The 129599-nt window shown below is 38.4% G+C and overlaps 1 protein-coding gene across 3 annotated transcripts; it reads left to right on the forward strand.

Moving 5' to 3' along the window:
- The first annotated feature begins 22451 nt into the window (after window positions 1-22451).
- On the forward strand, window positions 22452-90061 carry RYK (receptor like tyrosine kinase). 3 transcript variants are annotated; one of them, XM_053903797.1, is made up of 14 exons: window positions 22452-22652; window positions 36000-36099; window positions 38258-38392; window positions 40559-40612; window positions 45910-46054; window positions 50023-50123; window positions 54083-54217; window positions 55770-55856; window positions 62036-62105; window positions 68248-68375; window positions 69639-69753; window positions 69908-70067; window positions 88567-88703; window positions 89626-90061. In XM_053903797.1, exons 1-14 carry the CDS (start codon window positions 22467-22469, stop codon window positions 89735-89737), a joined length of 1665 nt encoding a protein of 554 aa, XP_053759772.1. In that variant the 5' UTR covers window positions 22452-22466; the 3' UTR covers window positions 89738-90061. The 3 variants fall into 3 exon arrangements, with proteins under 3 accessions (XP_053759772.1, XP_053759773.1, XP_053759774.1); XM_053903798.1 differs by having other exon boundaries at window positions 54092-54217; XM_053903799.1 differs by lacking the exons at window positions 38258-38392; window positions 40559-40612.
- Window positions 90062-129599: the final 39538 nt, after the last annotated feature.

The following is a 129599-nucleotide window of genomic DNA, read 5'->3' on the forward strand; positions in this document are numbered from 1 at the left end:
GAAGATGTGGTGTATATATACAATGGAATGTTACTCATCCATCGAAAAGAATGAAACCTTGCTGTTTGCAACAACATGAATGGAACTAGAGTGTATTATGCTAAACGAAATAAGTCAGTCAGAGAAAGACAAATACCATATGATTTCACTCATGTGGAAATTAATAAACAAAACAGGTGAACATATGGGAAGGAAAAAAAAGAGAGGGAAGTAAACCATGAGATTCTTAACAATAGAGAACAAACTGAGGGTTGATGGAGGGCTGGGGTGGGGGATGGGCTAAATGGGTGATGGGCATTAAGGAGGCCACTTGTTATGATGAGCACTGAGTGTTATATGTAAGTGATGAATCACTAAATTCTACTCTAGAAACCAATATTACACTATATGTTAACTAACTAGAATTTAAATAAAATGAAAACAAAAACCCAAGCACATGTGGGAATATAGTAGATAATGTGTGGGACAATTCTAAATTTGAAATCTTCATATTTAAGTTTAAATTCCATCTTAAGATACAGGTGTTTAATTCCTGTTTCTGAGTGTTGGTTTTCATATATAAGATGAGATACTTTTCAACTACAACAGGATGTCTGTTACCACAGTTACTATAATGTATATGAAAATGCTATGTAATCCTCAAAACTGTTTAGTTTAGTTGTTGGTGAGGGATTTGCATGTTTTGGAAGGAAAACCAAAATGATAGAATGTTTGGAAAAGAGGTCACTTAGATATCATCTGGTTGATTGATTGCCTTTAGTAGCAACACTTTCAACTCTCCAAACAGTTATTTATTCATTGTTTACTAGGCCTTATTTTAGGGGCTTAATATATTTTGGTGAGTAAAACATAAATATCCCTGCCTTCATGGGACTTTTAGCAGAGAGCTGAATGACTTGCCTAAGAAGAGAATTCACATAGTTTTGGAACTGGATTTCAAGTTAGCACTTTGCAATGCAAGTTGCTGGCAGGGAAAGGGATGTTTGTGAGTTCTCCATTGTGCTTTGAGCCACTGGACATAACAGCCAGCTCTAAGTTACTAACGGCCTCCATGGCTGACTGAGATCAGAGATCATACTCCTATTGGGAGTTGGCTATGGAAGAAGTTAAATGGTGACCAAATCAAACAGTAACTTACTCCATCTCTATTACAGAGATGTACCTGCAATCCATGTTTGAACTGGTCAGATTGTTTTCTTATTTAAATAGGGCAGGTACCAATGACAAGTTATTTTCCAGAGTATCTTTTGCCAGATACTGGAACATTCTAGCACAATGGCAGGGCATGCTTCATATGTTATGTTATAATGCTGGAGATTATGGGTTGTTTTTGTTACTTACTAATACTTGGATAGGATTTGTGAAGTACCTTTATTGTCTCTGCAGATGTGGCATAAGTCACATCTTTGGGAGAATTCTTTTATGGATTTTTTTTATTTTTTACTTTTTAGTTTTTAAAAGTTTACTTATTTTGAGAGAGAGAGAGAGCATGCGTGGGTGTGAGCAGAGAAGGAGCAGAGAAGGAGAGAGAGAATCCCAAGCAGACTTCTCTCTGCTTGACTTGGGGCTTGAATTCTCAAACCATGAGATCTTGACCTGAGCTAAGAGCAAGAGTCAGACACTTAACTGACTGAGCTACCAGGTGCCCCAAGTGGATTGTTTTTAAGTGAACTATTGATTTTGACCATATTATCCTGTTTTCTTCCTAAAGTGGCAAAGTGGGGAAAGGTGCTTTGTGATTACAGATGCCTGGCTTTTCCTCAGGGGGATCAGGAGATTCCCTTCCTTGAAGTTGACTCCCTAGCGACCTCTGAGGTGGGCCCGCTTGCCTTTCCTTGGAAGAGGCCAGTCTTGGGCAGGAGATGAGGCGGCCTGGCCAGGAAGGGGGTGGAGGGAGAGGGGCATATTTTATTGTCTTCTGTTGTCCATTAGGCATATCGTTTTTCTCTTAAAAGCTCACTTTTATTCTTTTTATACTCTCTGTGCGTACATGTATGTATATGCTCTCAGCTAAGTTCTGTGGAGACGCTTAAGGTTATAGGAGAAAGATTGGAGGAAAATGGTGAATTGGTAGAGGATTATATGAAAAATCTTACTTACTCTGTAAGATTATTGTTTGAACAGTTATAGGAATTGAAGATTTATGTGCTTTTTCTTTTTTAATCATGAGGAAAGAATGCCTCTTTCCTACAGTCTAATATTTGTAAATTCTTTGTCTTACAATGCAGTTAAACAGGTCTCAGCTAATTTTCTAGTTGTAATTTGACTACAGCTAGATTTATTAGATTCTGATGGACTTATTATTATTATTTTAATATTTTACTTTTAAACAATCTCTGTACCCATTGTGGGGCTCAAACTCACAACCCTGAAATTAAGAGTTGCACACACTACCAACTAAGCCAGCCAGGACCCCTGCTGGACAAATTATTTTATTGTATCTATTTCAGCTTATTAGTTTCCATAAACTTGGATATTTGAAATAAGATCTTCTTATTTATTTATTTATTTATTTGTTTATTTATTTTCAGTGTGGATTAAAATACGGAGTATTTAGTGGTTTTATACATAATAAGTGATGTTGGCTTTTTTTTTATCCTGGCTCATGTACTACACTGTACTAAGAAACTGGAAGATTATCTTGACTAAATAAATTTTTTACTTAAGTTTTGACTAGCATTTAGAAACTCTGGATGATATCATAGAATATAATAGAGGTTTGGCTGACATTTGGAAATCATAGATGATATCATAGAATAGTAGAAATTTGTGGCTGGGGAAGTACATTAACATCATCTGGTTTAACTCTCTTGTTTTATTAGTTGAGAAAATTGATGCCTTGAGAAAATGGTTAAAAAATTGATTGCCAAAGTTCACTCAGTTACTTATTAGCAAAAACTCTGCTTTAGTTCTGTTTCCACAACATCACTTTTGTTTTTCTGCCTTAACTGATTCCTGACACTTTCTTTAAAATACCATTTCCCTTTAGATTCATCTTTGATGTAGTTGATTTTTCCAACAGGCTGCCATTCATGTATCTAACATTTGAATAGCTACAAATATTCTAAGACCCTAGCCCTGCTGTGAGGTGCACATTATAGTGGGGAAGACAGACATGTGAACAGCTTCCTGGAATGTGTTTTAAGTGCTATAAAGGTGGCTCTTTTTATAACGGGAGATGGTTTGCTCATTGGCACTGTTCAACCATTGTTGTGGCCTTGGGAAACCAATAGTTAACTTTTAAAGTCATCTGGAAAAATTTTTGAACTATTGAATTATTTGAACTTGAGCTAAACAGGCCAAAACATGTAGGACACGGACCTTGAATTAAAGTTTGAACTTAAGATTGTATAGCGAAAAATGAAATTTTCTTGATGGGAGTTGAGAGTTTTGGGGAACAACTTTGGTTTTTCAGCTTTGAATTTGGGTTGTTTAAAAATAAAATTATGAGCAAATGTCATATTTTCTAATAAGAACAACATTCCTACTTTGCTGGAATTGGCAGTGAAGAATTTAAGTCTGGTTTTTGTAGTCGAACAACTGAAATGTTTTTCATCCTTTGTTAGAATAGGAAAATTATACTCATTTGAATAACAAAATGCTGCCTTTTTTCACTTTGTGGCTGTCCACTCTTGGTCCTGTCCACCTTCCAGCAGAACCCCTCCACCCACTCTGCTTTGCCTGCTCTGTGCTCTTTTTTGCTGACCTTTTCACATTATCTTGCAGGATTCCAGTTCCAGTTCGGTCTTGAGGTCTCTTGACTGACTGTTTTCATAATCTCTTTATCTCTTTAGCTTAATTGAGACTTGATTTCTCTTGTAAGTGATAATTTCCTCATAATTCTTTCTAGTCACTGAAAGTCAATTTTATTACAGTCCCTTCCCATTTACAGGGCAGAGGCCAGCTTTTTCTTTCTTTTTTTTTTTAATGTTTAATGTTTATGTTATTTTTGAGAGCGGGGGAGGGGGAGCACAGAGAGAGGGAGACACAGAATCTGAAGCAGGCTCCAGGCTCTGAGCTGTCCACACAGAGCCTGATGCACCGTGAGATCATGACCTGAGCAAAGGTCTGCGCTTAACCAGCTGAGCCACCCAGGCACTCCTCTTTCTTAAAAATAATTTGTTGAGGTGAAATTCATGTAATATAAAACTATTTAAAGTGAGCAATTCAGCGACATTTAGTTGTGTATGATGTGCAGCCACCACTTCTTATTCCAAAAACATTTCTGTTACTCCAAAGTAAAACTCCTTACCCATTAAACACTCTTCTCCCCCTCCCCGCAGTCTCTGGCAGCCACTAATTTGCATTCCATCCCTATGGATTTATTTATTCTGGATATTTCATATAAATGGAATCATATAATATGAGACTTTTGTGTCTGGCTTCTTTTATTTAGCGTAATGTTTTGGAGGTTCATCCACATTATAGCATGTATCAGTACTTCATTCCTTTCTATGGCTGAATAATATTCTATTCTATGTATATATCAGTTTTTTTTAATCCATTTATCTGTTGATGGACATCTGGGCTGTTTTCACGTTTTTACTACTGTGAATAATGATGCTGTGAACACGGATAAATGTGCTTGACTGAGTGTCTTCAATTTTGGATGTATACCTAGAAATGGTATTGTGGGTAATTTTGTAGTTAACTTTTTTTTTTTTTTTAAGTAAGCTCTGTGCCTAATGTGGGGCTTGAACCCACAACTCTGAGATCAAGAGTTGCATACTTTACTGACTGAACCAACCATGAGCTCCAATATTTAACTTTTTGAGGAACCACCAAACTGTTTTTCACAGTGGCCGAACCATTTTGCATTTTGCACCAGTAATGTATAAAAATTCCATTTCTCCACATCTTTGCTAACATTTCCTATTTGTTTTTTTTTTTTTTTTTTTTTTTTTGCTTAGAGCTATCCTAGTGAGTGTGAAGTGATACCTCATAGTGGTTTTGATTTGTATCTCATGACTAATGATGTTGAGTATCTTTTTATGTTTCTTGGCCATTTGTGTATCTTCTTTGAAGAAATGTCTACTCAACACCCATTTTTTAACTGATTTGTCTTTTCATTGTTGAGTTGTAAGAGTCCTTAATATATTATGGATACAAGACCTTTATCAGACACGTAGTTTGCAATATTTTCCTCCATTCTGTAGGTTATCTTCAGCTTCATGATAATGTCTTTTGATGCACAGAAGTTTTAAATTTTTATGAAGTCTGGTTTATCTACTTCCATTGCTCATGCTTTTAGTTACATATCTAAGAATCCATTGATAAATCCAGGGTCATAATGATTTATTCTTGTTTTTTTTTTAAGAGTTTTATAGTTTTGGGTCTTATATTTAGGTTGCTGATCTATTTTGAGTTGTTTTTATATGGTATGAGCTAGGGGTCTAATTTCAATCTTTTGTTTGTGGTTATCTAGTTGTCCCAGCATAATTTGTTGAAGAGGCTGTTCTTTCCTCATTAAATGGTTTTGGCATCCTTGTCAGAAATCAGTTGGCTAGAAATATATAGGTTTGTTTCTGGATTCTCAGTTCTAGTCCATGGGTTTACATGTCTGTTGTTATATTGGTACCACACTGTTTTGGTTCCTGTGGTGAGTTTTGTGGTGAGTTTTGAAATTAGGAATTGTGAATTCTTCAACTGTGTTATTTTTCAAGGTTGTTTTGTCTATTGGGGACTCTTTGCAATTCCATACTAATTTGAGAATCTGCTTTTCCATTTATCTAAAAAAAAAAAAAAAGTAGTTAGAATTTTGATAGAGTTTGTACTGGTAGATCCCTCTGGGTAGTAATGCCACCTTAACAATAGTAAGTCTTCCAATCCATGAAGATAGGATAACTTAACGCTTATATGTCTAATTTACTTTCTTTCAGCAATGTTTTATAGTTTTCACTGTTAAGTCTTCAATTTCCTTGTTTAAATTTATTGTAGGGTACTTTATTCTTTTGGATGCTATCATAAATGGAATTGTTTTCTTAATTTCCTTTTTGGATTGTTATTAAGGGACCAGTTTTTATCATGCATGACATCCTTCCTTTCCTATTTTGATTGTTTTTCCCCAAAACAGTGACTTAGCATCTTCTTCTCTTTTGACATCTGTGATATTTACTTACATTATCTTTGACTTATTGGGGCTGTTGTAATCACCTGACCTTTATAAGATGATCCTCCACAACTTCATACCCTGACTTGCTTTTATTATTTCCCTCCCTTTATCCCTCCTTTGACCATGCTGGTGTTCGAGTTCCCAGGTCTCTTTTCCAAATAAGGCACTTATTGAAATGGCCACTTAGACTTGGTCTTCTTCTTAGCCCTTGGAACTTCCTTTTTCTCACCAGGGCACCCCAATCTTCTTTCTCAGTCACTGTCCTCTACCAAAACCAGTCTCTGTTTCCTGGTCTCCTAAAGAGTTACCTATTTCCTGGCTTGCTGCACAGTGGCTCAGTAAAGCATTACTGAATAGATTGTCTCCCTTATTGCCTGTCTAACCATTCCTCATTGCCCACTTCACCTCTTTGGAGCCTACCTGATTTGGAGTGGTAACACTCCTTCCATCTACTACCCTTGCTTTGAGGCTGCATTTAATTGCTATTGTCATATTTGAAACACTAATAATTAGTAGCAATTAGAAAAGAATAAATTATTTAGATCCCATCTTCATTTGTCTTTTACTTTTTCTTTAAATCTTTGTTTTGTGAGCATATGTTGGGGAAGGGAAGAGAAAGATTATATTCAAAACTAAAGTATGATATTTCCACAGATTTCATCTTTTTCAAAATATCAGCTTGTTGAAAATTCTTTTTATTTTATTTTCTGATTATCAAGGTAAAAACATGCTTATTTTAGGCTATTTGGAAAGTGTATAAGACCATAAAGAAGAAAAAATACATTATTTAATCATGCATTTATAATTTTTGGCAAATATCTTTCCAATATTTTTTCCATGTTCTCACTTTTTTTTTTTTTAATGTAGTTGCACTCTTATGAATAGGTAACTTTTTGAGGTAGATCATACTTCAAAATCTGTAGTGTTAAGTTTTCCCTCCCTCCCCACCTCCTTCCCACTGCCCTGTGGTGAAATTGTGGCCTGTACATTTTCTACTTTAAGAAACTGATTATGCTTTTCTAATGGCTGATCACTTTTTGATAAATCTCTTATAGATGCTTTCAAAGAGTTAACTTTCTTATAGAATGCTATCTTGATGTGTGATTATCTACCATATTAATTATGGCTATGTATATATATAAATTATATCCTCTACATGCTAGCATTAATCATAGACTGATAGTTTTGTATCATGATTATATAACTTACATTGGGTTCTCTCCATATTTCTAATATTTGGGGAAAATTGTATTCCCATAGGGTTCTCTTTGTATTTCTAATATTTGGGGGTTTTTGGACTTTTTACATTTTGATTTAGAGCTGTCAAGATTGAAGATTATTATACTTCCATCATGAAGTATACTTTTTTTCAGTATAAAATGGTTTCTTCTGTTAAAAATAAAAGTGTTATTGATGTCGCAGAATGTTTTGAAGTAACTTTTTGGGGGAAGAATGCATAATTGGTATATTTTCTGAGACCTGAGAATCTATTATTTTTACATATGATGAGTTTGGGAATACAATTCCTGGCCTGCTTGCTATTCCCCTGAAAAATACCACTTTATTGCATTCCCTGTCATCTTCAGGGTTTCCTGTGTTATTGTCATTCAGATGGTGAGCATGGATAGTCCAAGAATTTTCTTCTCATTTAGCCCCAGTGTCAGTGTGGCATGTGGCATGAGGAAATTCTTTGATGTTGTCTTTTCAGTTCTTAGTGTTTTGCCAGATTTTACCTTTTTTGGTATACCTGGGTATTTTAAGGGAAGGTTAGAGGAAGGTGTTTTAGTCACTAATAAGTTATCATTACTGGTGTTAATATTGGTATATCAAAGATACTATCTTTACCAATGTGATTTTTATTGAATTTCATTACTTGAGGGCATTCTTTCTAGCTCTTACAGGCCTTCGTGGATTACTTTAGTCAGTAACTGGATTTTTATTTAGTGAATTGCTGAAGCTTTTATGCATATTTCCTTAAACATGTTTTTGAAAATGAATTTTTTCCAGTTAATTTTTGTAGGAAATTTAAGAGAAGAAAAAGAATAAAAGCATGCAATAAAAAATAATCCGTAATCCACCATTTATAAACAGCCACTATTAATATTTAATATTTCCCTTCTTTTCTGAGAAATGGAGCACACATCATGCATATACATACACATTTAACTTTAGTCCACTGGACATTTATTGAACACCTGTTATATTCATGATGTATTCTAGGTGTCAGACATTGTTAAAATTTACTGTATATGGTTTGTATCTTGTCTGCTTTTATGTTATAGTCTAAGCAAAACCCAATTTATTAAATTTATTTGTAAGAGTTCTTCCTGTTCATGATTTCATAGTCTTTTTAAGTTCATTTTGATCATTAAAACCTGTCCTCAAAGGTGAACCTCAATCTATCACATAGATGAACAGGGAGAGATTTGATTGAAGGGGTATAATGGCTTGGGATACCACCTCTGTCCTCTAAAGAAAGAGAAACTCTTGAAACCTATTGTTCTCTGTTATGGATGTACAGTATTATAGTTTATTGGTTACTGCTTTGTTGCTGGTCATTTATCTTGTTTCTTGTCTTCAATTTTAAATAATTTTGATTAAAATCCTTATACACATAAATTTGTATCTATATTTGGTTTCCTTAGGGTGGATTTTTAGAAGTGGAATGAAGGGAGTCAAAGAGTATAAATATTTGTAAAACTTTGATATATATTCACAAGTTGTTTGCTTGCTATACTCTAACATTCAGTATTATATTTAAAGAATATAAACGTTTCTGTTACAACATCAAATGCATTCCTAAAAAAAAACATTCCAAGATTGCCTGTTCCCTAAAAATAATAGGACTTATGGGAAAAATAAGGTTAAGGGCAAACCACTCAAGACCTCTGCAATTTTCAAACCAAGTACTAACAAAAGCATAATTGGTACCTTATGAGATAACTTGGACAGCCCAGTCAAACCACTTAGCACAGCTGAGGCTGCCTCAGAGGATAGTTAAAGATATTAAAATGTAATAAGATGGAAATCGCTGGCCTGCATGATCTTGAGATAGCACAGACGTAAGTAGATTTCTAACCCAGTGGAGCTGCCATAGAGGAGGGCATATGAGGAAGTACAGCTTGCTGTGTTCCAGGAACCGTGTGTAGGCTGGCGGTGCTCCTCTGAGCAGGAAGCCCTGGTTGCAGGTGCTCATTTTTAGTTTTCTTAAAATAGGGCAGAGAGGGGGGTGCCTGGGTGGCTCAGTCAGTTAAGATTGGACTCTTTATTTCAGCTCAGGTCACGATTTCATGGTTTGTGGGTTCCAGCCCCATGTTGGGCTCCATGCTGACTGACAGTGTGGAGCCTGCTTGGGATTTTCTCTCCCTCCCTGCCCCTCCCTCACTCATTCTTTCTGTCCTTCTCTCTTTCTCTTTCTCCCTCTCCCTCCCTCCTTCTCTCTCTCTCTCTTTCTATATCTATCTCAAGAATAAATAAATTAATTAAAAAAAAATAGGGCAGAGAGGGTTCCTGCCTGACAGTAGCTGAGCCTGAGTGAGGGTCTTTTCCTTTCCCACAGAAAGTTACAATTCTTTACCTCCTATTTCAGTTCCCCTTGGCTGGGAAAATTCAAATGTAAGTCATAATTTCTGTGTTATACTGGCATTGTTATTTTATTTACTAACCACTTATAAATTAATTGGTGTTATGGGAAACTGTCTTGTGACAAAACAGACTGTTATTGCTTATTTGATAGGTGAAAATTTGAATCTCATTTTTTAAAAAGTGTATTTATTTTGAGAGAGAGAAAGCATGAGTGGAGGAGGGGCAGAGAGGGAGAAAGAGAAAATCCCAGACAGGTTCCTCACTGTTAGTGTAGAACCCCATGCAGGACTCGAACTCACGAACCATGACATCATGACCTGAGCCAAAGTCAGATGCTTAACCAACTGAGCCACCTAGGTGCCCCAATTTGAATCTCATTTTAATGGTTTCTTCAGAAAATTTGAAACCCTTTCAAACTAGGTATAATTACCTTAGTTCATAAAGAATGTCTATTTCAAAACAAATATTTTCAAAATCTGTAGTCAGAAAACATCAACTCTGTTTAATAATTGTATTAGAATTTAAACACCTTGATCTAGAGTAGTAAATTTCAAATTTCCAATTTATTTTGGTGGCCATTAAGTGTTTATAGATATGGATCACAGGGATCCAAACTATCAGCAGCTTATAAATATTAATTTATTTGTTGAGAATAGAAGTCATGGTTTTGTAGTGACTCTCATTTTGGGGAATGGCTTCATCCAAGAATATGCAGCATTAAGTTATAGCACCAGAGAAGGCAGAGAGTAGGGGAATCAAGTCAGCTCAAGATTGGCTGTTTTGGGGTTGGGTAAGCATGTCCAAATTAGGCTGGTGGGAGAAAGTTGAGCGTACTAGTAAAGTAACTGAAGTAATTGGGGTCAAAGCCAGCAAGAAGAAAATGAGGAAATGATTGGTATAATAAAATGGAAGAAACAAGAATTTTGGACACTAGAGATCGAATGAGCCCCGAAAACAGCTATTGTAACAATAATGGGGACAGAGCTGGAGAGCTACTAGCTATTGAGATATTACAGTTCAAGATTTTGGAGGTAGAGCAATTTATATATTGCTGCTGCCTATAGAAATGGGTTGCTTTGGTATATGTGAAGGTTATTGTTGGAGTTGAGGAACAAAAGGAACATTGAAGGACAGATTGAGAGAACAGTGGTCTCAAGGACATTGGGAACCTGCCATAACAATTACAGAATAAGGATGTATAGAAATTATATAAATTGGTTTCAGAGTCCTCAATGAATGAGGTAATTATGATACTGGGAAAATTATGATGTGATGGTATATATCTAAAAGGAAACAGGACTTTTGATAAGGATACTTCAAGTAATCATCTGAAGTGGTTATAGAGATTCAGGGCACTGCCCACTGAGGGTGGGAGAATGGTTCCTTCAAGGTCTACAGGGCCAGCTATGTATGCTTCAAGGGGAGTGGGTTGGTGGAAGTCACAGTGGTATTAGGGTATAGAGAAGAATCCTTGAAGAGAGGGGGTCATGGATGGATGAACAGGGTAATAAGCATGCTAGCATAAATTGAGGTCCAAATGGGTTTTAGAACCTTGATAAAGTTAGCAGAGGCCAATCTTGGCTCAACCTTTGTTGGAATGTTGTGGAGAAATTGCTCTCGTGTTTTCAAAGAGGGCGTTTTCTAGTTAGGAACCTTGGTTTCTGTCTAGAGTTTGAATTGGTAGAACTGGAGAGACCTTGAGCAATTTGGAGAGAGGACAGATGCCGCTAGGATATTAGAAAGGGAATTGGCTATATCCCTCAGTCTCATCTTATGAGAGGTAAGAACTCAGAATTTTTAATAGGACTAAAACCACAAATTATTAAAGACTGCATGCATGGCTCGGATGTGTTTGCTTTTTTATTCTTTCTTTTCTTCTTTTATAGCCCTTTTTCATCTGGTTTTATAGGGAGTTGAATTTACGGAACCCCTAGATGTTTTTGATACTTTGAACTATACCTAGAAAATGTAAGCATTTATACATTATTGTTATTATTACCAGTAATAGCATTATAGCTGTTATTTATTAGGAACAGAGTTCTTTATGTCCCTATGAAGGATTTCTTTTTAAATTTTTAATGTTTATTTATCTTATTAAATTTAATTTATTTTTTTAATTTACATCCAAGTCAGTTAGCATATAGTATAACAATGATTTCAGGAATAGATTCCTTAATGCTCATTTAGCCCATACCCCCACCCACAACCCCTCCAATAACCCTGTTTGTTCTTTATATTTAAGAGTCTCTTATGTTTTGTCCCCCTCCCTGTTTTTATATTATTTTTGCTTCCCTTCCTTTATGTTTATGTTTTGTATCTTAAAGTCCTCGAATGAGTGAAGTCATATGATATTTGTCTTTCTCTGACTAATTTCACTTAGCATAATACCCTCTAGTTCCAACCACGTAGTTGCAAGTTGCAAGATTTCATTCTTTTTGATTGCTAATATTCCATCACACACACACACACACACACACATATATACATATATATATACATATATATATACACACACACACACATATATATACCACATCTTTTTAAAATAATTTTTTTTAATGTTTTATTTATTTTTGAGACAGAGAGACAGAGCATGAGCAGGGGAGGGGCAGAGTGAGAGGGAGACACAGAATCTGAAGCAGGCTCCAGGCTCCGTGCTGTCAGCACAGAGCCAGACGCAGGGCTCGAACTCACAAACTGTGAGATCATGACCTGAGCTGAAGTCGGATGCTTAACTGACTGAGCCACCCAGGCGCTTCTACCACATCTTTATCCATTCATCCATCGATGGACATTTGGACTCTTTACTTTGGCTGTTGTTGATAGTGCTGCTATAAACATTGGGGTGCATGTGTCCCTTCGAAACAGCACACGTGTATCCCTTGGATAAATACCTAGTAGTGTAGTTGCTGGGTCGTAGGGTAGTTCTATTTTTAATTTTTTGAGGAACCTCCATACTGTTTTCCAGAGTGGCTGCACCAGTTTGCATTCCCACCAGGAGTGCAAGAGATCCTTTTTCTCTGCATCCTCGCCAACATCTCTTGTTGCCTGAGTTAATGTTAGCCATTCTGACAGATGTGAGGGTTTTCTCATTGTGGTTTTGATTTGTATTTCCCTGATGATGAGTGATGTTGGCCATCTGGATGGTCTTTGGAGAAGTGTCTGTTTTGGAGAAGTGTCTATTCATGTCTTTTGCTCATTTCCTCACTGGATTTTTTGTTTTTTGGGTGTTGAGTTTGATAGGTAAGTTCTTTATAGATTTTGGATACTAACCCTTTATCTGATATGTTGTTTGCAGATATCTTCTCCCATTCCCTTGGTTGCCTTTTAGTTTTGCTGTTTCCTTCACTGTGCAGAAGCTTTTTATTTTGATGAGGTCCCAATAGTTCATTTTGGCTTTTGTTTTCCTTGCCTCCAGGGATGTGTTGAGTAAGATGCTGCTGTGGCCAAGGTTAAAGAGGTTTTTGCCTGCTTTCTCCACGAGGATTTTGATGGCTTCCTGTCTTACATTTGGGTCTTTCATCCATTTTGAGTTTATTTTTGTGTATGGTATAAGAAAGTGGTTCAGGTTTTTCTGCATGTCGCTGTCCAGTTTTCCCAGCGCCACTTGCTAAAGAGACTGTCTTTATGCCATCGGATATTCTTTCCTGCTCTGTCAAAGATTAGTTGGCCATATGTTTGTGGGTCCATTTCTGGATTCTCTGTTCTGTTCCACTGATCTGAGTGTCTGTTTTTGTGCCAAATGTTTATTTATCTTTGAGAGAGAGAGTGTGAGAACCTGCTCACGCACATGAGCAGGGGAGGGTCAGAGGATCCAAAGCCAGCTGTACGCAGCAGAGAGCCTGACACGGGGCTTGAACCCACAAACCACCAGACCATGACTTGAGCCGAAGTCGGTTGCTCGACCAACTGAGCCACCCAGATGCCCCTCCCTATGAAAGATGTTTTAAGTTTAAATTCAGAAGTTGTTGATCACTTAAGATTAATTATTTTTTTCTACAACTCGTATGTTAGTGCTAGTGGCATTCTATGGTATGCAAGCTTTCTGAGATTAGAAAAGAGAGGTAAATAAAACCTATTGACTTTTTTCTTCCTCTTTTGAAAATTTTAGGGAAATGTTTCATATAATGAATGTGCAAATTTTAAATGTACAGTTGATTGAGTTTTGAAAAATGCATATAGCTGTATAAACACTACTCCAATTAGATATAGAATATTTTTATTACCCTAGGAAGTTCCCTGGTGCCCCATTGCAATCAGTTCACCAATTTCTCGCCCACCCCCTTTCCCAGGCAACCACACTGATCTGATTTCTGTCACCATAAATGAGTTCCGCCTGTTCTAGAATTTTCTATAAATGAAATTATATAGTATGTAGTCTGTGTAGCTTCTTCTGTGTAGTTTGTGAGATTCATCCCTTTTGTTACAAAGTCTCAACAGTTTATTTTCATTGCTGAGTAGTATTCTATCCTATGAATATACCACAGTTGGTTATTCATCATGTTGGTGTACATTTGTGTTATTTCCAGTTTGGGTTCTTCTGAAAAAAGTGCTATCCACATTCACATACAAATTTTTTTGTGGACATATGTTTTCATTTCTTTCGGGTAATTACCTAGGAGTAGAATTACTGGGTCATAGAGTATGTATATTTATACAAAACTGCCAGTTTTCTGAAGTAATTTAACATTTTTATACTCCCAGCGATGTAGGAGAGATGCAGTTGCTCCAACATGCTTGCCAACATTTCATAATTCTTATAGCTAGAAATGGCATCTCATTGTTTTAATTTGTAGTTCTCTGATGACTGATGATGTGTAGCACCTTTTCATGTACTTATTGTCCATTTTCATATATTTTCTTAAAGGATATATGTTCACATCTTTTATCCAATTTATTTAATGGGACTATATTTTGGTTTGTAGGAGATCTTTGTATATCCTAGAAGCAAGTCTTTTACTTATTTACTTATTTATTTATTTAAAATGTTTTTATTTATTTTCTGAGAGAGAGAACATGAGCAGGGGAGGGGCAGAGAAAGAGAGGGACAGAGGATCCGACGTGGGCTCCACGCTAACAGGCTGACAACAGCAAGCCCAACATGGGGGCTCGAACTAATGAACCATGAGATCATGACCTGAGCTGAATTCCGACATTCAACCATCTGAGTCACTCAGGTGCCCCAAGTTTTTGTTTTTTTTTAGAAAGATGTGTTGTGAATATTTTCTCCCAGTTTGTGACTTGAATGTCATTTTCTTAACAATGTTTTTCGAGGAGCAGAAGTTTTTAATTTTGATGATGACCAGTTCATATGTTTTTTTCTCTTTTGATTCATGTTTTGGGTGACGATTCCAAGAAATCTTTATTTACGCTAGGTTGTGAAGATACTCACCTATATTTTCTTTGAGAAGCTTTATAGTTTTAGCTTTTACATTTAGGTCTATAATTGATCCCAAATCAGTTTTTGTCTGATATATAAGATAGTGGTCAAGACTTTTCCCCCTGTACTTTTATCCAGTTGCATTAGCATCACCTTAACTCAGTTGCCTTGGTGCCTTTGTTGAAATTCCGTTGGCCCTGTATTTGAAAGTTTTTTTTTGGATTCTGTTCTGTTCCATTAGTATGCCTGTCTTTATGTCAATACCACACTGTCTTGATTACTATAATTCTTAATCATGTTGTAAAATCAGATAAAGGGAGTCTTGCAGCATTATTTCTTTTTCAAGATTGTTTTGGCATTTAAATTTCATTTTAGAATTAATTTGTTTCTTAAAAAAATCTGTTGGGATTTTGACTAGGATTACTTTATATCTGTAGATCAGTTTGAGAAACTTGACATCTGGGGCACCTGGGTGGCTCATTTGGTTAAGCATCTTACTTTGGCTCAGGTCATGATCTCACAGTTGGTGAGTTGAGCCCCATGTCGGTTTCCATGCTGACATTGAGGAGCCTGCTTCGGATTCTGTCTCACTCTTTCTCTACCACTACCCTGCTTGTGCACATGCGCGCGCTCTCTCTCTCTCTCTCTCTCTCTCTCTCTCTCTCAAAAATAAATAAATATTTAAAAAAAGAAACTTGGCATCTTAAAAATATTGAGGCTTATCTAAGAGAATGGTGTCTCTCCACTTATTTAGGTCATCTTTAATTTTTCTTAAAAACAATTTTTTTTTAATGTTTATTTTTGAGACAGAGGGAGACACAGCGTGAGTGGGGGAGGGGCAGAGAGAGAGGGAGACACAGAATCTGAAGCAGGCTCCAGGCTCTGAGCTGTCAGCACAGAGCCTGATGCGGGGCTTGAACCCATGAACCGTGAGATCATGACCTGAGCCGAAGTTGGACGCTCAACCAACTGAGCCACCCAGGCACCCCAAGTCATCTTTAATTTTTCTTAGTTGTATTTTTCTTAGTTATTATTTTCAATAATTCACTATTGAGAATGATGTTAGTGTAGAGGTCTTGCATATCTTTACTTAGATTTATTTCTACTTATTGGTATTTTTTTTAATGTTACAGTATTGATTTTTAAATTTTGTTTTACAGTTGTTGCAAATATATAGAAATACAAATGATTAAAATTTTTTTCCCTTTTTTTAATATTTATTTATTTAAAAAAAATTTTTTTTTTCTCTTAACGTTTATTTATTTTTGAGACAGAGAGAGACAGAACATGAACTGGGGAGGGTCAGAGAGAGAGGGAGACACAGAATCTGAAACAGGCTCCAGGCTCTGAGCTGTCAGCACAGAGCCTGACGTGGGGCTCGAACTCACAGACCGTGAGATCATGACCTGAGCTGAAGTCGGACGCTCAACCGACTGAGCCACCCAGGCGCCCCTTTAATGTTTATTTTTGAGAGAGAGCGTGCACACGAGTGGGGAAGGGGCAGAGAGAAAGGGAGACACAGAATCCTGAGAGAGAGAGAGAGAGAGAGAAGGAGCAGAGGGAAGGGGAGACACAAGATCCCAAGCAGGTTCCAGGCTCTGAGCTGTCAGCACAGAGTCTGACATGGGGCTTGAATTCACAAACCGTGAGATCCTGACATGAGCCAAAGTTGGATGTTAAACTGATTGAACCTCCCAGGCGTCCCTACAATTGATTATTTTATATTGGAGTTTTATGTTCTGAGACTTTGCTAAATTCATGAATTGGTTTGAGTAGTATTTTAGTAGAGCTCATAGTCCTTTTTAAACACATAATCCTATCATCTGGGAATTTTAGTTCATCCTCTCCAGCCTTTTTTTCTTGTCTTCACATATTGGTTAGGACCTCCAGTTCAAGGTTGAAAAGAAGTGGTGGAAGTAGACCATGTGTTGTGGTCTTGTCCTTGCCTTTTTTCTGATCTTAGAAATAAGAATTTAATAATTCACTATTGAGAATGATGTTAGCCCTAGGGTTTTTAATAGATGCTCTTTACCAGACTGAGAAAGTTTATGTCTATTCCTACTTTGTAGACAGTTTTTATCATTAAAAATAGGCTTTGAATTTTGCCAAGTGCTTTTTCTGCATCTATTGAGATGATCTGTGTTATTATCTTCTATTTCATTAAAGTAGTGAGTTAGTAATTTTTAAAAATGTTTGGTAATTTTGAGAGAGAGAGAGCACATGAGCAGGGGAGGGGCAGAGAGAGAAAGGAGAGAGAGAATCCCAAGCAGGCTCCATGCTGGTGACACAGGGCTCAGTCTCACAAACCATGAGATCATGACCTGAGCTGAAATCAAGAGTTAGACACTTAACTGACTGAGCCACCCAGGCACCTCATGAATTAGTAATTTTTAAAGGTTAGCCTCTCATATACACTTAATCATGCTGTAATTATTCTTTTTGTATATTGCTGAATTCCATTTGCTAATGTTTTAGGGAGAACTTTATGTCTCTATTCAAGAGGTACATCAGTCTGTATTTTTCCTCTCATATTTTTGTCAGGTTTTAATATCAGTGTGATGCTGGCTTTATACAGTGAGTTAGGAACCTTTTTTTTTTTTTTTTTTTTAACTATTTCCTGAAAGTTTATGCAAGATTGATATTATATCTTCCTTAAGTATTTGATAGAATTCATCTGGACCCAGAGCTTTGGGGGAAATTTTTGTTATTTGGATTTTTAACTTATTCTTGTCAGTTTTGGTAAATTGTGTTTTTCAAGGGTTTTTGTATTTTATCTGTTATTGAATTTATTGTCATAAAGTTGTCCATACTAACATTCTTTTTAGTATCTGTAGGATTTGTAGCAATGTTCCCTCTTCATTCTTTTTTTTTTTTAATGTTTATTTATTTTGCGAGAGAGCTTGAACAAGTGGGGGAGTGGCAGAGAGAGAGAGGGGGGGAGAGAGAATCCCAAGCAGGCTCCCTGCTGTCAGCACAGAGCCTGTCACGGAGCTCGATCTCTAGAACCTTGAGATCATGTCCCGAGCTGAAACCGAGAGTCAGATACTCAACCAACTGAGCCACTTCAGTCACCAACCCCCTTCATTCTTAATATTCATAATTAGTGTTTTCTCTTTTTTTTTCTTAATCTTGCAAAGAGTTTAACTTTCATTAATCTGGTCAAATAATCATCTTTTGACTTTATCTTTATCTTATAGTTAATTTCTTTTTTTTTTTTTAAATGTTTATTTATTTTTGAGAGAGAGACACACACAGTATGAGCAGGGAAGAGGCAGAGAGAGAGAGGGAGACACAGAATGTGAAGCAGGCTCCAGGCTCTGAGCTGTCAGCACAGAGCCCGACACGGGGCTCGAACTCACGAACTGTGAGATCATGACCTGAGTCGAAGTCGGACGCTTAACCCACTGAGCCACCCAGGCGCCCCTCTTTTTTTTTTTTTTTAATATTTGTTTATTTTTGAGAGAGAGAGAGAGGGAGAGGGAGAGAGAGAGACAGCATGAGTGGGGGAAGGGGCAAAGAGAGAGGGAGACACCAAATCCGAAGCAGTCTTTGGGCTCTGAGCTGTCGGCACAAAGCCTGACGCAGGACTCACACAGTGTGAGATCGTGACTGGAGCGGAAGTTGGATGCTCAACTGACTGAGCCACTCAGGCACCCCCGTTAATTTCTTTATTACAACATTTGATCGAGAAGGTAGCCTGTATTATTTCTAGTTAGAATCCATTTTTTAAAATGTGTATGGTCTAACTCATGATTAATACCCCTCTGGGGTACTCCAGTTGGATGGGGGAGCTACCAACTGTGGGGGGTCCCACTTGGATGGAGGCTGGCAGCACAGGCAGTGAAAGAATTCATTCAAGGCAGAACAGAAGAGATATGATTTATTGGATCTACTGTAAAGGAATGGTGGGCAGGACAGCAAAAGAGACACTGTCTGCAACAAGGCAGTCGGTGGTGAGGGGCCACAGTTATAGGGCAGAGTGAGGGAGAATGGGACATATGGAATTTTATCTTTTTTGGCAATCGTAGGAACTGTGCCTGTTTGTAATTGGTCAGTTAGAACCTATGGCTGTTTTGAAGTGGGTTGCTTAATGAGTCTGGTTGCATTCAGCCCTGTGGTCCCTATGGGCCCTTTTGCCTTACTCAAGTTTCCATTGCTCAAGCCTGTTGCCTAAAAGCAGCATCTACAACTCCCTTGTTTCTTGTCCCATAAATACATTGTTTAAATAATGAACTAACATGGAGTTCCCACCTTGGTGAATTACTGGTAGAGACTACTCCAGGTGGAGTTGTCACACAAAGGAAACTATTTGCAGCAAATAAGGTCATGCAAGGGTGAATGGGTTGCTATTATTTAGGGTTAGGATGAATATTCAGAAAGGGGGCTTTGTCATTGTATGTAGAGGTAGGCATAACGTTATGCATGCACCTTGAGGAAACATGTCTGTACATACATTGTATGTTAATGAGGCTTATGCTCTTCCTGGGGCAAAGATTTTAGTGTTATAATCAAGTAAAAGTAACTGTCACCCCATGGGGCATCTATGCAGTTGTGAGTTGGGATTTGAGCTCAAATTGGGTGGTCTGGAGCCACCAGAGGTTTGTGTGGGCAGTCCTTTTTGTTTGAGGGGTAGTTTTGGTTTCCATTATGGGATGCTGTCTGTGCCCATGGAGTTCTTTGCCTGAGTTGAAAGGTAAGCTGGGAAGAAGAGCTTAAAAAGGGTGGAACAAAGGTTGGTGGGTACATGCAGGTGGGCAGTAAAAGGTTAGTTGTTGAAGTCTAGCTGGTTAACAGAATATCCACATTAAATTTTTATGTTTTGATCTTTTGTTTTCTGAAATAATATTAGTCTCCAACTGTGATTGTAGATTTGTCTTTTTGTTATTAATGTTTTTCTATCCGTTTTTGCTTTACAGAAAGCTCTTTGAAGCTTTTATTACATTATCTTAGCTCCTATGTCTTTTATTAGTATGAAATTTTTCTTACTAATATAAAATCTTTTTACCTTGTTCTAGTTTGTCTCATGTCAATATTGCTCATCTACTTTGTTTTTCTTTCAATTTTTTAAAATATTTTTGAGAGAGAGAGAGTGCATGTGGGCAGAGCGGGGGAGGGGCAGAGAGAGAGAGGGAGATACAGAATCCAAAGCAGGCTCCAGGCTTTGGGCTGGCAGCACAGAGCCCAACGCAGGACTCGAACCCATGAACTGCAAGATCATGACCTGAGCCAAAGACACTTAACTGACTGAGCCACCCAGGCACCCCTAAATTTTTTTTAATGTTTATTTATTTTTGAGAGAGAGGGAGAGACAGAGTGTGAGTGGGGAAGGAGCAGAGAGAGAGGGAGACACAGATTCCAAAGCAGGCTCCATCCAGGCTCTGAGCTGTCAGCACAGAGTCGGACGTGGGTCTCAAACTCATAGACCCTGAGATCATGACCTGAGCTGAAGTTGGATGCTTAACTGACTGAGCCACCCAGGTGCCCTGTTTTTCTAATTTTTAAAAGTTTCGTTCCAGGTGTGCCTCTTGTAAACAGCATCAGTCTAGACTAGAATAAGACATAGACTTTAAAAAAAATTTTTTTTTTTTAATCTTTATTTATTTTTGAGAGAGAGACAGAGTGTGAACAGGGGAGGAGCAGAGAGGGAGCGAGACACAGAATCCGAAGCAGGCTCCAGACCCTGAGCTGTTAGCACAGAACCCGACACAGGGCTCGATCCCCCCCTTTTTAAAAAACAAAAAACAAAAAACAACAAGCACATTTAAGCCGTTTACAATTATTGTGATTGCTGATGTTTTCTTTGTACCCAGCTTTCTTGTTGCATTTTCCCCTTAACCTTTCTCTCACCTTCTTACCTTCCTTTTTCCCCTTCTCTAATACCACCAGTTCCTCCTCCCAGTGTTTGCTGGCAGTTCCTGTCCTGCCAGCAGTGAGGGTCTTTTGCAGAAAACCTCTAATTTTGTCCCATTGCATTTGGTATCTCTACAGAATAACTGAATAAAGCAGTGTTACCCAGACAGTGCTCCTTTCCCCTATGTAAGCTTCAAATCTCATTTCTGGATTAATGATTGTTTTAGATTCAGTTCAGAAATGAGAAAACTAATTTTACAGGAGACATACCTGTAGCAGAGTTATTGGTTTCTGTATCTATATCATAGAAGGTGTGGAGATCTCCATATTGACCTCTGCATCAAGGTTTTAGGCCCACAGTATAGACTTAGTAAAAATGAGATTTACATTTTGATTGGTCTCTCCTGTACCCTTTCCTTCTAGCATATGGAATATATATGTCATGCAGTACTAGAGGGACACCTAGATGAAATTTAAATAACCATAAATCAATTGAGTTACCCTGCTTTTATTCATTCAGTTCTTTTGGGTTATCATGAGAGAAAGCATCTGTTTGATTCTTTACTTTTGTCAAACACTTGCTGATAACCTCCCTCCTTACTTTTTTGTAAATAGTGAACTGGACTTAAGCTCACTCACTGCCTCGTTAGGCACCAGTATTTAGCTAGAATTTAGTAATACCGTTTTGTTTTCCTTTTCAGTGATTTCTTTTTGTTACCTTGTATTTTTTCACAATAATTACTAATTTTCCATTCAAGATAGTGATTAAATTTTCCTTTAAAATTTTTGTTTTAAAAAATTGAATCAATTTCAAAGAAAAATGCTAATTGGAGAATGTGGTATATGTTGGGAGGTTAGATGTGGCCCTGATGGAAAAGGTAATATGGGAGTGAGTGAGATTTGGGAGTTGCTTCTCCAGCATTTCTCAGGCATCTTGGTTATTTCTGCTTTATCTGCAGAACTAACTTGTTTAACAAGTATTTACTGAGCATCTGCTTTGTTCAGAGAACTGTTCTGAGAATAGGAGGAGAAATACGGTGTTCACCTTGTAGTCTAGGTATGGGAGAGGACATGTGTTGATGTGGCAGCTAATGTGAGTGTATGATGGTAAATGCTGTCAGAGCGGCCAGGACGTTGTGCGGATGAGGAAGTGGAGGCCATCTCTGGCTGGGGTCTTGAGGCTTTGGCTCAAACTAATGTTTTCACCTACGTACCTTTCTCTTTTCCATTTTGAATCTCTTTTCCTAAATCCACATCAGTTTTGCGGAGAGAAGAAGCTCTTGTGTGTAGGCATTATTCTGAGAAGGATCGGGTCCAAAAGGAGTGTCACATTGGTCCTCGCTTCCGGAGTTCTGGATCTAACACACCTGTGTTTAGCTGGATAGCTACCTAATTGTTTTTAGTCCCATCTTTATCTTTATTGATGATGATGAAACTCATTGTCCTACCTGCTTCATTAGACAGCATATGTGAGAGACATTCATGATATACACTTGTATATCCATATTATTTTCATTCTTATTAGTATTTGAAATCCTAATGGTTAATGATTTTGACTGTAATTTTAGGTGTTTAATTCTTTTTTCTCTGTTTTTTTTTCTAGGTCTTGATGCAGAACTTTATTATGTGAGAAATGACCTTATTAGTCACTACGCCTTATCCTTTAACCTGTTAGTACCCAGTGAGACAAATTTCCTGCACTTCACTTGGCATGCAAAGTCCAAGGTAAGAGAGTAGTCAACCAAAGATGTCAAGACAGGACCACTCGGGCCCAGATGCCAATGCAAGGCCTATATCTGAGGGATGGACTGCCATCTATACAAAAGGGCTAGTAGGTGGTGGGCTGTAGCAGTACTGAGTCTTTTCAGATTTATATTTTAAGTCTTTAGCCTGTTCCTTTAGACTTTCTCAAGTCCTATAAAATGAAGGTAGCCACCATTTATGTCAGGCTTATGACAGAACATTTATGTCCTTTCAGGCTTTTCAAGCAGGGATGCAGATCTAATGTGAAGAGGGAACAGTTGAACTTGCTGATGTTCTGTTATCTTTTTATTTTTTAATTTTTTTAAGTGTTTATTTGTTTTTGAGAGACAGAGACAGAGAACAAGCAGGGGAGGAACAGAGAGGGAGACACAGAATCTGAAGCAGGCTCAGGCTCTGAGCTGTCAGCACAGAGACTGATGTGGGGCTTGAACCCATGAACTGTGAGATCATGACCTGAGCCAAAGTCAGTTGCTTAACCGACTGAGCCACCCAGGCTCCCCTTGACTGTGCTGTTATTGTGAAACAATAGGAATGGAGGATGGGGAAGTTGTTTTAGGCGTGTTTGATGTGATGGATATAGTTCTGCCATTTATGGAGAAATGGTAAAAGTAGGGTACAGCAGATGCAGGCACCCACGTGTGCTGTGGCCAAGCTCCTTTAACTGTAATGAACCTCTTGCCTGGCTTACTTGTAGCTGAATTCTTCACATTTTCTCTGACTGACTGAGCTCCACGAACATGAAAAGGTTTTTCATACGTCAAAAGTGGGAAGCTGAGGGAAGAGCCCACCTCCTCCAACCAACTTTAATTTCCTTTATTAGCATTATATATGAACTGAGTAGGATTTTATTTGGGAAATAAAAATAGTTTTGCTACTAAAATCTCTAGCAGAGTTTTTTTTTTTAAGTATTACAAAGTGATATTTGTCCTGATATTTGTTGCAAGTCATTTAAATTTGGTGACTTTAATATAGATCTTTTTATCTACTTCGAAAACAATAATGAGTACTAGGAAAACCAAGTATTAATAGAATTATTTAAAAAACTATCAAGACTTTGTAGATCTATACCCAGAAATTATTGTTGTTTATAGTTTTGTATACTTCAAGCTCATTTTTTAAAAATGTTTATTTATTTTTGAGAGAGAGAATGAGAAAGAGAGAGAGAAAGAGAACGTGAGCAGGGGAAGGGCAGACAGAGAGGGAGACAAAGAATCCTAAGCAGGCTCATGCTGTCAGTGCAGAACCCAGTGTAGCGTTCGAATCCATGAACCGTGAGATCATGACCTGAGCCCAATCAAGAGTCAGATGCTTAACCCACTGAGCCACCCCCACACTGCCAAACTCACTTTTTTTTTTACCTTTTTAAACAAAAAGGGGATTTATGACACCTATGTTGTACAGTATTTTCCCCCTTACCTAATACTGTCTTTTGGCATCTTTCCATTTCACTACTTACAGATTTAACTCATTCTGTATAACGGCTTATTATAATATGATATTGTATGGATGCATGATTATTTCTTTTTAGTTTATTTTTATTTTTGAGTGAGAATATTTTTAAATTTAAAAAATTTTTCATCTCCTTTTCCTTATTTATTTCTGGTGACAATGCTGTTCAACACTAAAATGGAAAACAACGTACAAAAAAGGAAAAGGTAAAAGACAACTTTGACAATTATCTATACACTGGATATAGTGGCAAAGAACATAATATGGTCAGATTCTAGTTACTTTTAACAGCTTTACTGAGGTGTGATTTACGTACAATAAAATTCACTCATTTTGAGTACATAGTCCAGTGATTTTTTTGAGTTTGTGCAGAGTTTTCCAGAGTTGTGCAGCCATCACCACAATCCAATTTTTGAACATTTCCATCACTCCAATAGGGTCCCTTGTGCCTGTTAGCAGTCACTCTTCAGTCCTACCCCCAACCACAGGCAACTACTCATCTACCTCTGTCCTTATGCATTTGCCTGTTCTGGACATTTCATATAACTGGAGTCATAGAAAGTGTGGTCTTTTGTGACTGTTTTCTTTCACTTAGCAAATGTTTCTAAAATTTGTCCACGTTATAGCATGATATCAATACTTCATTCCTTTTTATTACTGAGTAGTATTTCTTTAAAAAAAATTTTTTTAATGCTTATTTTTGACAGAGACAGAGCATGAGCGGGGGAGGGGCAGAGAGAGAGAGGGAGACACAGAATCCGAAGCAGGCTCCAGGCCCTGAGCTGTCAGCACAGAGCCTGACGTGGGGCTCGAACCCACAGATCACGAGATCATTTCCTGAGCCGAAGTCAGACGCTCAACCGACTGAGCCACCCAGGTGCCCCGAGTAGTATTTCTTTTTAATGGATAGACCATAATTTGTTTATCCATTCACCAGTTGAGGAACATCTGGGTTGTTCTACTGTTTTTTTTTTGGGGGGGGGGGGTATACTTTTTGACTAGTTATGAATGATGCTGCTGTGATCATTTGTATACAAGTCTTTGTGTAGGCTTATGTTTTCATTTCTCTTGGGTATTTACCAAGGTTGGAAATTGCTGGGTTGTGTAGTAAAATTGTGTTTAATTTCTTAAGAAACTGCCATTTCTTCCAAAATGGCTGCACTATTTTACATTCTCATCATCAAAGTACAAGGGTTCCAATTTCTCTACATCCTCACCAACACTTGTTATTTTCTGGGTTTTTGATTATATCCATCATAGTGGGCATGAAGTAGTATCTCATGGTGGTCCTGAGACAGTGAGAATCTTAAGCAGGCTCCACACTCAGCACAGAGCCTGATGTGGGACTCGATTTCATGACTGTGAGATCATGACCTGAGCTGAAATCAAGAGTCAGATGTTTAACCAACTGAGCCACCCAGGCACCCGAATGTATGATTATTTCTTAAGTGCCTCATTGACACGTGTATTTTTAATAGCATTTCACTGTTTCAAACAATGCTTCCTTTCTGTGTTAGAGATAGTTTCCTTCCCTTCATCTGTCAGGCAAAATCCATAGTACAGAGATAGTGAAAACAATTGGTAGTTCATCTTTTGTTACTGTTTCTACCTTTGTTATTGTTGAATATAGAAACATAGAAAAAATATGTGTGTGAATGTGTACTTGGGTGTATATATATGTGTGTGTGTGTGTGCATGCATACATTGAGAACATCTTTGTTCAAAAAATTTTGTGCACTTGTGGCATAATTTTTGAATAGTAAATTATCACCAAGTAGTGAAATGGCAGGGTCAGAGTGTTTAAAGTTTTGATTAACATTGCCAAATTATTTCTCCTTCCCTCTCCCAAGATGGTACCAATGAACCAATGTTCGTTACCAAATGAATAGGGGTGTTTATTTATTTCTTCAGTTCACTCCTTAACACTAAATATTTTAAGTATAGTTGTTTGCTAATCAGTGAGTAAAAATGATTATATAATTATCCATATATTCCTATTATTATTACAGTTGACCCTTGAATAACGTGGGGGTTACAGGGTACTGATGTGCTCCCCCTGCAGTTGAAAATCCACATAGAACTTTTGATTGCTTCAAAACTTAACTACTAATGGTCACATATTTTGAATGTTATAGATATTTAAAAAAATTTTTTTAAATGTTTATTTTTGAGAGAGACAGAGCATGAGTGGGGGAGGGGCAGAGAGAGAGAGAGAGAGAGAGAGAGAGAGAGAGAGAGAATATGAAACAGGCTCCAGGGTCTGAGCTGCCAGCATAGGGCCTGATGTGGGGCTTGAACCCACAGACCACAAGATCATGACCTGAGCCGAAATTGGTTGCTTAACTGACTGAGCCATCCAGGTGCCCCATATGTTATAGATATTATATACTGTAATTCTTACAAAAAGTAAGCTAGAGAAAGAAAATGTTAAAAATAATCATAAGGAAGAGAAAATCCATTTATAGTACTATACTATAAAAAAAAAATCTGTGTGGGATGCCTGGGTGGCTCATTCATTTGAATATCCCACTCTTGATTTTGTCTCAGGTCATGATCCCCGAGTCATGGGATTAAGCCCTACATTGGGCTCCATGCTGAGTGTGGAGCCTGCTTGGGGATTCTGTCTCTCTCTCTGCCCCTCTCCCCTACTTGTGCTCTCCTAAAAAAAAAAAAAAATCCACATAAGTGGGCTTGTGCAGTTCAAACACATATTGTTCAAGGATCAGCTGTATATATACTCAAGCATGTTACAGAAACATTATATACACATATACATACAGGCATTAAAATATAAACTGCAGTAATGTGATTAAAGTTGACTTAGCTTGGATTCTGGGTAAAACATATGTGCCTTGTTGGAGCACCTCAACTGTCCAACACTGTTGCCTTGGGGTATCCAAACATGGGCTGCTTTTTTAGCAGTAGATAGGTCTCTTTAGGGTGAAAACTGCAAAAACAGGTCAAGAGAGAGAAGTCATGCGAAACAATTAAGAACATGTAGTAAATGGTAACCTGGATATGCTGAACTGCCAAAATAAATGGTACAGATAATTCAGAAAAGGTTCACCTGAGACATTAAAATTTTTTTAATGTTTATTTATTTTTGAAAGAGAGAGAGAGAGAGACAGAGCACAAGTGGGGAAGGGGCAGAGAAAGAGGGAGACATGGAATCCAAAGCAGGGAGACACAGAATCCAAAGCAGACTTCTGTCAGCACAGAACCCGACACAGGACTCAAACTCATGAACTGTGGGATCATGACCTGAGCTGAAGTTGGACACCTAACCAGCTGAGCCACCCAGGTGCCCCACCCTGAGATATTTTAATATGATCTGTGTCATTTTCAATGAGTAAGCATCTGGACTCTTCAAGGAAACTGGACTAACACATTTTCCAGTATTCTTACATAACATTATGTGACCTTATTATTTAGAGGTGGGGGTAACTTTTAATTATGATATGATTTCAAACATAAAGGAAAATTATAAGAACAGTACAAATAATTCTCATATATCCTTTACCCACATTCACTGATTATTACTGGTTTGCTTACTTTATCATTCATTGTTTCTTTCCTTCCACTCTCATGCACACACCCTTTCTTCTTGAACTATATGAAAGTGAATTGCAAGCATCCTGCCCATTTAGCCTTGAATACATCAATGTATATTTTCTAAGAATAAGGGCATTCTTTTTTTTTTTTTTTTTTTTGTAAAGAGTGGGTAAGGTGCAGAGAGAGAGAGGGGGACAGAGGAACTGAAGCAGGTTCTGCACTGACGGCAGAGAGCCTGATGCAGGGCTTGAACTCATAATCCATGAGAGCACGACCTGAGCTGAAGTTGGACACTCAACCAACTGAGCCACCCAAGAGCCTGAGAATAAAGGCATTCTTTATAAAGCCTAAGTACAATGATCAAAATCAGGAAACTAAATGTGGATATAATACTGTTATCCAGTATCTAATCTGTAGTACTCACGTTTCACCAATTATCATGATGATGTTCTTTATAGCTCTTTTTTTCACCTGATTCAGGATCATCCATGCAGTTGATTAAGGTACCTTTAATCCTCTATTAACCTGGAACATTTCTTTGGCCTTTCTTTGTGTGCTTTGACCTTGATGATTTTGAAATAAATAGGCCAAGTATTTTGTAGAATGTCCTTCAATTTGAGTTGTCTGAGGTTTCCTCATGATTAGATTCAGGAACGTGTCTTTGCTAGTAACACCACAAAAATGCTGTCCTTCACAGGACGCATGATGTCATCTTGTCCTATTACTGGTGATCTCTGATCACTCAGTTCACTAGGTTTCTCTACCAAAGTGTTCTCCTTTGGGATGAGTAAGTAATTGTGGGGAGATTTTGTGAAATTATATTTAAAAAATTCCATTCCTCATCACCCTTTAAACTACTAGTATTTGCATCTGTGTTTAGAACTAGGTTTCACTTTTTAGCCAGTGCTATTGATGAGTAGTAAGTTTCCTCTCACTGGAAGAGGTCAGATCTATACTGGGTAACTATTTCGTGGGAGTGTTGTAGAGGGAATTCAAGGATTTGTGGAGCAGTGGGTCTTGAATTTTAAGTTCCCTTGCAACTCTGAGATCCAGTGTTTCTGTGAACATCTTTTAGGCGGAGAATCTTTTTATATTCTCCAAAAAATTGATAATAAATCCTTTGTTACTTTTCCTACCTTTAATGTTGGTAAATATAAAAGCAAATAATACATATATTTTAAAGTAGCGAAAAATCGAATGAAATAGTAGAGAATCTATTCTAGTACTCCACTGCCGTTGAATAGGGTATGATTATTCCTGGGCCTACTTAGGAAAAAATAATGATCTAACCTGGGCAAGTATATGGTTAGTGACTTGTAAATAAAAATTGGCAGTGTGCCATGTGGCAGTTAGAAGTGAAGAGAATTAAACTCTCTTAATCATTCTTTTTAAAAAATACACATACATTAGATGTTTTTTATCTGGAGTGAGTTTCAGGGATCTGACATTGCTAATAGTGGATGTCTGAGGACTTTTAAAGCCTGTCGCAGAAGGAAGTTGGAGTGGAAGAGAGTAGATAGAGGTATGGGTTCAGATGAATATATATATTTGAAACAGTACTGGCCTGGGCACATGTTGGGTCAGGAGGAGCCTTGGCATAGCTCTTATGGTACTTCCATATTCTTCACTCATAAATTCTAAACTACTTCTGTGGCAGGTTTTAAATACCATCATTAGTGCACATTTGGGCTACTGTTGCTGATATGATATTCCTGGGAGGGCAGAAGTTCCCTGACTTGTTGGAGGGCATTGCCACCTATTTACACATCTAGGACAGAAGCCTAGAAGGGGTCCAGTACTTCTTCTCCTGCACCTGCCAGGTCCAGTTGATTGTCTTTCATAATTAATTATACCTTAAATTCATCTCCTACCTCTCTCTGGACTTAATGCCTCATCTGTAGTTTGGGCCTTTTTTGTTTCTTAACTAGATGGGAAATAGTTTTCTAACTAGTTTCCTTGCCTCTGGACTGACTTGTTGCTGCACTCCTGCCCCACCCTCACCCCCTACTCCCACCCTCAGAAGCAACTCTAGGGCTCCCAGTTGCCACCAGAATAAAGTTCTGATTTTTTAGGAAGCCTTTATGATCTTGTCCCTGCCTTTCTTTTCTCCTTCCTCTCCAGCTAGTTATTTAGTGCCATTTTGTTTGGCAATTTTTTGAATGGCCTGGACTCTGTTACGTTGCTGCTGTTTATATTGCAAGAAATTCCCTTTCTCCATTCTTTATTTACCTCACTAACTCCTGTTCGTCTCATAAATCTCAGAACTGGTGTCACCTTTCCTTCAACCGTGTCAGGTGCTTTCTGTACCCACGGCACCTTTCTCTTTCCTCCCTCATAACCCTTAGCATAATCTAACAGTGTTGTGGTAGTTGATTTTCTTTTCTGTCTCCCTCCTAGATGCAAAACACTTCAAAGTGAGGAACTCCTTTTCGTCTTTCTCTGTGTTCCGTGTATAGCACTTGGTACTTACGCTTGGTTACAGGTCCTCTTTTACTGACTACAGAAGAGATGCATAGATAGAAGCCACAGGGCACAGCTCAACAAATGGGGATCTTCTGAGCACTTAGAGCTTTTTAAAGTTGGAATGTACTGCTTTCGGAGTGGTGAATTTCCTGTTTGTAGAAGTGTGAAACATAGCTGGGTATACTTGACACTAGTTGTCCATCTGGGACTTTTCACATATTTCACTGTGAATAAAGTTGTAAATTTGGAGGAATAGATGAAATTCAAAGATTGAATATATAGCAAAACTAATTTCACAAGTTCATGTGTAACAGGGTTTAGAATTTAGGGGAAAGTAATCATCTTCTATCTTATAACATTTTATAATAAAAAACTAAGGAATATATTTGTATTCAGTTTCAGGCTTTGGCCACCAATGCAACTCCTAATTCCAGTTTTAGGTTATAATCTCTTTGGTAATTAATTTAACTTTGCTTATTTTAAAATTTGGTCTTTTGAGTATTCAATTTATGTATATGGTACAGAATTCAAAAGGCATAAGGGAAGGGGTAAACAGTGAAAATTAAGTCCTCTACACCTTCCTAGTACCATCCCCAAACAATCCAGCCACTGAGTTTCCCTTCCATTGGCAACCACTGTTACCTGATTCCTGTCTTCTATTCTAAGGATAGTCTGTGCATGGATAAGCACAAGTGTATATGTATGTGTGTGTGTGAATATGTATATATATATATATTTTTTTTTTTAACAAGTTATACACTGCGTACTTTCTGCAGTTTGCAGAGCACTGAACAACATATTCTGATAAAGGTTCTCTGTCCCTGCATATAGACTTGAACTTTTTTCCTTCAAATCACTAAAAAAATACATTAAATGGTTGCACTTTGGTTTATTGATCACTTACTATGAAAAAAAAAATAAGACCTAGATTTGGAAGGAGACTTGCTTAAGGTAGTATTGGAAGCAGAAGACACAGGAAGTAGAGATGACTTCAAGTGGGAAAGTCATACAAGGGAGCAAGAGAGACATGACTTCTTCACCTGGGGAGATACAGAGGGTTCTTCACCTAATCTTGTTGGCTCTGAGATGCGATCGTGAACTTTCTGGAGGAAGGCTGTGGATCCTACACTCTAACCCTTTATCAGAATTTCTCAGTTCTTGCTTTTTAAGATGAGCCAGGAGGTAAAATATTCACTTCCAAAAATCTCAAGGTTCTCCTTGATATGTCCGTTCACACCATAGATACTTTAACGTTAGTTTTCACACATCAGAGCTTTTGCTAATAGTGTTGTTCTTCAGTGTTTACTTGGCTTTTGTCTTGCAAAACAGACTATGGTCTTCTCAGAGGCTAAAGCTTATCTTATTCTTGACATCTGTGTCAGATTGCTTTAGTGAGTGGTTGTTAAATACCATTGGTTAATTGCAATTCCAGGTGGGATAAAAACACTGGTAATTTCTTCTCTTTCACAAGGCCACGTGGTCATCAAAAAAGAATGCAAAGATTACTAGGTGGTTTTAACAAATAATTAGGTTCTTCTGTATTCTGGAACATTCTCTGATATCTAGGGGAAAAAAGCATTCCATTGCATCTATTAAGTGTCTGTAGGTATTTTAGAGAGTTGGAAGGCAAAAATATACCAAAATGTAGCAGAATATTCCTCCAACTCACATCCACTCTGTATCTCTTCTCAGGTTTCAGGAATTCTTCATCATTGTCAGGAGGTTTTGTAGGGAACTTGTCCAGAGTTCCTGCAGCAGCCCAAGGGAGAGCCAGCAGTATCCCCTGCAGAGTGGGATTTCTATGAAAAAGGAGCACTTCTGGTCAATTCAGAGAAATTAAAAGGCTATCCAGCTGTAGGCAAATGTATTCACTTTAAATCTGTACTGTGTTCCAGAAAGAAATGGCTTTACTCATCAGCTGCCTATTGGCAATTGCCGTTTGTTTCCAAGTAAGGGAAGATTACCAAAAATGTTTATTTTTTAGCTTATTCAAATATTTATATTTTCTCTAGCTTCTTTTCTGAAATATTTTGGCTCCCTCTTTTTTCTGATAAACAACTGCTGTTCACATTTTCTTTGTTCCACTAGTTTATGAGTGTTAGCTTTAGAATGGATCTGTTTCTTCAAGGATCACTGGAAAGTGAGATTCCATGTAGATCGATACATGGCAAAGTAGAGAAAATTTACAGTTCTCTGACCCCAGAAACTGCAGTTTAAAAATTAATATCCTAAGGATTTCAGAGGGAGAAGAGAACCGCCCTGTGAATGCCTCACATATGTAGATAGTCCCTCAGAAAGGGGGCCAGCAAACGGCAGGCTTCTGTGCTCTCATACTCCTTGTTCCTCCAGGCTGCTGTTCTGGCCAGAGGTCAGCCTTCTTAAACTTGCTACCCAGTCCCTTTGCCACCTCTCCCTAGCTCCACTCACAAGCTCATTTCCCTTCCCTCTTACTTCCTTGAGATACTTAGGTGTTAGTCTTGCCCCCTACCCTCCACATTGCCGTTAGGGCCTGTGACCCCATTTGCTGCTCTCTGCTTTCTTAGAAGTTCTGGTCTCTGGTTAGCTGTGTCTCTGCTTACGATAACTGAGACCTAGAATAAAAGAGATAGCAAATGTGGGGAAACATACATTTGGCTTTGAATCTGTTAGATTTGAGAGCTATAAGATTATTAGACATATATGTCTAGTAGGTAATTGCACCTATGGGAGAGGTTGAAGTTATAGGAGAGTGAGAGACCAGTGGATGATACAAGATCCCATCAGTGATGAAACGGGTTAGAACCTAATATACTAGGAGAGGAGTGTTTATTATTTGGAGAGGAGAATATGTCTTTCCTTGGGGCTGGAGGGCAGAGGTTGAGTACTCTAACAGATCTCTCTGGTGCTGAAAAGAAATAAAGAAGGGGGGGGGTCCTTGTGTGCTAGCTAAAGGAGATAAGAACATTGAGAGTGAGGAAGTGGGGAGGGCAGCAGGTAGTGAAGTGGTGAGGTCCTGTGACATTTGGAGTGAGTAGACTAGGGAGAGAGAAGAGGCTGTGATGAAGGGCTTGCTGATAGGATTATGGGTCTGTCTTGAGCTTAGGGGTCATTCTTGTGTAGCAGCACCCTTTTCTCCAGGAATGGATTTCCTCCATCCGTGCTGGGCAACATGAGAGTGAGAGGTGGTTAGGGTGCTGGTGCGGCCCTCTAAGAGTATGGAGGGGAATGAACCAGTTATCATGTCAGTAACCTTGTAGTCTTCGGGGCATAGTCTGTAGGAAAGTGAAACCAGGCCACTGGCTGGATCAGAGAGAAGGGAAATAGCTGAACTGTCCACTGTAGCCCAGTTCTGTACACCGCCATTGGCTTACACATGTGTTTCATAAGTGTTGGCTGAATCAGTGATGGAGACAAAGAAACTGGTTTTATAGGAATCAGAGGTAGTGATGGGGTCTTTGATAGGGTGGGATTTTTGTGTTTGTTTTGGTTCTGGAGTAATTCTTTGTTATGTAGGTTTACTGAATACTGTAATATTGAAGCCCACCCGGGAAGGTGACAGGAGACAAAGTGAGCCAAGGGCCAAGGCCTCTGCAAAGTTTTTGTCTGTTGTTGATGTTTATGGCATGAGAAATAGCCATCTTGAGTAGAATTTGTGAGCTTCAGGGTATAGGGGATTTCTCATGAGGGAAGCATGTCTAGAAAGGACCTAATGACCCTAAAAGAATGCAGACCCTATTGTCTAGACCCTAAGGGTTAGGTGTTGTAAGAACTGAATGATAGGCAGGGAGAAGAGATCTGAGGAAAGCCAGGTTGTAGGAGAAGGTGGAGAAGACATTTATGAAAAGGCTGAGAGTGTAGGGGGCTGTTTAGAATAGTGGGGGTCCCAAGATGGAGGACAAAACAGAAGGACTGCAGCAAGTTCTTGGCAGAGCACTGGAAGGCTTACTTTTGTCAATCTCTGGGGTTAGTAGTAGGCTGGTGCCTATAGGGGAAGCACAATGGGGCAGTGGGGTAGCTACTCTGGAATGACAGCTGATGCCACTGCGGTATGCATTTGTCAGGGGACTTGTGCCAAGCTGACAGGTGTGTTGTCTTAATTATCCTCTTTGATCCTCATAATGTGTTAGCCTCATTTTACAAAAACTGAAACTCAGGAAAGTTAATATACCTAAAGGTCACACAGTCTCATGGTTCCTATCCAATTCTTACTGATTATGCTTAATTTCTTTTGTGCACTTGCACTTCATGTATTGTCCTATTCAAAGACAGCATAGATACAGGAATATAGTCAATGCATTCTGTAGTGTTATAGTTAGCGAGTGTTGCTGGAAAGTCTGCTCCTTGGCCCAAACACAACGGTGTAGCTAGCTCTCTAGCACCCCCTGGTGGCAGTGACAGAAATGTGGTGTGCTAGGGTAAGAGTGAATACTGACTAGCCTGAGGTACCACAAAGTCAGTGACAGGCAGCAGCAAGACCATTTTCTTTGTTGTGAACATGGCACTTCCCAAATACAGCCTTTAACAGTTGTTTGTCTGTGTATCTTAACTGTAAGGTAATAATATGATTTATACCCCTACAGTGTTTAGGGACATTCAAGTATGAAAGTGTGAAAAGACACCCACAGTGAGAGTTAAATCCATTGGCTTGAACCCTTCTTATCCTTTGATAAACACCCTTTGCCCCAGCCAATGTCCAGGTCCACCCCTTTCCTTATAAGCTAGGATGGTACTCTCTTCCTATTTCCTTTCATCTTTATTATGTCCCATTTCGTTGGCTTTTTTCATTAGCATATGAACACATTTTAATACTGCCCATTGAAAAAAGAAAGAAAAGCTTTAGAATCTGTCACCTCTTTCTCACACCACTCCCAACCTTGTTCCATTTTTCCTAGTTAAATTTCTTAAAGAATGGTTTCATAAACCTCTTTCCTATCACTCTTTTCCCAATCCACTGTCCCTTGCCTTCTGCCAATTCTATCTCTCCACCAAAACTACCCATGTGACCAGTGAATGGGAGAGGAGTACCTGTTCTCATCAAGACCCCAGTGGGCTGTTCAAAGAGTAATGTGAAATATAAGGCCTCATTGAAGGTCTTGAAGGTGGCAGCTATTCTGAATTTCAGCTATTGTTTTGCAGTTTGAGTTGTTTCTTTCATGACTATCAATCTAGCAGTAGGGCTGTATTATTGGGGCTGGCTGGTTATGTTAAGCCCCCAAGTGGGCCAGGTATCGATAGTTAATATTGGTGTTCCAGTGATGCCTTCATAGTCACCTCTTTTCCTTTCTGGATACCGACTCACTTGAAAAATAGATTCAGAGATTAGATGGGTGTCCAAACATAAACTTTCTTCATGGTGAAAGCTGGACTAGAGATATTCTGTGAGAAATCTGTGCTTTGTAATCTTGTGTAGTGAGTGGGTCTATAGCGTAGACCTTCATCCACCAGCTACATGGAAAGCCTTAGAGCCTGGCACTTATTAATTAGAGAAGACATTGGTGACTAGTCAGTGGTCTGTAAATTACACATCTCAACAACTTGGCTTTTCGTATCTGTCTCTCCAGGGCTCTTCGGTCAGTGGTAGTGTAGTCTTCAGCAAGATTTCTGAATCCTAGTTGGCAGATTTTATAGGAGAGTGGTGGTACTGTTCTGGACATGAAATAGAGGGGTGGCTTTACTGGGTTGAGTTTTTATCCAGTTGAAAACTCCTAGGACTGTTTCTGACAATTTGGATTTTGTTAGAGCTAGATTTGTACATAATAATAAATACTCATGCATTTATTAGTTAATGAGTTAATCAGTAAAGCCAAATTGTTAGTGTCCTTTCTGTTACCACAGATTCAGTTTCTTTATTTCTACATTTTACAGGTTGAATATAAGCTGGGATTCCAAGTAGACAATTTTGTGGCTATGGACATGCCCCAGGTCAACATTTCTGCTCAGGGGGAAGTTCCACGCACTTTATCAGGTGAGTCTGAAAGAGTGAACATACTGTTTTCAATTGTGTCCCCCATATCCCAAAAAGAACAGCTTAACAATTGACATATAGTGTATTCTACTTGGTAGGCATAAGTGTATAAGTACTTTGAAAAGTAATTTTTGAAAATACTGATTATTTGCACTGTGTTTTAAACCATTCCCTCTTTTCCATCCTTTCCAGAACTGTCTATACTCAGCACTTCCTTATCTCCTTTTTCTGCATTGCTGGCACTGGCCTCCACATGGATCTCTGTGTCTGGTCTTGTTCGTTTTTGACAAATTCCCACACCATGGCCTGGATGATCACTGAACACTCCTATCTGACCAAATGACATCAAGCCCATCAGGGCCCCTTACTCCCATCAGCTGAGTCCACTGCAGACTCTCCAGCCAGTGTGTTGTATGTTTATCCTGTCCCCTTACCTGCCTGTCTAGCTGTGTTGCTGCATTTGCCCCAGCGTTCCAGTGGTGCCATACTACATGCGGTTTTGACATCCTTGCCTTTGCACGTGCTCGTCAGTATATTTGGAACTGCCTTTTCCTCTTTTCTGCTTATATACTCCTACTCATACTACCCTGCAGGATCTTGTTCTTCCTACCCTGCAGGATCTTGTAATTTAAATGTTTTTGAACTGATTACATTATCTTGTAATTCTTTGTGCTTGTCTCTCTCTGCTGGCCTGTGGTTAACCTGAGGACAGGAGCTCTCTTTTTCAGCCATCTAGCATTGGTGCCTGGCACAGCATCTGCACAGGATAGTCACATAATCTGACTAAATGATTTAAGTGTCATATATATACCAGTTTAACTACTATTGAGTCAGCCTTTTGAGAAAAGCTCCTAAAGATATGAGATTTTAAGAACAGTGAACTTCTTAAAATTTGAAAGGGTAAGCCATGTACTTTCCACAATATTGTGGAACTTTTTCTGGCAGTCACTCATTGTTATTGGTGACGTGCATTAAGCTTTAGGAAAGCATAGGGAGGCTTACTCATTTTTATGGGTCAGTAAAGAAGTTCAGAAATGCCCATATTTTTCATATGCTTATACAGATAGAATGATATTGTAGGGGCACCTAGGTGGCTCAGTCAGTTGAGCATTCAACTCTTGATTTCAGCTCATGTCATGATCCCAGGGTCATGGGATTGAGCCCCGCATTGGGCTCCATGCTGAATGTGGAGCCTGCTTGAGATTCTCCCTTTCTCTCTCTCCCTCTTCTTCTACCCTGCTTAGTGTGTGCTTTCTCCCTCTCTCTCTCTGAAAAGAAGAAAAGAATGATACTCTAAATTTATAGGAAAAGAATCTTAAACTGAAAGATTGGAAAAAAATGGTGTGCACCGAAGTCTGTTACCTCATTGCTACAATAATTGATTAAAGTCAGTTTCTGTTTAGAAAGGTTTTTTGGGGGGTGCTTGGGTGGCTCAGACGGTTAAGCATCAGACTTCGGCTTGGGTCATGATCTCGTGGTCTGTGAGTTTGAGCCCCGTGTGGGACTCTGTGCTGACAGCTCAGAGGCTGGAGCCTATTTCAGATTCTGTGTCTCCCTCTCTCTCTCTGCCCCTTCCCTGCTCGTGCTCTGTCTCTCTTACTCTCAGAAATAAATTAAAAAAAAAAAAACATAACACATTAAAAAAAGAAAGGTTTTGTTTTGAAAGCTTTGTATTTTTTAAATTCACAGTTGACTGATTTATCAGGCTATCAGTTTATGGGTTTATATTTAATCTTCGTTAAGAGCAATACATAATTGCATTTTGGTGATAAATTGTGTTTCCTTTTTGTCAAGTAATTTTTGTTATCGTTGCTGATGTGACTGGTAAGGTAGCATGGTTTGCCTTATTCAGTAGCTTTACTATATTATAATGAGAGGACTTATGAGACAAAGTAATCTATTAAAAATCATGAGAAAAAGTTGAAGATAATAATCTCTTCTTTTATGTCTTGGCTTGTTCTTTAATGCTTAACTTTTATATCTATAATAAATGATGTCTAAAGGTATGTAGTCTGAAGATAAGTTCTCTGAAAATTTTAGTATTATGTAAATATTCTTTTAGTTTTATGCAACAAAAATAAAGAACTGTAAAATACTAGGTATTAATGTTGATTTTTTAGAAAATTAAAATATTTTTTCTTTTTTGTTTTTTAAACAGTGTTTCGGGTCGAGCTTTCCTGTACTGGCAAAGTAGATTCTGAGGTTATGATACTAATGCAGCTCAACTTGACAGTAAATTCTTCAAAAAACTTTACAGTCTTAAATTTTAAACGAAGGAAAATGTGCTACAAAAGTAAGGAATTTGTTCACCAAAGTATGTGTTTTATATAGATGTGATAAGGTCAAAAATACATTTTGTCATCTTTTTCTAGATTTGTGACCAAATCTTGATTATAGTAGCAAATGAGAAAAGAAAAAGCACTAACAAATGAAATTCTGAGAAAATCGCCTGATAGCTACCTTGTTGCCAGGAATCTCACTCAGGCCCTGCTTTCTCAAAATCTTTTATCAGAATTGCTAATTCCATTAAGAATGTGAAATAGTATTAAAGAGGTAAAGAAGTCAAGTAATTCTGATAGGGGCCCCTGAGTAACTCAGTGTTAACTGTGTTTGTCTTATAACAATACTATGGCTCAGTTGTCCTGGGGCTGGATAGACTTGGCAGGATATTTGGACAAGTTGTTTAACCTAGGTCTCAGTTTTTTCAGTTGTAAAATGGGCGTGATAACCTGTTTCAGAAGTTGTTCTTATTTATTTTCTTTTTGGTTAATTGAATCAAACCTAAATCTTAGAATACTGTGTATGGGTACTTAATAAATGTTAATAGCTTTGGGTTTGAATAATCTGTTACTCAAGAAATGACAGTGGCTATGAGAATTCCCATGGGCAATAGATGAAAGAATTTGAGAGTTTTCCTGAAAGATTGTCCAATCCATTCAATTTAAGTTGCACAGAGGTAAAGTGACCTGAATTTGCACTTTCTTTCACTTAATGTACAGATGGTTACTATCTAAGATGTAGGGTAGGGGGGAGGGAACTAAAATAAAGCCCTCTAAAATTGAGTGCCTTGTACTGTGCATTTGTACTATGTTACAAGTGCTTTTACATGCATTGAACCTATTTAGTCCTTGCGACAATTCTAAGCAGCAGTTTCTGCTGCTCCATTATCTCCATTTTCTGAAGAGGAAACTGAGGCTCAGAGAATCTGACCAACTTGCCAAGGTCAGACAGCTAAGAGGTGCAGCTGCATGCAAACTTGTGCTCTTAGCTCTGTTGTTAAATTCTGTCTTAACACATTTCCTAATTGAAGTTAGTGCTAAGGGTTAGGAAAATACTTGGGGCCAGCAAGTGAGTTATCATGGCTAATGTCCAGATAGATGCCAATAAAAGAGCTGTACTGCCTTAGAGTGGACATTTTTTAAATGGAAAGTTAGCAGGCACCTTTTATTTTCACTGTTTTGATATATTTTATAGTTCTAGTATATTCAGTTATGTATGTACTTTCACACAATTTTAAAGCCAAAGAGGACTTTAGAGACTAGTTCAACCTAGTCATTATATAATTGATGTGAGGAGACTTGTCCCTGGAGAGGCCACCTAAGTTTGCACAGCCAGTCAGGAGTGTAGAAGCCTGGTTCCTGATGCTTAGGGGGAGGGTGTTCTGACTGTACCATGGTGCTTCGTCTCTTAATATCTAAAGGCAAAATGATGGCCAAACATGATGTGATCAGTGGAGCCCACCACTGTTAGTATCCACTGAGGTTAATGGTTAGATGACATTCAGAATGATCTCATACTTTCTCCATTTTCTTTAATGTGTACATGAAAATTAACATTAACAGCATAATTTTCTATTCTGTTTTAAGTTTAAGATAGTGCCACCCTTTTCATTTTGTTGTCATACTTCTGGCTACCCCAGTTATCCAATTTATGACTCTTACTTTAATATGTGATCCTAATGTGTTTGTGTGGTTTTCCACCTACTACATTTAAAAAACTGCAACAGAAAACATATCTGTACTATATCAAATGCTAATGGGTGTTACTGGCAAGAAAATGTTCCTTTTTTATGTGAGAGTGGGGACTGCTGGCTCAGATAAGTTTCATTACTTAAGCATTCCTTAGAGCCTTTATACTCTGCTAATGTGAATTGTGAATCTCCACAGATGATATAATACTTGGCTTTCCCCAAACTTCTTGACCACAGAAATCCTTTTTCATTGAGCATCTATAAACAACACCCATAGACTAATGATTGGTGATTAGAGTGATGATGATCAGAATAGTAATGTAGGATTTATTATCTTGCAACAAATACCTTGTTAATTAGTTCAGGCAATGTTCTAATAGAACTAAAACTATGTTAGAGAAAAATTCAGAAAGTGTATTTAAAGTATTTAAGGATTTTCATGGAAAAGAAGGAATTTCTAAAAGCATCTTTTATCTTTTTTAAATTCAGAACTTGAAGAAGTAAAAACTTCAGCCCTGGACAAAAACACTAGCAGAACTATTTGTAAGTGTTAATGTATTACCTTTCTCCATCATGAGGAATAAAAACTGCCTGATTGTAAATGTACATGATTGTATGAGGCTTGGAGGCCTAGTAGTGTCCAGTTTGCCAAAAGATACATGAGGCCTTGCTATTTATTTCACTGATTGGTATATAGTCAGATGAAACTGTTAGAATATTGAAATATTTGTAAAGTAAAATTCATACATATTTTATAACAAATGATCTAAAAACTTTTTATAGGCAAGAATTTATATCACATCATTTCAAATGGTAATAATTAAAGTATGAACATGAAAACGTATGTAAGATCCTCATCTCAATAGCAGAAGGTTAGAAAATCTGATTTGTGGCCTGGACCGGTTAACCCTCAGCTAATTTCATCCAGGTGAAAATGCAGCTTAAGGATACTTAAAGATACTTAAACCTGCAGAGCAGAAACTCAAAGTAGATTTTTATTTTGGTAATGGTTGTGTTTAAATGGTATAACTTAGACTTCTTTTTTAGTTTTCTGATGTGGACACATTGAGTCCTATTCTTCCTGAGAGAGTTTTAATAGCACTATCTTAAAAGGATACTAGATTCTCTTCATAAAAGTAAACTTTAAAAAAAAATTGTGGAAGGGAAGAGTTTCAAATACGCAAAAGCTGAGAGAATGCACTGATGAACCTTTGTTCATTTGTGTGACCATTACCCTCCTTCAGTAATGATCAATGTTTTGCCAGTATTGTTCCATTGATTTCCTCCTCCTTTCCTGGATGAGTAAGTGGGTGGGGAGTGTTGGGGTATTTTAAAGCACGATCCAGGCATCATTTCATGTATAAATATTCCAGTATGGATTTCTTTTTAAAAAGGCAATTAAAAAAACAACCCACAAACACCCAGCACCTATTCACTTATATTTGATTTATCACAAAATTAACAAAATTAACAATAGTTCCTTAATAAATTATGTGGCTAGTTCATGTTCTCATTAACCTGATTGTCTCAAAAATATCTTATACTTTGTCTTCCACATTGGGATCAAATGAAGCCCACACACTGTTTTGTTGACAAATATTTTATATTAATCAGAGATCACCCCTCTCCCCCGTATCACTTTTTTGTTGACAAAATGGAATCATTTATCACATAGAATTTCTCACTTCTGCATCCTTGTGGCATTATTTAACATATTTTTCTTTCTCCTATAAACTGGTATTAGATTTTGTACTTGATTAGATTTAGGGCCAACTCTTGGCAAGAATAGTTCATAGATAGTAGTATGTGCTTCCTGTTTTATCTTTTTCTCACCTCAGGAGGCAAAGAATATCTGGATATCCCAACATACGCCTTTTTTGAAGATAAAATAATATGAGATGTTGTCTACTTTTTTAGAATATTTCATTGGATTTATCTCTGAGAAGAAACAAAACCATTTTAAAAATATCACTGCTTCTCAAATTTACTTTGAAAATTCTGGTGACTTTACCCATTTCTTTTATGTTAATAGGATGTTATTTCTAACAAAGAGAATAGAATATTGCATATTCTTGGTCTCTGGCTCTTTTTCTTGATACCTCTCTCCTTCCCTCCCTTTCTATCCATCTATCCAGCATTTTTTGAGGATGTGTGGTACGCCAGGTGGTATGATTGGAGGCAGAGGATCAAACTGAGCAAAACAGTCCGTGCCCTCAAGGGCTTATGATGTAGAGGATGAGATGGACAAGGCAATAAGGCAGTGATAATAACAAGAGTGTGGCAAGCTATGGTGCTTTGGGAACCCTGAGGAGGGGCATGTAATCTCTGACGGAGTGAGGGACAGCTTCCTGAGAAAGTGGCATCTCATCTGAGACTTGAAGGGTGACCAGGTGGTGGCAAGTGAAATGTCAAAGTGAAGGAATAGGAGCAGTGCATACACAAGCCTGGAATTTGGGGGGTGAACAAGTGGGATACATTCAGGGGACCTGCCCGGCAGAGCAGTGTCTTTCCTCTTCTCTGCCCTGGTGTGTGCTTGGATGGGTACTGCCAACACCAGCCTTGGCGACCTTCCTTTTCTGCCCCTCCCAGGATTGACTAGCCTGTGGCATTCTTCAGGAAAGTCAGGCCTTCGTTCAGGCTGTAGTAAAGTGTAGCTGCTCTAGAAGCCATTTGGTTTCTTTGCTTTAATCTGTTCTGATTTATTGTTTGTTGATTCAAAGCAAAGTTTAAATTTTAGAAAGCAGCCTGATTCCCAAGTTTTTCAAAGCTATAGCTTTTATCTTTTGTCCTTACCTATCCCCAGAACTCCACTTGTATTTCTTGTCAGCTTGACATGTCCATGTAGATGTGTACTGGGTACTCTTAGTCACAACAAAACTATTGATTTTTTCTCTTTTCCCTCAATTTGCCTTTTTTTTTTTAATCTTTGTAAAGTTACCATTATCCACCTAATTCTTTAAGCCAAAGTTTTGATTCTTCTCTTTCTTTTTACCCCAGTATCATTCATAAGCAAGGTCTGTTAACTATACGCCGGTCCATTAATTTATCTTCCATAACACTCTTGCCCACACCACTGCTGTCTCTTTTTTAGACTACTGCAGTAACCTTCTAACTTCTTCCCTTTCCCTGTTGTTGCTCAACACTCATAGCATTCTTTGCACAGCATGAAGTTGGCTTTGTTTTTTTTCAGCTGTCATAGTGTATATCATTCCTTTGCTTAGTAATGATTTCGTGTCTTATTTAGGATAGAACCCAAATTTCTCAGGTTTTATTCAGTAGAATTATAATGTGAGTGCTCATTATCAAAACTTACTTGATGCTTCAGTTACACCAGTTCTGCTTCTATTTCTCTGTCTTCACCTGTCCTTGCTTAGAACGTATGTATCTCTGTCTCCGTGCATCTCTTCCTCAGTTTGCCTGTGTGTAAGGGTGTGTGTGTGTGTGTGTGTGTGTGTGTGTGTGTGTGTGTGTGTGTGTCGGTCTGTCTGCCTGTCTTTGAGTTACTTCCTCCAGCGCCAAGGCTTGCTTTCTCTTCCCCTCTGTTTTGAATAATGGAAAATTGAATACTGTTTACTGAGTGGGGTCTTGTTATCCTGCTCTTATTTTTAAAAATAAAGAAGCATGGCACAAGAACAGACACTCAGATCAATGGAACAGAATACAGAACCCAGAAATGGACCCACAAACGTATGGCCAACTAATCTTTGACAAAGCAGGAAAGAATATCCAATGAAATAAAGATAGTCTCTTCAGCAAGTGGTGCTGGGAAAACTGGACAGCGACATGCAGAAGAATGAACCTGGACCACTTTGTTACACCATACACAAAAATAAACTCAAAATGGATGAAAGAACTAAATGTTAAGACAGGAAGCCATCAAAATCCTCGAGGAGAAAGCAGGCAGAAACCTCTTTGATCTTGGCCACAGCAACTTCTTACTCAACACGTCTCAGAGGCAAGGGAAACAAAATAAAAAATGAACTATTGGGACCTCATCAAAATAAAAAGCTTATGCACAGCGAAGGAAACAATCAGGAAAACTAAAAAGCAACCGACAGAATGGGAGAAGATATTTGTGAACGACATATCAGATAAAGGGTTAGTATCCAAAATCTATAAAGGATTTATCAAACTCAACAGCCAAAAACCAAATAATCCAGTGGAGAAATGGGCAAAAAACATGAATAGACACTTCTCCAGAGAAGACATCCAGATGGCCAACCGACACATGAAAAAATGCTCCACATCACTCATCATCAGGGAAATACATCAAAACCACAATGAGATACCACCTCACACCTGTCAGAATGGTTAACATTAACAACTCAGGCAACAACAGATGTTGGCGAGGATGTGGAGAAAGAGAATCTCTTTTGCATTGTTGGTGGGAATGCAAGCTGGTGCAGCCACTCTGGAAAACAGTATGGAGATTCCTCAAAAAACTAAAAATAGAACTATCCTATGACCCAGCAGTTGCACTACTAGGCATCTATCCATGGGATACAAGTGTGCTGTTTTGAAGGGACACGTGCACCCCATGTTATAGCAGCACTGTCAACAATAGCCAAAGTATGGAAAGAGCCCAAATGTCCACCCATGGATGAATGGATAAAGAAGATGTGGTATGTATATACAATGGAGTAGTACTCGGCAATCAAAAAGAATGAAATCTTGCCATTTGCAACTACGTGGATGGACCTGGAGGGTATTATGCTAAGTGAAATTAGTCAGAGAAAGGCAAAAGTCTTATGACTTCACTCATATGAAGACTTTAAGAGACAAAACAGATGAACATAAGGGAAGGGAAACAAAAATAATATAAAAACAGGTGGGGGGGGCAAAACAGAAGAGACTCATAAATATGGAGAACAAACTGAGGGTTACAGGAAGGGTTGTGGGAGGGGGATGGGCTAAATGGGTAAGGTGCATTGAGGAATCTACTTCTGAAATCATTGTTTCACTATATGCTTACTAATTTGGATGTAAATTTAAAAAAATAAAAAAATAAAAAATAAGCAAAATAATCTGTTACTCTCATAAGAGAAGACTAAAAGTTTGTTTTTTTAAAATGTGTGGGGTCACTGTGTTGTATATTCCTGTGAATCAGTGGTTGGTAACAAAGATGTCTGATCTTTTCCACTCTAGATATCATTGTTGAACAAATATGAATGATCTGTACATGTGTGTTGTCCACTATGGTAACCACTAGCTACATGTGGCTATTTAACTTGAAATTAATTGGAAAAAAAAATGTTTTAGTATTTATTTTTGAGAGATAGAGTGTCAATGGGAGATGGGCAGAGAGAGAGGGAGACACAGAATCCGAAGCAGGCTTGAACTCATGATGCACGAGATCATGACCTGAGCCAAAGTAGGACGCTTAACCGACTGAGCCACCCAGGCACCCCAAACTTGAAATTAATTTAAATGAAATAAAATGAAAACTTCAGTTCCTCAGTAGTACTAGCTACATTTCAACGGCTTAATAGCCACAGGCAGCCAGTGGCTACTGTATTGGATAACACACTAGAGAACATTTCCATCACTGCAGAAAGTTCTGTTGGACAGCACTGCTACAGATGGTTTATCATATGTCTGGCACTTGTGACTTTTATATTCATTCATGAAAAGTTTTGTTTAAAACCATTTTTGAAAATTCCTTGAATAACATTAAAAAAATTTGAGAACTTCTATCAACACACCATTGGTGACTGATCTTATCAAAGAATGGACACATGAAATGAAATCTTTCTCACAAAGAACAGGATACTCATTGTGTCACAAAGCAATTGATAATATTTGTTTAGGAAGCTTAATGTGCTTTTTCATTTTTATTTCAGATGATCCTGTACATGCAGCTCCAACCACTTCTACACGTGTGTTTTATATCAGCGTGGGGGTTTGCTGTGCAGTAATATTTCTTGTAGCAATAATATTAGCTGTTTTGCACCTTCATAGTATGAAAAGAATTGAACTGGATGACAGGTATTATACCTATTTTGGGAAAGGAAAAAAATTAAAGCGGTTATCCGCATTTTCATGGGAGCCCACACAGCATGCACAGTGGTGCACAGGGAAAGGAGGGAGGGTGATCAGGTCTTGCCAAAAGAACAACTGTTGTCTTTGTGATTATTGTATTTATGTTTCTCTGGTTTTATTTAAAAGATATTTTGAAGACAAATTATAGTTTATTAGTTTATGGGTAAGAAGTGGGGATCACACTTTTATTCCCTTCCCCTTTGACATGACTCTATTCCACTCCTAGTACCTTTTTAAAATAGCCCTGTTTCTTCTACCTAGTTCATCCCTCCATCATTGTCATTATCTCCATCCATCTATCCATCCTTCCATCCATCCATCCAGTAAATTTATTGAAAACCTGCTGTGTGTGCTTTAAACCGTTGGTTCTCAACCTGGTTGTACATTATAGTCATGGGTAAGCTTATAAAACATGGGTCCTACCTTCCAGAAATTCTGATGTAATTGGTTTGGGGTGGTGTTAGGGGATCAGTATTTTTCTTAAAGCTTCCTGGATGATTCTAAAGTGTAGCCTTGGAGAGACACAGGGTTAGATATGCTAAGTGCTGGGAATATTAAAAAAAATAATGATATACCTTGGAGCTTCAAGTATTTATTTACTTTGACAACCTATAATTATAGAAGTTTATAAATCTGGTGATTATGATATGTGTAGTATAGTGTGAGAATAGAAAAGGTACTTGTTCCAGCCTAGGTGGGTCAGAGATGACAGGGAGGACTTTATAGGTAGGATAGAGTAAGAGGTAAAGATGGAATGTTAGGTTTATTTTCCCAGTACACAATTCTTGTTTTTCTCCTCAGTGATTCCCACTTGCTGACTGAAAGACTTCCAACTTCATGACTTGCCTTTCAAAGCCTTTCTTTCGGTGGAGAGGTATTTTCCAAACTTGTTGAACCTTTCTCTTTTTCCCTTACTGTACCCTTACTTATGCTGTAGTCAGATGATTACTTGTTCCACAGTTTTGCCCTATATTTGCCCTTTAGGACTTTAATTCATGCTTTCCTTTTGCCCACAGGGTTCCTAAACCTTGTTCTTTCTTCAGATTCCAACTCCATTGCCATCTCTTACATGAAGTCTTTTCTAAGCTTCCCAACTGCCCATTTCTCCCTCCTCTGTCTCTCCTGCTTTCTGCTTCTCCCTCTCTGTCTCTCTGTCTTTGGTGGCATTTATTCTACTTTTTTCTCCAGTAATCATTTTTGTGTACTTGTCTCTGCTGCTAGACTATAAGCTTTTTCCAACTAGGGAGCAATATGTCTTATTGATTACTGAATCCTCAGGCCTACACAGTGTTATACACACAGTGGGTAAGCATATGTGTGGCATAAACAACCAACACAACTTGGTTGGATTCAGTATCTGCCCCTAAGCACTCTCTGTCCCCTCTGTTTTACTTGGTTTATCTGAGTAGAGAAGTAAGAGGAAGAAGGTAAGAATAGGAAGGGAAATACATGGGAGATGTGTTTCAGAATAGGTTTTGTGTATATGGTGGTGTTAAAGTTAGAATTGGGGTTTATAGAGGAAGAAATGACATTTGGAAGCCTCTGAGTGGGAAGTAAGGTAACAGGGACATTTAGATAGGACTTTGAGAGGACACACGCACAGTTAAAGGAGTCACTGAGGAACCTGGCATTTAAAAGTCTTGATACACACATTTTCCTTGAACGCTTATGTGCGTGCTAGGGCTGTGAACACACATAAGCCAAAATTGTGCAAAAACTTACAGATTCAATGGAGCATATACCTCAGCTTGCTAAAATAATCAGTTACACTCATGTGTTAGGTGTTCTGGTTCTTTCCATTTTTGGGCAAAGGTTTCCAGACATTGCCTGAATAAAAGCAACTTATATTATCACTTATTTTCAGAGCATAACCTAGTGGTTAAGAGCCAAACAAAGCATCTCTGAATTCTCGCTGTTCTACTTACTAGCTTGATGGCTAGTAATGTACTCTTTGTAGGCTTTTCAAGAATTCTGAAGTGGTACAAGAGTGCCACCTACTGTTCAGTTACTGGAGAGAAACAAATGACCAGTAAATAATTTGGAGTTTGGCCACTTATTTAACTATGTTGGTTGCAGGTAATAGTTAGGTAATAGTTTCACATATATTATACAACTGGGGCCTCAAAAAACTCCTGGGAGGTAGGTTTTCTTAATCCTATTTTATGGGTAAGTAAATTGAAGTCCTTTATTTTCCACTCTTTGGGGATGGTAACATTTCTATTCCCTCCCCTGGACTTTCAACAACACTGATTTTTAGTCTGATCTTTGAGTAGTACCCAGAACTCCAAAAACAGGTGTCCTGTGGTTCCTTATCATTCTAATATTACTAATAATATTAGTAATAATAATAATTTCTAATAATTTGTAAGTGTATGTTTGAGGACAAGGCACTCTCCTAAAAGCTTTCTTTCTTTATTTTTCATATAATCCTTTTAGCAACCTTGTCAGGAGGTAGAATCAGACTCATTCTAAACATGAGGAATTCGAGGCTACAGAACCATTTGTTTGCCTGAGATCATACAGCTCGTAAATGGTGCTGGCAGTTTTGATTTTAAGGTTTATGTTCACTGTACTGCCCCCATACCCAAGGTTTATGGTCTTCATCTCTTCACTGTACTGCCCCATATCCACTACATGTGTAGACTCATAGAGATCAGTTCTTGAGTAGCAACTTTTTAAAAAAAATTTTTTAATATTTTTATTTATTTTTGAGACAGAGAGCAGAAGCAGGGTAGGGGCAGAGAGAGAGAGGGAGACACAGAATCCAAAGCAGGCTCCAGGCTCTGAGCTGTCAGCACAGAGCCCGACGCAGGGCTTGAACTCACAGACCGTGAGATCATGACCTGAGCTGAAGTCGAATGCTTAACCGAGTGAGCCGCCCAGGCACCCTGATTGAGTAGCAACTTTTTGTCATTATTTTTTTCAATCACCAGGTTTTGAAAATACAGAGCTATTGTGTGGGGCCTGGTCAGTTCAAAGATATTGCATATTTAGGAAAATTGGGAGCCTCTGGACCCTGCTGATCCTATAGCTAAGGAAGGCATGAAAAGCCTATCCTGACAGTTTGGTATGACTTCCTGCCATCTGAGTTCACTTTTCATGTTAAATTTCTATCCCTCACCCGTCTACTACAGAATTCAAGGGCTGAGGTAGTGAAACTGAAATGTGCCCAAGGGTAACCTGGGGTAAGGTTTTTACCCACAGAAAAGACAAAAGCACATACTTAATGAGGTATTAATTTGTAAAATCGTGAGTATAGGGTTAACAGTTACTTGAGCCTGTCCTTTTCTGGGTCTCTTATATTATTTAAAGGATATGGTATAATGGAATGCTTCAAATACTAGAAAATTGTAATAAGTTCCAGAAATTCTAAAAAGGGGGGATTGATTTGAACCAGAGATGATACCCCTTAAAAAGCCTTGGGCATATTGGCATATTTGATTTGCTTTTATATTCTTTATTAGGCCATTTGATTTTGGACCACTAGTAAAAGAGGCCTGTCATTCTACTCCTCTTTTTCTTTTCTTTTTTTTTTTTTTAAAGCAATCTAATTGGATGACATGGGTTCTTTTTCTAAGAGATGACCCATAGATCCCTAACATATCATATCTCTGTGTGAGGTTAAGGACTGCTGTCTATGGTGTCTAAGGACTAATACCTGCATTTCTGAATGATTGATAAGATGAACGTGCTTAATGATTGTGAGGATAGAAAAGAAAGAAGAAGTGGCTCTATATTATGAGATTAAAATTTCAATATGGCATGTTTGTGATGGAGATCCATGCATTATTGTGATTGCCATCAGGATTTTAAGCTGGTTATATGGGTTGGATGTGTTTTTGCATACATAGAAAAAGGAGGGTTTTCACTGAAGCTGACTTACCAAATATTTCTCTTTTAAAACTTGTTTGCAGCATCAGTGCCAGCAGTAGTTCCCAAGGGCTGTCTCAGCCATCTACCCAGACGACTCAATATCTGAGAGCTGACACACCCAACAATGCAACTCCTATCACCAGTAAGAGTTAATTTAATTCTAAAGATGATTTACTATTGCTGTCTGTGGTCTGTCTGCCAGTGGTTCCTGTGTGCTTGGTTATTTGTGGGGCATGTGTACCATCCTGTGTACATAGTATCTAACATGCGCAGAATTGGGCTTGATCTTCAACTTCTGCTTTCTAGAGCATTGAGTGAAACATTCTAAAATTGGAATACTAAAAATATAATTTCAGTTGCTAGAATTAATTTTGTGGAGATTTCCATAGGTTAATTACATTAAAAGGGATACTGAATCACTTCTGTAGAAATTCAGAAGAAATATTTTCAGGTAGTGAGATAGAATAAGCCATTGAGCTGTATGAAGATGAGTCTTAGATTTTAATGAATTGTGTGATAATCTGAAGGGCAGTGGTAGGGACTTTACATTGTTTTTTAATCATGATTGAATAACTTCCTATCCTATAGAATAGCTGCCATTAGAATTGAGAACATGAAATCTGGTTCCCCCCCCCCCTTTTTTTAACAGGATTTTGATAAAAGTTTTTACACTGTAACATGTTGATGTTGGGGGAAAATAATCATTCTTAGAATATAATTTAGACACAATGAGGAATGAGTCTCCACACAAATAGAAAACAACATAGTCCTCAGGATAAACAGTGGACCATAAATCAGGGCTCAACTCAGTAGTGCTATCGATTAATTAGGTCTTACAGGCAGTTAGCTGGTATCTTCCTTGGACTGGCATTTACTATCTGTTCTTCATCCAGTGCCCTGTTGTGGTCTTCCAGTACTGTTTCCCATTAAAAAGAACCAGGATTCTTTGGGGAAATGGAGGATTTCAGGACTAGGTCAGGAATGGGCAAGATAAACCTGGGGCAGGTTGAAATGGGACATTTGAGCATCAAAAAGAATGACTGCAGTGGATGGAAACAGAATGTGTAAAAATCCTTGAGTTTGTGATGATAGTTATTGAAGAAGTTAATCATTATGAGAAGTAAGGCACCAAAAATCCCTCTTTCTGATGACTGGCTATATGAACTGTATTTCAGAGTAAGCACATAGTGCTGGTTGATGAGGGAAAATGCTTCTTTACAGAAGAATCCTAGCTAATAAATGTGGAAGGAATGATAGAATTAGAAAATCATAATTACAACCTCTGTTAAAATAATTGATTCAGAAAAAGACCATCAGTGTTAAAACCCTGTGAACAAAGGGAAATGGGATCATTTGAGGGAGCAGACTGTCATGGTGTGACTCCTCTAATGAAACTTTGCATCACTGAAAGTAGGACAACTAGATATTTTGTACTCCCACATGTGATATACCACCCATGGAGTATTTTTTGTCTCCCCTCCCCACTCCTAAGAGGTAACCTGCACCTAATTATGGCTGTGGAACTGATTGGCAGTTTACAAGAAATACAGGGATCGAAGAACAAGTTAAATGATACTTGAAGAAGCAGATGCTGAACATTCTTCAGGATAACAGAACTGGTTTCTTTAATGAGTGGCAAGAAAAAGAAAAGGGGGAAAGAGGGAATGCTCAAGATTAAATGAAATTTTAAAGAAATCATCAGTAGTTACCATCACCACCAATGAAAGAATTATATGCTCTTCAGAAAACACAATGATAGATAGGAAAGTAGTCCAGACTATTCAGAAGAAACACATTGATTTTAATGTTTAAATGTCAAGATTTGCTCAGTAGAGTCAATTCTTGATTGTGGCTATAACCTTAAAGAGATAGAGATTCAATTATTATATGCTAAAAGCAAAATGCTTTTTAAAAGTCACTTGAGGGGCGCCTGGGTGGCTCAGTTGGTTAAGTGTCCGACTTCAGCTCAGGTCATGATCTCACGGTCTGTGAGTTCGAGCCCCACATCAGGCTCTGTGCTGACAGCTCAGAGCCTGGAGCTTGCTTCAGATTCTGTGTCTCCCTCTCTCTCTGACCCTTCCCTGCTCATGCTCTGTCTCTCTCTGTCTCAAAAATAAATAAAAACATTAAAAAAAAAGTCACTTGAAATTACTTATTAAAAATATTTTTAGTTACTGTTGATAAGAAATGTACTTATTTTTGTGGACATTATCTTGAGATAGATGATTCATTTATTATGTAGGGCAAAAACAAACATTTTTTTAAAAATTCAGTGGAAATCCACTTGTATATAAATAAAAGAAAGACAAAGAGAGGAGTAAAAAAAATATTTGAAGACACAACGGCCAAGAATTTTCCAAAATAACAAAACAACAGACCATAGATCTAAGAAACTCTGAGAACTCCAGGTACGATTAAACGTATACAAATACAGATACTCACACACCTGTGTGTATCCTGTTCAAATTGCTGATCAGTAGAATCAGGTGTTGTCAGCCTAATCCTTTGGTTACAGAACTCCCAAGCCTTTCGTCTAGATCTTGTAGCAACCATTGATGACCATTGTCTAGGTCTTTTATCTCTCCCGGGAGTTTTCTTACCATGTGTTTACCAAAGCGCATAAATCTTAGAGAAGCCATTCTAGTTTCTACTTGCTAACACTGAATCTTCCTTCTATTCTAACATTTTTTCTTGGAATGAAAATTTTAAGTTATAGCTAGAAATTTTATTTTTGCTGTCAGTAAGAATGAGTGGGAAAATAGTGGAGCTGAACAACAGATGTATCTCACAATGATACAACTAGGCTGTATAAGCATGAGATTGATTAAATCAACCAGATGTTTTATTCGAAAAGATAGTCTTTTCATTTGAAAAGTTGTTTTGTTAGGAGATTATATTAGAAAATCTTTTGGGGAAAAAAACAGTCCATAAAGGGGAATAAGTTAAATTCTGTGAGTCAAGGGTGCCTGGGTGGATCAGTCAGTTGAGCATCCAACTCTTATTTTGGCTCAGGTCGTGATCCTAGGGTTGTGAGATCAAGCCCCACGTCAAGCCCCACATTCGTGCCGAGCATAGATTCTGCTTAAGATTTTCTCTCTCCTTCTGCCCCTCTCTACCACTTGTGCTCGCTCTCCCTCTCTCTCTCTTTCTCTCTCAAATGAAATAAATAAAAATAAACAAATAAAGGGGTGCCTAGGGTGCCTCTGTTAAATGTCCAACTCTAAATCTTGGTTCAGGTCATGATCTCAGGGTTTGTGAGATCGAGCCCCACAATGGGCTGTGCACTGACAGCACAAGCCCGCTTGGGATTCTCTCTCCTTTCTGTGCCTCTCCCCCTCCCCTGCACACTATAAACAAACAAATAAACATTCTGTTAGTCAAAGCTTATTTCATTTGGGTGAAAGGCAGTTGAAGTGGTGATAATGGTAATACTCATTTTAGTGTTTCTTGTCTTAATTATGCATTTTAAGAATTTGGGATAGGTAGAAAGTGTTTCTTTAAAATTTTGTGTGGCCTTGCGGCACTTGGGTGGCTCAGTTGGTTGAGTGTCTCACTGTGATTTCACAGTTCATGGGTTCAAGCCCCACGTCGGGCCCTGTGCTGGCAACTCAGAGCCTGGAGCCTGCTTCAGATTCTGTGTCTCCTTGTCTCTCTGCCTCTCCCCCTTTTGTGTGCGCGCACGCACACTTTCTTTCTCAAAAATATATAAACATTGAAGAATAATTTTGTGTGACCTTCATAAGTAATTCTCCCTGTTCATGTGTGTGCCTTTCTCCTTTTTTTTTTTAACGCTTATTTATTTTTTGAGACAGAGCATGAATGGGGGAGGGTCAGAGAGAGAAAGGGAGACACAGAATCTCAAACAGGCTCCAGGCTCTGAGCCGTCAGCACAGAGCCTGATGCAGGGCTCGAACTCACGGACCGTGAGATCATGATCTGAGCCAAAGTCGGACGCTTAACTGACTTAGCCACCCAGGCGACCCCCATTTTGTGATTCTTACATTTATTCATTCCTGTGACTTGAGTCCTGAGGTTTGAACTGTATTAGTTGACCTTGATGGCACAATAAGGGTATTTATATTTCTTGGTCTGGCTTTGTTGGCTCCTCAGGTTATCCTACCTTGCGGATAGAGAAGAACGACCTGAGAAGTGTCACTCTTTTGGAGGCCAAAGCTAAGGTGAAGGATATAGCAATATCCAGGGAGAGGATAACTTTAAAAGATGTACTCCAAGAAGGTATTTATTTTCTTAAAATCGTTTCTCAAGGAAGATTTAATGTTAACACTATAAAATTTTTTTAATTTCAGATTGTAAGAATTTCATGTCTTTGTGTCTAAGGATAGAAGTATACAATTTATTTCCTTTCTAAAACTGATTTTTATTTTCTCTTTCTTTAGATCTTTAATTTGCTGTAATACAGCTTTGGTGTAATTCTTGATTTTTCGGTATATTAAAGCATTAATGTACTTACTAATGTACTTATGTATTAAATGTGTTATGTATTAAGACATAATGTACTTATGTATTAAATATGTATAGAAATATATGTATTTGTATATATTAGCATTTAAATACTACCTTTAAATATATTTTCTGTTCTTGTTTAAAGATCATCACTACCTAGCAAGCCTGTTTCAAATATTCTAAGTAATTTTCTCTGTGACAGATAGTATGGGGATGGAGCAGATGGAACAAGCATGGGCTTTGGAGTCCCATGATTTGTCACCTGTGTGACCTTGGAGAACTCATTTAATGTCTTCCATGTCCAGTTTCCTTTTCTGCACTTGGACTAGTAGTGAAGATTAGATGAAATGATGTACATTAAATGAACTTACGCATAATAGATGTTTGGTAGATTTTAGTACCCTTCCCTTTCCCACCTGTTGGTCCTTGTTTTGTTTCTTGAATTTTAGGGTATTGATTGAGGAGATGCTGAATGAGGACCAAAATTAATAATAAAGTACTTCATTGAGTTGAGTGCCTCAAGTTGTTAAAGAGAGAATTACCTTTTTCCCCCTTCCACAATCCAGTTTGTAATGTTTTGAATGCATATGAGTCATTCTGAATTCATCTCTTGGTTGAGATGCTTATAGGTCAATCACAGCTAAGAGAGAGGTTTGAACTGTCCCCAGTGACAAGTAGTAATTAAAAGAAGCAAAAATTTTTGGTCTGTTTTTGAATGTATGAGGGGCGTCCATTGTTCTCTTTTGTTATTGTTCTGAAGCTAAGCTTAGAAACTCATAAATGCCTCTAATGGATACCCCATTACTGAGTTCCAGTGTTCCTGGCTATATCATTAGTTTATTTAGGATGATTCAGAAAGGATTCTCATATACTTGGTTTAAATATGGTATTTCTAAAAGCAAGTTAAAGGGTGCCTGGGTGACTCGGTTAAGTGTCTGACTTTTGGTTTCTGCTCAGGTCATAATCTCATGGTTTGTGAGATAGAGCCCTGTGCTCTCAGTGCGGAGCCTGCTTGGGATTTTCTCTCTCCCTGTCTCTCTGTCCCTCCCTGCTTGTGTGTGTGTATGTGTGTGTGTGTGTGTGTGCGCGCACGTTCTTTCTCAAAAAATAAATAAACTTAAAAAAAAACAAAAGCAAGTTAAAATATTTCATAGTTACAAAGAATTTCTAATAGTCATTAAAAAACCAAAGATTTAGGTGAGAATAATGTTGCTGATCACATATGTCCTTGTTATGTTTAAGTTATATTGTGCCAGGAAGTTTTGTGCTTATAGTTTTATGAAGGTTATCATATGATCTCATTAATTATTATTTTTCCTTCTAGGTACTTTTGGGCGTATTTTCCATGGGATTTTAGTAGATGAAAAAGATCCAAATAAAGAAAAACAAGCATTTGTAAAAACAGTTAAAGGTAGGGTTTTTTTCCATACTGTTACCAAAATGTTTTCCTAAGGTAGATCATGCCAGTGAGATTCTGTCTCCGATTCTGAGTCTGCACCAGACCTTTAAGTCAGTTCATGTGAGTTTAGCTCATATGAGGCTAACTTTTGAGGATATTTGGCTTGTTTTCATAAGATATAGAAAAAAAGGTCTAATAATTTAAGATGTTAAACACTTACTAGGTATTACTTGAGCTTGTAGTTAAATTACATCAATTTGACTTCATTGTTGCTATATGTAATACTGTGTTTTTCTTAGGTAAAAGTTGTTTCTTTCCTCTTAAAAACACTGTTACTTATTTTTCCTCCTCCCCACTCCCAATACTGCTGTCTACAAAGAATAAAAAACACACACCCTGTCCCCCCTCCTCCACCCCAGACTCATAGTACCTTACATGAATAGGCTTGTTTATCTTCCTCCCACTTCCCTGCCTTTTTTTTTTTTTTGCTGTTATATGTAATGCTGCAAAAAATATCCATGTGTTTATGTATCCTTCTTGGCTTAGTTTTATAGGTATAGCCATAGTTGACATTGTTGCCCCAACAGGTATTTGCATTTAAAATTTAGATAGATGTTGTCAGATTGTTTTCTAAAGGGTATATCACACTAGTTAATGTTATCATGAACAGAATATCTATTTTCACATATTCTTTTGGAGCAATATGATGCCTAATTTTTCACTTTATAATTGATATTTGTAAAAGCTTAAATCTTAGTTAAATTTGATCATTTTAAGAAAAAGAAAAATGTAATTTATAGGGTGTTTAATGTCTGACAGTGTCTGATATGGACTGAGATGACAAGATGTTAATTTTGAAAAAACAAATAATAGCATTTTGATGCAGAAATTGAGGAAAAAATTAAATTCCATTTTATATGTAAGAGGTGACATTTTATGAAGTTTTCAAAGTTAATTTATAAGAACTTATGTTTCTAAATCTACTTAAATGAATTGATGGAAAAGTTTGAAGGATTTATGTTGTTTCTAAAAAGTTGTACTAACCTTAAAAATAAGGGTAATTTGATTTCTTTTAATTTAGCAAAATTGCTTGCTTAACACACACTTGCCATTCACGCATTGTTTTCTAAACGGTTTAACTTATTATACTGTTCAGTATATATTTTATCTACCTACCTCTCCTAGCCCCAAAGCATTTTTAAAGGTTAATATTTAAGTTTGGTCCGTTAGGTTTTCTGACTAGGTTTGAAAGATATTTTACATATTACCGTTTATAAATATAGAATTTGAACCCTTAGTTTAATACTGTTGACTTTTGTTACATTTTCCCCCATTTTTAAGGAAACATTTCTCTGTGATTTTAATATTTCTTCTGGAGTTTATAAATCTGCGGTTAGTTTACAACTAGGCTGTCACTAATTTCTTCTGAATGAATCTTGAATTAGCAAAAGAACTTTCTATGTATAATTGGGTTGACTTAGGGTTGGAAAGGAGAAAAAAAGGAAATAATAGTGATAAGAAAACACAATGCAGATTCTGGGACTGTTTCACAAGATAAGATTTCTCCTTCCGGATACGCTTGAAATTGTAGTCAATTGGTTGTTTCTACGCCTTAACCACTGTGATTGTAATGTTCCTTCTGAGCTAGATGGAAACAAGAGAAAGCACAGTGAGTCCTTAGCCAAGATATAGTTACGGTTTACATGAGAAACAAAGAGGAAGTGCATTGACCACAGTCGTTGGCGCAGAATTGTTAGATAACTCCATATGATTGGGTATCTCGAGATTTATTTTTTTGGAATTTTTTTTTAATTGAAGCTATGAAAATCTGGCATATTTCTTTCACAAATCTGTATGCTTTGTTACTTGCCACACAATTAGAAATGTAGCTTAAAATGTAAAAAATAATTTTTTAAAAGATTATTGACCTTTACCTTTAGACATAAGCAAGAAATTGGAATTTGGCTTCATAAAAAATTTGTAAATTTGCACAGAGACTTAATAGACATTCCAGTCTATTATTTATGTTGTTTCTAAAAAGTTGTACTAACCTTAAAAATAACAATAATGTTATTATATATGTATATTACATATAAAACATAAGTTGTGTGTGTGTGTGTGTGTGTGTATAATGTATAAGAGATAAATTTCCAGAGATTGAAATTAAGAATCTGAATCTTGGGGCGCCTGGGTGGCGCAGTCGGTTAAGCGTCCGACTTCAGCCAGGTCACGATCTCGCGGTCCGTGAGTTCGAGCCCCGCGTCAGGCTCTGGGCTGATGGCTCGGAGCCTGGAGCCTGTTTCCGATTCTGTGTCTCCCTCTCTCTCTCTGCCCCTCCCCCGTTCATGCTCTGTCTCTCTCTGTCCCAAAAATAAATAAAAAACGAAAAAAAAAAAAGAATCTGAATCTCATACAGTGAATATTGTGAAATTGAATTCCATGAAGTAAATTAATTAATTTGAGGTTATTGGTGTTGGGTTCTTATTTTGTTTTATAGTTGCTACTACTTTGCAATTTGGAAATAAATGGTTTTTTTTAAGCATTTGTTCTTCTTGTAACTTGTAAATATTTTATAGTATTCTTTTCAAATGTGCACATCTTAAAATAGATCTTTCAGTATTTAAAATTAAAAGACTTAGACTAGACTGGGAAGGGAATCCAGGAAAATGGTTTTTTCTTACTAAATGGATAAAATTATTTTTTCTCCAACTCCAACTGTTCTTAGATCATCATCTAGTTCAAGTGTCCCTTGCTTAATAGAGTATGCTTATTAAATTTAATAATTTGAAGAAAATTAGGCATAAAATAACATGTCCTGAAATTGACTTTTATTTGGATCTTCATGCCAGTTGACAGGAAGGTCACCACTTATTAACTGGGTGCCGATTTCCAGATATTACTAGATTTCAATCTGAAAAAGACCCTGACAGTCCCCAAATCGTCCTGGTCGTAATTTGATTAAAATTTATTTAGATTACAGAAAAAGAAATAAAGGCACATTCTGCCATTCCTAGATGATCCTAAATTTTGAGCAGTTTTTAGACAACTAGAGTTTATTCTGGCAGACATCAGTGTGATGCACGTTTTCCAAAGAAGTACCAAGTGTTTCAAGCCCTTGGCTTTTCGTCCGCCCATTTTACATTCCTACAAAGGTTTAAACTAAGTGAAGCTGTCTGGAAAAGTGGACACTACTAGCAAGTTGTTGAAGAGGGAGTGATTCCACTAGTTAGTCTTGGAAGAAAATGAAGTTTGTGATTGCTTAGCTTTGACAGTTGCACTTTTAAGGAGTAAATGTGACACATACTCATAGTACTTGACTTCAGTGATCTGGATTTTACTCTTGGTTTGGCATTTTACTATGTAGGGCTGGGATGTGAATCTTGGCTTTGCCAGTCTTTGTATCTTTTTCTCCCTCTTGTTGCATTGATCAGAAGCTTTGCAAGTTACTACTATTTTTACTGTTGACATACAAATTAGTTATTGGTTTCTTTGAAATCAGTGTTGTTGTTGTTATTATTTTTAGAGAGTGCTAGCAGGGGAGAGGGGCAGATGCAGAAAGAGAGAGGGAATCCTAAGCAGGCTCCATGGTCAGCACGGAGCCTGACGCAGGGCTCGATCCTACGACCCTGGGATCATGACCTGAGCTGAAATCAAGAGTTGGACACTCAACCGATTAAGCCACCCAGGTGCCCTTGAGAGTGTTTTTAAAGATACACTATACTCAGGGTGCCTGGGTGGCTCAGTAGGTTGAGTGTCCGACTTTGGCTCAGGTCATGATCTCATGGCTCTTGAGTTCAAGTCCCGTGTTGGGCTCTGACAGCTCAGAGCCTGGACCCTGCTTCGGATTCTGTGTCTCCTTCTCTGTCTCTGCCCCTCTTCCACTCGCTCTGTCTCTCTCTCAAAAATAAAAACATTAAAAATAAATAAATAAATAAGTAAATAAAAGGTACACTATACTCATAATTTTTTTTTTATATCTACAGGCCAGTTTTTTTTTAATTTTATTTTTTATTTTTTAAAATTTACATCCAAATTAGTTAGCATATAGTGCAACAATGATTTCAGGAGTAGATTCCTTAGTGCCCCTTACCCATTTAACCCATCCCCTCTCCCACAACCCCTCCTGTAACCCTCAGTTTGTTCTCCATATTTATGAGTCTCTTCTGTTTTGTCCCCCTCCCTGTTTTTATATTATTTTTATTTCCCTTCCCTTATGTTCATCTGTTTTGTCTCTTAAAGTCCTCATATGGGTGAAGTCATACGATTTTTGTCTTTCTCTGACTAATTTCACTTAACATAATACCCTCCAGTTCCATCCATGTAGTTGCAAATGGCAAGATTTCACTTTTGGTTGCTGAGTAATATTCCGTTGTATATATACAACACATCTTTATCCATTCATCCATGGGTGGACATTTCGGCTCTTTCCATACTTTGGCTATTGTCGCTAGTGCTGCTATAAACGTGGGGGTGCATGTGTCCCTTTGAAGTGGCATACCTGTATCCCTTGGATAAATACCTAGTAGTGCAATTGCTGGGTTGTAGGGTAGTTCTGTTTTTAGTTTTTTGAGGAACCTCCATACTGTTTTCCAGAGTGGCTGCACCAGCTTGCATTCCCATCTTCAGGCTGGTTTTTAAAAAACTGAAACTCATTTCCAATTTTATAATGAAAATATGCCATTCACTTAATGGAAATGTTCTTTTTAAATAGTGGAGAAAATCCTCATTATTAAAGTAGTGGCCCCTGTAAGATGAAGAATGCTTATAGATTTGTGCAGATATTTGCTGACTTAAAATTCCTTTGGAGGCGCAAACTAAAGATACTAGTAAATTGCATTATTGTGTTTTGTGTTTCAAAAACATTGAACTAAAAGCCAATTATAGTTCTGTTACTTTGGACCAAAAACCATAAGTTCAGATGCTAAAAATAAAATGGAATAATCATACTAGTTTTGGGTATTATATGATAATTACATTTTTTTCTATTAATTTAATATCAGTTCTTTTTGTTTGCTAGCTTTTAACTCAGACAGGTAAGAAGAAAATAAAAGGGCCACAATCTCCCTTCAGAACCCCTGTGGTCATTTTTTTTTTATAGTTTTATGTTTCTAAGGTTTGAACATGTAAATTGAAGAGAAAGGTGCAAAATTTAAATTCTCCCATCTCTAAACCTAACCATCATTAACAATTTATTATTATTCTCTTCATGAGTAAGAAAAAAAATGTGTTCAGATGTATCTAATTTTTCAAATAATTTGTTTTTAAAACATAACTGGTCACTCAAACAATTTGTCACCTTGGTTTTAAAATTTAATATATCTTGGAGATCTTCTGTCATACATAGAGACTTAAATCTTATTTTTTAAAAGTAATTGCATAGTATCCCAGTGTGCTAATTTAACTGATTCTCTTTTGATGGGCACTTTGGGTTGTTTTGAATTTTTTGCTATTACAAGTGAACAATATTCTTGTTACATTATATGTAGATGAACTTTTGTGACTGTATCTGTAGATTATGCTCTTAATAGTGGGCTGATGATGTAGAGTATATGTATTTTTGCACTTTGCTGGGTATTGCTTCCCTCACTTTCCCAAGATGCTATTGATGAACCTGTTTCATCACACTCCTGCCCAAACTGGCAGGTAGCTGATTGTTTTTGTCCCACTCTGACCAAGAAAATGATACCTCTTAATTTAGTTTGTTTGTCTTTACAGAAGGGTGAGGCTAAAAGTCATTTTGTAATTTTTTTGGTCATTTGTGTTGCTTTTTTTCAGTAAAGTGTATGCTTTTATCTTTTGACTCTTTAAATTTTTTTCTTATTGGTTTGTAGGAGTTCTTTAAAGAAGGGGAAAAAATGAAATTAGTCCTTTATGTATATTTTTCCAGCCTGCTACTACTTTCATTACTTTTTTTATGGAACCTTACTTAATTTCTAATTTTTACATACTCAAATTTATTCTTCATGGCTTCTGTTAATGTTCATCTATTAAATGAAACACTGCCTGTTGCAATAGAATTTTGTAATATTTTGTAATTTGATAATAGAAATAGGCTAGACCTATGTAGATTTACCTGTATCTTATAATGAAAATTCATCCTATAGTTTGAGATAAATTTTTGCTAATAGCAGAATAGGTCTTGTCACATATATAGTGTTAACATCCACGACAATGTCCTTTTCTTTATATAGATCAAGCTTCTGAAATTCAGGTGACAATGATGCTCACTGAAAGTTGTAAGCTACGAGGTCTTCATCACAGGTGAGGAAAACTACCCAGCATTTAAGTGTTAAGCATGGTAACATTGTATGCTACATTTATATTTAAGAAAGTTGTGATATGTTCTGAATTGAAAGCTTTTTGGAATGCCCTTATTTTTTAAATAGAATATCAGTGAAAAAAATTAAAAAATGCAATAGATTCTAAGGAAGAAAAGAAAACATAGCTGGATAAAACATAGCTAAACTTTTGAGAAAGGGAGTTTTTACATATTTGTGTGCATATTATTCTTTAAAAAATAGGATAGTGATATATATCTGCTATACTCTCTGTCAAAAATAAATAAACATTTAAAAAAATTTAAAAAAAAAAGGCGCCAGGGTGGCTCAGTCGGTTAAGCATACAACTTTGGCTCAGGTCATGATCTCGTGGTCTGTGAGTTCAAGCCCTGTTTCTAGCTCTGTGATGACAGCTCGAAGCCTGGAGCCTCCTTCAGATTCTGTGTCTCCCTCTCTCTCTTCCCCTCCTCCATTCATGCTCTGTCTCTTTCTCTGTCAAAAATAAATAAACATTAAAAAAATTTTTTTTTTAAATATCTGCTATGAGGGGTGCCTAGGTGGCTCAGTCGGTCAAGCATCCAACTATTGGTTTTGCCTCATGGGTTCTCACAGTTTGTGAGTTCAAGCCCCTACATTGGGCTTCAAGCTGACAGTACAGAGCCTGCTTGGGATTCTCTCCCTCTCTTGCTCATTCTCTGTCTCTCAAAATAAATAAATAAAAACTTGAAAAAAAATATTAAAAAAATATTTAAAAAATACCTGCTATGAAATTCTTTAACATAGAATACCAGAGATAAGAATAATAAACACCAGTAATCCCATCTCCTAAATTTAGTGAAAGTTAACATTTTACCACTTTTGTTTGGTGTATATAAATGTCTATTATCTACCTAGGTGATACATAGATATTTAGGAGTGTAGAAATATTTTAAAGTAAACTAGACATCTCAGCACTTAAATTCATTTCCAGACTGCAATTCCCCTCCCCCCATGAAGATTTTTTTTTTAAATATTTATTTATTGAGAGAGAGGGAACAAGTCGGGGAGGGGCAGAGAGAGAGGGAGGGAGAATCCAAGCAGGCTCTGCGCTGTCAGCGCAGAACCCAATGTGGGGCTGAACCTCACGAACCGTGAGATGACCCAAGCTGAAAATCAAGAGTCAAATGCTTAATGACTGAACCACCCAGGTGCTCCGAAGATGTTTTCATATAATCATAATACCATTATTATCTTTAACAAGGTTAACAGGCTTCTTAATATAACAGAGCAATGTATCTAACTTTTTATATAAGTAACTATGAATTCATATCTACATTTAAAAAAGATTTGGAGCAGTTCATCGAATGGTTGACCAGGATCTTGTCATTAGGTCATAGTATGGTTTTTAAGAAATACTTGTAGTTCTGTATGAAGAACTTTAAAAAAAAAAAAACAACTCATATCAGTCCTCTTACAGAGCTATAACAAAAGCTCTATCTTCTGAAACAAAAAGGACTTAAATATCGTATCTCAACATGCTGCAGTATCAGTATTGGGGCAAGGTTTTTAAAAAGAAAAACTACATAGAGTCAGCTTAATTTGTATGCCTATTGCAGATTTGGTTGCATATGTTTAAAAAAATGGGTCAGTGACCATCCCTGTTGGAAGATATTTATGGACTTCTGGGGAAACACACACACACACACACACACACACACACACACACACACAAGTGATGCATGCAAAAGGCATCATGCATTTTAATTTCTTTGTACTTTGAGCAGTTACTTTAGTTCTGCCAAAAAATAAGATGACTATGCAGAGTTTTATTTTTGAGTTTCATTTATACTTTGGTTCCTATTTGAAAGAATTTGAGAAGCTAAAAAGAAGGCAGCAGTAGTGAGAGCAATAAAATGGTAATGAAAGTCGAGTTTTATGGCTTTGTGATGGTGGAGGAGAAAACAAATAACCCAACAATAAGGATACAAATATTTTTGCTGTGATTGAACATAAAACATCTTTTAGTTTCTGGGGAAACATTAAAAGTTGATGAATCTCAGTATTAGAAGGGAAAGAAACAAATGTTCTTTGGGGGAGGAAAAAAGTTTTCCTAGTTTCAAATCCTCAAGTAGATGTCACATTAGGCTTATCATACTTGGGGCATTGATTAATATAATGAACAGATACACTTTTTAGTTTCATTGAGCATAAAAAAGCCCAGGGTGTCTGAAAAAATTGAACATACAGTAATGGTCGGACTGAGGATGTCCCATTGAAGGGTTAAAGTCAAGTGATTGAAGAATGTTACCTTCCATTGGTCTGATTCAGTCCAAGTATAGAACGTATTTACAGAGGAATGCATGGATAACATTCCTGAGATTATATTTTATAAAAAATACATTTTGTTTCCTTTGAGTAACAAAACAAGAACTGGATAATGGTCATTTAGAAATGTCCTTCTTGACCAGACTGGAAGTGCTTGATGTTCTATTCTGCTGACTCTGAGAGGAAGAGCCAAAAGTGTTTAATACTAGTATGTAATGTAACCTAGTATTTAGGTACCTACCTAGTATTCTTACCCTGATAAAAGGTCTGTACACTTCACAGAAGTGGGAAACAGGGATAAATGTAGACAAAGCCAAGATTTTCCCAAGAAGCAGTTTTATATCCACTGTAGCCTAGGTGCTTTGGCTGAATAACGTTCAGAGCAAGTATTTGCAGCATTTCTCATGTGGCTTTAGCCTGTACGGTTTTCCAGCATCCTATCAGGATGAATTAGCAGCCCAGGACACCTTAGGTGATGGAATGCCACATGCTGAATAGGGCTCATACTGGACATTCAGCGGTTGGGGAAAGTCTTCTAAAGGCAGATTGTCTAGTTTGGTCATGGCTAATTGTTCTTCCTGGCTGTAGAGTAATACCAGGACTCCTAGTTTTTAATGAGTATCATGGGTGCGTCTGTGCATTTATTTGTTCATTCTCTTATTCTAATTCATTTAGCACCAGTTTTGTACTTGGAACTCTGCTAGGCCTGAGGGACAAAAATGAACTAATGATCTTCAGTGTTCATATTGTACAACTTATCAAGCCAACAAAATACACTTAGTAAGAAATGACACCTCATTTCAGAATTTAACTTTTTAAAACTGGTTGTGGCACGCAATTCCACATGCAAAGCATGTTTACTTCATGTTTTAACATTCCAAGAGTAAGAATTGTAAAGTGTTGATATATTTTAAGTATTTTGAAATTCTTTTTATTCCTTTTTCTACTGGAATTTATGAGAATAATATTTACTGTAAATTGAAATACCTGTATAAATAAAAAGATACCAATTTATTTTAATTACATCCGAAGTGCTTCATATTAAAGTACTGTTGAGTTATTTCTGTGTGCAGTTTGGCTCTCCATTGGCCTGAAGTTGCCTGGTGGTGACCTCACACTGAGTGCCTCCCGGCCCTCACTCTGCAGGCACGCTTGGCAAGACTGAGAACTGCGTGCAGTTGTCTCATGTCCCCACAGAACCTTCCCTGTTTCTACCTTGTTCTTGCCTACAGCACCAGTATCTACTCTCATCCGCTCTTCATCTAGGTCCCGGATCTTCCTTTTTATTCTCCTTTTCTTTATAAAATGGATAGAATGAAGGCCAGCCATTTGTACTTTAAAACATGTTCATGCAGGGGTGCCCAGGTGGTTCAGTTGGTTAAGTGTCTGACTTTGGCTCAGATTGTGGCCTCACGGTTCGTGGGTTCGCGCTCCACGTGGGGCTCTGTGCTGACAGCTCAGAGCCTGGAGCCTGCTTCAGATTCTGTGTCTCCCTCTGTCTCTGCCCCTCCCCTGCTTGCGCTCTGTCTCTGTCTTTCAAAAATAAATAAAATATTTAAAAAATTTAAAAAAAACATGTTCATGCAACTTGTTACCTCTCCTAGAGGGCTTTTAATCCCCTGGTGATAGAGCAAATGATTTGATCTCAAACAGCAAACTTACTGTGCCTGGATAAAATACCTTTAACTCTGCTCAGTGAATTTCAGACCTGAGGAGAGGAGCAGAGAAATAATTTTGGGGATGTTAGATCAGGTAACTCTTCACATTACACCTAAAATCATTGTGTGCTCAGTTAAACCTGAATGCAAACCTGTTGTACTCATTTTAGTGTGCATGGGACTTGGTAAGAAAAGAGGCAGTGTTACTTCCCATGCATTCCTTCTTGCTCTCCCGGGAGGGAATATCCAGTGAGCCAGGGAAAAGCAAAGGGTTTTGGAACTGGATGAAGTTTTGAATTTTCTTCTCCATGCACTTGTTGTTTGTGCTTGGCAGATAACCTAACCTCTCTTTGCATGGGTTTCTTCACTCAACTGAGTGGGACTAATCATCACTGCCACTCTTAGGCTGTAATGGCAAGCAGAAGCTGTACTAGGTTTTTTTGTGCAGGTCTACTAATCTCTTGAGTCCTCATTTTCTTTTTTTTTTTTTATTTTTTATTTTTATTTTTTTTTAAATTTTTTTTTTTCAACGTTTTGTATTTTATTTTTGGGACAGAGAGAGACAGAGCATGAACGGGGGAGGGGCAGAGAGAGAGGGAGACACAGAATCGGAAACAGGCTCCAGGCTCCGAGCCAACAGCCAAGAGCCTGACGCGGGGCTCGAACTCACGGACCGCGAGATCGTGACCTGGCTGAAGTCGGACGCTTAACCGACTGCGCCACCCAGGCGCCCCTTGAGTCCTCATTTTCTGCTGCTTAGGGGTCAGTGCTTTCCCTATTAGTAAGTCCTACATAGCAGTAGAGGAGTCCGCAGCTTTCACTTGTGCGCCGTTGGGTCAGAGTTGTGTGACTGTGGTTTTAAGAGAGACACATGCTCAATTGAAACAATTTAGAAAAAAACAAAACAGAAAAAGCAAGATAGAAATGATCTAAAGCCCCACAACTCAAAGACAACAACTTTTAATTCTTGTCATATTTCTGTGCAGAGTTTTATTATTCTCCCATCTTTGAAATTATCCTGCACACATATGTAAATTTTGTATCTTGCTTTCATATAAGATAAACTTTTACTCTTCTTAACATCTCTTTGTGACCATTTAATTGTTATGTACTATCCTGCTATTTGGGTGTGCTGTTAGTTGTTTGTAACTTTTTGCTATTAATATTTCATTAACTATCCTTGTTCATGTAGCTTTTTAATGTTTGATATTATTTCTTTATTAAATATCCTTAGAGGCAGAATTTACTAAGTTAAGGAGTAGGATCGTTTTTAAGGCTGTGATACTTGTGTTATTTATCAAATATTTATTAAATGCTTATTTTCTATAGCACAGAATACAAAGCATTGGGCATAAAAATAAGAATTCATGTTTTTTCCCTTTTTGGCATAGTTGGGAAAATGAGATAATTATGTAAAAAGTTACAAACCTTGAAGAAAATTAAATTATTTCCAGGTATCAATGGAAAGAGGTGTCGTCAGGAAATAGGATGAAAGTATTTATGTGTGCCATGGAAATTTAGAGAAACAATACTGTTTACTACATGGTTGGCTTTATCTTGTACATCATAACAACATTTTATGGTTGGTATGATGCCATGTTAGAGGTATGGAAACTAAGGCCAGGAGAGATGGTTGCACAAACAGTACATGGTAAATTTAGGATTTGGAAATCAGATTCTAAGTCCCATGGGACCAGCTAAGGGCATCTTGGCTTTTGTGGCAGTTGCAGCCTCTCTGAGGCCTTCTTGATAGCATATTCTGGTCCATAGTCTGCATGGGGTCTGCTTTTCTTTAATGTGTTGATGGACTAAAGAGGATGTTATAGAAACACATCAAGTCATTTTTTAGATGTTTCTGATTACCCCATAAGAGTAAAGTTTTAGTGTGACTAGAGAGTGTCTTCAGAGAATCCAGTCCACAGGAAACAACTTTGAGTTTACAGCTTTTCCCTATCTATCCACCAAGTGTATATGTGGGAAACACTGATGTCTAGTTTTAAGGGGCATTTATAACATTATTACATTTTTAATGGTTATCATGTTTTTAAGTATGCTTGAGATTTTCTGGTTTTGTTTTAGGTTACCTTTATTGCTTTTTATTAAAAATAAGCCCTTGAGGTTTTAGATTTCACTTGTCTTTCTCCTGATTTCATTATTTTGTAGAAATCTTCTTCCTATTACGCATGTGTGTATAGAAGAAGGAGAAAAGCCCATGGTGATACTGCCTTACATGAATTGGGGGAATCTTAAGTTGTTTTTACGGCAGTGCAAATTAGTAGAGGCCAATAATCCTCAGGTGAGAAAAATTTGCCCCAATACTAATTATTTGCCGGGAACTTCTGATATTATCTTTGAAAATAGATGTTAACCTTCCTATATATAAACTGTTTAAAAACCTATAAAAAGAAACTCAAAATGAACTAGAAGATATTTATACCCTGTTGATTTAGAGTAAGATGGTTTATGATTCCTGTCTTAAAGGTTGAACTCTACTGATGGCTGAACTTTTGCCTTTTATCCATTGTGTGTTTATTTATAATCACCTCAGACCCTCTCTAACACCATCTCAGCCATTTTCCTGATAACTCTTTGAAGGCACTGGTACTAGATCTCCCTTGTAGGAATGGAAACACACTTGACAGAGTCATTTGGTCCATATTATACCAAAAGCTGGTCGTGACTGGAGGTCTAGATTATGGGGATAATGGATCTGTTTTTAATATGCTTGGCTATAAGATATCGATCACTTAGGAGTTTCCTTCTCTTTGCTGCTTGTGCACATGGCTGTGAAGCATTTGGTTATATTCCAGACACATTATGATGGTAGTGGTAGTAAAGCCTAGCTGGTGTTTTGTTGCCTACTGTAACTTGTAGCTGTATTGTTTGTTTTAGAGTTTATAATGATGTACTTACTACAGTTGCCCAGAGAAAGTGGATTCAAATGCTGCATCGAGTGACCTATAAGTCAATATGCTTTGTAAATTGACAGGATTAAAGCCAGGGTTCCCCAAAAATTGTTGGAGGCTGCGGCCCATCAACATTACCTGAGGGAAGAATTTCACTCCTTAGCCCACAGTACTAGCATACTGGCTCTAGAGGAGCATATCAGTAGTGAGAGCTATAGACTTATATTAGTTTGAAAATGGTCTCCAGAGATAATCTCCTAATAAAAACTTTTGATTTTAAAGAACAGGTTATCAAATAATAAACATTTGAAATATTATCTTGAGAATTCGGCATTCATGGAACAGATATTTATTGGGCACCTATTGTAAGTCCTAGTTGTTGGGGAGATCTACCTAACAGATGAGAGAGACAGTGTGAAATAAATGGTAAGTTACATTACAGAATGATAAGTACTAGTAGATACAAATATTAGGGAGCAATGGGAACATATTCTTGGTCAAGAAGTAGCTTTTTAAAAGTCAAGTGTAGGTGTAAAGAAGTATTTTGGGATGGAGTAGGATTGTGGAATAAAATAAGTAGCTGCCATCATAATTTTTGTGCTAACTACAAGCAGTGTCATTTTTTTTTTTTTTTTTTTTTTTTTTAACCACAGGCAATTTCTCAACAAGACCTCGTACACATGGCCATTCAGATTGCCTGTGGAATGAGCTATCTGGCCAGAAGGGAAGTCATCCACAAAGACCTGGCTGCTAGGAACTGTGTGTAGGTGCCATGAGCTTGTCACTGTCCTTTGATGTTTCGTTTTCCCTGGATTTGGGCTCTCTCCAGGAGTTACTGTGGGAATTGTAAGAGTAACCCTGATTCATATGTTTTAAGCAGTCTGATTGCATTTGATGCTCATGTCTTTACTTTTCAGGATTGATGACACACTTCAAGTTAAGATCACAGACAATGCCCTCTCCAGAGACTTGTTCCCCATGGACTATCACTGTCTGGGGGACAATGAAAACAGGCCAGTTCGGTGGATGGCTCTGGAAAGTCTCGTCAATAATGAGTTCTCCAGTGCTAGTGATGTGGTAAGTGCTGGGAATCTTGTATATCAATAGAATGGTGAAGAGGCTTTATGTTTTAATTTTTTTTCTATATATTTTTTTAAATTTAGTAACTGTTCCCTGAAATGTTTCATTGAGAAAGCAAGTGTAGTTAGCTCCAGTCAGCCAGTTCATGGAAAGATGCTGTGACTCAGACCATGGGCCATCAATGTGTGTAATCACGTTTCATCCTCAGAGTAACCCTGTGAGGGGGCTGTTAACACTATGAAGTAGCTAGACACGAATATCCCAGTTTTAAAGGTAGATACTAAGGCTTAGAGAGATTTCAGTATTTGGGTTTTTTTTTTCTTATGTAAGTCTCAGAAGAACCAAGTGATTGCCAGATCATAAAGATTTATTGTTCCTTTCAAACATCCTCTTCTAACATTATGAACTGTGTTATTTGTAATTCCCCAGATGCCACTCTCTTCCCTTTTGTCTGTTTCTGAGTAGTTCTGCCCACCAGAGAAGATCATATAGTGGGATCCTTTATACTTAGTGATGAATAGTTTCAGTAGCCACGTTTACTTGTGGGTATTTTGTAGACATTTTAAATTGCTTTTAATTTCTCACTTTTTAGTCTGATTTGAAAGATGGATTTATTTTTCTATCTCAGTACAGTTTGTTACTGTAGCTGAATAGAGATTAGGTAAAACTTTTGCTTATAGGTTCGCCCTCTGTGACCACTCAATGATACGTTAGTATTAAATATAAAACCATAAGAGACTTGAATGCAGAGAGCAAACTGAGGGTTGATGGGGGTTGGGGAAGGGGAGAAATGGGTGATGGGCATTGAGGAGGGCACTTGTTGGGATGAGCACTGGGTATTGTATGTAAACGATGAGTCACAGGAATCTACCCCCAAAGCCAAGAGCACACTGTATACACTATATATTGGCTAACTTGACATAAATTTTTAAAAATAAATAAATATAAAATCTTATAGAATTGTTTGCTTTGAAGTTTCAACTGTAAAAATTGGGCTTACTATATCCTTGTATCTTGTGTTTACATCAATAGATTTTGTTTATAATATAGGGTTACCCTTTTACTTCTAAGTTTGTGTGCTTTAAGGATTACTCTTCTAATGCCCTCATTTCCTTAGTTGTATTAGTGTCCTCTGGATGCTGTAACAAACTATGCAACCTTGGTGGTAAAACAAGAGAGGTTTATTCTCACAATTGAATTCTGGAGGTCAGATGTCTGATATGAAGGTGTAGGCAGGGCCATGCTCCCTCCAGAGCCCCTAAGGGGGAAACTTTCCTTGTTTTTTCCAGCTGCTGATGGCTGTTGGGATTTCTTGGCTCATGGCTGCATCTCTCTGCTGCATGTTCCTATCACCTTCTCTTCTGTGTGTGTCTGTCTCTTAAAACTCCTTCTGCCTGTCTCTTATAAAGATATTTATGATTGCATTTAGGACCCACCTATATAATCCAGGATAAGCTTTTTTTGGTGGGGGGGGAGGGAAAGGTTGTATTTTCAGTTTTGATACCGATTTTTCTCAAATAATATAAAATGGGAAAGCAGAGTTTGATTTTAGTCTAGCACACAGCTCCTGTATGAATATCAGTAAGGACAAATTATGCTCTTATTGGTATGTTTTGGAGGTTGCCAGATCTTTATTTAGAAGTTCTGAATTGTAGCTGGAATTCTTTGCCAGCTTCTACATTAAGCAAAGCTGTTTTCATGGGAGTGCAAATGAGTTTAACGTTTTTAGCACATAGCTTAAAACATAATATCAGTTAAACTAGAACTATATGGTTTTCAGATCTACCCCTTTAATAGAAAAGCCTACATCTGAACATTTTTGAGTGAAGAAAAGTAACTTTGTTCAATATAGCTTTTTAAAATTCTTACTCTATTGTTGATTTAAAAGATTAAGTCACTCATCTCTTTGGGATATTACTATTTTTTTCCATGGTTGATTTTTAAAATTTGTGATTTTGTTACTCATTGAAATATAGCATAATTGCCTTAGCAGAAATGAAGGGGCAGTTGGGGTGAACCCAAAACTAGTCTAATGGGCAGGAAATGGAAGATGTTTCTTAAATAACAAGTATGCCATGTAACTTCAAGAGATTGGGGATTGTTTGATTAATCTCTCAGTAAAAGGAGTAGTGATAGTTTCTATTTCAAGGGAATATACAAGATGGCCAATAGTGCTGTTTGCTCTTACAGTGGAAGCCCCTAGAAAATGCACTGCTTAATTTAATGTATTTAGCTGCGTAGGTATTCCACTCTAAGTTTGAGAAGTAATGGAATTATTTTTTATAACATTTATGATTAAATATTTCACAGGAACTCCTGAGTGAAAGTTAAATTAGATAATACACTTTCAACCAATGAAACTATAGTTAATAATACATCCCTAGGTGGGGTGCCTGGGTGGCTCAGTCAGTTAAGCATCCGACTTCGGCTCAGGTCATGATCTCATGGTTCATGGGTTCAAGCCCCGTGTCGGGCTCTGTGTGGACCACTCATAGTCTGCAGCCCGCTTGGATTCTGTGTCTCCCTCTTTCTTTGTCCCTCCTCTGCTCCCGCTTTGTATCTCTTACCTTCAAAAATAAACATTAAAAAAATAATAATACATCCCTGAGCAATGTGATCTACATCTCTTCAGCCGAGTACACTGTCCTGTATTAGCTGGTCAAGTCCCAAGTTGAGGATACATGGTTTACTTGAGCAAACATTTCAAAATTATATTTAGAATTAGTTACTTTTATGGTTATGGTATTTTATAAATTTTGCAAGAGTTCATATATTTTATGTAAGAATCTGTCTTCTATCAGAATGTAGTTGTACTAGATACCTTGTTGCTTGCTGCTTGATCACTTGACAGCTTTATTTTTAAAAAATCTCCACGAACTTAATGGTGAGCAACTTAACAGCAGACTTACTTTAAAATCATAATTACTTTTAGTGTATCTTGGCATAAACTTACTTGAAATCTCTGTGTGCCCCAAATTCTTCTGGCTGTACTTAGAATGTGATAGTGAGAAAACCCATGGATTTACATTTAATATGGTTAGCTCCTAAAATGTTCAGATTTTTCTTCTTTAGATTCTTAGAAATTCATTTCTTTTAAAATATATGTGTGTGTATATATTTTCCCTTTAAATATCTTTTGTCTTGGATAGTTAAGATTAAAAGGAATAGGAACACTTTTCTGTGTCCTAGGACTGTGATGTCACACTCACTATTAGTGTATTCAGTTTTGTGGGATTAAATACTTTTTGAATTCTTACATTAAAACACAAATGTTAAAGATTGCTTGTTAACACTTGTATTGAAAATCTTTATGCATAATCATTGTTCTCTGTTCCCACTTTTCCATTATGGATGGAGTTGGGGGTTCAAAACCTCCATTTGAAATGCTGGTTTGGGGCTGAAAAGCTTTGTGTGTAGTCATATGCAAGATAAGTAACATAACTCCACTCCCAACAGAGTCCTACACATGTAAAATACACATTTCAGGTGTAAATGTAGCACCTAACAAATGATATAACTGCCTTGGAGGGGGCATTTTCTTTGTCCTTTAAAAGAGCCTTAACATTTTTGCTTTTTTTTTTATAGTTGAAAATTCTGTGTGATTTGTTTGGAAATACATTAATGTTTTCTATCTTAAAAATAATACATTGCATCTCTTGATTGTGTTTCCATAATTTTTACTGAAAAGATTCAATATTTCAGTATGTCAATATTCTTATAATGTTAATATCAGCTTTTAACTGTTGAACTTAGGAAATATGCACAACTAGATCTGACTGGTTATAAATCTGTTTTATTATTCCAAGATATGACATCATCTTAGGCATTCTTAAGAATTTCTGGATATTGTTTTTATTCTGTTTTCATCAGATATAGATACCACCATGGATTTTTGTGTGTGACTTTCTTTTCCTTTATTTGAAAATAGATTTCTTGATTTATATCTTCTTTCAATTATTTAGGTAATTATAGTAGCTAACATAATTCTGCTATTAAGAGACTACCTTCTATTAAGAGACTAAATGCAATCAGGAATGCACAATTAAGAGTTTCTTTCTTAGTACTTTTTTGTCTTTATAGTATTACATTGTTTTTAAAAAACATTTTCTTGGCAAAAACAAGTCAAGGAAATGATTTCCATGCTAATCTTATCAGTATGACTTACTGTAATGAGGAGACTCTAAGGTATTTGAACAGTTTTAGGGTACAGAGTAAATTAAAATGTGTTTCTTGTGCCTTTACAGTATTTATTTTGTGAACATTAAAGATGACCTAGAAGAAGGAGGGAAATTTAGTTATCTAGATCTAGGTATCTAGATAACTATATCTATAGCAGAGTGCTTCTTACTGCTCATTTGCCCAGTGTCATGGAAAGTCATTGCCCATGCCTTAAGCAGAAGAAATTCACATTGGTAATACACTCATGAAGAGTGGTCTTCTGAACTACTGTGGTATCAAAGAGAAAGGTACGGTTTTCAGAGAATATGTAGTATTTGGGGGAGGAGGGGTTTGAGAACTATAGCTTCTACGTTTTTTGTTTTTGTTTTATTTATTTGAAAGTTTTATAATTTATTTTTAAATTTATATCCAGGTTAGCATATAGTGCAACAATGATTTCAGGAGTAGATTTCCTTAATGCCCCTTTCCCGTTTAGCCCATCCCCCCTCCCACAACCCCTCCAGCAACCCTCTGATGGTTCTCTATATTTAAGAGTCTCTTATGTTTTGTCCCCCTCCCTGTTTTTTTTTTTTGCTTCTCTTCCCTTATGTTCATCTGTTTGTCTCTTAAATTCCTCATATGAATGGAGTCATATGATATTTGTCTTTTTCTGATTAATTTCGCTTAGCATTATATCCTCTAGTTCCATGCACGTAGTTGCAAATGGCAAGATTTCATTCTTTTTGATTGCTGAGTAATACTCCATTGTATATATATACCACATCTTCTTTATCCATTCATTCATCAATGGACATTTGGGCTCTTTCCATACTTTGTCTAATGTTGATAGTGCTGCTATAAACATGGGGGTGCATGTGTCCCTTCGAAACAGCACACCTGTATCCCTTGGATAAATACCTAGTAATGCAATTGCTGGGTCATAGGGCAGTTCTATTTTTAATTTTTTGAGGAACCTCCATACTGCTTTCCAGAGTGGCTGCACCAGTTTGCATTCCCACCAGCAGTGAAAAAGAGATCCTCTTTCTCTGCATCCTTGCCAACATCTGTTGTTTCCTGAGTGGTTAAGGTTAGCCACTCTGACAGGTGTGAGGTGGTATCTCATTGTGGTTTTGATTTGTATTTCCCTGATGATGAGTGATGTTGAGCATTTTTTCATGTGTTGGTTGGCCATCTGGATGTCTTCTTTGGAGAAGTGTCTATTCATGTCTTTTGCCTATTTCTTCACTGGGATAATACCTAATGTTTTTAAAAGTATGGAAAACTTTCTATTTTATATTGTTTCTTACTAATTTTAGAATAATGTGTAGATTCCCAGTATTTATTCATTTCCATTATAGTTGCAGATTTTACACATCAACAATCTTAGACTCATGATTTAAACATAAAATTCACATTTTAAGGGGAATAGAGTTGCACTGAATGGTGACAGATTGTAGCTAACACTTGTGAGCGTAGCATAACGTATAGACTTGTCAAATCACTATGTTGTACACCTGAAACTAATTTGATATTTTGTGTCAACTATACTTCAATAAATATAACTAAATAAAAATTAGCATTAAGAGGAATTGATATAAAGATATTAAGAAAAAACTGGAGAGGTGAAAGGATCATTCAGACATTAGGAAATAAAGATTTAAAGCTTAATATTATTAATATTAAAATATTGCTTAGTTGTATTTAATAGTATTATTTTAATAGTCCTAGTAGTATTTCCTGGGAAAGAGGAATAAATGGATTTACTTTAGGAACAGTTATTATTTTCAGAGGTGACTGGTTGCTGTCTTGTGATCAAGTATTGCCCTTGATACATTTTCTGTATTAGGCTTTCCCTAAGAATAGCTATTTTTTTCAGGAGGTCTCGTGAACATCCCTTTCCCTTTCCTTTCACTTCCTTGTCCTTATCATTGTATTTAACATTCCCTTCAAATAGCCTGTGTTTTGATGGGGCAATGTCTAAGCAGCTGGTACTGTAAAGTGTCATAAATAGCAGATATGTGTAATGGCATGATAGGCATCCAATATTGGCTCTGCTGTCTTTCTTAATCACAGATCCTAGGGCAGTTTCATAGTAGAAGTCATGTCTTTTCAATCATGTATGACACTCTGTGCCTAAAGATTGCCAGTTTTTGAAGTTGAGTTAGCAGCATGTACTAAATTTGATATCTGATGCAGTCAGTGCATTTTGTATACAGTCATTGTGTATCTGGGTTTGTTTAGCTGGGATAAAAAAAATACTTGCCACAATGATAAATCTGGAAGAGTGTCAAGATTTTTAGGTAGACCATTAACCTTGAAGAATTGTTGAAAGGTCCATTTTAAGGGTGACTTGTATAAATTTGTTATATCTTAAATTTTAAATATTTAAGCTTTTTAAAAGTAATTTACTCCTGTACATATATATCAGTTATTGAAAAAGACCTAGAAACTATGTGTCTGAAAACTAAAATTCATAGAATAATAAAAGCTTTAGAAATTGGATATTTAGGAAGGAGTATATAATAATAACATCTGTACCTTGTGCACAGTGGATATCAGTTTTGAAAACTTGTGAAAATCAATTAATGTTAGTAAGTTAAGTGAACACTAGCTTTCTTTCACTGCTAGGAATATTCCTCCATGATATTTTGATCTTCAAAGTGAACTCTTGATCACAGGGAGTTGGTAAAGAAAAATCCATGATCCTTCCCCTAGTTTTCAGAGCCTTCTGTTTCTTACCTCATCTTCCATTTTTAGCTTTATATTTTCCGTTGTACATTTCCTTATAGTCCGCATTTCATCCAATCTTGAATTCCTGCTGAGTCCAAATACACAAGGTACTTTTATGCTCTTTAATTTGGTCTTCTTTGGATATCCAGAAAGTCTTGTACCTGTCTAACGGCACCTACCACATGCTGCATTATATTTTTATGCATAAGTCATTCTTTCCAGAATGGGTAGTAGAAACTCTGCTTTACTTACTTTCCTTTAGCAGATGTTCCATAGTTACAGAATTGAAGTTGACATATATAGATATGCCTTTTTGGGTCATTTATTTTAAGAACATTCACAGCCAACTGTGTTAATCTTATCCTTAAGAGAGCTGTGTACTTGAATGTGTAAAAGAATCCTGAATGGCTCACACTGACCTCTTATCCTCTCTATTTCCATGCTGAATCTCACATTTCTTCTTGTCTTACTCCCACAGACCTTACTTCAGAGATTCCATCTGTTTTGACTACAGTTGTTATTTATGAGTAAATTTATTAATTGACTTTTGTCACTGAGGCTTCCTTCTTAACCATTAGATCTATTGCATAGATGTTTATTCTGCCTTTCTACTTGGGGCCCATATTTCCAAAAACTTCAGTGAAATCTTTGCTCTGTACTATTTAGTTCTGCTGTTGAGGTAAATCTTAAGTTAGTGTGAAGATATAACACAATTGAAGACAACAGGTAGAATATCTGGTTTGGGGGAAAACATGATTGATTTGATATATGGGGCATGTTGAGTTCAAGATACTAATGGATCAAATGTGGGTCTGGAGTTCTGGAACAACACAGAAGCAAGATATTAGAAATTGGACATAAGCTTCATTAAAGTGAGGATTGAATGAACAGGAGCATTTGATCCCAGAGGTAGTGAATAGAGAGAAAAGAAAACCAAGGGAAGAATATAGGGAATATGTAGTATCAGTTAGTGAAAAAAGAAAGATGAATAAAGAATTAAATTGAATGTTGCATCACAGAAGCCAAGGAAGGAAATAGTTTCAAGGAGACTTTAGTCTATAAACATACCTGCAGTGGTCAGAGAGGATTAGGAAATCATTGAGGACATTTGAATGAGTGGGTTTAGTAAATCATTAAAGATATATGTGATTGTTGTGGGGTCTGTGGGAGATGGGGGGGGGTGGCAATAAGTAGATTACACTTGGAAGAAGTACAGCTGTTAAGAGGAATGAAGTGATCTTAGCTTGATGGGATGGCAGAATTAAGAGAGGTTTTGTTACTTTTTTGTTTTGTTTTTTATTGGGTTTGTTTGGTTTGGTTTTTAGGCCAGGGAAACATGAAAATAAAGAGATTGACATGTGGTTTTTGGAGGGGCAGCCCAAGAGATGATAGGTGAAATGGGCCCAGGAGGCCAGGTGAAGGTGTAGTCTTGGCATGGGAGGAGGAATACCTTTCTTCTGAGATGGGAGTAAAGTGAGAAGTAGAAGGAGAGAGAAGATACAGGAAGTTCTTGAAGAAAGATCTCTCATTGAGCTGTGGGACAGCTTCAGGTTGCTGAATATATGTGTAATTGGTGTCCACAGATTGAAGGAGAGGGACAGAAAGAATGAGAAATAAAGACAAATGTTTCCAAATTTGGTGAAAACTGTAGACCCACAGATCTAAGAACTGAGCAAACCCCAAACCCAAGAAGCAAGAAGAAATGAAACCACAGTACATTATAATCAAAGTTCTCAGAACTAGTAGCAAAGAGAAAGTCTTAAAAGCAGCCAGAAGAAAAACATTAATATACAAAGGAAATAGGAAAAGGATGGCAACAAATTTCTTACTAGAAGCAATGCAAGGGAGAAGACAGTTAAACAATGTTTTTAAAGTACTGTAAGAAAAAAATCCTATGAATATAGAATTCTATACCCAGTGAACATATCTTTCAAAAATGAAGGGGAAAGAAAGACTTTTTAGAAATACCAAAGCTGAAATAATTGTCATGAGCAAACCCACATTACAAAAAATATTAAAAGAAGCCCTTTAGGAACCAATGATACCAGATGGAAATATGGATTTATACAAAGGAATCAGAGACAGAGGGGCGCCTGGGTGGCTCAGTCAGTTAAGCATCTGACTTTGGCTCAGGTCATGATCTTGTGGTTTGTGAGTTCGAGCTCTGTGTCTGGCTCTGTGCTGACAGCTCAGATCCTGGAGCCTGCTTCAGATTCTGTGTCTCCCTCTCTCTCTGCCCCTCCCCTGCTCACGCTCTCTCTCTCTGTCTCTCAAGAACAAATAAACATTAAAAAAAAATTTACAAAGGAACCAGAGAGCACCAGAAATGGTAACTATATGCATAAATATGTAAATTTTTTCTTACTATTTGACTCTCTTTAAAACATAATTGAACACATTTCAGTGTTCCTCTCTCATTGATAAAATAGAAAATTGGTAAGGATATAGATTTGAATGACAGTGTCCACCAACCTGGATCTCATTGACAACTACAAAACACTCTACCCAACAACAGCAGAATCCATATTCTTTTCAAGTGTACATGGAATATTTGCTGAGATAGACCATATTCCAGTCCATAAAAGAAATCAATAAATATAAAAAGATTGAATTCATGCAAAGTAGAGTTTTGTGAACACAGTGGAATTGAATTAGAAATCAAAAATAGGACTCTAGAAAATTCCCAAACATATAGAAACTAAATAATACATTCCAAATAACCCATGTGTCAGAGAAGAAATCAAAAGAGAAATTTTGGGGCACTTAGGTGACTCAGTCAGTTAAGCGTCCAACTCTTGATTTTGGCTCAGTTTCTGAGATTAAGCCCCATGTTGGGCTCTGCACTGACAGCCCAGAGCCTGATTGGGAGTTTCTCTCTCCCTCTCTACCCCTTCCTGACTCGCATATGTGTGTGTGTTCTCTCTCAAATAAACTATTAAAAGAAGGAAATTATGAAATATTTAGAATTGAATGAAAAAATATATTTCAAAGCTTGAGGGATGCTACTCAAGGAGGAATATATACACTACTAAACATCAATATTAGATAAGAAAAGTCTCAAATTAGTGATCTTAGTTTTCATCTTAACAAACTAGAAAAAGAGCAACTTAAACCCCAAGTAGGTAGATGAAAAAAGATAATATTATAGACAGAAGTCAGTGAAATATGAAATAGAAAAATAATAGAGAAAATTAGTGAAATTGATTTTCACTGTGAAATTGTGAGAATATCGTTTATGATAAATCTCTCACCAGACTAATCAAGAAAAAAGAAATAAGTTGCCCATTAACAATATAATGATAGAGGAAGGTGACAGCATTACAGGTTCTTTGCAAGTATTAAGTAGTAAGAATATTATGAACAACTTTTTCCCAGTAAATTCACACACTTAGGTGAAGTGGACAAATACTTTGGAAAATAACTTTCAGAGCTCACTCAAAAAGTAGATGATCTGAGTAGCCCTATAAAGAAATTGTTTAGTTAAAAACCTTCCTGAAAGAGAAGACTCTGGGTCCAGAGTGAACTCTAGGGCACTGGTATTCTAGACATTTAAGAAAGAAATAATACAAATTCTATACATTCTCTTCAAGAAAATTGAGGAGAGAATACTTTCTAATTCATTCTACAGGGTCAGCACTACTTTGAAACATCACCAAAGATCAGAAGAAAAGATACTAGATTATTATTTCTCATGATCATAGATGTTAAAATTCTAAACAAAAGTTTATTTAGCAACTAGAATCCAAAATATATTTAAAAAATCACTTTATGACCACATTGGCTTTAGCCTGAGTATACAAGTTTGTTTACCGTTTGAAAATCAAGCAGTGCAATTTACTGTATTAATATACTAAAAAAGAAAAACTATATGATCATCTCAATAGATGCAGAAGAAGTATTACGGAAAAAAATCCTCAATTCATTCCTAATAAAAATTCTCAACAGTCTAGGAATAGAAGAGAACTTCCTCAATCTGATAAAGGACATCTACCAAAACAAAAACACCTATAACTAACATAATACTTAATGCTGAAAGACTGAATTGTTTTTACCTAATAACAGGAACAAGACAAGGATGCCTACTCTCCATCACTTCTCTTCAGTGTTGTACTTGAGGTTCTAGCCAGTGCACTAAGGCAAGAAAAGGAAATAAAACACAAGGAAGGATTGGATAGGAAAAAGTGATTATTTGTGGACAACATGATCATCTATGAAGAAAATCCAGTGTGATATACGAAATAGTTACTAGAACTAATAATCAAGTTTAAAAAATGTTAGGATACAAGATCAATGTGTAAAAATCAGTTGTATTTCTATATACAAATAATGAAAAATCAGAATTAAAAGTTGTTTTGGTCATTCTTATTTTATTGCATATATTTGACATAACATTGTAAATGTAAGGTTATAACATGTTACTTTGATACATTTATATATTGTAATATTGCTGTTACAGTGATATTTATCATATAATTACAGTATTATAGTCTATACTTGTTATACTATGCATTAGATCACTATGGCTTATTTACCACTCATTGCAAGTTTGTATCCTTAAACAACATCAGTTTTATCCTTCACCCGTCATCCTCTGGTAACCACCATTTTACTCTCTATTTTTTATGAGTTTGACTTTTTTGGATTCCACATATAAGTGATAGTGTATATTACTTACCTTTCTCTGACTTATCTCACTTAGCATAATATATTCAAAGTCCATCCATACTGTTATAAATGGCGGGGTATCCTTTCTTATGGCTAATATTCCATTGTATATATACCACCTCTTTGTTATGCATTCATCTGTTGATGGGCATTTAGGTTGTTTCCATATCTTGGCTATTGTGAATAATGCTACAGTAAACATGGGGGTGCATTTATCTGTTGAAAATACTGTTTTCATTTCCTTTGGCTGTACCTAGAAGTGGAGTTACTGGATTGTATCCAGATCTATTTTTAATTTTTTGAGGAACCTCCATATTGTTTTCTCTACCTAGGTTTTTAAAAAACATATAAGCATTAAAAAACATGAAATTCTTAGGAATACATGTAACTAAAATATGAAATATCTACACAATGAAAGCTATAAAACGTTGTTAATAGAAATTAAAGACCTGTATAAACAGAGAGTTATACCTTGTTTATTGATCAGAAGACTCAATATTAAGATGTTTTCTCCAAGTTATCTATAGATTCAACATAGTCCCAAACAAAAATTTTGCAGGCTTTTAATTTTTTTGGTAGAAATTGACAGATTGATTCTAAAATTGATATGGAAATGTGGAGGACCTAGAGTAGCCAAAAGAGCTTTGAAAAAAAAAAAGTTAGAAGTCTGATTTCAAATTACAGTAATCAAGACCAGGTAATGCTGGCACTAAGTATTAGGAGAATGAAAAGGCAAGTCACACTCAGAAAATATTTGCAAATCATATGTCTGATACAGGAAATACATGCAGAATATATAAAGAACTCTTAAAACTCAGTAACGGGCACCTGGGTGGCTCAGTCAGGCATCTGATTTCAGCTCAAGTCATGATTTCGTGGTTCGTGAGTTCGAGCCCCATGTCAGGCCATGTGCTGACAGCTCAGAGCCTGGAACCTGCTTAGGATTCGGTGTCTCCCTCTCTCTCTCTGCCCCTCCCCTGCTCACGTTCTGTCTGTCTCTCTCTCAAAAATAAACAAAAAAAAAACCCCTCAGTAACAAAAATAGGCAAAATATTTGAAGAGACACTTTACCAATGAAGATGTATGGCAAATAAGCACATGAAAATATCAAGTTCATTAGTTATTAGGAGAATGCAAGTTAAAACCACAGCAAGATAGCATTACACACCCATTTGTATGACTAAAATTGAAAAGACAAGTGTTTACAAGAACATGGAAGAACTGTAGTGTTCTTCTGCTACTGGTGGGAATCTAATACATAATGGTACGTTCGCTTTGGAAAACAGTTTGCGGTTTCTTAAAAAGTTAAACGTATCTACCATATCCAGTCATTTTGCCCCTAGATAGATGAAAGCATGTATCCTTGCCAGTACTTGTACACAGATGTTTATAACAGCTTTCAGTAACTAAACCAGAAAATAATCCAAATGTCCATCAACAGGTAAATGGATGAACAAGCTGCTGTATTCATATAATGGACTACTATTCAACAATGAAAGGGATGAACTCTCAGTACATGCTGTGTCCTAGATGAGTGCCAGAATCATTACTCTAAGTGAAAGAAGCTAGGCAAAAAAGTGTACTCTTTGAATGATTCCATTTATAGAAAATTCTAGAAAATGCAAACCAGTGACAGAAAGCAGATTAATGATTACTTGGGGATGGTAGGGGTAGTGGTGGGGAGGGGCAGGGGGAAAGGATTAGAATAGAAAGAATCTTTTGGAGGTGATGGATATGTTCATTATCTTGATTGTGGCAATGGTTGCAGGAATATATACATGTATCAGCTTACCAAATTGAGCACTTCGTGTGCAGTTTATTCAGTGTCAGCCAAACTACAATAAAAATAAAAATAAAAACTATCTTTGTTACCTGACCACCATTTGCTAACACATTTAAAATTAATTCCTAAGTTTGCTGGATCTTAAGACTGAACAAGGACTCTTGTTTATAATACTGAGTTCCAGGGTGCCTGGGTGGCTCCGTCATTGAGTGTCTGACTCTTGGTTTTGGCTTAAGTCATGATTGCAGGATTGTGGGATTGAGCCCCATGTGGGGCTCTGCACTGAGCATGGATCTTGCTTAAGATTCTCTCTTTCTGCCCCCCTCTGCCCTTCTCCCCTGTTCTTGTTCTCTCTCTCTTTCTCTCTCTAAAATGAATAAATGAATGGATGGAGAGAAAGAGTGAGTTCCGGAAATCAAAATGATTAGGATAGGACTGGGGAATGTGTACTTGTCACAGACACCCTAGATGATTCTTCTCATTAGTCAAGCTTAGAAAACACTTGACCCAGATTAAATTAATTGCACTTTGGTCATCTGAATCCATTTTCATACGTGAGAAGGGGTTGTTAGGTTTCTAGTACTAACAGAAAGGCCAGCCATAAAATACCTGATTGTCCTGCTTTTATTGAGACCCTTTAGAAATGGACAAAATTCTTTTCTCAACAGTATATAGTACACTGAGGTCAGCCTTGCCTTATAAATTCCTGAAGTAACAGAATGGAAATCTCTGAATAGACCCAGCATTAGTTAATATTACATTTAAAAAGCAAAAAAAAAAAAAAAAAATCTTATTTGTATACCTTTTGACAGCTCACATCAGTATATGTTGTTAGTGAAAAAAAAGTTTCATGTCCTATATATTAAGCTATAAAATAACACAAGTTGGGGGAAGAGAATATGACGAATAAAAGAACACTTGTTATTCTCTAAATGTTCTTTAAACGGATATAGCAATAGCCTTTCATAAAACTCTGGAAAAAACAGCTTGACCTTCTTATTGCCCCCTTTCCAACGACGTCAAACAAAAGGAAATTATAGAATAAGTCTGTCTAAATTTTAAATGGCTTAGTTATCGGAAGACTTTAGAGAGCAATTTTTCCACAAATCATCCTTGTGCTGTTTGGTCTTGATTTTTTTTTTTTTTTTTTAAAGGTTGGTGAGCCAACATGTAATTAATCACTTTTGTTGGCTTTTAAGGAAATGAAACTGCAGTGTACCCTTTGGCTTTATTGTTCTTTTTTTTTTTTTTTTTTTTTTTTTTTTTGGTGTTTATTAGTGTTGCAATATGTAATATGAGAACCTTAGGTGGAAGCTTAGTGAAAATAATGTGAACAGAACAATGCGAAAGAAGTAATTTTTTTACAGTCAGCTTATGCACATTATACTATTTTCATACCCGTGTATGTCCAGATCTCAGATACCAGCAGCATTACTGTGAAAGTCCCTTACAGTCAGAAATTGATAGAATGTACCTCCATTGTCAGTGGGTGGGGTTATTCCTTGTGTACAAAATGGCAGTATCCACTTGTTACTAATTCCCATTGTTTATTCCTCCAAAATCTAGTTTGGATTATTCCTTTTCCACAGCTGCTGCCACAATCCAGTGAGTAAGAACAGGCCCATCTCATCTCATGAAGAAAGGGTGAGAACACCCAACCAGTTTTACTTCTTTGGGCTCTATTGCATCAGGGTGGTGAACTGCCTTCCATATGGAAATTGGACATGATTTTTAAAATTATGTACTACTAATTATTATCATTATTAAAAGTTCACCTAGAGTGAGCCTTTAAGATAGATAAATACCTAGATGTATGCAGGCACCTTCCTTTAAATTTTATTAATTTGAAATCATTTTTCCATTTTTAAACCAGCAGTTTTAAGGAAAATTCCAGTAGGCTGTCTCTATGGAGATTTTAAAATTATACATCCCTCCCCACCTGTCCTCCCTTTCTCTCCACTCTCCCCTGCACTCCATCCACCTGTCGTCCCTTTCTCTCCACTCTCCCCTGCACTCCATCCCCCTTCAAAAACCTAGACCTCAGGGATGGGCATTGCTCCACCCTAATGATCTGTTAATGAAAAGGATACTGAGTTCCAAAGGCTTATTAACTCTTTGGTTTTGGTATTTAAGGGTATGCTAGCCTCAAAATGAGTTGGGAAATATTCCCTTCCTCCATTTTCTGAGAAGAATTTGTATGGGATTGTGTTATAGGTTGAATTGTGCCCCCCTAAAAACTAGGTTGAGGTCCTAAACCACAGTACCTTAGAATGTGACATTAATTGGAAATAGGGTCATTGCAGACATAGTGTTAAGATGAGGTCATACTCAATTAGGGTGTACTTTAATCCAGTATGACTAGTGTCCTTATAAGAAGAGACACAGACATGGGAAGGGAGAATGTCAGTGAAAACAGGCAGAGTGAGTTGCCACGGCTGTAAGCCTAAGAACACCAAGGATTTCTGGCTGCCACCAGAAGCTGAGAATAAGCTTCTAGACTCTAGAACTGTGAGATAATACATACTGTTGTGTAAGCCACCCAGTTTGTGGTACTTCATTATGGCAGCCCTAGGAAACTAATAAAGGTTTGTCTTTTTCTCTTTCAAATTTGGTAGAATTCACCCAGTGAAACTGGATGCAGTTTTCTTTGTGGAAACATTTTTAACTATGCATTCAATTTCTGTAATAGATATAAGCTACATACATTTTCTGTTTATTCTTATGTCTACTTTGATAATTGACATCTTTTGAGGAATTTGTTTATTTCATCTAAGTTAATTGAATTTATTGTCATAAAGTTGAGTTCATATTTTTTGATGTAATGATGCTCTTTCATTCCTGGCATCAGTAGTGTGTGTCCTTTCTTTTCTTTGATTAGTCTAACTTAGTGGTTTTCACCTTCAGCTAGGGGCATTTTTACCCTCCCCACCAGGGGATATTGAGTAAGATCTGGAGGTAATTTCAGTTACCACACTTGGGGCATCTAGTGGGTAGAGGCCAAGGATATTGCTAAGGATCCCACAAGATACAGGATAGCCTCTCACAGCAAAGAATTATGCAGCCCACAATATACATAGTGCTGAGGTTGAGAACCCTCTCCTAGAGTTTACAGCGTACACCTTCGACTTTCAAATAATATTCTACCACTCATGTTTAATGGTAGAGCATTTATAATATTTCCACTTAGTATCTCCTTCCATCCTTTATGCTACTGTGGACATACATTTTACTACTATATACATTATAAGCCCCACAATACACTGTTACTGTTTTTGCTTTAAACAATCTATTAAAGAAACTTTAAAATAAAAAAAATCTAGTTGTTACTCATGTTTTTAGTATTATTCATTTTTTTGTGTAGATCCTAATTTCCATCTCAGCTTCTGTTTGTCTAAAAAATGCTGTATTTTTGCCTTCATTTTTGAAGTATATTTTGGCTTGGTACAGAATTCTCCATTGATAGTTTTTTAAATATCCTAAAAGATATCTTTCCACTGCTTTTTTTTTTTTTTTTGCATAGATTATAATAAGAAATAAAGCTATTGTTCACTAATATAAGGGTTTTTTTTAATTTGTATACTTTAGGGAGTATTTCTCGATTTTGTTATTGAAAAATAATTACTTAAAATTTAATGCACTATGCTCAGATTTTGTACACAGACTCATTTTTGACTCGTGTGTTTTTCTTTTTCTTAATTTTTTTTCTCCTTCACTTAAAAAATTTGGTTTTTGGGGCCAGTTATTTCTCTGGCCTCAGTTTTTCTTACCTGTAAAATTGGGCTACCAGTGCTTCTCACAGGTTTTTTGTGAGAATTAGATAACGTAAAGGATTCAAAATGTCTAGAACAGAAGGGACTCATAAACACGATACCATGGTACACAGATATCTTCCTCTTCATCCAGCTTCAGCTGTTCTGACCTCAGGGTTCACAAGTGGCAGTGGATCAGTGGGAGTTCCTGCTCTGAGCCCTTTCTGACCACATGGCAATAACTCTGTGTAGACGTGTTGCCTGCCTGCTGCACAATCCCTGTGAGCCAGGATAGCAATCCCTGTGAGCCAGGGCCAAAATGGGGAGTCCTGCTTGGACCATGAATAAACACTGTTGCCACTGCTTATGATTTCTGTTCTTACTGACAGTTCACATGTTGATTTTAAATAAATCTGATCTTTTACTCAAGCAAGGTCCAAAGATGTTTTTTCAAGATACTTTCATTTATTGATTTAAATTATTTGAATATAGTAAAAATCCATGACATCTTATATTTAAATAGTTTACATATTTCGTGTATTCAGAATGCCCTTCCTGCAGTTAGGCTTAAGTTTTATTCATTTTCCACTTTTCAGTTGTGGACACTAACTATAGTTATATAATGTAACAGATTTTTCATTTTAGGAAAATCTTAGATATAATTAATGGTGGTGGGTGGTGGGTCTTTTTTTTTTTTTTTTTTTTTATGTTTATTTATTTTGAGAGAGAGAAAGTGTGAACAGGGGAGGGGTAGAGAGAGAGGAAGATACAGAATCCAGAGCAGGCTCCAGGTTCTGAGTGGTCAGCACAGAGCCTGATGCGGGGCTTGAACTCACAAACTGCAAGATCATGACCTGAGCTGAAGTCAGATGCTTAACTGACTGAGCCACCCAGACGCCCCTAGGGTGGTGAGTCTTGTAATCAACAGTAAAAACAGTTCATTCCAAGGGATCTAATTACCTTAGAATATATAATAATGATATTCACATTAAAGGGTGCATTCATTAAAATGCTCTTTTCTTTTTTCTTTCTTTCTTTTTTAATGTTTATTTTTGAGAGAGAAAAAGAGAGTGTAAGCAGGCTAGGGGCAGAGAGAGAGGGAGACACAGAATCCGAAGCAGGTTCCAGGCTCCGAGCTGTCAGCACAGAACCCGACACAGAGCTCAAATTCACTAACTGTGAGATCATGACCTGAGCTGAAGTTGGACGCTCAACCAACTGAGCCACCCAGGCGCCCCAAAATGCTCTTTTCTGTCTCAGAGAAACTAAGTAGCTATCATAGACTTCTTTTGGTAGATGTTTTGCTTCCTTTAAGATTGGGTGCTATTTTCGGTTCATCCCTGGTCATGGGCAGCAGCAGTCTGCCCATGTTGTAAATGTTGCCTCATCGTGTTTCTCCTCCTCTCCTTAGTGGGCCTTTGGAGTGACGCTGTGGGAGCTCATGACTCTGGGACAGACACCGTATGTGGACATTGATCCCTTTGAGATGGCTGCGTACTTGAAAGATGGCTACCGAATAGCCCAACCAATCAACTGTCCTGATGAGCTGTAAGTGTTTCTGAATTTGAAGACATGGGTTTCACTCCATTTATGATACTGGGATAAAAGAAGAGCCGGTGTCTGTATTCATACAGAGACTTTCCTTTAGAGAATAATGACTCTTTGGATTTGAATTAGACTCATAGAGAATCGCAAAGTAAACCAGACTCATTCACTCTTTAATACATTTGTCATTAGAACATTTTATTGTTCTTCTATTTGTAAGTCTAATCTGAGAGACTAATAATGTACATAGTAAGACAGTACTGAATACTGTGTCAGTTATTCTATGTAGAGTGAGTATCTGACTTTTATTTATACAGCCTTAGTTATAAAAAGCCTTTCTCACTGTCATCTTACCTTGTCAATTGGCGTCAACTGATATGTAAGGAAACTGCTCCAGGCTAGTGACTGAGATAGTTCCTGTTACCTGCTTTCATCGTGTAACTTCCCATATAAATTATGGGATTGAGGGGGGCAGGAGGCTATTCAGGGGTGATTGGGTGCACACGTGACTCTGGTCTCAGTTCCTGAATCCCCCGAAGCTTTATACACCAAGGTGAGGTGGCAGCTTTTGCACTGATTTCACTGTAGATGTAGGGTGCTTAGAGCTTAGATAAACTTTCTACTTCCTTCAAGTTCTTTCTCTCAGAAAACATGGGTTTTAGGTATTTATATGAAATCTCTGTATTTGCTGATGTATTTTGATATGACATCATGAAGAATGGAAATCCACACATAAAATCCAGGTAACTTGTTTTAGTTTCTTTTCATTTTAGAACTGCCAACATATAGTAATATTCATTGGTTTTTAATATCATTTTTTCCATGCCCACCTTTAGACAAAAAACATAACTGGCATCTAATTGACCAGAAGATTAGGAGTACTGTATTATCATTAACCCAATTTTCCATTTGTGTCACTCTGCAGATTTGCTGTGATGGCCTGTTGCTGGGCCTTAGACCCAGAGGAGAGGCCCAAGTTCCAGCAGCTGGTACAGTGTCTCACGGAGTTCCATGCAGCCCTGGGGGCTTATGTCTGACTCGCTTCTCACAGTCCCACAGCATCAGGAGCACTGTGCCTGTCGGGGCTCACTTGGAACCAGTCATAGATGCTTCGTACATCATACAACACCAGCAGAAGCACATGTCTTCCGGAACACCGTGCCTTAGGAATGCTTTAGAATCTGAACTTTTAAAGACAGACGTAATAATGTGGAATATTTTCTAGATATCATTTTTATTAGGTTGAACTGAAAAGCCTTTTGTAAATTTTTTGGCCCCAAATTTTTTAAAACATAGTTACTTTGGACTAGGGGTACATTCTTACAAAATAAATAAACAGTTTTAAAAATTGTTTAAACACAGATATTTGAAATAGCTATCTTAGTGCCAACTGCTTTTTATTTTTTTACTTCGTCAAGGTAATATAGGTGATTCACCTTTAAAATTTTTTTTTTGTTTTTTTTTGTTTTTTAATATTTATCACTAGTCTTGGGAATGGTTTGTCTTCAAGATACATTACTTTTTCCTTAGGAAAAGAAAAACAGCATAAAAAGATGTCTGGTTTGCCTTGTACAGGAAAAGGCAATATTAGAGGAAGAAAACTGTGGGAAAGCTACGGGGAAAAAAATGAAAAAAAATTTAGAAATAGAAGTCCTTTTGTGGGAAACTGTTCTTTTTTTAATTTTTTAATGGAAATTATTTCTGCTTTCTTATTTTGGGGAAAGTAGAAGCTGAGTTCATTGAAACATCTTCAGTTGGGCAGGAATTAGTGTTTCTGTGAGCTGGAAGTAGATTTGGGGCAGGTCAGTAGTAAATGATGGCGATTTTATTTATTTTACTCTCTGAGAAAAGAGATAATACAGTTCCAGAAAGTGAAATCATGTTTCTAAGATTAAGAATCCCTTTTATTGCACCTAGGGTAGTGCTATGCACAGAATGGGTGCTTGAGTTGTTCTGGGTAGTGAAGAAAAAAGAAAGTAAACTGGTAAATTTTGTGCTAATCTTCAAGACTGGCTTAAGTATAAAGTTATTTCTTAAAACACTTGAAAAATTAAAGGATTTGTTTTATATTACAACAGTATTGAACATATTGTTCATAATGAACAATTGGTTGTGTTTGATAAGTCTTTGAACATGTAGCAACCAGCTAGACATCCGTGTAATCAGGCTCTGAAGCCCTAACACAGTTACAGCTGACTCTACTCAACATCCAAAGTCTAATAAGATGTTGGGGTTATTATTACAAGGAAGTATTACAACATTGAAACTTTTATCCAGAGCCATTAAATGAGGGGTATGTATGTATTGATGCTTGGTTGTAGTTGGCCTAAGGCAGAGTTGAATGGGCTGCCTAAATAGCTAGGCCTGCAGGTGCCTGCCTCTATTCCCATCCTTACAGGTTATTAGGGAGAATGTGTAGCAGTTGGAGGCTTGTGCCATTCTTAAAGAAGTTTTATGAGTCAGCACATCTGGAAAAGTAGCTCACCCAGCACATGCTCTTCCAAAAGCAGACCAAGAGTATGATTTTTCTGAGTACCATTTATTTAATAACAGTGGTTCTTTGGTTTTATGAAATACTTAGCCCCCTGAATGCCCAGTTTTTTAAAAGCTCTTTGAACTGTTTGTAAGTTACAAATGATTTTGTTCACAACCTGTAATCTTGGCATTCAGTCAACAAATATTTATTTAGTTCTTTATATGCATTATGTACATAGAATGGTTCAACTCTAGCATCCCTTCCAACATTCACTTCATTCTGTTTTGTGTTCAGGTTATTGTTTAGAAATATATTGTTTAGAAATCACAGTTCTATTATGTACAAGATCAGTTTAAAAGAAAAAGTGCTGACATGTGACTTACTATCCCAAGTTAGCAGTTGCTCTTGGAGGTGCTCTCAGTTTGCTGGGATGTGTGATGCCTTTAACCTTATCTTTTTGTGTTTGTAAGCTGTTTTATGTTATATATGTGTTTTTGTTTCAGTAGGTGGTTTAAGAGTTTAAATAGATTTTTCTTGCTGAGCTACTTGGAGTCATTGACTTCAATGAAAAGAGTAGTTATAAGATTTCCATGGCTGGTCTTCTTCTAATTGTTTTGTTGTAGGGTGTGAATATTACTGAAGAGATTTTGCAGAAAAGGTACTTTTTATAGGGAAGAAGCAAATTAACAAAGCACTGATACGGTTTTATAAGTTGGCTCCAAAGACCTAGCGCTCTATTACAGTCTGTCCTTTCTTATAACACCCCATTGTAAGAAAATTTTATTTGTAGAAGCAAGGAGGGTTAGGTTATTCATTCAATACATGTATATTTATTGAGTGTCCATTGTATGTCTGGCTGTCAAGATAGGCAGGGAATAGGACAGATGGGGCTCCTCTCTTTCTAAGTCTTACATTCTGGTTGGGAAAAGCAGATAATGGACATAAGTAAGATTTTGGTAAGTGCTGTGGAAAAAAAAAAGTGGTATCATAGAGAAAAACTTTAGGTGTAATATTTAGCCAGGTTTCTGTGAGCAGGTGGCATTTGAACTGACATCTGAATGACAGGCCAGCTATGAGAAGATCCAGGCTGAAGGGACATAATTGCAGAGGCCTCAAAACAGAACAAACTGTCCTCTGGACGTGGCCTTTTCTGCTTATCTTCCAGCTGCTGCTGCTGGAAGATGAGGACACAGACCAGCATGGCTGTAATATAGTTAGGGATAAGAGGGTACCAGATGAGGTCTGAAAGACACAGAACAGATAACGGCAAGGCCTTGTAAGCCATGGGGCACATATTTTATTCTAAATAAAATGGAATTTTTCATTCAAGCATTTTTTTTTTTAAATAAGGCAGTGACATGATCTGATTTGCCATTTAAAAAATACTATGCCAGGTCTTTTGTAAAGATTGAATTGTAGGGAGGCAAGAGGGAAAGTAATAAGACTCATTAAGAAATGTTGCATAGTTTAGGAAATAAAGGACAGTGGTTTGGGACCAATTTGGGTAGTATGAGAGATTGGAAGGGGCAGATTAGAGACAAGTTTTGAAGGTAAGAGCATCTACATCTTTTGCATGTTGGAAGGTTGGGTGGAGAATGAAAGAGTAATCAAGGATGACTAGTTGGTTTGGGGCTTGAGCATCTGGTTGTATGGCCAAACTATATATTGAGATGGAAAAAAAAAACTTGAAAAGGAATAGAATTTTGCTTTGGCGAAGGGAATCTGTAATTTGTTGTAGGCCGTGTTTGAGATGCCAGTTGGTTATCTATGTAGATAGATGAGAGTCTGCAACTCAGGGAAGAGGTCTCATTGAACATGTTAATGTAGGAGTATAACATATAGACTATATTTAGAGTCATGGTATTGGATAAACTTACCTCTGGAGAGAGTTTAGATGGAAAGAGGTTTTAGGACTGAGTCCTATGCTCTCTCAACATTTAACACTTTAGTGAAGGAAGAAGAGATGGCAAAAGAGGACTGAAAAGAAGCCACTCTCATGGGAAAAAGCAACAACAGAAACAAGAAAATGAGTTGTCATGGGAGCCCAGTAAAGTAAGTATTTCAACATGGGGAAAGAAGCCTCTATGGAATTTGGCATTATGGAGGTTATTGACAAAAGCAGGAGGGATTGGAGCAAGCTGAAGTATGACTGAAGTGGGTAGGCGGAGATGCTGCTGTAGTCAGCACTGTTGAAGAGTTCTTCTTATGAAGGGGAATGGAGCATCAAAGAAGTATTTGGGGGTGCAGGCAGGGGGACTGGGAGGAGAGCATGTTTGTTTTCCAGATGAAGATACAGTACCACAAAATGTTCCAGAGGCTAATGGGAATGATCCAGTAAGGGGAAGAAGTCCCTTTAGGGTATGGGACACCTTTTTTCATGTCATTTGGTCTATAAGCATGAAAGACTCTCGACTCCTGCCCCCAGTCTCTTTGGTTGTGGTAAAGGTGATGTTTTAATTGGGGAAAAAATGTGAAGGGGAGGGGAGGTGGTCCACAGAACTTTATAACTTTCTGTTATATGAAAATCAGGCTCTGTTGAGTTCACTTCCTTAGGACTTCAGACCCAACATGGTTGTCTTGCTCACCACCATCATCCTTTGGTCCATTGCCTCCATAACTTCCTACTGGCCTTGACCCTTAACCCACCCACCCAAACTCTGGCAGAGTAATGCTTCCTAAAACAGAGCTGCTGTCCCTGCTTAAGCCCTTCACCACTTTCCCAAAGCCTTCAGGATAGGGTTATGGACTCCCAAGTGCGCAGTCTCCACTGAACCCTGCAGTTTTACCTACTGCTTCTCCAGCTCACTACTCTTGCCTGCATGCATTGTGTCATTTCATGTGTCCTTTCCTTTGCATGTGCTGCTCCTCTTAGAGTGCCACACTCCACTCCAGATCACCCAGGTGTGCAGGAGACTGCTCTGACACCTTACCCTGCTCCTCCAGGCTTTGTAGTTGCTTTTCAGCCTTGTTCCTGGGTTTGCACTGTGACAAAGGTAAGATGTGGGCTTATTTTTACCACTTGGCTGTGCATCCCTTGAGGATAGGAATTTGTATGTCACTCACGTCTGAATCTCATTTGCTTAATTAGTGCTTGACACATGGTAGGATTGAATATTTAACAAATTGAGTAAAAATATCTATTTGCACGAGGGCAATTAGGCTTAAAAAAAAGTCTGCTGATTTTTTAAAATCATTATCTCATATTTAAAATACTGTGTTCTATTATCAGTGTGATATTTATATTCAAATTTGAAGAGTTTAAGATTTATGTAATATAAACCAATATGGCATGAAATAAGAAGAGACAGATTGGTAGGGAAGACTATATCCCACCCCAGTGGTGGCTTAAACCACCCCCTCCCCCAAATCCCTTGGCGACTTTTTCACTTCATTATTCCCTGGTCACAGGAATAATTAGCCCAATGGCAGATTGTTTCACATTTCTACAAAGTCAACTTTGTCATTACACATGAAAATAATTACCCCAAATGAAGTAATTCATTGGCATTAGTGATAGATTGTTTTCCTGGTCTACCCCTCGTCCCCACCTCATATAATAAAAAGGAGGTGATATAATTTATGGGTCTAGAAAGGAAAAATACAGTTGCTTATTAAGTTAATTTTATTTCTACTTTTATTTTTGTGCTTAATATTTTAGAATAACATTGAACTTCATTCTTTGGGACACATGAACATCCTACATAAGTGTATTGAGTGCACTTATAAGTGTTTTATATATATAACTTTTATATATAAGTAGACTGAATCTGCAGGCCTCTGTTTGCTCTCTGAGTGCTGCTCTCTAAGATGTTAGAAACTTATTTAAAAAAAAAAAGAAATGGGAATTGATATTTGTTTGAGCAAATAATAATATGGCATTTGTTCATACTTGGTTTATCCCATATTTCAAAACTAAAGCATTTCTTAGTGATTTATTTTTAGAGAGGGATAAGCACTCCCATGGGGATATATCAAGATTGGAGAAAACATGTATAGTTTGAAAATAAAATAACTATTTACCCTTAAAAAAAAGAGAGAGAAATCAAAGCTGACTTCATGATGCCTGAATGTTACATTTGGAATCAACTTTTTTGTATCTTTCTGAGTCTACTTTTTTGCCTTTTGTCTTCTTGGCTTCAAGAATAAGCATAGGCTGATGTTAGATAGGCATGCATCATGAGAGATAGCATTTGACTACAAGTGATAGAAATCTAACTGTAGGGACACATGGGCGGCTCAGTCGATTGAGCGTCTGACTTCGGCTTAGGTCATGATCTCACAGTTCGTGACTCATCAGGCTCTGTGCTAAGAGCAAGGAGCCCGCTTCAGATCCTCTGTCCCCCTCTCTCTCTACGCCCCCCTGCTCTCTTTCTCAAAAATAAAAGAAAAAGAAACCTATCTATAATCACTTAATTAAATACAGGTTTATTTCTCTCCCATAACAAATCCAGAGAGAGGTAAACCAGGGCTGGTGTAGTGATTCCAGGATATCATCTATTACCTGGTATCCTCCATTTTTGCTGCTCTGCCGTCTTTAGCATGCTTTTGCTCTTAGGGACCCCCAAGGGCCTAGACCTGGGAAGATGGGGAAAGGATGAAAGGCAAAAGGCATGCGTTAGCAGAGTTCTTTTTATGAGGAGACTGTTAACTTTCCCGTAGTATATTTCCACCAGCATCTTAGAGTGGCCAGAACTGTAGCCTATGGGCACCCCTAGCTCTTATGCATTATGGGAAATTAGAATTTATGGGGCTTTTTTTCGATAGCTTTATTGAGATATAATTCACATATCACTCATTTAAAGTGTACAAGTTAATGATTTTCACTATATTCACATAGTTGTGTAACCATCACCACAATCAAATTCATTTTTACCATTCTCAAAAGAAGTCCCATACCCACCAGCATTTCCCACTCCCAGCCCTAGGCAACTACTAATCTACTTTGTCTCTATATTTGCCTATTCTGAACCTCTTATATAAATGGAATCATAAAATATATGGCCTTTTGCATGTAGCTCCTTTTTTTTTTTTTTAAAGTAGGCTCCATGCCCAGCCTGGAGCCAAACGCAGGGCTTAAGTTCACCACCCTCAAATCAAGACCTGAGCTGAGATCAAGAGTCAGATGCTTAATCACCTGAGCCACTCAGGCACCCCATGTGCTTCTTTTACTTAGCATAATGTTTTTGAGGTTCATGTTGAAGCATGTATCAGTAATTCATTTCTTTTTTATTGCCAAATAATATTCCATTGTATGAATACATATGGGTGTATGTATGTGTGCACATACACTCATACACACACACTTCATCATCATACGGATATATACTATTCACTCATCAGTTTATACCTGTTTGAGGAAATTGTGTTTTTAGTTGAGCACATTCTTACCCTGAACAAAACTGGGTTTGTATTAGTAAGGAAATACCATGTAGCTGCTGGCGGGAAGCTAGCAATGCCTGTCTCTGTGCAGAAATGGAGTAATGGACTAGAATCTGGTCTCCTGTAGCAATATATTTAATGCTTCAGAAGTTCTGTCAGGTATGAGAGGAAGTACAGTGATTGTGAAGTTTCAATGAATGGAGGGAATGCCCAGTTGGCTTGTTTTAAGGTTCGTGAATACTGCCATATTTGAGGAGAAAGCCAGCAGGGATTACTGTTACCTAAACTTTCAGCCTCTAAGTCTGTGTCCCCAAAATCTGCTCTTCCCTTGTGATTGCTGTTACTTTGGTCTCTAGCCCTATTTTCCACTGGGCTATGATTCTGCCACCACTTTATAGACTTGAGCTTGCAAGGATATTTATTTCTCCTCAGTATTTGCCCTGAAGTATCTCCTACTGAGTGCCTTTCCTCTAGCTTCATGGTCTAATTACCTAGTGCCTTTGGAAGTAAGTCAAAGATTGGCTATATGTCTCCATAAAAATTCTTATTAAAAGAGCTTAAACAGGGTCACCCGGGTGGCTCAGTTGGTTGAGCGTCCAACTCCGGCTCAGGTCATGATCTTGCAGTTTGTGAGTTCGAGCCCTGCGTCGGGCTCTGTGCTGACAGCTCAGAGACTGGAGCCTGCTTTGGATTCTGTGTCTCCCTCTGTCTCTGCCCCTTCCCTGCTCATGGTCTGTCTCTGTCTCTCAAAAATGAATAAACGTTAAAGAAAAATTTTTTAAAGAGCTTAAACATTTATTTAATGCTATATGACATGAATTTATTGAACTATATTTTATATGCCTTTATTTAGACTATTTGCATCCATATAAGGTTTGTTAATTTTTGAAGTTAAACTGTTTGCCCACTCCGTTACTTAGTATACATCTAAAGAATGCCCTAGAAGTTGTCTGTATAACGCAGGGAACAGGATACTCTGGATACTTTGGGGGACTTGAGGAGGAATTGGACATAGGTCCTGGCTCCAGAAAAGCACCAGAGTTAGCATTTTTTTAAAATTTTTATTTATTTATTTATTTATTTTTAATTTTTTTTTTTAACGTTTATTTATTTTTGAGACAGAGAGAGACAGAGTGTGAACAGGGGAGGGGCAGAGAGAGAGGGAGACAGAGAATCCGTAACAGGCTCCAGGCTCTGAGCTGTCAGCACAGAGCCCGACGCGGGGCTCGAACTCACAGACCGCGAGATCATGACCTGAGCCGAAGTCAGACACTTAACCGACCGAGCCACCCAGGTGCCCCTTAATTTTTATTTTTAACATTCATTTTTTTTTGAGGGACAGAGCACAAGTTGGGGAGGGACAGGGTCGGGGGTGGGGGTACACAGAATCCAAAGCAGGCTCCAGGCTCTGAGCTATCAGCACAGAGCCCAACGCGGAACTCGAACTCACGGACCATGAGATCATGACCTGAGCCGAAGTCGGACACTCAACCGACTGAGCCCCCCAGAAGCCCCACCAGAGTTAGTATTTTGAATAAAGTTCCTTTAACTCTGACTTTGCTGAGAATGGGTTTGACTTGACCATAATCTCTTCACCAGGAAATGCAATGTCTTGACAAACCTGTGTTTTAAGTTTTGTGTTGGAATCTCTAGGCAGTGTCCCTCTGGCCTTTGCTCTTTTTGTTCCCCCAGAAATACCCACAGATGACTTAGCCAAAAGAAGGGCAGCTTTATTTGACCTGACAGGCATTCTTGTCAGCTAAGCAGACTCTTGTCTTGTGATAAGGGCTCCCTAGGGTTCTTCTTGCCTCTTCTGGGAAGGCAGGAAAAGGAAGAGACAGGAGGCTGCAGCCTGGTGCTGCCAGGACCTGGGACTGGCTCCTCCCTGAGGACCTTCCTCTGTCTCCACTCTTCTTTCTGGCTACATTGGACCTCTTCCCACTTTCAGCATCCCTTTGTTACCAGCCTCACCATCTGGCTCATGTTTCATCTGTCCCTCTTAAAAGAGCCTCATTCCCTTTCCACAGGATGCAACATTTCAAGTGCATTTAAACAATATAATAAGGTTTAAAAATAGATATAAAGATTGCTTTTTTCCCACAGCCATTTTAGGATAGCATCACATTTTAGAGCTAAAAAGAGGGTAACCTAACTATATTATTTTTACAAGGAAGGAAACAAATTGAATTCAGTATCATTTCCCAGACTCAAGATGAAAATAGACTCTTTCTCATATTGGTGATTTTTAGGGAGGTAGGTATTCTTTTCCAGAAAGGGGAATTCCTTTATTAGGGTAATTGTTAATACTGCATAGGTGGGCATTTTAATGTGTATACGTCAAATGAGTAAACATTGAATCGATTTTTTAGATCTGTAGTTAGTTTGGTATTATTGGAGCATACTGTTCAAGACAGAGAGGGGAAGAGAGAAGATTCAAGGAGTAGATGGCTGATGTTGCATGAAGGGCCTAACACTGAGAGGTTTGGATTTTGCCGTATAGGTGATGGAGATTCCATGAAGGGCTTCCATGAGGTAGTGACATGGTCACCTTTGTTTTAGCAATATTAGTAGCAGCTAGCCATTGCTTACTGTATACTAGGCATTGTGCTAGTTCCTTTACATGCATTATTTCTTTTACTTCTCACAATCCTGTCAAGTAGTATTGTCATCATCTCCATTTTACTGCTGAGGAAAGGGAGACTGAGCTAGCTTGCACATATAGTTAGTTGAGCTGTAATTGCAATTACACTCCTGTAATTGTAATCCAGGGAGTCTGACCAGAGCACAGAGGGAAGGACATCTATACCATTGGGATAAGAGGAGAGGATTGTAGGGGTGGCTGGGACATAGTGGGAGACCTTGTTTGATGCTTTCAGCATTTGTAGTGTCATAAGAGACAGCATTCTTGATTGAAAGTAAGAGGTTGGACAGAGACCTGATAAGTATATCTTGAGACTTTGTAGCCTTTACTGGGTGGGTGAATTTGCAAGGGAGCTGACCAACATCAAGTGAAAGTGGAACTCAGCTGAGGTTGGACACAAGGTATTTATGGTGGTACTGCCTCGATTGGTGGTGGCATTTTTCTCCACATACTTGACTATAGTAGAACCTGCTGTAACAAGGAGTGGATTAAATAAATATTTATTTCTATCTCACATTACAATCCAAAGAGAGGAAAGTGGCCCAGGCTGGTGGACTGGCTCATTTCCTAGAACCACTCAGGGTTCTAGATCCCCTCTGTGTTGTTCCTTTATTCTGTAGACTGTGCCAATACGGCTGCATCGCCAAAGCTGGGTCTCTGCCACTTCCAGCTCCTGAAAAGGGCTAAGAGCAGAAGTGGAAAGCAATAATTTCTTTTTAGGTAAGAGAGAGGGAAGTTGGGCACATTGCTTGTGCTCAGCGTTCTATGGGTGAGAACTTAGGCACTCACTGCAAGGAAGTCTGGGAAATGGATCTGTCTAGCTAGGCAGCCAAGTGCCCAACTAAAACTCTGTTATTGTTGAAGAAGAGAACATATTTAGGGGGCCAGATAGCAGTCTGCAGCAGAAGAGAAGGCTGACTGTGAGGTTGATAGGGGAACTGGAGTTTTTCTGAACAGGAAGGGGAACAGCAGTGAGGGAAGCTTTAGGATGTTGATAAGATGTGGGTCAGGTGGTCATTTGAGTTCTAGCTGGGCAAGGTAGGTAAGCCAGGATATTGGGGGCCTGGAATCCTTGAGTCTAGGAGGTAGTAGAATAGATGGCGAGACTAAAGGAGAGAGTGCTTGGAAAAGGAGTTCATGGTCTGATTAGAATGGGATCTGGGTTTGGATCTAGAGGTGGCTTCGTTCTGGAAGATGACAGGACCTGTGGTAGAGCCCGGGGTGAGATGGAGGTTTCTAGAACTGAGGTGATCACAGAGTATATTTGGTGTCCTCTGCACAGTGGTCAGACTCCCCATCTTAGCACACAGTACCCTTCATCATCTGGCCCCTGGCTGTCCTTCCCCTACACACCTTCTTTCTACCCAAGAATCTGTTTCTTAGAAAACAAATACTCCATTTCCCAGAGGTAAAAACTAAAAATGCCCATCTTGTGGAAAGCTACATCATTTTATTTTTTATGTTATGTTATTTTTATTTTATGTTATATTGTTATATAGATATATATGTATGTATATATATATATGTATATATGTATATGTATGTATATTATTAAGTTAGTTAGCATATATCGTTTTACATAAAGGGTGATTCCTGTTCTCAGGATTGTGAGAGGAGTCTGACCAGACCTCTGGGCCTAGATTGCCATGACTGTATCCAGGCTAGGACCTAGAGAGGTTGGGGGTCAGATCTGGTCCTACCAGGCTGGACCTCCCACTGCCTCCCCAGAGCTCGCTCAGAGACTTTGGCCCTGCATCTTTGAGGGAAGTCCCTGCAGATGCTAGCCATGAGAAGTGCTCTTACCATGCTCCCATCTAGAGGCCCTGCCCACCCTCCACCCACTCTCAGGAAAATGGTATAATTGGAAGTCTGCTGTTCAGATGACAACATTCAGTGCTGCTCGGTATGAGGGCAGTTTTGGTTCCTCTGTTCCTCTCACCCCCACACTCAACCCACTACTTCTAAATGTGTCTCTGCACTCCCCACTGCCCTTTCCTCTATCACCACCCCTCTGGTCTAGGCTTCCATCACTCCTCCTGGACTGTCATGACCTCTTCCTAATGGGGCTGCCCTCTAGCTTCCCCAGTCCATTCTCACAGTTGTCTGAACCATCCTGTGACAGAGAATCCTCCCAGCCCTTTGATTGCCTCTGATTTTCCCATCTTTAGTGGCTTCCTCCTCTGTCTGTGTACTGAACCATGACTTCCCTCCTCTCTCCATTCAGTCTCTCACCTGCCTGGTGCTATCACACTGCCTGGAAAAGCTGATGACTCAACCACCCCTGGTCCATCTCTTGGCTTACCTGGGGTGTCAGTACCTCCCAGCCTCGGATTAGTGTTCTTTCTGTACTTTGTGTATTTACTTTCTGGGGCTGCTCCCTCTGCAGGTCCTAAGAGTCCCAGACCTGCCAGATTCAGTGGTCTTTTCTGAGTTCTCATTCTCCTGACCCTCCCAACCCTATCACCCTCCTTGAAAGCCTCTTCTATCAACACTTCTCTCCTGGGCCTTTTCTTCCTCTTACCTTCTACACAGGCTTCCACCTCTCTCCCATTCTTGAGGTTCCTATCCCAGTCTTCTTTCTCCATCTTGCCCTTCAGTGATTCCATCTATGCTGAGGTAACTGCTCTATGCCCAGCATCCACACACATAGGTCTCTGGTCTAGACCTTTTTGAATATCTCTTTCTGGATATCCCCACCAGCATGTCACATAGCCATCTCATCTCCAACACAACCGACACAAAACTCATCCTCACCCTTCTCAGCTTCTACCAGGGCCTCCCCAGGGAGCCACCTTCACTCCTCCTGTTGTGATCCTTATGGGATTATCTAGGGGAAGGCTTCTGACAAGCCTTCTCTAGTCGCCCCCCACCACCCCATCCTCTTGTGTCTGCAGGGTAGGTGGGCCAGCCTCTCCTGTCCCCTCTACCCACTCCCTCAGACTTTGGCAGTAACATCCTGTTTGGGCTTCCTGCCCCCATTTTCTTCCCAGTGATACCCTGGCTGCCAGAGATACTTTCTTCTTTCTTTTTTGAAAATCACTCAAGCATTTATTGCAAACATCAAAAAATTGTTAAGAGGAATGTTTTCTTTCATGTGAATATGAAAGATGTATATTTTTTGATCTGTTACATTGTAAGCCCCCCAAGCAAAGAAGGACCAATCCACTCCCTCTTCTGCAACTTCTTCTAGCATTTAGGGTTTATTAAATATAATGATATCTTGGCACAAAGAGTAATTTTACCAACCACATAAAGGTAAGGCTTCCATCACACTGAGAAATATACACATAGGGAAATCATTATTCCAAGAGTTCCTATTGGCAGAAAAAACCTAAATGTATTCAAAAGGCTTGATAAAGGTACGCCTTTATCTGGTCTAAAGGTCAAAAAGGTCTAGACCAGAGACCAAAGACAAGGTTACTTTCTAAGACACACATTCCTGAAAGAAACACAGACTGACTTAATTGTTAATGTTGATCTTAGGGGAAGATAGATGGCTATGTGTAGGGAGTTTCTACATGAACCTCACTGATGGGGTACTTTTCCCACAGCTATGTCCCCTTGGTGTTGCTTCCTGTCTAGCTCATATGTTCGTATATTCACCCAACCTACATTTATGCATGTGCATGATCCAGCTAAAGTCCTTGGAGTTGCTTTTAGCAGTGGTAACAACTTTGGCCCAATGGACCTGACCTCTAGACCCAGACATGAGACCATAGGCGCCTACTGGGGTTGGGCTGCAGCCTGTGCTATGAGCCACTAAGGAAATGACCCGTGACCTAGACATCACCAACTCCTTGCTCTAATTCACCAGCACAAACATCACCTAGAATCTCATTCTGAAGAGTTGACACTGTTGGCTGACCTACCATGAAAGGGAGGCACTGGCAACTGCCATGGTGACTTCATGACAAATGGCCTTCCCTTACTCCTTCCTGCCCCAGGAATTCAGTTCCTTTGTATATTTTGTTTTTTAATTTTTATGCAGTAGAATTAGAAAGCGCACAGTAATTTGTTACAAGTATACTTTCTCATCTAGGCACAGGATACTAGTAGGTGGCCTCGAAATTGTTTTTGCATATCTAAGGAAAATATATTTTTATAACAAGTGTACTTGCTATATAGTAAGCATTTGATTAGCTTCCTGTTTTCAGAGAGAAAATGCCCAGTGATGGACATAGGACTAGAGTTTGTTGTATTGATTAAACCCTAAAATAAGAGGGAGAAAAAAAGTCTTTTTTGAGGGCCAATGTTGCCTCTCCTTGTTCCATCTTCCATGTCTCTTAATCTCACTTTACTTTTTTTCCTTATTTTAACTTTCTGTACTCTATATTCTGGGCACTTTTTGTAACCTCCCTTCTGATTCACTAATTCTGTTTTTTTAGTTGTGGTGCTACTGCTTAATGGATTTGGGTTTTAAATTTCAATGGATGTATTTTTTTTCTAAAATCTTTCTTTTTTCTTATAAAAATATATCTCTTTTTACCTAAGTAGTACCTTATATTTATTATTGTATCTTTTGTTTCTTTAACCATTGTGCACATGCCTTTTTAAAAGTCTGGATCCACTTTTTTTTTTTTTTAAGGTAACTTTTTTTTTTTCTTCTAAGTTTTTATTTAAATTCAAGTTAGTTAACATACAGTGTAGTATTGGTTTCAAGAGTAGAACCCAGTGATTCATCACTTAAATGTGACACCCAGTGCTCACTCATCTCAACAAGTGCCCTCATTAATACCCATCACCCATTTAGCCCGTCTCCCCCCACCCAACTCCCCTCCAGCAACCCTCAGTTCTCTGTATTTAAGAGTCTCTTATGGTTTGCCTCCCTCTATGTTTTTATCTTATTTTTCCTTCCCTTTCCCTATGTTCATCTGTTTTGTTTCTTAAATTCCACCTATGAGCGAAATCATATATTTGTCTTTCTCTGACTGATTTATTTCTCTTAGCATAATACACTCTAGTTCCATCCACATTTTGCAAATGGCAAGATTTCATTCTTTTTGATCACTGAGTATATTCCATTGTATGTGTATATATATATATATATATATATATATATATATATATATATATATATATATATATACACACACCATATCTTAATCCATTCATCAGTCAATGGTAGCTCCATTTCTTGAAGTTCTTGGTAGTCTAAAGCTGGTAGTGCTTTTTCTGGCCCTCATTTATTGTTTCTTCTCTTCTCATGTGGTCCATAAGTTTGGGTTGTGACCTCATGTTCTGCCTGGCCTTCTTTGTCAAAATCCCATGGGATAGTAAGACATGAACAAGAAATAATATTGGAGGAGCAAGATTACAGTTATTTACAGATGATTTCATAATGTACCTAGAAAGTACAAGAGATTCAGTGACAATCAGAATTAATAAAACTTGTAGACAAACTTAGAATTAATAAAAAAGCAAAAATAAGCAAAAAACAAAGGAAAAGAGGCCTACTACAGAATACCTTACTAAAATCACCAGCCTTCCAATAAGCTAATAATAACCAAAATGCCCATGGATATGAAGAGAAAACTTATAGAAGAGAACATATAAATGGTCAATAAACACAGAGGCCGAAGTCAGAGAGATACAGTGAAATGCATCTAAAAGGATCTTTTATTTTTACTAACATTTATCAAGAATTAAAGTCATAATATCAAGTGTTGATGAGGGAAATTGGTAGCTTCACACACTTGGTAGGACTGAAATTTAGTACGGCATTATTTATAATTGTAAAAAAACCCCAAACAACAAACCCATCAACAAAAGACAGGTAAAGTATGGATACTGTGTAGTAATTAAAGTAAATTTGGAAGAAATGATGGTGGGAGGGGGACCTTCCTCTTAAATACAAAAACTAAGTTGCAAAACACTATGTACAGTAAGATGAACTTGATAAAAAAAAAAAACGACAAGACTGTATTTATACAGGTGTAGAGAAAGGTCCAGAAGGATACATGCCAAACACACAGACAAGGGTAATAACAGTTACTGAGTGCTTGCTTTGTGCTGTGAGAGGTTATAGATTATTTACATCCATTAGGTCTAATCTTCCCAGCAATTCTGAGGGCATAAAACTCAAGACTCTTAAATCTAATGATTTGTATCTTAAGTTGAAGGACATTTTCTGAAATTATGTATTTGGTAGTTTACTCCCCATAAGTCTCTGTCTTCCCTTTCCATAACTCTTCCTTGGCTGATTCTCTAGGTCTTTACAGTTTTCTCTCAGGTTTCTCACCTCTTTGTCTTTCTGTTTTATGTTTTAGGTCAGTGATTCTCATTCTTGAGGTGCATCCCAGTCTTCTTAAAGGCTGTGAAAAAACAGATTGCTACCCCTTCACCCCAGTTTAAAGTTTAGTAAGTTCAGGCTGGAACCCACAAATTTTCATTTTAAAAAGTTCCCAGGTGGGGCACCTGGTTGGCTCAGTCAGTTAAGTGTCTCTTGATTTCAGCTCAGATCATGATCTCCTGGTTCATGAGTTCGACCCCTACATCAGGCTCTGTACTGCCTGCTTGGGATTCTCTCTCCCTCTCTCTCTCTCTCTCTCTCTGCCCCTTCCCCATTCATGCTCTTACTCTCTCAATAATAAATAAGTAAACGTAAAAAAAAAAGTTCCCAGGTGATACTAATGCTGCTAGTGGGGATCATATGTTGAGAGTCACAGTTCTCAGGTATTTTTCATATATTTGCATTTTTTAGTTTGAGTTACATGTTTTAATTTCCAAGAAAATTTTCTATTTTCTTTTTTCCAGTTACTTTTTTTCTTCTTTGTCTATGGAAGAAAAATCTCCTAGAATCTCATGGAGAGTACTAAGTAGATTTTTTTAAGTTATTTCCTACTCTCCAAACTATCTCCATTTCTCCTGAATTTATTGTTCTGCTTACCTTGGTTCCTTTGTGAGCTGTTTTACTCAAAGATCTCAGAATCATGGCTATCCATTAATATCTGTGGATGAAGGATTTGTAGTGTAACACAGGTGGTTGGTGCTGGTCTTCTGTACCATCTTGTGGATCTGTTTCTTCGACAACCCTCTCCTCTAAGTGGGAGCCTTAGGTACGTCAACCAGCAGGATGCCATTTAAGGGCCATGGTTGGGACACCATCCACCCGTCCCCTCCCCTCCCCACCCCCCCCGCCCCAGTAAATGAGAAAGCCTTTTCTTGTGATTCCAGCATAGGACCTAGGAGCCCCAGCCTTCCCAGAGATCCTGTCTAATGTCTTTTAGAGGGTACCCTCTGGTTCAGCCTGGGGTAGATACCATCTTGGCCTATTGTTCTGTCTACACAAGACATATGGTGGATGTACTCTTGGACACAACTCTTTCTACACCTAGGGCTCACCTTGATTTCTTCTCCCTACCATCTCTTGCCCTCTCTATCTGTACTTTCTGACCACAGTCTTCCCAGGTCCCCCAAGAGCAGTGGTTCTCGCCTCCTAGGCACCTGACTCCATGGCCACCTCCTCTGCTCTGCTTTGCCAGTCAGGATAGTTCCATCTGATTTTCTTCAAGCTCCACTGGTGGCCCCCCTCTTCCATGCTTAATGCTGTAATTTTTATTTCCTTTTGCCATTTTTTAACTAATGTAATCAGACACTTGTCTCATTCTTGAGCGAATCTGAGAAATCACAGATTCCTAGCAAGTCTAAGACAGACTACCACATGCGGAGTTTATAAAGAAAATGTCCAAGGAGTGTTCCATTTCAAGAATATGAGGGAAGAGCAAGCAAGCAAGCATTTGAGAGAGTTTCTTTGGAGATAGTCTTATTCTCACTTGTCTACAGGCCAGCCCCAAAAGGGCTGGGGCCACAGTACCCAAGAGGGAGAGTGAGGAGCAGAGAAAAAGAGGAGCTGACCAGCCCTCCAACCCTATTCCCTCTTCTTTTCCTCCTGTTGGTCAGTAGGAGGCCCAGGAAGCAGCTGACCCCCAGCCACTTTGCACCCTCTTATGGGAAGGTTGTGGATCTGGGGAACTTGCCCTTCACCTTCTGTCCTCCATAAAACCATTCTGTTTCTGGATCTCCACTGTCCCTTTCTCTCCCACCCTGCCTCTTCCATTTTACGCTTGCATTCCTTGCCTCTCCCCTTTCTCACTTACTGCAGATAATGCCAACCTCACATTGCTAATTCTCATGGCCATTTATAAAGACCATTACATTCCTCCCTTTCTCTTTCTTTTTTTCCAACTAACAGCACTGCAGAATGTGATGGTGGATCTCAGGAGATGATAAGAACACACAAGCACAGTGTGGTCAAGCTCCAAGAGAGGGCAGCAGGAAGGATGGGCCCCAAATTCAGCATGAAGGTGCCAAGAGGGCTTCCCAAAAGCTAAGTTTTGAGGAAGAATAGAGTTGGTCAGGGGAAGGGGATTTGGAAGTTGTCAGGCCAGAGAGATCATTGTATGCAGAGTTTAGAGATACACTACAGGACCATACATTCAGGAAGTGACAAACTGTGAGCCTCTGTCCTCACTTTACACCTCAACTGCTGTGAGACAAGCAGTACAGCATGAAATACCTCTGTTTTAGGGTCAGAGAATCCATTTCATGAGCACTGTTTGCCTGGCCATGCAGGAGAAGCTGACAGTAAAGAGAATTTGATTACTTCAGTAGATTGGTCATATTAATTACAAGATTCTTGAGACTAAAAGCTTTCTGTTTTTCAAGAGTGGTCAGAAAGTCATGGGTCCTGTTGGAGGCTTCGTGGAGGGGCAGGAATAAGGTGAATCCTGCTTAAATTCTCTGTAGTCTCACTTGTTAAAAGTAAAGGAGAAATTAATTACAGTGGGTAATATATTCCACTGAAAAGGGTGCAGTGCTCTGAGGACAAAAAATGAAATGACCCCACCCATGTCAGTGCCAGAATGTCTAGGGGCAGTGTTCTGGGTAGAGGGAACTGGGACACTTGTCATGAAGCTAGGTTCATATAGCAGGTGCTCGTTTCTTCCTGTGATCTCAGAGGTCCACAAAATAGCCAAGTTTTCTAAAGGCCTTTGGATTCATACCTTACAAAATCCTGAGAAAACCTCCAATTTCATGTGATTATCTCTGTTGCAGTGGATTGGGGTGGTTTGTGGAGGTGAGGAACTTGAGGCCTTCTATATACCTTTGGCACTGCCATGGCCCATCCGTGGCCTGGAGAGGAGGTGCCAGAAGAGCGGATGTGCCAGCTCATGAGCTAGATGTGGGACCTGACCATGGGTAGCCCTGGGATCTGCTCTGCTGGAAAGACACTGTGCTGGGAGCCACACACTCATGTTTTCTGATAGCTCTGGGACCTTGGGCAAATCCCATGACCACCCCAAGTGTCTGCCCCAGGAGAGTGGGTATAGTGGGGCTAATAGTCGAGGTTCAATGTGATGACGTCTAACAATACTCTCACACACTTCCATGGGGAGCACCTAGGCACCCAGTGGAGTGAACCCTGGGTGTCTGGAAGCATGCTCCTAAGGGTCTCTAGCAAGCATGAGAATTCTCAGTCTTTGCTCTAAATTCGAGGAAGCTTGCTTTTGCTTTATGTTTCATCTGTGCTTAACATTTTTTAAAAGTTTTATTACTTAACTTAGCCCCATCTCAAATCTTTGAGCAGAAATTCATGTCAGAATTCCCTAAGCACAGATGGGGAAGGGGCACAGGATCCTGGGATGTGGGCAGCTCAGTCTAGGAGGCAGAGTGATGGGAGAGCCTTGGTAAGCCATGAAACCCCAGATGTCTGTTGCTGACTGGTTTATTGATACAACCCAGAAGAGAGAACATGTGAGAGTGAGACACTTACCAGGTCTTCTCTGAGAAAGTGGAACAGGTGCCCAGATGGATGAATCAGGCTTCCTGGAGAGGTATGGCCAGACCTTAGGGATGGGGCAGATCTTTTCTGCCCACCCAGGATTCCCAGCCCTCCCAGAGGCACCTCCGTGTGCTGGGCCTGCAGAACAACCTGGCAGTCCCACTTGCTGGTGATGGGAATGTTGTCACATCTGCCCAGTCATCAAGCCCTGGGACCAAACCCAGGCTGCTCCTTTCAGCTACAGTGGTGTGCTCATGTGAGAGGTGCAGGCTGGCTCTGTGGCCTAGGAGGTCTGAGCTAGATTCCTGGGAACTGTGCATGGAGGCTGATTTGAGTTAGCACAAGGTATTCTTGCCCAGAGGGGTAATGGCCTTGTGGGGCAGGGCCCAGTCAGACCCTAGAATCTCTACCTGGCTCCTCCCAGACCCTTTGGGCTATGAGGTCTGTGACTCATGGTGGGACATCGAGGAGGTATGAGGTATTCGTGTTTCTTCTCTCCAGGCAAGTGCCTTATGACGTCAGTGCAAAAACTTCCTTTCCCTCTCTAGATCTTTAAGCCTCCTGGCTGAGAGATTTGGGTTTCCAGCTGTGGAAAACTGCAAATTGGAAGGCACTGGACCATGGGATGCCACAGGGAGCCAGATGCCAATGTGAGCAGAGATGGAGCCTGAAGTGAGACAGGGAAGGCCTGAGGAGGGAGCATCTGCAGGATGTGGGGTGGATTGGATGAGGGAGGAAAGAGGGTGAGTGTTGGGAAACCTCTCTTGCCCATCCACTCTTGCCTAGAGGGTTTTCATAGTAATCATGAGGACACTGCACATTATTCCCACTTTCATGTTCTTTTAAGACCTGATCAGAATAATTAACTTTGCAGCGTACAACTTGCGCCTTTACTTGGAACCAAACTTTCCATCCTGCGCTCAGCTCCCTGGCTCTGGCAGGGTGGTGTAGGTCTTTCTGGGCCTGTTTGTGCTAGCTGTCATAGCCTTGATGGACCCAGCTGCATTCCTTCCCCGGAGGATCAAGGACTTTTCATCACCATCAGTGCTACTACCACCACCATCACCAACCATCTACCTTCACTGGCCTCCACTCTCCTAACCTGCTCTACTCTTCATCTTTGTCATCAACATTGTCTCTCCCACCAGCACTGGTAAGCACCACCATTATGAGTTCTCCTACCACGAGCCACCACACCACCCCCATCCTCAGGGCCATTGGCACCATCACAACCACCACCCTCACCACCCTCACCACCATCATTATCACTACCATCCACTCAGTGCTCATTACATCCTATGCTGTGGGAAGCCCTTTCTAACCAATGCCTCAGTTGGGATTTCTCTGTCCTCTTACCTATTCTAGACTTCTGTGTCTTCTAATGGTCTAAATCCCTGACAGGAAGCCCATATTTGTCCCTTGCTTTCAAAAGTAGGAAACCTCTCTCAGAGTATTTGTTTCCCCCAACTTGTAGGAAGAGATAAGAATGTTCCAAATGTAAGACACGTCGCTTATTTGATTGGATTAAAAGGCAAAACAACTGGTTCCATTGGTTTCTTTACAAATTGCCTTGGTGTAACTAAAGGAACCATAACCAGCCTTTCTCTTATATTTCATTTAGCAAGAATCATTAATTCATCACACATACCAAGCAGGAGTCTTTCCCAGAAAATAAACTGGTTTTCACAGCTAATAAAAGGCTACCTTGTCCTGTCTACCTTCCCCTGTGAAAGGCCCATCTCACTGCCTGGGGCAAAGGAAGAAAACTCTGGTGCCCATGTCAGGGGAACTTTCTACAGTCTTCATGGGGCTGAATCAATGGGAGGGAATTTCAGGCTTTCCACCTTAGCCTTCAGATGTTGTTTCCAAGAACTAGGCCAGTTCCTTGAAGTGCTGTTTACATCTGAATTTGCATTCACGTGGGATAACTGGCTCTCTACAGTTGTTAGGCAGGCAGACTGGCTGTAAGCCAATGAGTTATTCCGGCATGGCCTTCATATTTCCCATCATCGGTTACCACTGTTTATTTGTTTAGTATGTATTCCATTCTGCAGCTTTTCATAATCTGTTGTGCACTGGTGATCTTTCTATCTCACTGATCTTGTGAAACTTTTACATTTCAACCATTCAGATGGGAGGAGTATAGTGATGTCTCTATCACATATGTAGCCCTTTGTCAGTTATATATTTTACAAATAGTTTCTCATACTCTGTGCTTGCCTCTTCACTGCTTGACGGCATCTTTTGATGAACAAATTCTTTTCCGTAATGTCAGATTTATCAATCTTTGCCTTTGTGATAGTGGTTTGTATGCCTTACTTAAAAAAAAAAAAAAAATCTTTATCCTGCAGTTAAAAGATACTCTTCTATATAATCTAAAATCTTCATTGTTTCAGGTTCAACATTTAGGTTCATAATCCACCTGAAAGTGATTTTTGTGCGTGGTTTGATAGAGGAGTTCAGTTTCTTTTGTATTTCATACGGGCATTTTATAGTTCCAGAATAATTAATCAAAAGGACATTCATTCTTCATTGTTCTGTAGGACTACCATTGTCTTATATGCGTTAATGGACTCTGTATATACACTGTCTGTGCTAAAATTGCTTTGCAGTGTCTTAAATTCTGATAGGACAAGGGGTGCCTGGGTGGTCCAGTCAGTTAAGCCTCCGATTTTGGCTCAGGTCATGATCTCACAGCTCTTGAGTTGGAGCCCCACAGGCGGCTCTGTGCTGCCAGCTCGGAGCCTGGATCCTGCTTCAGATTCTGTGTCTTCCTCTCTCTCTGCTCCTCCCCCACTCACGCTTTGTCTCTCTCTCCTTCAAAAATAAGTAAACATTAAAAAAAATTTTTTTTAAATTATGATAGGGCAAGCTTTTCTACTTTAAGAGATCTTGGCTCTTAGAACTTTGTATTTCTCTGTATATTTTAGAATTCGTTTGTCAAGTTCTACCAAGAAATTTGTAATTGTCCCAAAATTCTTGGATATTGTAAACTGCTTTTTTTCATTCTTTTTACTTTTTGATTTTCAGTTTAGAAACTTTCTATTAATTATTTTCATGCTCACTGATTCTTTGCTTGGTCATATCCAGTCTACTGATGAACCCATCAAAGGCATTCTTCATTTCGGTTAGTGTGTATTTGATTTCTCATTTCCTTTTGATTCTATCTTAGAGTTTCCATCTCTCTGTTTACATTACCCATCTGTTCCTACATGTCCTTTTTTTTCCATTAGAGCCCTCAGCATATTAATCATTATTTTAAATGTCTAGTCTGATAATATCAAAATCTCTGCCATATCTGAGGCTGGTTCTGATGTTTTCTTTCTTTTAGCATGACTTGGAATCTTTTGTTGAAAGCCAGACATGATGCATTGTGTAAAAGGAACTGATAGGGCATTAGTATGAGGTGTTTCATTTATCTGGCCAGGAGTTTGGCTGTATTTACTGCTTGCTGTAGCTGTGGTGTCAGAGGCTAAAATTTCCTCTAGTGTTCTTGTCTCCCCTGTTGATTTTAGATTTCCCCAGAGACTCCTTCAAGAGGATTTGAGGCTTGCAGTCTTTTAGCTGTAATCCCCTTATTGTATAGGAGTTCTGTTGATGTGGTGGTAAGGTGTGGGGAAGGGGGGAAACACTTTGTAGTCTCGTGGTTAGGTCTCAGTCTTTTAGTGGGTCTGTGATCCTGGGCTTCACAAGTATATCATAGCTCCCTAACACCTTAAGTGAGACGGGAAAGGTAGTGGGACTGGTGTTGGGTACTTCCCTTTCCCCAAGTCTGTTAGGCTTTGGCAAAACTCAAGTCATTAGGCTCTTGTAAAATAGTTTCCCTTGATGGCAAGCCATGTTAAGGAGAACAGAGGACTCTGGGCATATTCCACAATGGTTACTTTTCCCCTTCCCCACTGCCAGAAGCACAAAGGGGACCCTTCTCCAGTCTTCATAGTGAGAACCTGATGGGCTTCTGGAGGTAAAACTCCTAAAAGTTTGGCGATCCCAAGACTGCCCCCTCAAGAGTTCTTAGCTCTCCAGCTTGTCTGTTCAGGGCTTACAGAAATTTGTCAATTATATTTTAGGTGTTCCTACCAGTGCTGGCTCCTGCTGTAGACTTTTGCTCCTAGGATTCTTCTGGTAAGCTCTGATTCTGCATTCACTTCGTTTTTCAGGGCAGCAGTTTACTGTATGACCTCAGTTCTCTGTGGATCTAAGAACAGTTGTTGATTTTCAGCTTGTTCAACATTTTTCTTGTGTGAAATAGGGATGATGACTTCTAGACTCTCTGCACACCAAACCAGAAACTGGAAGTCCATCCTTCCAATAGAAGTTTTTAGCCAGTGATCATGACATTTCTTTTTAGGTCTTTTGATATTCTCTTAACAAAGTTTGATCATTTTCTGTAGAGAGGTCTTGCAAATACTCTGTTAGATTTACTCCTAGGTTCTTGATATGTATTCATATTATTGTAAATGTATCTTCTCTTAAGATTTAATTTTGTAACTATTGCAGGTATATGGAGATACTGATTTTTAACAACTTTACTGAGAATTTGTATGACATAATGTTCATCTGTTTAATCAACATTCTAACAGTTCAGTGATTTTTGTGTATTTACAGGGTTCTGCAGCCATTATCATAATCTAATTTTAGATCATGTTCATAGTCCCAGAAAGAAACCTTGAACCCTTAAGAGTCATTTCCTATTCTCCCTTTCCCCCACATAAGCAACCACTGATTAACTTTTGTCTCTACAGATTTATCTAAATGAGATTATACAACATGTGGTCTTTTGTGACTGGCTTCCATAACAACATGTTTTCAAGGTTCATACATGATGTATCATGTATTATGTATCAGTATTTCCTTCCTTTTTATAGCTGAATAATATTTCATTGTATGGATATACCACATTTTATTTATACAGTCATCATTTGGTGGACATTGGGTTATTTACACTTTTAGATATTATAAATTATGTTACTACAAGCATTTGTATACAAGTTTTTGTGTGGACATTTTATTTCTCTTGGGTGTATACCCAATGAGTAGGCTTGCTGAGTCATGTAGTAACTCTTTGCTCAGCATTTTGGAAAACTTTCAAACGATTTCTGAAGTGGCTCCATGATGTTATATTCCCACTAGCAATATGTGAGGGTTCCAGTTTCTTCACATCCTTGTTATTGTCTTTTTTTTTTTGCCATTACTTAATTTTTTTAATTTTTATTTATTTTAAAAAAATTTAATTCTAATATAGTTAACATACAGTATTAATATTAGTTTCGGGTGTACAATATAGTGATTCGTCAATTCTATACATTACTCAGTGCTCATCATGATAAGTGTACTCTTAATCTCCTTCAACTATTTCACCCATCCCCCCACCAACCTCCCCTTTGGTAACCGTCAGTTTTGTTCTCTATAGTTAAGAGTCTGTTGGGTTTTGGGTTTTTTTTTTGGTTTGTGTCTTTTTTTTATTTGTTTTGCTTCTCAAATTCCACATATGAGTGAAATCATATGGTATTTTTCTTTCTCTGGCTTATTTTGCTTAGCATTATACTCTCTAGGTCTGTCCATGCTGTTGCAAATGACAAGATTTTGTACTTTTTTATGGCTGAATACTATTCCATTGTGTGTGTGTGTGTGTGTGTGTGTGTGTGTGTGTGCGCACACACACACACACAAACCATATCTTCTTTATTCCTCTATTACTGGACACTTGGGCTGTTTCCATAATTTGGCTACTATAAATAATGTTGCAATAAACACAGGGTACATACTCTTTTTTGAATTAGTGTTTTCATATTCTTTGGGTAAATAACCAGTATTTACCAGATCATATGGTAATTCTCTTTTTAATTTTTTGAGGAACTTTCATACTGTTTTCCATAGTGGCTGTACCAGTTTGCATTTCTAACTGTTCATGAGGGTTCCTTTTTTTCCACATCCTTGCCAACACTTACATTTTTTATTTTAGCCATTTTGACAGGTGTGAGGTGATATCTCATTGTGGTTTTGATATGCATTACCCTGTTGATGAGTGATGTTGAGCATCTTTTCATGTGACTGTTGGCCATCTGTATGTCTTACTTGGAGAAATGTCTATTCATGCCTTCTGCCTAATTTTTAATTGGATTATTTGTTTTTGGGGTGTTGGGTTGTAGGGGTTCTTTATCCCACATCCTCACCAATAACTTGTTATTTTCTGGGTTCTTTTTTATTTTTTTGATAATCATCATTTTAATGACTGTGAGGTGATATCTCACTATGGTTTTGAAATGCATTTCTCTGATAATTCATGATGTTGAACATTTTTTCATATGCTTATTGGCCATTGTGCTTCATCTTTGGAGAAATATCTGTTTTAGTGCTTTGCCCATTTTTTAATTGTGTTATTTGATTTTTAAAAAAATTTTTAAGTTTATTTATTTATTTTTGAGAGAGAGCATGCAAGCAGTGAAGGGACAGAGAGGGAGAGAGAGAGAATCCCAAGCAGGCCCTGCATTGCCAACACACAGCCCAACATGGGGCTGGAACCCACAAACTGTGAGATCATGACCTGGGCCACAGTCAAAGTCAGACACTCAACTGACTGAGCCACTCAGGCACCCCTTGATTCTTTTCATGTTGAATTATAGGAGTTCTTTATGTATTCTGGAAACTAGACCCTTATCAGATAATGTGACTTGCAAGTATTTTCTTCTATTTTTTAGGTTGTCTCTTCACTCTGTTGATTATGTCCTTTGATGCACAAAAGTTTTGAACTTGGAGATAATCCCATGTGTCTATTTTTCCTTTTGTTGCCTATTCTTTTGATGCCATGTTTAAGAAATCATTGCCGGGGTGCCAGGGTGGCTCAGTTGGTTGAGCGACCAACTTTGGCTCGGGTCATGGTCTCACGGTTTGTGGGTTCAAGCCCTTTGTCGGGCTCTGTGCTAACAGTTCAGAGCCTGAAGCCTGCTTCTCTGCCCCTCCCCCACTCATGCTCTGTCTCTGTCTGTCTCAGAAGTAAATAAACATTAAAAAAAAAAAAAAAAAGAAATCATTGCCAAATCCAATGTCATGAAAGTTTCCCTAATGTTTCCTTCTAGGATTTTAATAGTTTTAGGTCTTACATTGAGGTCTTTAATCCATTTTTAGTTAATTTTTGTATCTCTAAGTTAAAGGTTCAACTTTATTTTTTTGCATGTGGATACTCAATTTTTCCACCACCATTTGTTGAACAGACCATCCTTTCCCCACATGAGTGGTCTTGGCACCCTGTCTAAGATCATTTGACCATATATATGAGCATTAATTTCTGGGATCTCTATTAATTGATTTATGGGTCTGCCTTTATGCTCGCTAGCATCACACTGTTTTGATTACTGTAGCTTTGTAATATATTTTGAAGCCAGGAAGTGTGAGATCTCCAACTTTGTTTTTATTTTTCAGAATTTTTAGGCTATTCATGGTCTGTTGAGACTGTATATGAATTTTAGGGTGTATTTTTCTATTTCTCCAAAAATTCTGCTGGTATTTTGGTAGGTAGGGATTACACTGAATTTGTAGATTGCTTTGAGTAATATGAACATCTTAAGAATATTAAGTTTTCTAATTCATGAACATGAGATGTGTTTTCATTTTTTTATGCCATCTTTAATTTTTTCAGCAGTGTTTTGTAGTTTACAGTGTACAAGTCTTTCACCTTCTTGGTTAAGTTTATTGCTAGGTGTTTTGTTCTTTTTGGTGCTACTGTAAAAGGAATTTTTTTTAAATATCTTTTGGGATTGCTCATTGTTAGTATATAGAAATGCAACTGATTTTTGTGTGTTGGTTTATATTCTGCAGCTTTGCTGAATTTGTTTATTCTAACTTTTGGGGGTGTGTGGAATGTTTAGAGTTTCTACATATAAAAGCATATATATTTCCTGGGGACAGAGATAATTTTACTTCTTTCTTTCCAATTTGGATGCCTTTTATTTCTTTTTCTTGACTAATCGCTCTGGCTAAGACTTCCAATACTTTGTTGAACAGATATGGTGAGAATGGGCATGCTTGCTTTGTTCCTGATCTTAGAGGAAAAGCTTTCAGTTTTTCACTGCTGAGTATGGTGTTTGCTGTAGGCTTATAATAAGTGGCCTTTGTTATGTGGCAGTACTTTCTTTCTATTCCTAGTTTGTTGTATATATATATTTTTATCATGAAAAGGTATTGAAGTTTGTCAGATGTTTTTTTCTGCATCAGTTGAGATATCACATTGTTTTTGTCCTTCACTTTGTCAGTGTATTACATTGATTGATTTTTGTATGTTGAACCATCCTTGCATTTACGGCGTAAGTCCTATTTGGTTGTGGTATATAATGCTCTTAATGTGCTATTGAATTCAGTTTGCTAGTATTTTGTTGAGCAGGGATATTGGTGTGTACTTTTCTTATAAGTGTTTGTCTGGCTTTGGTTTCAGGGTAATGCTGGCTTCATAGAATGAACTTGGAAGCGTTCCCTCCTATTCAGTTGTTTGGAAGAGTTTCAGGGGAATTGGTGTTAAGTTTTCCATAAATATTTGGCAGAATTCTCCAGTGAGCTATTTGGTGCTTGGCTTTTCTTTTGGGAAAGGTTTTTGATTAGTGATTTAACCTTAGTTGTTACTGGTCTGCTCAGATTTTCTGTTTCTTCATGATTCAGATGGTATGCTGTATATTTCTAGGAATTAATCTATTTCTTCTAAATTATCCAATTCTTTGATATATGATTGTTCATAGAACTTTTATAATCCTTTTTATGTGGCATCATTTGTAATACCCTTTTTCATTTCTTGTTTTTGTTATATAGTCTTCTCTCTTTTTTTCTTAGTTAATCCAGCTAAGACTTTGCCAATTTTGTTGATCTTTCAAAAACCAACTCTTAATTTCACTGATTTTTTTCTATTATTTTTCTATTCTCTATTTCATTTATCTCTTCTCTAATCTGTATTATTTCCTTGCTTCTGCCAGCTTTGGGTTTAGTTGTGGGAAGTTTTGTTTTTTGACTTTCTTCATGTGTAAATTTATGTTGTTGAATTGAGATCTTTTTTAATGTACACATTTAACATTTACAACTATAAACTTCCCCCTTAGCACTGCCTTCACTGCACCCTCTACATTTTGTTATGTTGTGTTTGCATTTTTATTTATTTCAGGGTATTTTCTAATTTCTCTTATGGCTTACTCCTTGGAAGTTTAAAAACTGTGTTAATTTCCACATATTTTTGAAGTTTTCTGTTTCCCTTGTGCTCTTGATTTTTAGTTTCATTCTGTTTGTGATTGGAAAAGATATTTGTATAATTTCAATCTTAAATTTTTTAAGACTTGTTTTGTGGCCTAATATGTGGTCTGTTGTGGAGCATGTTCCGTGTGCATTTGAGAAGAGTGTATGTTTTCTGTTATTGGGTGGAGTGTTCTGTGTATGTCTGTTAGGTCTAATTGGTCTGTAGAGTGTTTCTAGTTCTCTGTTTTCTTTCTGATCTATGTCATTGCTTTTTATTTTAAACCACATGATCTGCCAATTTGAGAGAAACCAATATTTCTGGGCCTTTTATATCAACCAGTTTTATTTCATATTTTGCAAAACATGTTGTTTAGTGCTTACAGTTTAGTTCATGACTGCCATGTTTTCTTTTTTTTTTTTTTTTTTTGATGTTTATTTTTGAGAGAGAGCGAGCGAGCAGCAGAGGGACAGAGGTGGGGGGGGTGGACAGAGGATCTGAAGCAGGCTCTGCGCTGACAATAGAGAGCCCAGTGCAGGGCTTGAACTCACCAACCATGAGATCATACCTTGAGCCAAAGTTGGATGCTTAACTGATTGAGCCACCCAGGCACCCCCCGCCATGGTTTTTCTTTAATAAGATATATAATCCTCATATCATACCTCTTATCAAATATCCTTCTCTGTCCCAGTTCGTGATTTTTACTTTGAATTCTGTTTTGACTAATACTGATACTAATACTAATACTGTATACGTACTTTTTTTTTTATTAGCATTTACATGATACATTTTTTCCCTTGATTCTACTTCCTGCGTTGTTTTGGTATGCTATATTTTTTTAAAGAGTGTATTTTCTTTTTTTTTTAAATATAACCTGAGAGGCTTTTTAAAGTAGGTGAATTTATCCCTGTTAGATTTATCATGATTATTGATAACTTATCACAGTTATTGATTCCTACCAGCCAAACGGCAACAAAAACACTTCTGTGATCAAAGTTGTGTTTTTTGGTACTTGTTGCAGTAAGGCCAGTGCTTCCAAGTCCCCTATCATGTGTGGTCTTCTTGTTGCAAGAGACCAGTAACTTTGTTCAACTAGCAATATGTTCCTGGTGGTGGTTCACATCAACCTAGTAAAGTGCTGTGTGTGTGTGTGTATCTTTCTGTGTGATCTCTGTCCCTATTTCTGTCTCTGTCCCAAATCATGCTGTCTCGCTATTCTCCAAGTATGTCTTGCTACCTGAGTACCTTGGATCTCTGTTTCAGTTTCTTTGTCTCTACCTGCATAACTCTGTTTCTGTCTCTGTGTCTCTCAGTCTCTCAGTCTCAGGTACACACACACACACACACACACACACACACACACAGTTGACTTGACTTGACTCTACCATGTTTAGTTCAGCCAGATTTACTGGCCAGAACAATGACTGCTCGCTGAGCCTGGGGCTGGGGGTTGAGCAAAGCTACTTCAAGAGTTTTGCTAATGCGAAAATAAAGAATGGTCATAAGTGCCGTCACCTATTGTGATTGTTTTTGCTAGTTGATGATCCTGTAACAAGATGGGTTTCATCATACTCTTATGCTTGGATTGATTAATCTGTGTAATTAGGATCAAAACAGTACCATTTGTACTTTCTTTCCTATCTTCTTTTACTTCTACAGCTGTAGATCTCATGTGTTACAGAGCCAGCACTTTGACTTGTGATCTTTGGAACATCCTTTATTAGGTAATCAAGAGTCAGGATGAAAAAAAGAGTTTGGGGCCTTGAGGGAGATGAGACTGGGCCTTGGACTGGAAACCAATGTGGAGTGGCTTTACTAAGCTCTCCCACCCATATCCGGTCATCATTAGAAATGCCTTCCTTCTACACTGTGTACTCACAAATACTGTCTCTTGCTTATTGAAACAACCCTGCGAAGTAGGGAAATATCATTGTATCAATTTTTTGATTAGAGAATTGTTGTGACTGGATGCACGCCTTGTCCATTCACTATGCATGCCTACTGTGTGCCTGGTTATGTCCCAAGCCTTAGTATTCAGAGATAAATTGAGCAAACTGGCTGTCTGGAGGAGCCAGGAGGCAGACTGTCAAAGGTCTACAGCAACAATCAGGGTTAACACAGAGGGCAGGTGATGCCAAGAGTTAGGTGATGGTGTTGGAGGGTAAGAGTGTGGGCAGGCTGACTGAGCCCAAGTCCCTCCGTCAGTGATTTAGGCAGACTATGAGTGGTACCTTAAAGGGTGATATAATGTCACAGGAGAAAAGGGGGATGGGCAGGAAGGTTTTTAGGCAAAGGGGGATGGAACAGAGGTGGATCCAGGTGCTTACAGGCAATGGTGGGAGGCAAGGCAAAGAGAGACTGAGGTCACCAAGCTGGTGAGCTACAACTAGTACTGGAGGCCTGGGTGTCTGTCAGTTTTCCCTTGGCCTGTGTGCCTTCCATACGCTGTGCACTCTGTTGGTCTCTGTCATTAGGCATGTTCAGAGAGATTCCAAGTGTACTCTTCACCCAATCTCCATCCTCCTTTCCATGCTCCTCCCCCCTGTCTTAGTGCTCTGCCCTAGTTCTAGAGCCAGTCCTGCCCCTTGACATTTTGGGTGGTTTTATAATAAAGTCCTTTGGATTATTTAAGCCCCATGAGTCAGTTTTTTTCCCTTTGTTTTTGTCCCTTACTACTAAAGAGCCCTGAGGAACCTCTGGACAAATACCTGATACCCTCTAGTACAAGGCATTTTGAGAATAACTGTATGGAGAAGGAGGCTTAGGCCTTAAGGTCTAAGTGAATCTAAGATGTCTGGGCATGCAAAGCAGACCCGGGTAACTCCCTAGCCTACTGCAGGAGTAGAAGAGGTGAAACAGAAAGCAAGTTGTTGCCAGACCCACCTGAGAGGAAGAAGTGCCCAGGTTTGCATGAGGGAATGGAGTGGGTAAGTTCAGCCAAAGCTGACCTTGAAGGCCAATGAATAGTCTGGGTTCTAACCAATCAGGATGATAAGTCTTTCTCTCTTTTTGAGGAGCTAATAATTACAAAGGGGAAGCAGAGGATTAAAATAAAAACAGAAAAGTTCCCCAACCAGAATTTAAGAGAAGGGAGATTGAGGGGATGACACCTGGCTGGCTCAGTAGGTGGCACGTGTGACTCTTGATCTTGGGGTCGTGAGTTCAAGCCCCACGTTGGATGCGGAACCTACTTAAAATAAAATAAAATATGTTAAGAGAAGGGAAGTTGGACCAGAGAGGCTTAGGGGTGGGTATCAGTAGAGATCTGGGTTCTGTAAGCACCAGGGCCACCCCCCCCAGAGAACACCTCTAGCAATGGGAACCCTTGGCCTCTTTGTCCTGGCTGTGGCCCTGTTGGCCACCGGTGGCATTTGGCTAAACTCAGGGAAGGCCCTGTGCAGTCCTGTCTTTGGAGGGAGGCCATGCTGTGCTCCCAGCTGCCTGCTTTGCTATCTCTTAGGCTTGTTACTCAAAGTGTGATTTGTAGTTTGGCAGCATCAGCATGACCTGAGAGTTCCTGAATCAGAATCTGAATTTTAAAAAAATTTTTGTGTTTATTTGTATTTGAGAGAGAGAAAGAGAGAGAGAGAGAGCTTGAGAGCGCATAAGTGGGGGAGGGGCAGAGAGAGGAGACAGAATCTGAAGCAGGCTCCAGGCTCTGAGTTGTCAGCACAGAGCCCGACACAGGGCTCCAACTCACCAGCCATGAGCTCATGACCTGAGCTGAAGTCAGACGAAGCTGACTGAGCCACTCAGGCTCAGAATCTGAGTTTTAACAAGAGCCTCAGGTGATTTGTCTGCACATTAAAATGCAGAATGCACTACCTTGGAAGACCTTTGGGTTTTGCTGCATGCTGACCTGTTTTTGTTTGGGTTTGTTTTGCCTTTTTTTTTTTTAAGCTCAGGTTGCCCATGGGGATCTTTTCTCAGCAGGCTAAGACAGTCAATCATCTCCTCTTTGTGTGCAGGAAGATGTGTGTTTTCAGGGGCATCAGACTTTGAAGCAGGCCTTCGAGGGCAGCAACTGATTCTTGCACCAGAATGAAATAGGCTGAGAGGCCAGAGGTGGGTAGGGGAGCACTGGTTGTGGGGAGAGGGCCATAGTCCCAGGGGTGAGAGGGATGGACAGCCTCCCTGCTGCCACCTGCTTCTCCAGAAGTAACCCTGGGCCTCAGTCTGAGGACAGTCCCACCAAACCCCAGGGTGGGGGTGGGGGGAGCTTTTTCAAAGACAACTCTTTTCTCTTGTTCAAGACCTTGGTCAGGGCTTGGGTGCCATGTAAGGGACAGAAACCAGAATCCAGGCCATCTCATGAAACTTGAAGAGATTTTGACTTGTGTCCACCATATCAGGGTAGTAAAGCTGTAATAAAATTCTCCTCTCAGGGAGACCCCAAAGTTCAAAGGTTTATCTATATTACAAAAGCCCCTTCTCCCTCTGAATCGTGTTGAAATCAGTTTCACCTCCACCATCACCATCCACACCACATGGGTATTACTGGGGAAATCTGTTAGATCAAGCACGCCAGAGCCATAGCTCCAAGTCCAGAGGAAAGATGGGAGCATTAGCTATCCCTGTGATGGTGGCCCCTAAGTTGAAGAAGTTTGCCCTCAAGTGGTTCTTGTGAGCTCTTGGCATCTTGTACATATCCCAAGCAGTGAAAAGTTTCCAGATCGATCTAATTGTGGTACTGAGGGACTTACAGGTCAAACGCTAGAGAATTACTCTGATGACTCCTTGGCTGTACCCTTAACATTGGAAAACTTAGAGAAGAATGCATTTCTGTTGGGCATCTGTACAGGATGATAAGTACACACTTGGAGTCTAGAGTATGATGCCACACAATTTTCATCTTTCCTGAGTTGCCTGTTAGCCTACACCAGGCTCATCATGGATGGGTGTAAGATGCATTTCTGATACCCTCTGTGTTCTCACCATTCCCACAGTCCCCTCTGTGCTTCCCTCAGGCCCAGCTATTCTCATTGCCTATTTGCTCCAGTCATCAGGCCACCAGATCCTTCAGGTCCTCCCCCTGATGGAGCTCATGAAGGGATGGACTGGGGAGGGGTATAGTCTTGCACATGGAAGGGGGAGATGAAGGGCCCATCCCTTCCTAGGCCAGTTTCATAGAGATGCATCCATAAGACAACAAGGTTTCATCTTCACACTGCACCCCCCAGGTGCATTCTTCCTCCTGAACTGGTCCCCACTCTGTCCTCTGCTGAGAGGGACACCCTCATGGTGCAGCTCTGGCGATGAACCACATGACACAAGAGATGACAAGCAAGACTGATTAATAGCAGGTATGTTTTGTTGTTCCCTTTATCCTACCTTAAGAATACCTCCTATCATCTCATTAGCCTAGTTTACATTGGACAGAGTCCCAGTAGGTATGACCCCTGCCCAAGGAAGGGAATGAAAAGGAAACTGGAAAGCCTTGCCCTGCCTGTCATTAAAAATTCTGCATCATCACTCAAGATAAAGGTGAAGATGAAGCATTCTTGGGACAGAGGGCTGTGCAGGTTACCACACGTAGACAGTTAATTACTTGTTGGCCAATTAGCTGGAAGTTCCATTGAGGGTAGGGCCTGTGCAGATTGTGTTGAATCCTCTGCGCCCAGCAAAGTGCCTGGCATGCAGTAGGTGCTCGATAAATTTGACAGCGGTTTAGTAGTTAAGGAATTGCTGGTTAAGAGAAAGCTAAATGCCAGAGCACAAAGGGAAAAAGTATTAATTAGAGGCAGTTCTGCCTCCAGATCTTTCTGCTTGGGCAGGGCCCATGAGGCTTTTCTCAATGGCAGCTGAAACCCCCCACTTCATACAGGGCCTCACGTGACCTGGCCTTAGGGGGCCGCCTTCCTTTTCCACATTGTCTCCTATCACTCAGACATGTCTGCTCTCTCCAAACTTTTAAGTGTTGGAGACAGGCAACTTCCACAGATAAGGAATTGAGGCCCTGTCTGTGTGGGTGTCCTCATTCATTGATTGAGTCACCCGTTTTTTCAATCAACATTCATTTATTGAGCATGCACCCTGTGCCAGACCCTCTGCTAGGTGCTGGAGGTAAAGAGACAATAAGGCCTGTCCCTGCCCCCAAGGGTCTCAGAGTCTGGAGAGTGAGATGGACACAGAAGTTGTCAGCCACAGGACTGTGCCACAGTGCTGACATTGCCCTGGCAGGATGGAGAAGCACCGTGAAGCTGACTGTAGCAGCCCCCAAGATGCTGTGCTGGTGGAGGGCTTGGCATGTTGTTGACTGGTACTGGATGAAGTGAGGAAGCAGAAGGCCTGGAATAGGGCAGTCAGTTCTCAGAATAGTGTGAATGTGACAACTAGAGAAGTCCAAGAGTGTTCTAGTCAGGGCTGCCCTGGATGCAGTGGACAGAGGCCTGCTTGCGTGGAAAAGCCTGGCTATGGACTTCTACACAGAGGAGGGGAAGCTCAGTTTCAGACTAGAGTGGGTACCTGGGAGGCCAAAGTCAAAGGCTCTTCCCTCTTTGCCCTCAGGGTCTAAACAACTTCCCTCTTCTGTGCCTTCCTCTGTGCTCTGGCCTGGCAACAGACCAAGTCTAGCCCTGAGAGACAGAACTGGGGTTGAAAGGCTTGGTCCTGCTTCAGCTAAACACCTCCCCACTTGTGACTCAGAAGCCACACCTTCTGTGAGCCTCATTTTTCTTCTGTAAAGTGGGGAAAAAGCACATACATAGGAACGAGGAACACAGGGCAGGAATGTGTGGTACAAGTGGTAGGAGAGAGGGGACCATAAAGAGCTAGAGCCTTGGAGAGGAAAGCTCCCTTTCCCAAGGTGGACAGCCACCCTTGTCAGAGTCCTGGGGCACACCTGGCCACCACCCTATCCCATCCTTTGAGGTGGTCACTACCCAGTGGGTGAATAGATAGTTGTAGGGAAGGGGAAAGCAGGTAGATAGTGGGTATAAAGGCACTTGGAATGTTGAGAAGGCAGCAAGACATTTAGTTTTCCTCATAAGCACACAGGAAGACTGCATTTTCCTGTGCTCCCTGCTTTTGGATGGGGCTGTGTGTTAGTTCTGGCCAATGGAATGTCGCTTCTTTGGCCCAGCTCCTAGGATCTCTCGTGAACTCCTCACCTGCTCTCCTTATCGATGAAGCAGATCTGTCTGCCTCATCTGAATGCAGAAGACCCAGCAGAGACCTGCACAGGGAGGAGGGAGCCACAAGATGGAAGGACCAGCAACCAGGAACATTCACTTTTTTTTTATGTTTGTGTGGGGAGGGGAAGCCTTTGTTTTATTAAGCCACCAAGATTAGGTTTGTTGAAGCTATTGGTCCATCCTGACAGATATGGAAATTGGGAAAGGAAGTGGAGTATTGCTGAAATAAAATCCTACAGTTTGTGGCATTGTCTTAGAGTAGGTGGTAAACAGTGAGGAAGCTATACTGAGGACTGGAGAAATAGAGATCCACACTGTTAGAGAAAAACCACTTGATAAAATGATGGCTTTTTGAAATGTGAGAGGAAGACCATATACCTAATGACTCCTCAGTACCAGAGCAAAGGATGGGGAGCAGAGTCTTGGTTTGTGTGGATGTTACTGGCTGTGATGACATAGTATTGCAAAACTGATGTGTGTGCAGGAAAGGGTCAGCTGGTATAAAAGTAGAAATGAAAGGAAACTTGAGAAGTTCCAGAAATTTGGCATCTTAAAGGAAGGGAAAGCCCAGTATTTTGAAGCTCCAAATAGGAAGAAGTAAGATTTTCAAGAGATTTGACCAATAAAAGCTCAGTGAAACTTAGTAGAATAAAGCACTCAGGGCAAATATTTTAATTTTGGCCTTTTTGTCCAAGCCTGTAGGCTGGTAGCTGCCTTTACATTGAGAGAGAGGCAAGGGAGGGAGTGAGAAAGCACTTTGAGATTTGAGTGCTAGGACCAGGAAAGAACCGAGGTTATGATTAATACATGGAATTGAAAGCAAATAAAGATTAGCAACCCAGTAAGTGTTTAGAGAAATTAAATTTTGTAAACTATAGCAGGCCTGGACCAAAACCAGTTTTGACTGTTCAAGACTTAAACAATTGTCAGAGTAGCAGTGGTGGTCCAGTGGGAGGCAAGCCTGGACCCCATGTTCCTCCTCCAGACACCAAACATCCTGGGATCTTCTCATATCTGTCAGCAGCCAAAGCCATTTGCAGGTTCCAAAGAAATGGACACAACAGACTGAACAAGTTAGATGACTAACAGACATTTCAGATTTACAATATCAAAAGGCAAATATTTGCAACTTCTGATTCTGACCAAAGTGGATTACTAGACCATATTTACTTCCACCCAAAACAACTAAATAATTAGACAAGTATATAAAACAATGTCATTAAGTGATTGGATATCAGGCAATGAAGACTGGTGATCTCTGAAAGATAAAAAGCAAATGAGATGTACCCTATGATGGCCCCAGCCTAATGCCTGGAGGGGCAGACCCAAGGAGAGTTTAGCAGTCTCAAGTTAAGATGAGGGAGCTGGGAGGCCAAAGTGGCTTGACTTTACAGGGCAGATCATCAGAAAGGAGCGTTGCACAGAGAACTCTAGAAACCTGCGGAAGGTCCCTGGAGTGTTCAGCTGAGTATTGGCCATGTACGTGTATGAGGACATTTCAGAAGGTAGGGAAAGTATCACCCAAAAAGGGTCAGAAGGAAAACCCCTGTAGCTCACACAGGAACAGACATAATGCCTGTTCCCACCACCCAGAGAGGAATATTTCATAATTCACAAGGCATCAGACGGAATATACCCAAGAGTTTGCCTCAGTAGTAGGAATAGGTAGCCCTGGACTAAACTACTCTGGTCCCATCTAACAAAGCCTGAAAGCAAGACCTAAAAGAATTAAACTGGTTCCAAGTAACTTAATTATGCCGTAACAAGACTCAAACATACTTATAAGAATATAAAAACACCTAGCACCCAACAGGGTAAAATTCAAAATGTTTGGCATACACTCAAAGATTACTCAGTCTGCAAAGCAGCAGAAAGATATCCATAATGAAGAGAAAAATCAATCAACAGAAACTAACCCAGGAATTACACAGATGATACAATCAGTAGGTTGGATCTTGACACAGGTATTAGAACTACGATCCATATGTTCAGGAAGACATGAAAGATTGAATGTGTTAAGTAGTCATGGAAGATACAAAGAATACCCAAATTGAACTTAACAGCTGTGAAAACTACAATGCCTGAGATGTAAAAAATACACTGGGTGTTGCACAAGGCAAATATTCAGGAAGAGAAGATTAGTGAGTTTGAAAACAGCAATTGAAACAATCCAAAATGAAACACAAAGAGAAGAAATATTCCAGACAAAGAATCAGTGGACTGTGGGACAATGTCAAACATCCTAATACACATGTAACTGGAGTCCCTGGAGGACAGTAGAGGGTAGAGAAGAGGTGAAAAAAAATTTTTTCCAACTTTATTGAAATACAATTGACATATAACATTATATACTTTTAATGTGTTATTTATAATGTGTTCTTTTCATACACTTATTTATTGCAAAATGATTACCACCATAGGTTAACACCTCCATCACATCACATGATTACCGTTTCTTTTTTTGTAGTGAGAACATTTAAGATCTACTCTCTCAGTAACTTTCAAGTATATAATACAGTATTTTCAACTGTAATCACTATGCTGTACATTAGATCCCTAGGTCTTAAAACTATAAGTTTCTACCCTTCGACCAACATCTCCCCATTTCCTCACCCACAGCCTCTGGTAACCACCACTGTGGCTTTTTTAGATGCCACTTATGAAAGATCATATCATACAGTATTTGTCTTTCTCTACCTGACTTATTTCACTTAGCATAATGCCTTCAAGTCCATCCATGTTGTTGCAAATGGTAAGATTTCCTTCTTTCTCATGGCTGAATAATACTCCATTGTGTGTGAATAAGTACTCAGAAGTGGGATTGCTGGATCATATGGTAGCTCTGCTTTTTTTGGCAGTGTTTGAAAAATTGATGGCCATATATTTTCCAAACTAGATAAAAACAATGAACCCAGATATTCAAGAAACTCAGTGAACCCCATGCAGAAGAAAAGTGAAGAAAACTACACTAAGGTACTCCATAGATTGCTTAAAACAGGAAATAAAAAATCTTAAAAGTAGCTAGAGGGAAAAAAAGACGTGTATTGTTACAATAAATGTAAACCAGAAATAATCTAATAACCTCTTTAAAGTACTAAAAGATAAGAATTGTCACCCTAGAATTTTTTACCTCGTGAAAATATCTTGATACGGTATGGCATCATTTGAAAGTAGACTGTGACAAGTATTGGATATTATATATGTATGCTATAAACTCTAAAGCAACCACTAAAACATAGTTATTGCTTCTAACCCAACAAAGGAGAAGGAGATAAACATTCTAAATTGATCCAAAAGTAGGCCAAAATGAGAGAAAAGAGAACAAAGGGCAGTTGAGATTTGGCACTCTTAGAGCAGATACCCTATCCTGAATAATATAGGTGGATAAGTAGGCAGATGATTGAGTATGATATATATGGCTGGGTGGGTAGGTGTAGGCAGATGGGTGAGTGATAAGTTGAAGGTAATTGAGTGCATACATTTATCCCCAGGTCTTAGATTCTTCTGGAGCTTGAGGCCCTGGTTCTTGGTTCCTCATACCTTGCCTGACTAATGACTGCTTAATTTCAGCTCAGTTTCTTCCCAAGGAGCTCTGCCATGAAGGATGGATAAAATGTAGACCCATAGAAAGAAAAGGGGGTGGTGTTTCAGGAAAAGATAAAGCATAAACAAAGATATATAGGGAAAAAATGATTGTTCAGAGACAATTAGGATACCAGTTAGGGACCGAATGAGGGTATAGGATCAGGAGGCTATGAAGGCAAAAAAGTTGAATGACTAACCCTTGTACAATTACTGCAATGACTGCCATTACTTTTGATTTATTGAGCAGTTACTGTGTACCAGGACGTATGGAAAGAGGTGTTACATATTTTGAAACTACCCTCCGAAGTTGGTGTTATTAACCCAGTATCATTGGTAGGTATATTGGCAAAGAGAGATCAATTAACATGGCTACAGACACACAGTGGGCAAATGTCTCAGCTGGAATTCAAACCCAGGCCAGGGTGACCCCAAGTCCTTTTATTGTCTCATGGAAACAACTTTCTGGGTGGACCATGCAGTAGTTTAAGAGGTCTTACTATCTTCATAGGCCCTCTGCCTGGGGATGCTTTTTTTTTTCAGGACTTGAGATCCTTTAGAAGGTAAGTCCAAAAAAGTGGGGTTGACCTGGAGCGGTCCCCCATGGTGCTAGGTCTCAGAAACTCTGGAAGCAGAGAGTGGGTACCTCAAAGGGGGCACTGCTTTCTCTCATCAGTCTGTGATCCACTCTGAGTA

The sequence above is a fragment of the Panthera pardus genome, unplaced genomic scaffold, assembly GCF_024362965.1.
Source record: "Panthera pardus isolate Hobbes unplaced genomic scaffold, ASM2436296v1 HiC_scaffold_16, whole genome shotgun sequence".
Taxonomy (NCBI): Eukaryota; Metazoa; Chordata; class Mammalia; order Carnivora; family Felidae; genus Panthera; species Panthera pardus.

Coding starts and splice junctions, on each gene's coding strand:
- RYK (XM_053903797.1), top strand. CDS start 22,467: ATGGTTAATGATTTTGACTGTAATTTTAGGTGTTTAATTCTTTTTTCT. Junction 22,653..35,999: donor CTTGGCATGCAAAGTCCAAG/GTAAGAGAGTAG, acceptor TACATTTTACAG/GTTGAATATAAGCTGGGATT. Junction 54,218..55,769: donor AAAAGATGTACTCCAAGAAG/GTATTTATTTTC, acceptor TTTTCCTTCTAG/GTACTTTTGGGCGTATTTTC.